Source organism: Pelmatolapia mariae, linkage group LG15 (assembly GCF_036321145.2).
Source record: "Pelmatolapia mariae isolate MD_Pm_ZW linkage group LG15, Pm_UMD_F_2, whole genome shotgun sequence".
Lineage (NCBI taxonomy): Eukaryota > Metazoa > Chordata > Actinopteri > Cichliformes > Cichlidae > Pelmatolapia > Pelmatolapia mariae.
This window is the reverse complement of record NC_086240.1, coordinates 18,846,208-18,975,121: the sequence shown is the minus strand read 5'-3', so window position 1 is coordinate 18,975,121 and position 128,914 is coordinate 18,846,208. Positions and strand designations below refer to the sequence as shown.

General features: G+C 38.8%; 8 protein-coding genes, 1 long non-coding RNA gene and 1 other non-coding gene across 14 annotated transcripts in view; 5 read left to right on the top strand and 5 right to left on the bottom strand.

The window, feature by feature from the left end:
* Positions 1 to 2,121: 2,121 nt before the first annotated feature.
* On the bottom strand, positions 2,122 to 2,461 carry LOC134643258 (uncharacterized). Its single transcript, XR_010096362.1, has 3 exons — positions 2,425 to 2,461; positions 2,286 to 2,345; positions 2,122 to 2,179 (listed from the first exon to the last, which is right to left on the bottom strand). It is a non-coding gene; the product is annotated as an uncharacterized LOC134643258 (long non-coding RNA).
* Positions 2,462 to 4,625: 2,164 nt separating this feature from the next.
* Positions 4,626 to 6,953, top strand: knstrn (kinetochore localized astrin (SPAG5) binding protein). The gene is made up of 8 exons (XM_063496386.1): positions 4,626 to 4,686; positions 4,761 to 4,896; positions 5,169 to 5,198; positions 5,289 to 5,388; positions 6,015 to 6,129; positions 6,220 to 6,281; positions 6,577 to 6,651; positions 6,733 to 6,953. The coding sequence occupies exons 1-8, from the start codon at positions 4,665 to 4,667 to the stop codon at positions 6,859 to 6,861; spliced, it is 669 nt and encodes a 222-aa protein (XP_063352456.1). The 5' UTR covers positions 4,626 to 4,664; the 3' UTR covers positions 6,862 to 6,953.
* Positions 6,954 to 20,681: 13,728 nt separating this feature from the next.
* trnav-uac (transfer RNA valine (anticodon UAC)) lies at positions 20,682 to 20,754 on the top strand. Its single transcript has one exon. It is a non-coding gene; the product is annotated as a tRNA-Val (tRNA).
* Positions 20,755 to 22,455: 1,701 nt separating this feature from the next.
* mtif3 (mitochondrial translational initiation factor 3) lies at positions 22,456 to 25,167 on the top strand. The gene is made up of 4 exons (XM_063495567.1): positions 22,456 to 22,536; positions 23,159 to 23,627; positions 24,105 to 24,256; positions 24,869 to 25,167. The coding sequence occupies exons 2-4, from the start codon at positions 23,168 to 23,170 to the stop codon at positions 25,115 to 25,117; spliced, it is 861 nt and encodes a 286-aa protein (XP_063351637.1). The 5' UTR covers positions 22,456 to 22,536; positions 23,159 to 23,167; the 3' UTR covers positions 25,118 to 25,167.
* Positions 25,168 to 26,772: 1,605 nt separating this feature from the next.
* heca (hdc homolog, cell cycle regulator) lies at positions 26,773 to 40,517 on the bottom strand. 2 transcript variants are annotated; one of them, XM_063496201.1, is made up of 5 exons: positions 40,112 to 40,517; positions 35,533 to 36,604; positions 32,446 to 32,612; positions 29,848 to 30,002; positions 26,773 to 27,287 (listed from the first exon to the last, which is right to left on the bottom strand). In XM_063496201.1, the coding sequence occupies exons 1-5, from the start codon at positions 40,248 to 40,250 to the stop codon at positions 27,123 to 27,125; spliced, it is 1,698 nt and encodes a 565-aa protein (XP_063352271.1). In that variant the 5' UTR covers positions 40,251 to 40,517; the 3' UTR covers positions 26,773 to 27,122. The 2 variants fall into 2 exon arrangements, with proteins under 2 accessions (XP_063352271.1, XP_063352272.1); XM_063496202.1 differs by lacking the exon at positions 26,773 to 27,287 and having other exon boundaries at positions 29,896 to 30,002; positions 32,394 to 32,612.
* Positions 40,518 to 42,306: 1,789 nt separating this feature from the next.
* Positions 42,307 to 47,113, bottom strand: abracl (ABRA C-terminal like). Of its 2 annotated transcripts, XR_010096349.1 has the most exons (4): positions 47,021 to 47,113; positions 45,273 to 45,338; positions 44,186 to 44,789; positions 42,307 to 42,637 (listed from the first exon to the last, which is right to left on the bottom strand). XR_010096349.1 is itself a non-coding variant. In XM_063495372.1 (3 exons), exons 2-3 carry the CDS (start codon positions 45,331 to 45,333, stop codon positions 44,605 to 44,607), a joined length of 246 nt encoding a protein of 81 aa, XP_063351442.1. In that variant the 5' UTR covers positions 45,334 to 45,338; positions 47,021 to 47,113; the 3' UTR covers positions 42,307 to 44,604. The 2 variants fall into 2 exon arrangements, 1 of the variants encoding a protein (XP_063351442.1); XM_063495372.1 differs by having other exon boundaries at positions 42,307 to 44,789.
* A 3,406-nt stretch (positions 47,114 to 50,519) lies between these two features.
* reps1 (RALBP1 associated Eps domain containing 1) lies at positions 50,520 to 71,475 on the top strand. Of its 2 annotated transcripts, none has more exons than XM_063495768.1 (19): positions 50,520 to 51,234; positions 52,543 to 52,666; positions 56,979 to 57,208; positions 58,058 to 58,220; positions 58,995 to 59,125; positions 61,151 to 61,313; positions 61,400 to 61,463; positions 62,231 to 62,385; positions 62,914 to 63,035; positions 63,428 to 63,508; positions 64,656 to 64,743; positions 65,259 to 65,360; positions 67,281 to 67,341; positions 67,541 to 67,739; positions 67,827 to 68,021; positions 68,430 to 68,519; positions 68,669 to 68,826; positions 68,913 to 69,018; positions 69,114 to 71,475. In XM_063495768.1, exons 1-19 carry the CDS (start codon positions 51,082 to 51,084, stop codon positions 69,180 to 69,182), a joined length of 2,454 nt encoding a protein of 817 aa, XP_063351838.1. In that variant the 5' UTR covers positions 50,520 to 51,081; the 3' UTR covers positions 69,183 to 71,475. The 2 variants fall into 2 exon arrangements, with proteins under 2 accessions (XP_063351838.1, XP_063351837.1); XM_063495767.1 differs by having other exon boundaries at positions 52,543 to 52,684.
* A 1,456-nt stretch (positions 71,476 to 72,931) lies between these two features.
* Positions 72,932 to 83,512, bottom strand: clu (clusterin). 2 transcript variants are annotated; one of them, XM_063495561.1, is made up of 11 exons: positions 83,389 to 83,460; positions 83,005 to 83,135; positions 79,603 to 79,775; positions 78,552 to 78,700; positions 78,023 to 78,193; positions 77,716 to 77,886; positions 77,364 to 77,577; positions 76,481 to 76,621; positions 74,323 to 74,543; positions 73,818 to 74,005; positions 72,932 to 73,569 (listed from the first exon to the last, which is right to left on the bottom strand). In XM_063495561.1, exons 3-11 carry the CDS (start codon positions 79,718 to 79,720, stop codon positions 73,557 to 73,559), a joined length of 1,386 nt encoding a protein of 461 aa, XP_063351631.1. In that variant the 5' UTR covers positions 79,721 to 79,775; positions 83,005 to 83,135; positions 83,389 to 83,460; the 3' UTR covers positions 72,932 to 73,556. The 2 variants fall into 2 exon arrangements, with proteins under 2 accessions (XP_063351631.1, XP_063351630.1); XM_063495560.1 differs by lacking the exon at positions 83,005 to 83,135 and having other exon boundaries at positions 83,389 to 83,512.
* Positions 83,513 to 90,539: 7,027 nt separating this feature from the next.
* On the top strand, positions 90,540 to 112,630 carry scara3 (scavenger receptor class A, member 3). Its single transcript, XM_063495326.1, has 12 exons — positions 90,540 to 91,010; positions 102,774 to 102,809; positions 103,621 to 103,665; positions 104,755 to 104,874; positions 107,193 to 107,273; positions 107,718 to 107,836; positions 107,926 to 108,170; positions 108,633 to 108,852; positions 109,132 to 109,220; positions 109,455 to 109,647; positions 110,014 to 110,191; positions 110,295 to 112,630. The coding sequence occupies exons 1-12, from the start codon at positions 91,004 to 91,006 to the stop codon at positions 110,786 to 110,788; spliced, it is 1,827 nt and encodes a 608-aa protein (XP_063351396.1). The 5' UTR covers positions 90,540 to 91,003; the 3' UTR covers positions 110,789 to 112,630.
* A 16,268-nt stretch (positions 112,631 to 128,898) lies between these two features.
* The window catches only part of ak7a (adenylate kinase 7a), a 6,597-nt gene continuing 6,581 nt past the window's right edge, over positions 128,899 to 128,914 (bottom strand). The window contains exon 17 of the mRNA XM_063494658.1: positions 128,899 to 128,914. This exon is cut by the window's right edge and continues 35 nt beyond it. The gene's annotated coding sequence lies outside the window, so the exon portion shown is untranslated.

The following is a 128,914-nucleotide window of genomic DNA, read 5'->3' as shown; positions in this document are numbered from 1 at the left end:
AGGACAGATGATAACGCCTTTAAAAGGCTCTCTAACATTTTGAGTGGTATTTAGTGGCAAGTTCTCTTTATCAATATCTGCTGATTTTTCCTCTGGAACCAAGGGACCACAGGCGATGTTTACTGTGTGACACCCAGTCATGTCCATAAACTCGTCATCTGCAGCAAACACTACTGTCTTCTCTCTGCATTCGTTTTTTGCATCAGAGCTCACCTGAAGAACAGAACACACACAATTACTACATGCCAACCAAAACTTTACTTTGAAATAATAATTATTAGCATTTAAAGACAACATTTTAAATCTATACTGTTATGAGCAACTAAAGACAAAACCTCCGATGTATGACATGCTTATATGTTCTATTTCATCTAAAAGCAAAGTTTAAAAAAATAAATGCCAAACTTACCTTATGTCTTTGATGAGAAGCAGGTACGAGAGGATTTATCAAGGACACTTTATCTGATAATTAAAAGTGAAATGAAATTAAGGCCATTTGAAATTCTATTCAATTAGCATTAAAACTGATGAAGCATAAAATTCATACAATGCATACAGGGATAATTTCCTTGCTCTAGTATTAGACTTTCATAAAGTTGTGAGCCTAGATGGCAAGATATTTATGAAAAATGGTCTACACTAAAGGAACCGTGGCAGAATACAAATTTGTCGTCTCTGTTTGGCATCCCATATTTTCTTCTTATCACTTATAAGCTGATGTATAAATGCTGGAGAGTTGTCCTTTAATTTGAGTGACAGACATAAATGTGATACCTTTTGGGTTGGTTAATCCTGATGCTTTACTGCTCTGCTCCCGTTTCATCTGTGAGTGGGTGTACATGTCTTGAGTAGGAAAAAGACACTGGAAAGGATTGTCGTCATCATCACAGACTCCCAGGATGCGACCTGTCTGGGCTTCAGTCATATCCATGCTCACATCATCTTCTGGACAGACTGCACTCCTATAGGATGATTCTCCAGTTTTCCTGGTGTTATGTGGTGTCTTCTCCATCAGAGCAGAAACGGACACTGGAACTTGATTTTCTTTGTCCAAATTAGGCCTTTGTGTTTTAATCTGGACCAGGGAGCCTTTTGTTTCTTCAGAGGATGGTTCAGCAGGAAGAGTCCTTGTGATGTTTACAGCATTAGTGCTCTGGCCACTTGGTTTAGACAGACTTGCAAGGAAGTTTTCAAATCCAGGATCCAAACATGACAATGATGTGCTTACGTCGACATTTCTGCCTGTGGATAGTGGTGGGACTGTGGCTTTATCATCTATCAAGCGATTTTCTCCAAGAACTGGGAAAATGTCATAGTTGTCAAGGGGTATATCTTCAGGTATGTCTGCAGCAATATTTATAGTGTGGCTTTGGGTCATGTCCATGGCTGCGTCTTCTGTGGAAAACATCACTGTTTTCTCCCCAAAGTCATCTCCAGTGGCCTAATCAAGGTAAACAACCTTTAGTCAGTTAATGGGAACAACAAATGTTAAGTTAAAATACTTCTGCTATTATTAAGCATTATAATAATGTAATAAATGCAAAGATCGACTTCAAATTTACCTTATCCTTTTGTTGGGAAACATGTAGAGGAGCATTCAAAAGAGTTTCCATACCTACATTTGGAGACCTGAATTTAGTAACAGCGATCTCCATAACTATCTAACAGATAATGTGGACGGTACATTGAAAACAATCCTCCTACCAATGATTTCACTCCCATCTTCAGTGACTCCCACTTGCACCCTTATACAAAAAATCCAAAACATTTATGTGAGAGATTTATTTGACTCTTTGTGATAAGACTTGAAATTCAGATGACAGGTTGGACCTTAATAGCTCATTTCACCTTACCTATTTTGTGTGGTTGTTGCTCCTGCTGTAGAATAACATACAATATAATTATAAAAATTACAAAAAGTTTTAAAAATTACATTCTTATACATAATACTACATTACATACTTGCTGTTATTATTTCTTGCAAAGGGCTTCGGACAGGGGAGGCATTTTTGACATCCCTATAAAGAGAGAAGCGCTGATTAGGTCAACTTGTGGTTAGGCACTTTTTGTAAAAGGAGTATTTCTTTGTGTCTCACTTAGAAAACAGAAGGACGTCATTAGCAGGGGCAAAGCTGACTCGTCTTGAATTCCTCTTTTCCACTGGTTTGACACGTTCCACCTACGAGGAAAAAGGCTAAATTATATCACCACTTTTTAATTTTTAAACCTTAAGGGTGTCTACTGCCACAGGCAGTTGGAAATCTTATATCAGACTCTCTGTTTACCACATTTTCTTGCTGATCTTGGTCAGAGAACCTGGCTGATTTCCGTGGTGCTTTTAAAATCTGAAAATGACAAGGTGCAAACAGTTTAGTTCATTTGTACAGAAATAAATAAAATCACACCTCTGATTAAGATACTGACCGAGGAAAGGCGGCGCCTTGAAAATCCACTGCCTTCACTGTAACACAAAGCATGAACAATAAAACTATTACATAAATATCACAATACATTTGTTAACATAAGGTATGAAGTAGGAATGCCCCAATATCAATGTCCTTTTTATTTAATACAGTAATTTTGCACTCACTTATTCTTTGGAGGATCCAGAGGCTCCATCGTCAACTGTACGAATATAAAATAATGCTTTATATAGAAATCATTGTTTCTGCAGTGTCTTCCTGAAACCCAAGCTGTTGCTTAAGAAGCATTTTTAATTTGTCCTAGGTATTTGGGATTAGCAGATGATGAAATGAAGCATTATCTTTGGACACAAAAACAATTGTTTCTAAAGTAGTGGCAATGGGTTTATTTGACAATAATCACAATAAATTCACCACTGTTTAACAAAGTTTAAAAGACTTTATTAAGCAGAATGAAATGCTGGGGTAAGACCTTATGAGCTGTACATGAACAAATGCCAACAAACAGTTATTGCTGCTAAAGGTGGTTCTGCAAGCTCCTGAATCTCGGTGTGTAGTTGCACAGAGTCCTGTGCAAACTTTCTTTTTCCACATGACCATAAGTTACAACCTTGATTTAAAAAAAAATGAGACTGAAGAAAACTTAAAGTTACTACGCCACACCTGTCAGGTGTGCAAAAGTAACGCCACTGTTCTCCAGCAGCCATGAAATGGGAAACCACCACCACAGAATAGACCTGTCATTCAATTTACCAAGACCTTATGAACAAATGCAGCTCGATAAATACTGTTAACGTAACTTATTTGAAATAATAAACAAAGCTAGGCAGCGTTCTGCATTTCCCCTTGTAAAAATCATATTTTAAAGACACAAACCGATAACCACTAACTCTGACGTTACTATTAGCTTCCCATTCACGTAATCAAACAAGAAAACAATTGAACACCAAAGAAGCATTACGGCGCTTACCTTGCTATTGTTGATTGTGATGTTGCGGCGTTCTAAGACAAATACGTTTTTTGTTATTACTTCTTAACTAACTTGAAACCATTTTAAAGTCGTTTATCTTCAACCACATTACATACGATACGTAACAATTTTGAAGCTAATGCGAACAAGTCTCGATGCTAACGTCTTGAGTTTTGAATTTAGCCGCCTTCACGCGTGCGCACTGAGGTCCGTCTGTAGCTTAATTTTTATTTAGATAACTGGAGTGTAGTTAACAACAGCCTGTCAATTAAAATGTTAAAACTGATAACTCAGTTTAATTTAAAAAATATTTTGAGGAACACAATTATTGAAAATTTCTTTTATTTACACAGGAAATAACGTTACAACCGGAAATGATCGCAGAGGGCGGGACGTTTTTAAAAATTGTCAACTGGTATTTGTCTGTTGAGAATTCAGCTTGCATACTTAGTGTCCTTAAAGGTAAGCATTGATATTGTGCTAATTACCTAGATTACATTCAGTAAGCGACTATTATTTATTTACTGCTTTTTTGATTTGTTGAGTATTGAAGAAACTACGACCGATATCTATTTTTCTATAGAGGTCGGTCGTTTTAACAGAGTTTTATATGTCAAGCTCCCCTAGAGGGATCTCAGTGAGGCTGCGGTGAAGAAATAAATAAACTTAAATAAAACGCATCGATTTTTGAATGCTCTGGTCAGTTTGTCAGACTTCTGATTTAAGTAGTTTAACATGACTGATAGCCAGATAGTTTAGAGTTTTATGTAGTCTTTGCTGTCTACATCAGGGATTGGGGAACTCCAGGCCTCAAGGACCGGTGTCCTGCAGGTTTTGGATGTGTCCTTGATCCAATACATCTGATTCAAATAGCTAAATTACCTCCTCAATATGACTTGAAGTTTTCCAGAGGCCTGGTAATGAATTTGATTCAGGTGTGTTGACCCAGGGTGATATCTAAAGCCTGCAGGACACTGGTCCTTGAGACCTGGAGTTCCCCACTCCTGGTCTACATTCATTGAAAGTTTATTGTCACATACCTCAGTCGCAAGATTTTAGAGTAGCCTGAATGCGAAACAAACCAAACCCAACAACAACCTCTTACAGCAGTTAATTTTATTTTACTGTTATAAAACATCTGTGAAACATAGTGAAAAAAAGAAAAGAAATTAAAACGCCCAGGACACAAATACGGTCTTACTGTCTTGTGTTGTTTTTCCCCATGCAGGTGCCTTTTATTATTGCTGACATTATACTTTTTAGGAACAGTCATGTCTTCAAAAATTCCAAGAGGTGAGGTGAATTTGAACTTTTCTAGTTATTTCAATTGATTACTTTAATTTTGTTAACAACTGTCATTCTTCCAGGTGTACACCTACCTGCAGAAACAAAGAAAAACAGTCATAAACAAGAATCCAAAGACACAGCAACTGCACCCACAACTACCACTGCTGCCCAGAGACCAGATGGTGTCCTTAAACCACATAAAGAAAATGCACCAAGGTAACAAATTATGACCCGTGTGAATGGTCACAGTTGTATGAAAACAATAAAGGTTACCAAGTGCATGCATCTCAATGTTTCCCTAGTGATGTTAGGAGTCAACTGTGGTAACAAAACTGTGCCTGATAATTTCCTGGCTTACCTATTTAGCATCATGTAGTGTAAAGACTATCAAACGTTTGCTAGTAAGCCTAAATGTGTATATTCTCTTAGTACATGCCAGACTTCAGATCTGCTGAATTCTAATTTTGTTTCACTTTTTTGTCTTTTAGGAAAAATGTTGCTCCTAAAGTTCAGAAGGCGTGAGTCTTTCATAATCATTAACATGGGTATTGTTTAAGCCTGTTGGTTTTTGTTTTTTTTCCTAACAACTTTGTTGCACATTTTCATAGAGTCTCCACTAGATATGGACAACAAGCAGAGCTCAAAGAGCAAAATCAATGTTTGATTGCTGCCAATGAGGAGCTGGCGAAAAACCTCACAGACACACAGGTATAGAAAGTAATCGCTACCACACATGACTGCCCACTGATGTTTGTGGGCTTTTGGTTTATGCACAGCTCTCTTAAGGTTCCACCATAACATTCAAATCAGGTTGAAGTTGAACTTTTGACTGCTTTGAACAATCTTTTCTTTTTTAGCCATTCTGTTGTAGATGCTGTAGATACTGCTATTCTTTGGATTGTTGTCCTGTTGTATGAACCAGTTTATGCTTCTTTTTTTTTTTCAAAATTGTGCTGTCATGGGCTTTATCATTTAAAATATGATTATTTCAGGCCTACAGAATCTGAGGTGTAGCCCTTGTTTTGATTAAGGTTTTGTTTTTGGCACTTAACTGAGCAATAAAACTGGTGCTCAGTTAAGTGCATTTATTAGCAGCACCTGGCTGATACTTACTCTCTTAATTCCTATTCTTTTCTTTATGCATCTGTCCTCTTTAACATTATCTGGTACAAGTTTATAGGAGAAAATGCAAAAGGGCCACTTCATGAATAGATCTGACACAAAAGACACCAAAAACCCGAACGGAATAAATGCCATGTTTGGTATCAGCCACAGCTGAACAGCCCTTCTGTGTTATCTCTTTACCATATTCTGAATTCATTTTCCTATTACAGCAAAGAGTAGCTAAGCTGGAGCTGCAGTACTGTGACCTTCAAAAAGAGAATGCAGAGGTTCAGAAAAACCTGAAAGACTGTCATGCTCTTCTGGTTACTGCCAAAATAGACCCAGGTAGAAAAAATACAAAAATATATTTATCAGTTTCAATTTCTTCAGTGGTTTCTGTAAGAAACTTAACAGAAATGCATCTTTCATTCTTAGTGTTAGGCGAAAGAGTTGGAGACACTGCACGGCAGAATGAAAGTCAGAGGAAAGAAGTTATGGTATGTTTATTTGGTTTCACTTTACATTATGATATGTTTACACTTGGGATTTATTCGTTACACATTTAAGCAAACTTGAAAACTTTAAATCATATTCACGCAAATAACCGCAAGCTGGAATATAAAGGAAAACCAGAAGCATGCACTTATTAGTTTGTTCCATGCAAAAATAAATGTGCAAATAAAGAACAAATATTATAAATGCACCCAATATACATGTATTGTAGACACCCACAGGATTTATATAATCATTTACAGAAACACCAGGTTAAAATATTTACTCCTTGTATTTCAGAGCATCTCCACAGACCTGCTGAATGAAATAAAGGCCTTTGGTGATATTGCATCACAGCAACGTGCTCGACTAGAGGTGAGTAAAACTCAGTGAAAGTAACAGGTCACTAAAAGTTAAATAAAAACAATAAATAAAACTTATTTTTACAACCTTTAGGAAATCCAGGAAACGATGAGAGGCCTCAAGGAGGCACGAGAACAAATGGTTCAAGAAAGGGAGAACTTTTCTTCTGAAGCAGCTGAACTGGAAAGAGCTCTCAAAGAAGCGGAAGCTCTTCTACTCTGAACGTTTTCAGTGATTTCTTAATTTAAATTGTGTCCATTTAAAGAGTAAACTTTGTGTATATATATTTGCAGATATGTATTTCGATGGCAGTGTGAGTGAAACTGAATAAAGAACTCCTATTTCCTTACGTTCCACATTCCTTTATACAGTGTACAAAATTTAATGTCACCCAGTTTGTATTTTTGTTTTTTTGAGAGGGACTGGCACTTCTATAGAGGCTTTTTTTCACATTTACCATATCAACAAACCTAACTGGGACTATGTGTGTTATTAACTATTAGAGTGTTATACAGCAGTTTACACTTAACGGTACGGGTCTTCAGTCTAAGTGTGTCTGTATCTTCAGCTCAGCCAGTTCGAGTAGGGGTTTGTAAAGCTGCTTAGACTGGTTTTATCAGTGATGTTACTGACGCTGCTTGACTTCTCATCAGAGGCTGGAGGTAACATGCGGGAGGTTTTGTAGTAGTAGATGAACAGGAAAAAACCTGGCAAGCAGAGACACATGGTCAGTAGTGTATAGAGAAAAGGCACTTTGCATGAAGAACATGAAATATTTTTGTTCTTTCAAATAAATATGCACCTTTTGTTTGCCTTGTCTAATAAGACCGGGGGGGGGGGTGCGCAGGCACCTCTAAAATTCTTATTCTCCACTCTATGCCACGCAATGCATAGAGTGGAGAATAAGCCTGAACCACAGATGCACTTGTGCAAAGATCTTTTTTTCTTTTTATACTTCTTCTTTATTTATTTATTTATTTTAATCTCCACCTACTCCTGTTCTGCTGAGTCACTAACATTCTCCAGGCAGCTATGCACAGTTAAGTTATTGTATTTTTATTAATTTTCTTTAAAAAATCTTTGCTAAAAACACAAACAGGAATACTGCAAATACCTGCAAAGTCAAGGTTCACTGCTAAGCAAGTTGATAATTTACTTAATTTGTAACTACAAGCGTCTTTAATATTAAAAACTGTGAATTTAATCAATAAAAACATCAAGCGTTATCTTGCGAGTGGTATTATGCAACACGGTTGACTTAGAATGATTGAAAGGTGCTCGCTGGTTGTCAGTACCTTGGAAAGAATTGAGGATGGTAAAAAGGTAGAGCGCGGGGACCTGGAAGACACCATAGGCAAAGAAAGCAAAGCCCCATGTAATGCCCAGCATGAAACACAGGCCCATGACGCTTATGATATTTATGCTACTTTGCTCCCCTTTTGCTTTGGCTCCTTTGACATTCCTGAGACAACAGAGCCAGGACATCATGATGATGAAGGTGGTAAAAGTGAAGAGGAAGACCAAAGCATAGTAGCCTATGTTGATGATTAAGTGGACACTGTTGTCTGTTATCCAACACCTTAGAAGGAAAAGACAAGTCAGCTTTTCTGAATTTTAATATGAAATGTAATGGAATAGTAATGGTACGTAACAGTATAGCAGGCTCACATCATCACATTATCTGCAGCGTTTCCAGTGTTTTGGTAGTTGATGACTTGTTCACCATATTTCCCAATGCAGAGCAGGACAATCCCAATAACTGAAGGCAGTACTGGAAAAATATATGGGGAAAAAATCAGGTGTAACAGCAAGAAGGAAAGAGTGAAGCTTTCAAGAAGTTTATAGATGATCAATTTTTAATTATAACATAAACTTACTCCAGCTGGTAATGGCGATTTTCAGTATGTAGCGATGGATTGCGATTTTCCCTCCTGTATACAGGCTCAGACACAGGTGGAAGGCCTGCGCAGCAAACCAGGTGAAAGTGGCCAGCATAAAATAGTGCATTAGGGCCGCCATGATCTTACAGCTCACACTGTTGTTCAGATTCGCCACATAGTTATTGACCAGGAAAGTGAGGTTAAGGAGGAACAAGGCACACACCAGGTTGATGAGGATCTTTGTGGCATTAGTGGCCTTGATCCGCCTGTATGGGGAGATGATTAACAGAGAGGAAACAAAGCGTGTATTATGGTTAGTTTTGATTGCTAACAAATATCTATTTAAGATATCACTGGGTTGCTGAAACATATATTTTCAACAAATAATGATGCCCCGTGGCTCTAAATAATTAGCAATCAAGGTATCTGTTGATTTTGGCAATTATTTCATTTTTAATTAATATAAATTGGAAAAAACTGACAAATTCAATATTCTCACATGTGGAGATTTGCTGAATTTAACAGTTTTTAAAAGACTAAGCAGGCTTTTAAGCGTCTTTATCTCATGACACAATGCTGAAAAATCTTTTAGACTAGATGGTTAATCATCTTCATTATTTTGTAATGTAGAGAACAAAACAAACAACATTCCTCAGGTAAGCTTTGTAAAAAATAGCCACTGATGAATATGACTGTGATCACATTCATTCAAAGAAATGTGAAGGGCAGGTTGCTTCTGAGAGAAACTTGGTTTTGAATATCGGCAACCACAAAAGGTCAAATTTCCATATTGCAAATACAGTAAAATAACATGGTTATAGACGGTAACAGTCGGAGAGATGTTACATACAAATAACTGTTATATAGGGAAATTATGATAAAAGTGATGTAGCCTGAAACAAAAAGTATAGACAATAATTTCAAGTTACAGTTGAACTTCTCTTTTTAAGCCATTTTAATACAAAGTCCCCAGTTTTCAGAAGCTCAAAAATTAGATTGAAAATTGACTGACAATCAGTTTCACTGCCCAATAAGACCCTTTCCCTTGTTATTTCATGACAAGCACACATAATACCTGAAGTTGATTCAAACCCTTGAACTTTATAGCTTTTAAATGTTATAATTTTATATAGGAGGGCCAAAGAGATGTTAGCATAAGAGAGACGTACCATTTTTAAGCTGAAAAAACACAATAGACCTATGAGGGAGATGTTAGGAGTTTGCAAATCTAAAATCTGGTGCTTTCTTAAATAGATGGAATACTCTGCCCAGCTCAGCAACATCAAAAGACCGCAGAGGAACACTTCACAAAATCTAACCTAAAATCTAAGTAAAGACCCCTCTTGAGAAGGTGCGTGGATCACTGTAAAGATCTACAATCCAGAATGGAAATGGAGACAAGAATCTACACAACACAACAAGATGCTAACCACTGGTTACATTCAAGAACAAGAAGGCCAGGTCAGCTTTTCCAGAAAGATCTCCAAGAACCTGGTGTGGTGGGATGTGGTTAGCTGCAGGAGCAGGGTTCAGGGGACAGTGCCAGGGGAGATTGGCCAACACAGCTGATTTTAATCAGCTGCTCAACCTCTTGCAGTAGCTGTTGGGGCCTGGGGAGAAGCAGCATGGACTGAGAATGGACTGCGGAGCAGAGCTGGGCTGAGCAGGAGAGAGATCCAGAGCAGAACTGAGCGATCAGCTCTGGACAGTGTGTAAATAAACGTCACCTAAAAGTGCAACTGAGAACTCTGTGTATGCATGTGTGTTGCGCCATGGTCAGCTAAACAGTGTTATATCTGGAATTTACTGGGAGAAAAAAAATCTTCAGCCACATGAAACCAATATTAACTTGTATCAGAATGACGCAAAATGTCACATATTAGTCATGGTGGAGGGGATGCTATGGAACTGTATTACTAGTGTTTACTGATGATTTGACTGTCGATAGAGATAGCAGCATGCTCATATTCAAATACAGTGTAACTGAATGCTCAGTAAACATGACCATGTGGGGTCACAGTTTTTAGCTGTGAATAAACCGTGAGGATGTCTGAGCTTGGCAAACCCGCACTTCTCCTACATGGGCTCCAATCGGGTGTACCCACACAGGGCTAACGGCAGAAAACGCAGGTGGTACCCGTGTAGGCTAGCCGATGTGTGTCATACATCTACAGAGATGCAGGTAACATGCACCTGCTTTTCTTTAAACAATGCTCATTCATAGAGGGTTGTGCGCTGAGGACTTAGAAATACCCCAGGAAACATGGCAGGTGAGGAAAGTATTATATTTGCGTAAGATGTACACTGATACATACTGCTGATATTTCCACTACGAAACATCAGCATCAAGGCCCCTGTTGATGAATCTCATTTCCCTGTGGTAAACATTATGACATCTCATCACAGTGTTCCACTGTCCTGGAAAGCAGCCTTATTTACATGAAACTTCATCACATCAGCTGCCAGAAAAGCACGTCTTTCTAAACAAGATTTAAAAAAAAAATTCTGTACAGTGTTTGAGGCTATTGCATCCTCGAGAATTTTGCTTTATTTTATTCATAAAGATCCCAACCATGTTTTTGTCAGGAATATATCACCTAGTTGTAGTGAGAGCTGTGAGTTAATCTGGTAAAGACTTAGTTGCTTAGCCTATTTTTAAACAGCAAGACTTTGCTCTTATACCCCTTTGCGCAATAAACATTACATATTTAGGTCCAAATTATTTAAAACCTAAACAGTATTTCTATTCAAGATTAAGAATTGTGACCTCTGATGATGAATTTTACAGTTTCTCTTTACTGAGTCTCTCTCTTTACAGAGATTTTTATAGTGATTTTGCAGCTTATTCCTGGGATAAGTATTAGAGACCTATATAGCGCAGTACTTATTATATCAGCAAACTTTCAACAGATTTTCTCTGTAAAACTTATTCTGTTCTTCTGTTGTCATCTGTCTTTTTAATGCACACTTTTTCTTTTCTGACTATTATATAGTTAAAATGCTTCAATATTGGAAAAAAAAGCCCAACTTACTACCTTGAAAGGAAGTGCATGAAGAGGACTATGGCGAGGAAGAACATGGAGAGTCCACAGCCAACTTGGGTGATGATTGTGAGGTTTTTAAAATCAGAAGCTGAAATGGTTTCATTAAGAGGAGTCTGCAAAAAGCACAGCAAAGCACATCTCATATGAAAACAGTGCTTGATGTTTACAGTGAACAGTTTAGTTGAAGTAGAATGGAAAGTAAAGCCCCAGTAACAGTAACTAATTAGATAAATGGGCAAAAAGTTAAGTCCACAAACTGTGGAAAATTTCTGAATAATATTCCTCAACATAAAATTGTGACCAATTTGATTATTGCCTAAAGAATCAAATTCAAAGTGAGCTCGTATTTTAAAACAGTTTAAAGATTTCATATATTTTCTGTGATACATTGTTAATAAAATGTGGGTTTACTAATGATTTATAAATCACGCCATTCTGGTTTTATTTACGGTTTACACAGCATTCCCTTTTTGGAAGTGGGGTTGTACATCATTACAGAAGAAGAAAAACATACCATCAAGATAGCAAAGAATGTCAAATGTGAACACTGACACGTAATGCCATGTTCAGTTATATTTGTCACACAGCCATCACTCGTCCAGTTTGGTTGACTTCCTAAGAGAAATAAAACAAGGAACACAATGACGGCCTAACCATACATAAGTTCAGTTTGCTCAAGTGTCAGAATTTAGCTGCTTGTATCGTTTGTACTCCTGATGAGAAATGGTTTCAGACTGGTTTAAAATAAAACTTCAACTTCTGTTTCCTGATAAATAATTCCACACATTGAAAGCACCATAAAACTCACAGCAAAAAACCTTTAGCATGCATCTGCGAGGAAACACACTTTTAAAACCATAAAAGTAATGTGATCAGTTTATGTCCATTTTCAGATTTTTTCTTGATACAGCTGAATCTTTAAATTGGCCATCAGATACGCGGCCTTTGCAGTGGAAACCATGACCCTGTTGTTGATTTTTATTTTTTGGTGATTATTATTTTTTGCTGTTGTTGATTTTCATGCTATGATGTGGCACTCACCAGAAACGGGGTTTCTGTTTTCATTATCTCTCGCAGTGTTTTCCATGTTAAAACATTTGCATGAGCTTTTTTTTTTTTTTTTTTTTAAAGTTCACCACAGCATGTATTATTGTGAATGCAGGCTAAACCGGTCTGATACTGATTCCAGTAAAACCAAAGAAATGTTGAGTTTATTTAGTCATGACAAGTCATGGCAATGTGGTTAGTTTTGTGTTTTTATAACCATCTAACACCAAATCCAGTCTCAGAGCCTTTTGGAAAAAAGAAGACACAACCTCCAGTCTATTAAGTTGTGTTTCTGTACTTAAAGTGTTCTTCTTCTTCTTCTATTTTTTATACAAGTTTCCCAACCTTATTTTGATGTCCCTGAACATGTTTTTTATTAGTCCGGTCTCATCTGGTACTGATTTGTGTTCATTGTCATTCAATTAATATTTTCCACTTTTAAAGACTGAAGGTTGGAGTTGTTTCATATTTTTCCATATGATTAATTAATGATACATTGTTAATTATCATTAAATGCTAACTTGATTAGCTTTAGGACATAAAAACTACTTGGTTAGGGATAGAAAAAAAATCATGCCCTTTTATTCTTGTTTATGCAAATATCTAGTCCCATGGCAGCTATCTAGTGCATTTAAGCATAGAGAGATGACCTGAAACCGAGCATGAGAATGTGGAAGAAAGGTCGTTTAAGTGACTTTGACTGTGGCATTGTTGTTGGTGTCACGTAGGGCGGTCAGACTATATATGCAGAAGATCGGCTCTGACAATAAATTCACTTTACTCAAATGGACTCCATAGTCACCAAATCCCAGTCCTATAGGGCACCTTTGGGATGTGGTGAGGTGTGAGATTCACATCATGGATGATGTGTCGAGCGACTCGTTGAATCTATGCCATGAAGAAATAAGACTGCTCAAAGCCAGTATTATCAAGACAAAGCATAACTAATGACATGGCTGGTGAGTGTATGCTTCCTACTGAAATACAAGAGTTACAAAATTGTGTTGACTGTCCTGAAATTATGTGTCTGCCAATACAAACAAATACAGTGTTTTTCTGTACATATTTTGGACTTTTACAGAGAGTGGACTCAAAATTCACTGGCGTCATCGTTGAGCTGATCACTTAAGACTGTAACACTTCTCTCTTAAATAATGTAGAGAAGAAACTTTTTGCTCAGCTTTTCTCAGCAAAACATAAATAATATGTAACACACAAAACTGTAAATGCCTTATATCAACGTGCAAATGAAGCAGAGAAGCTACCTTGACCATTCCATGAATGACAAGACGGTATCCCTCTCTGCAAACAAATCAACAGAAAGTTAATGAATTTATGCTCTTAAAATGGAAAACAAAATAGAGAAAAAGACCCAAACTTTTCACTTACATATGTCATATTCGTAAAAACAATGTTTATTTTGTCTGTGAGGTTGGCAATAGCAGCTCCCATCTCAATGGCTAAAACTTCATTCCCTAAAACAGTACTGTTCTTCTCATCCTGAAAAATCAACTTATGGTCAATCCATTACTGAACATGAAATTTTACATTTGAATTAGCCTGTAGCCCTTACCTTAGCCATATTAATAAATCGGAAAAGAGCTGCAAATGGGACACTGACGTTTTGAGCAACAGCTTTATCAAAAGCTTCTTTTGGCAGCGTAACAGCTCTTGAAAATGTTTTCAAGGTTTCTGTGTTGTCTATAATCTGCAGGAAAGAACACAGAAAGAGTCAGGCTCAGTGTATATTTACCTGAATCTTACTCAAAATACCACAAAAATCTGCAATGTGATGCCCAAGTAAGCGGTAACTTGAACATACTGTAATAACTACACAATAATCTTAACTGTTGTTTTTAGTTGCTGTAACAGTTTCAATTGTACAAAAAAATCTTTAATAAAAAGGAAGTCCTAGAATTACATGCAATTATGGGCAAAGGCCCCTTCCAGTTTTTAGGTGTCATGATTTCTAGGTAAATCTTAAATCGAAGCAATGACATTTTGGGAACCCGCTACTGCTGGGATTTTAGTGGAGGAAATGCTAGGACAGAACAATAGAACATGTAAAAGTCAAAATAAATTTAATTCCACCTACATTTATGCTGTCATTTGGAGACTGATAAGCAAATAATACTTCTGCTACTTCGTCTTTATGTGTTTCTTTCACCAAAACTCCTTTGACTCCTTCTCCTACAGTTATTTCAGCTGAAGATCCATTTATGCTGGCAGCCAAGTTGCTTATGCCATTCATTAGTTTACTGTAGACAGATGTGAGAACATTTCTATATTATACTGTAAATGTAAGATTCTGTACGTAAAATCAGTTTTTAAAAAAACATGTTTTACAGTGGGGGTTTTTAAATGTCAAAAACCAAACTAAACTTTTCAGCATTTTCATTCTGGGGAAAATAATATAGGAGTTTTTCAAAGCTGCTAGCATGTCTTACACGTAAGTTGTTTTTTGGCAGCAATGTGGGATGCACAGTTTAATTGTATTAGTGAGATATGGAGATCACTTTCAGCTCTTCATTTCAATAGTAAGGGTTACTGATCCTGAGCCCAGTAGTAGTGCCTAAATCTAAGTAGCAAGTGAAAGCAAAACTAGACAGTGAGTGGAAAATGAGAAAAACTGAGTGGAAAACTCAGATATAGATCTTCTACATATAGATCTTCTTAAATAACTCAATAGAAAATAAATGATGAATGCATGCAGTATATCATTTGGTAAGTGAGTGTGTCTTACGCGGCATTTGCAGCAATAATTTCTCCTCCTTTTTCAGTTAGTGTTGTATTAAGTACTTTTGTCTCCTCAGGCTTTTTCACTGGATTGTTACAGTTTACACAGTTGGTGGTTGTTGAGTTTATGTTGATTATGTAATCATTCTGGAGACCTGGATCTGAAAGGTGGAGAATTTAGGTTTAAACTTAAGAACTCAACATTTAACAAAATATAAAGAAAAGTGTTATTTTACTCTCAGCATTTAACTTATATGAATTTTATTTAATCAGATTATGACGTAATGCAACGACTTATGTTAGGCAAGATTTGTCCGATTCATTGTGCACTCATCAGGAAAAATGGCTATTATGAAAGTGTGATACTTGCCTGCACTTATCTAAACTTACCCATGGTACTGCATTCTTTTTCATTATAAGCAGATTTTTTACACACTTCCTTTGTATCGATACATCTGATATGACAAGAATCTTCAGTATTATTTTGTCAGATGTTACCACCACAATCAGAAAGAGAAAGAAAGGCAGGAGAAAAAATTAACATTGCATGCGAATCCTTATTTTCAAGGTTTCAACTTTTACATTTTTCCTATTAGCTCTGGATTTTATCTTTTCATTGATATGAATTCACCTTTGTCTGTGGTATTGAAGACACAGTTTGAACCTGGATCTGGATGACAAAAATGTTTGGTTAATTAGATATTTTTTTATTTTATCATTTATCATATTTTATCATTTTTGTATTTTTTTTATTTTAAGTTGCTAACAATGCTGAAAAAACAAGAAGTTCAAAAATATAAAATACTGAAGAGTTATTTTACCTGTAAAGTTAAATTGTATGGATTTGCAGAATGTCCCATACAGAACATACATATGCCCGCCTTGATCTAAATGCCATTTTGAAATGTGAAGTTTCAAAATGCTGCTATTGCTTTTAATTTTCGGCCAAGTGTCCTGAATGTTGCTGGTATAATTTTCTGGTATTAAAAAACAACATACAGATATATTTTTATTTGCTAAAATGCTAATTAGAAAGTCAAATATTGGCAACTAAAACAATATGAAACTAAGCTGGACTCACCCAATTCAATTCCATTTGTCTTTACAAATACTATGCAATTCACTTTTGCTGCAAAGACAAAGAACAGTGTGTTTTTTAATAGATTTAAATGTTTTACATACCTTTACAACTATACATCAATATCTACAAAAAAAAAAACACTTTCAAATTTTTAATGGATTGACATTAAATCTAACCAGGTCTAACTAAAGTGCATTTACAGGGATGAGGCATCTCACACAGGACAAAACATCCATGTAATGTGTTGCACATCATGTTCAACCAAACTTGGAGTTTGTCCCAACATGTTTAAGTAACCTGTACAAGTTACTAGATTATAACACATCAAAAGGCCTCCTCCTCTGCACAAAGTCTTGTTGAAGCAGGTCTCATATTAAAACATCAAACTCAAATGTTCGTTATATGTTGCATTTCCAAGCAAAGTACCCAGAAACTTCAATCCCAGTCCAACAAACGCAACAGATCAAATCTTTGGCTTTTATTTAATTTCCTCTTTGTTGGACGGTGACTGCAAAAAGCGGATGTTAAAGTCAGACTCAGTTTTTAGAAAGTTTCAGCAGAACTATGTTTTTCTTTAATTTTGGATATATCAGGAAGCAATATGTTTCAAAAAAACATAAACCAAAACAGAGAATCTCATTTCATCACAACTTGTGAAAAATGAGAAGCAGTTGTAACTGAAATGTGTATTTGACTTACTCTGATTCCAGTAGTTTTTTGCACTGATATTGCCATAGAAACTATCGACAACAACAAAACTTCCTGCTTGCTGCTTGAAACAGTTTCTGATATCCATGAAATTATTTTTATTGGAATTTCCATTTATTGAACTTGCGCTTGAACAATCTTGTCCAGAATTGGATGACCCTCCACCTGAAATTAAAATTGACAAATATTTTTATCGATTTAGTTAACACTGACATCATAGCTACCACAGCTGAACTAATGATATTCAAAATTTTGGTCTTCTTGTTTCAAAAGTATAATTCATTTAAAGAACAATGAATTGTGATACACTAGCACTTGCTGAACGTTTAGCTAAGATAATAAGTGTCCTATAAAGAATCAGCAGAATTCATGTACTCACCTGAAATCTGCAAAATGCTCACTAACAAAACCAAAGCAGTCCAACTGAGCCGAGTCATGTTTGGATGGGATGCAATGTGAGTCAGGATGTGTGACTCATTCAGTCCTGCAGTTAACATATACCAAGTATTGTTCAAAAGTCATTTTTAAAAAGGAACTTTCAGCCAAAGATGCCCCAAGCATTTAATGTTTTACCTTTCTCTGGCTGAAGTCAAATCATTAGTCAGCAGAGCACCCGGAGAGGAACTGAACCTCTGGCGATGTGCACTTGTTGTCAAACTTTGGGTAGATACCCACTGCACAAATTTTGTCTTGCAAATTCGCAGTTTCTGAATATGTCATCAGACTTGAGTGTGCTATGCAAAGCAGGCATAGGAACTGTGATGTGCTTGGATGAGCATCCAGGGTTAATTTTGTGAGCGGCACACTGGCTGTTATCATGTTGTGCATGCAGCATCATTTTTCTATTGAAGACGTGTTAAAAGCGTAACCTTTCAGGAAGATTTGTTTCCTAAAACTATCACAACTGATCATTTCTCATCATTTCAAGCAGATGAAATATGTTCATATTATTTAACAGCTCAGATGCAATCTGTGTTGCCAAGTTTAATGGAAACATAAATAATGTTATTCACAAAAACCTACAACGAACTAAATTAATCTTGGTGTAAAGACCCGACTATGGCATTAAAAAACAAAGCAGAGGTTATCAGTTTCAGTGTCAATCTATATTTTTGGAAACAAGTCTGCGTCACAAACAACCTCCCACGTTTTCAAAGGTGTGACATTAAAATCAGTATCACAGTGGGTGGAAAATGAAAGATTTGACCTGTTTTGCTCAGAGTTTTGTCATATTTAGCCCCAATTCTAAGTATTTGGACAATATTTGGCCTCTGTACACCACCGCAGAGAAGTTTAAATCAAACATTCAAGATGTGATCAAAGTGCAGATTTTTGCTTATAATTATAAAGGTCTGACAAAAGTATTTCATTAACTGTTAATAAATTACAGCCATTTTTATATAGTTCCTCTTATTTTCAGAGGCTCAAAAGTAATAAGCAGTTTTATGGCCAGGCGAGCTCAGTTTCCTTGTTATTTCATGACAAATGAAGCAGTTAAAATATCTGGAGCTGATTTTCGATTGTTAAACTTTTTTAAAAGACCATCATTAGGCTGAAAATCCACAACAAACCTCTCAGAGAGAAAGTCAACATTTCAGGATTATAATTACTATAACTATAACGATAAACTTTAATCTATAAACTACAACTATAACTAACTATAATCTGCAGACACCTTCATGAACGTACATACTGAGATTTTACAGCGAGGTACAAATCACTGATTAGAAAGCATCTGCCTAGTTTTGAAAAGAAAAACAAACAAACAAAAAACATAGCAAACCAAGATTAACTTGCCCTAGGATGATAAGAAAAGAAAAGTATACAGCAGGAAAGTAATAGTCTATGATCCAAAATATACCACATGTATATGTGTACATGTATGTATTACATCATCTTCATTTGTGGTGCATGAAAATATGGACCTAATGTTAAGGTATGGGCATAATGATGATGTGACTGCTGACAGAAACAGCTGGATGAATTGTGACAGCTATCTCATAATGACCAAGGGAAAATGTGCTTAGATTTGTAGCATTTTATTGGCCATGCCATTTAAAAATCAGAAGGTCAAATCGATTCTTTAACAAAGTGTTGAGATCGTTTGCTGTGGCGCCTCAAATTGGGGTTGGCTGCAACTTGTCTTGAAATGTAAGTTTTCTCCTGTGACATAATTAATCAACTACCCATCAGTTATAAAGTCACAGTGTATATAAGATTTCACTCTGTAGACTTCCATGATGAAAGTGTGATGGAGGTATAGATCGGGGGAGGGTAGAAAACCATTTCAACAGCATCAGTGGAAGATGCTGTTAATGGAGCAATAACGACCCTCAGTGATGTGACTAAGAGCCCAACACTCATGTTATACAGCTTTAGAAGTTAGAAGATGACTCTTGTAAGGCACACATCTGCCAAACAGTATTTAAAGCATCCTGAGAATGAAAGAATTTCTTGGAAAAACATTGTCGGAATTTTGTTGGCTTTCCAAAAAAAGGCAGACATTTCATATTTGCATATAAAATAAACAAATAACCCGAAGGTATTCCATTGAATTTAATTTTGAACCTCTCTTTCTCAACATTTGAAGTTACTGCAGTTATTGTAGTCAGTGTGACTGGGAATTTGACTGTTTGGCATTCCCACATGGATGCCGGTGATTTCCATTTCTGCTTACTTCTAAAAAAAGGGCCCATAGGGGCTGCTTGCTGATAAGCTCTTGCTGCTGAAGTATTTATAGTACTATCTTATATACACAAAATCATTTACATTTTGTATTTTGTTTTTTCTTGGTAATAATATTTGCATGCTGTTGTGGTTAAGTGGAGTTGTTGAGCTGGAATTAATTTGCATTTTCTTTGCTTACAAGTTGCCTGTGCTGTCTAAAATAAACGTGTTAATTTTTAGATTCATGAGTTTATGTTTCAGTTCCCACGCTCAGTAAAAACCTCAGGGTCTCGGTATTAGACTGGATGATGAAACCTCACATTATCTGTGCACTGTCTCCAGTCAGGTTAGTGTAGCCTGGTATTAACGGTCCACAGAGCGACTTTTTCCAGTCAAGAAATAGTGTGGCATGCAACTCTTCGTATACCAACAGTGACACATAAACAAATAATAGGCAAAGTATGTACCTGTTGAGCGCATAAGCTCTTGGAAGCACACCGAACACTTCCTGTCCAGCACAAAACAGCACACATGTAGTCAACGTTTAGCCAAATCCCCCTCTATGTCACACACAGAGGAGCGTTTATCAGCAGCTACAAAGCAACGCTTTTTCTTGCATGAATAGATAAACACCAAAATGACTGAAAAGAGCAAATATAAGCAAGAAGACTCTTGCAAACACTCACATGGACAGATATGAAATTGTTATTACACTAAATAGAAGACATATTATTCCATGCATGCACAGTAGAATGTGGATGAGCGACCAAGGGAAGATGTATTCTTGCACATTAATGTAAGTCAGAGGCTTGGGACCGATCTCAGTGTGAAACACACTCATTGGTTAACAGCAAAAATCAGTAGCAAACAATTACCCCTGGATCCATAGTGTAGCGGTTATCACGTCTGCTTTACACGCAGAAGGTCCTGGGTTCGAGCCCCAGTGGAACCACTTACTTTATAGCAGCTGGATAGTGTAGTGGTAAGATACACACCTGTTTGATTCCCACCATGCTAAAAACCAGCCCTGGAGAGGCGCAGCCTGCCTGCAGTTCACTGTATGTTGTACTGTGTATGTGACAAATAAAATTTGTATTTGTAACCGCCTCTCTATCAATAATGAGGACCAATAATAAAATGCACACCATGTTTTAATCAGTAAAATTTGACACTAGTATTTGAGCCTATAAGCTTATCAGCAAAGGTGTTTACTCTAGAACAAAGCAAATGAGCCAAAGGCCATTTTCTCTTTAGTCTTTTGTAACCACAGGACTCTTCCCCTGTTGGCAATTTTTTTTTTTTAAAAAAAAGCAGTTTTAAGTAAATTTGGATTGATTTTACCTGAAAGCAAGGGTACATTTTTTTATGTGGTCCATGTTTGAGTTCTAAAACTGGCAAGCTTTATTAGCAAACTGCATCCATAGACTGTATGAGTGCATCACACAGGCATACATCTGTTACTGCCAAGTCACATATAAATTCACTAAAACTATAATCAAACTCCTTAGACTGGTTCCACACTTTAGTCAGCCTCTAGTAGATGGTGGCAAAAATTCTAACACTGAATCAAACTGAGCATCAGAATGGGAAACAAAGGTGATTTAAGTGACTTTAAACATGGCATGGCTGTTGGTCCCAGACAGGCTGGTCAGATTATTCCAGAAACTTCTAACTTCTAAAACAGCTCAGTTCAGTTCATTTTTATTTCAAACATATACGTTCACCAACATTTCATAATACAATTCCATACAGTTGTTTGAAAAGTAGTAGGCAGAAGTATATACTTATTTAGCCCTACCCCCTTAGGGTTACATCTTAATCATTTCCTCATAATCTAAATTTGAACAACAAAAACTTATACAATGCCTTCAACTTAGCACATAACATCACAAAAATATTTTCTCATATTCAATTAAAACTATATTTAGATTTACTAATTTGCAGAAGAAAATAACATCACTTTGATTTGATAGGAAGGCAGCAGTAACTGAAATAACCACTGGTTGCAGCAGAAGAGCATCTTTGAACATACAACACATCACACCAAAAACAGACAGGCTACAGCAGCTGGTCGTGTAGTGTGTGGGGAACATTTTCTTGGCGCACTAAAGGGCCCTTAGTACCAATCAAGCATTCTTTAAACACCACAGCCGACCTTGGGTATTGTTGCTAACCATGGCCATCTCTTTGTGACCACACTGTAACCATCTTCTAATGACTGCTTCCAGCATATTGCAAGGTTTCAGTATTCTCACAATGGTTTCTTGAACATGACGGAGGGTTCACTGTACTCAGATGGCCTCCATAACCACCAGATTTCATTCCAACAGAGCACATTTAGGATGCAGTGGAACGGGAGAGTCACATCATGGAAAATGATCAGCTGCCAAAAAAGTATTTGCCAAAAGGTGATTGTAGGAATTTACACTGTTGTTACTGTTGTGACTTTTTCCCCTATAATCTGTCAAAAAGGGAGAAGGTGCAACAGCCTCATAAATCCAGTTCACTACAGTGCATTTACCAACATAAGCAAAGCTATTAGACATTACAAAAACAAAAGAAATAGAAACATCGGCGTTAGCAAGGACTTGTCCAGTGAGTGTAGTGTCCTAGGTTTTCCTCACGAGGGCAGTATAGGAGTTATTTGAGACAAAGTAAACGAAGAAGTGCATGGCGGAAGGAGTTACAGTAGTCACCCTGATGCGGAGAGCAATAATAAACGACACTGACACGAGTGAGTAGCAAAAACGCACTACAGGAGATAAAACGGGGAGGTTTAGTTTCTGTCTGGATTCTTGCGCTTCTCTAATTAATGCATGCAGTGATGTTTGTAACCCGCTGGCTCCAAAGACAAACTGCTCTGTCTAGGACACTTAATGACAACCAACCCGAAGTGCATTCCTTTCTCTGTGAACTGTAACACACCAGACACTTATGTGCTAATTTCACACTCATTAAAAGACATTCACTCTTATATACTTCACAAATAATCAAGATTTTCTAACTGCCATCGCATTCCAGTTTGCCAGACTATCCGTCGTCCCAGTGTAAAATGCCCAAAGTCAAGCAATGAAACAATGATGTATCCCGAATGACAGATGGGACCCCGAAAGTGTTTTCACTCGTAACTTGTGTGGTTTGTTCAGTAACAAGTAAAAGTAAAACAAGCAAAGCAAATTTAATTTGACTATTTTCGAATGGAGGCTGGCTCGATTATGAAAACTGGATAATTAAACCGTTTTTTTCGCTTGAAAGACAATTATTGATGTTTAAATTGTGTTTGATGTTGAGCTTTGTGATATTAGTTCTTAAATTGTGAATGCACTGTCGAATAATCACATTCTTTTTTTCTTAAGGTTTAGGATATGTCTGCAGGCTGTGTAAGATGGGTGCTAAGCCATGCAGTGAGAACGGTGTGTGGTGGGAGTCCCGTGTATACGCCACCAGCCTTAAGATTTACAATATGCAGCAAAAGATGTAATATCATCGCTGCCTCCTGGAGACGGTCTGCTTTCTCCACTGAAGTACACAACACAGAACAAACTCCAGCCGCGCCAAAGAAGAAAAAGCAAGATCCCCGAGCTAATGCCTCGATCAGCAGCATCGGCCGTAAGATCCCTGAGCGTCAGATACAGGTGATAAGTGCAGCTGGTGAGAACCTGGGCGTCATGCACCGTGCAGATGTCATCAGAATGATGGATGAGGAGGGTCTCAAGTTAGTGCTACTCAGTGAGCACAAAGACCCACCAGTCTACCAGCTGATGAGCGGCAAACAGATACACGAGGAGCAACTAAAAATGCGGGAGAAGAAGAAAGCGAAAGCAGGTAGATGGTTACTCATTCCTCTCTATCCTACTGCCTTCAACCCGGACATTATGTTGAAGGATGTCTCAGTTCCTAAAATGTATCTGAAGGATAGAGGACAGGGGAGGTAAGGCAGAGGAGCTATAATTGAGGATGCTCAGGTTTATCCTTTGCAGAAGTGTTTTCACCTTGAACATATTAACGAGGCATGGCACACAGCCAGTTCTCTCTCCTTGCATTCCTTCTTCATCCTCGCTGGGGAAATAAGGCTCCAGGAGAGGATGTGAGGAAAGGAACTGGGGATGTACAAACTGAGAAATGAGAAAAGAGGCATTACCTAGGTCAGTTTAAGGACGGTTCCAACAAATAAAGAGTTACATTACACCAAAGTCATGCCCTTTGCTTGAAATTGTCATAGATTTTAGAAAAGCATAACTTTTGGGGTGACAGGTTGACAAGCAGCTGTAAGCCCAAAAATAGTTGTTTTTTCTCCTCCAGTTCCTGTGCAGGTGAAGGAGCTCAGCTTTTCAGTTGGCATAGCGTCTCATGACCTCACCACAAAGCTGAAGCAGGTGGAGAGCTGGCTGGAAAAGAAACACCATGTAAAGATCACTCTGCGGGCAGTACGTCGTGAATCTGCAGTTAACCTGGTGAGGAAGAACGCCTATAAACCTGAGCGAATTCCTTGATTATTCTTTTATTCAGTAAGGGTCTGAGTTGTGACTAATATAACATAACATAACAAATGTATATACATATATGGTTGCAGTGGTTAATCCACCACTATGTCAATTTTCAAATTCATTATTTCACAAAAAAGCAAAGAAATGGGCAAAGCACGCTATTATTTGATTAAGATGCCAAATTACAATTATTAAATTGTATTCCTGAACAAAAAAATTAGTTTTAGAGATTAATTGTTTTGCTTGATTAATTTCTGGCTTCTCAGAGAAGTCCCCTGTGTCGTTTCAAATACAGTAAAGAGCTTATTTAGCAATAAGCTAATGTATTTTTTTTTAAATTCCTGTTATTGGTTCAGAAATATTTAGATGTAAGTCTTGCTTAATTACTTCAAAAAAACTTTGCACAGCAATTTAAGGCTGTTTATAACAAAAACATTAAAGTAAAATATGAGCAAGTAAAATCCTCAGTAAAAACTCAGTATAGCTCATATTCCAGTAAAAATTACTTTCGCATTTAGGGGTTTTTTTCTCCCTTAAAAGCTTTTTATGCAGAAACATCTTTGTGTTTTCTTTCCACAGGATGCCACTCTGGAGCAAATCGTGGAACAAATGGAAGTAATGGTGGGATTTGTCTCCAGGCCAAAAGTGATACGTGATGGCAAAGCAGCCGTGTGCATCCTCCGACCGCCTTCAGCAAAGGAACTGTCACAAAAAGGAAAGAACAAGGCTGCAGAAACACAGCCTGCCAACTCCACTTCAGAGGCCGCTCAGAGTGAAACGTCTTCTGTTGGCAGCACGGACACAACACAAGGGTCCACACAGCACTGATGTGACAGAAATAAAACTTTTTCACAAAAGCAAGTTGGAGTCTGTGCCTACATGCCACAACTTGTTTCGTCAATCAGACTTTGTAGTTTAAAAGTATATAACCCAGGGCATGGAGGTCCCACGGGATACAAGACCAGGGGGTCATGTTACCTTTGGCCAAGTAGACACAAACACAAACGCAAAATTGCTTAACAGAGCCACAAAATAACTGTACAGAAAACTGCAAACAACAAAATAACAGTGAAGAAACATAATGAGATACAAACACACAAAATGTCCAGATACACAAAATATTTCACGTAGGCAGCCACCAAAAGGCAAAATGACTAGAAGTACATGTAAAATAAACACAAAAGTGACATAAAATGACATTAAAAAAGACATCAAAAAGAGACACAAAGCGATTCGAAACAGATAAAAATAGCTTTAAACACAAGGTAACAACAAGGTAAACACAAGACTTAATACAGCAAGAAACACTTGCAATAAAAGCAAAAATAAGCAATATGAACGGAGGGAGAAACAAACCTAGACAGACAAAAGCAGTGAGAATGCAGAAATGCAACAGTAAAAAAACAATTATACATCCATGATAAATGGATGTATTATGAATAAATGGATCAAGGGCATTTTTGAGAGGCTGAAAACTGCAGGTTTTGACTTAAAGTTATGTGTACACAGCAGCATTCCAGATCCAGGATGAATCTGCATCTGGCTTCATTTATAAGATCTCCTTGAGCAAATCAACATGTCTTCAATGTTTTCTTATTGTGAAGCTATGACGGGAACTTGAAATTACTTTTTCTAAATGTCTGAGTTTAAAAGTCATTTTAAATTTGCAAAAACTCACTAAAACCATCAACACAACGTGAAGAAATGACTTCATGTCCAAAATCTATATTGAAGTGAGATCAGCTGAAATCAAACTGAGGTCCAGTTGTACTTTCATGTAATACCTGTTTGTACCACACGGTAGTGCAGTAAGTCAACGTTGCTTTTATTTAACCAAGAAATGGTTATTTTATGTTTGAGCGATGGCAGCATGCAGACAGTGTTTGTTGTCAGATGAGAGTAGTGTTAAAAATATGTGTTATAACTGGTCTGTGTTAACATGACACAGGCCCAGTGTCATGTTACTGAAAAGTGTCCACTGAAACCACTGCCTGCAATTTTCACCTAACATTTGTAGTTATCGCTGGAATAATTATATATATATATATAAAACAAAGACCTCCATCATGGCTGCTCCTTGTCAGACATTCTACAAGTCTTCAGTAAAGTCATGAAGAACATAATCCTTTTAAAAGGGAGAAAAAAATATGTGGAAGTTGTTGACACGGTGTACATCAGGTTGGTCTCTCAGGATGTAGTGTACAAGTTTTCTAAGATGTTCACAGCTCAGATAGGAACATACTACATGGTAATACCAGACTTATAAACTGATGAATCTGTCATAGATAGAGTAAGAGGTGTAAATTTTATTTACTTTTTTTCCCTTTTCCACATTTAAACAACTTATACCTGCCTAATGATGAGCATGATGAGGGAGCTAAGTTTTCACATCTCCTTAAAGGAAGTGACGTTTTTAATCAAGATAGAACATATTCTTATCAAAATCTGCTTTAACAAAGAGGAGCACACCAAACCAGCACCAGTGTCTATCTCTCTCAGCTTTATTCAAGATTGTTTTTGGTAAAAAATAAAAGTAAATTTGGCATACAGATACATTCACTCGTCACGGATAAATGTGTTTGCTTGACTTAAATGTCAGTGCAGCACTTTTATCAACACTTATCTCTAACCGCAGAGATACTGTCATGGAACTTTTCTCTAACTAGAATCATACATTTCCTATACATTTAAAAAAAACTGAAATCATGAAATCAAAAGAGAGAGAACTTAAAAGCCTCCTTAAGGCCCCAAAAAATAAAATCTTTCCTAGATTGTGTTAGAAAAAAACAAACAAACAAAAAGCAGCTCAACTAGCATGCAAGAGCAACATTTGTCAATAAGCCTCAAGAACTTTGTAGGAGGAGAAAGGTTTAACAAAGTGATAGTCCAGGTTGCCGCAGTGGGGGCACTGCTGGACGTTGCTGTACTCGGAGAAATACTGCATCCCTACTCGAACGTCCACCACCGGTTTCCCGCAGTGCTTACAGTTGAGACGGGCCTGAGGACATACAGGACACAGGTCAGCAAACAAGAGGCTCAACTGAGGCTGGAAAAAGGCAAGATATCAGCATGGAGGTTCACTCGTGACTCCCTGGGATCTAAGTGTAACAAAATCATGTTAATTCAAGGGTCCAAGCAGCTTTAAATGGGTCTTTACATGCAAAAAGTGACGGTGAAACTGGATAACAGACTGGATGCACTTTTACTACTATAATACGATCACTATTTTTAGACTAGTGTAGGTTATCTAGCTATTAGGCTCTTCTTCCATGGAACCAGCTTCCAGTGGATTCAGGAGACAAACACCTTTTTGATAAAGCTTATAGTTAGGACAGGCTCAAACTGGCTGCTAGGGGACTTTCCATGATGCAATGAGCAATTCTTTCCCCATTGGTTTACATGGCACTATTTCATGACATTAACGTCAGTCTACTCTCTCCTGTAGTTTGTGTTTTGTATTTTGTCATTCACGGTCTCTACGCTCCTTTTTTTTCACCTTTTTATTTCCCCTCATGCTCCAATAGTTTGCAGCGGATGGCTGTAGCTCCCTGATCTTGGTTCTGCAGCAGGGTTCTTTCTGTTAAAAAGGGAGTTTTTCGTTCCCTATGTTGCCAACTTTTGGGGTTTAAAATTGCCTTAACATTTCTAGAGCCTTGGGATAGCTGTTGCTATGAATTGGTAACAAATTAAGTAACAAATTAAGCACTACAATTAGCAAACAAATGCTGTGCTTTTTTGCTATTTGGTAGCTACTTTGTAGATGCAGGTAATGCAATAAAAATATTATACACCACATTCCAAATTATGCAAACATCTAGTTTGTTGTTTTCAGTTAAACTTGTGGATGGTATTGTGTCTCGGGGCTCTTTGGATCACTGATATGAATCTCACACAGCTGTCATAATTAGTTTGCCAGGCAAGCTCAATTAAAGGAAAACTAGCTAAAAAGGATGTTCCAAATTATTAAGCATGCCACAGGTTCCATGCAATATGGGGAAAAAAAGGATTTCTCTGCTGCAGAAAAGTGTCAAATAGTAGAATGCCTTGGACAAGGTATGAATACATTCAATACGACACAAAAACTTAAGCAAGATTATTGTACTGTGAAGAACTTTGTGGCTGATTCAGAGCACAGACAGGTTAATGATTAAGGTTTCTGCCAGACAAATTCATCAGATTAAGAGAGCAGCTGCTAAAATGCTATCTCCCACAAGCAGAAATACATCAAGATTCATTTTCAAGCAGTCTTCTTAACTAATGAGTGTCGTGCAACCCTGGGTTAGGTTCGGAATCATGGGGAGAGAGCTGGTAGCCCCCTTTAGGGTGTCCGAAGGTGTGAAAATGATCTCTGCAAATTACTGGTATGTAGAGTTTCTGACTGACCACTTTCTTCCTATCTTCATGCATGACAATGCACCATCTCATCCTGCAAAGAATACCTCTGTGGCACTGGCCGCTCTGGGCATAAAAGGAGAGAAATTCATGCTGTGGCCCCCATCCTCCCCTGACCTCAACCCTATTGAGAACCTCTGGACCATCCTCAAGCAAAAGATCTATGAGGGTGGGAGGCAGTTCACATCAAAACAGCAGCTGTGGGAGGCTATTCTGACATCTTGCAAAGAAATTCAAGCAGGAACTCTCCAAAAACTCACAAGTTCAATGGATGCAGGACTTGTGAAGGTTATATCAAAGAAGGACTTTTGTTTTTGATTGAAATAGCTTTTGGTTTTTAGTAAATGTGACCTCCTAATGCTGCAAATTCAACAAATGACCATTTTCAGTTCTTTACAACCAATAAAATGTTTTGAAGCTCTGTTGTGCATAATAGTTTAGAACAGTGTATTTTAAGTTTTTTTTTTTTTTTTTTTTTGCAAAAACATAGTTATCATTGGGAGGTATGTTCAATAAAATTTGAATTTGCAAAGCCAAAAACAATCCATTTCCACTAAAAAGCAGGTAAGCGGAGCTTCTATTGAGATTATTTAACCCCAGAAAGGAAGATTTAATAATCCAATTTCAAGTCAGACAAACAAAACTTTATATTAACAACGTGGAGTCAGTAGTTCAGAAAATGAGTTATACGTTGTGTGACTTTTTAAATTGGTATTGAATCATTTAACTTTAGTGATTACTGATACAGGTACTACTTTTGTCAGATTGGTGCTAACAGTTATTTTGGCGTCCATGAGCAAATGTTGGCATCTGCAGATAACATGGTCACAGCTTTGTGGGAGCTGCAGCTGTTTAATCTCTAGATTTGGTTTAGAGCTTTTTTAATTAACTTTTTGGCTCAAAGTGGCAGAGGAGAAAGCTGTAAACACAACACTGAATTGTTATCACCTCATAAATGGATAACCCTGGCAAACACCTGCTTACACACCCAGCAGAGATAGAGCATCATGTCACTGTACCTATTTGTTGTCAGAAATTACTAATACGGGGAAAGTCTTTGGTTTTTGCTCTTATCTCTTTTGTCTGTCAAATTACTGTTCTTCTTCTTCTTCTTTTTTTCTATTTATGTCAGTAGCATGCTCTTCTATGCCCCTCGGTGTTTCTACCTGGCAACACGGTGAAGCAGCCAGTATGTCGTAGGTATACATGGTGCCCAGCTGGTGCCAGCTCCCATCCCAGCGTGACTTGCACTTGATGCAGACAATCTTGTGGACGCCCTCTAGACAGTCCACACAGATGGCATAGAGGTGCATCAGCCGGCCTGTTGAAAGAACCAAAAGGAACAATTAATAATACATTAAAAAAATAAAATAAAATAAAACAAAAACCCTCCTCAAAAGTCCACTGTCACATCCCTGCAGTATATACAGACCTTTACGTTGCTTCATGAATGCTTAATATTATTCTTTTTCTTGTGAGTGTGTTGCTCTGGTGTTTTTCCACTCCACTGCATTATACAGAGTCATTTTATTACCGCCGCCAAGGAGGCTTTTTTTTTTTTGCAGCATTTGTGTGGCATTCTTTCTGTCTGTAAACATGATAGCTCAAAAAGTTTTCAATTAATTCTAAAAAACTCATTTGGACTGGTGTAGAGTGGGGTCATGCTAACAATCCGTTAAAATTTAACTTCCATCCGCCAAGGTCTTCAGGGTTAACTTAATGATTTATTGGTGAAAAATTGTCAAAAAATCAGAAGTGTATTGTCAACATATAAAAAGTACCATAAAAAGAATTCAAATATAATGTTACATTTGACCTCTGACCTCTTCTTCAAGGTCAGTGGATTGTTCTGAAGGCCAAAGGAATAATAATGCTGCACAGAGCTATTTAAAACAATTTTTTACTTTTATTGTTTGTACTGACGATATAAAGACATACACTGTAGGGGATGATATATGGGGATTCTAATTATTGTGTTATTTTGGACTTCATAAAATGTCTTGTATCTATACAAGACTATACTTGTAATGGCAAACATTTAGAAAATGATACTGGCATAGATTTTAAATATCACATTATAGTTTTCATCCAAATGTCGTGTCACATTTGACCTCTGACCTGACTTTTACGTTTGACATCTGCCTTCCTCTTAAGATGACCCCAAAAAGTGTTACATCTTAAAGTCAATAAGTTAGAAATATACTGTAGAAATATAATATTATATAATGAGCTCAAGTTATTCACTTAACATTTACAAATCAATATCCATTACCTACTCCTACATAATGTTTGTGTACTCAAAGTAAACACCTGTCACTCTGCCCTTATGTCATTTTTACTGCACTATTCCCTTAAAAGTAAATACAGCCCAGAGAGTGAGCTGTCTTAGCGGAGGCTTGAACTCTCTGAGTGCTTCTTCTTCATGTTTTTGCCACAGAGTTCAAGCCTGAGTTATGATTATGCTTTCTGGGGGGTTCTTACTTCTTCTGTTTTTAGCTCAAATATAGAAAAGTATCATGGCTAGTATAATTTAACTGAACTCATTTTTTTTTCACATCTGTTGGACACAAATTAAGCTACTCCTTCACCAACATTTAAATTCTGCCTGACAAAAAGCAGCAAAAATGGAATAAATAAGCCTTTCATACTGATGCATATCAAGGACATACATATCAAAGCTTGGAGGCCAGCACATCAAAGAAGCTTCACGCTGATTCACATTCATGTAGGGCTGTGCAGAAGCCAGCAGAAAACCTTTCATGTCTATTCACACAGTGAATATTGGGCTTACTGATGGATCAATTTCTCTTTATATAAGGAAAACACAGTTTGAAAACACTTTAAAGGAGCAGGAATGTATAATTGAGCATCATGATGCACTAATAATTTATTTATAACCACTGAGAATATACATTTTTCATGATTAGCGCCAGTCCTGTTGTTGTACTCTGTGGTAGTCTTAACAAGGCGGTGACCCTGAGATCTCAGTGTGCTGCCACTTAGAAAAACATGCAAATACATAAAAACAAATGAAGAACTTATTCTCATCAGTTTGAAAACTTAGTACAACCAAATACAGAGAACACAACAAGATGATTCACAGATCAGTTTAATTTCCTTTAAAGGTTTAAATATCTTTTTTACTTTAAATATTCTGATTGCATGATGTGTTATGACTTTATTACATTTGTTTGCTCACTTTTGAGTTTGACTGCCCAAGTCAGAAGCTTAATCACAATAAGGTCTGTGTAAACTTAAAGGTTTCATTCAATTTGCACCACTAAATAAAAATCTGATAGAAAATGGGTGAGGTTAAAAGCCTCTGTTATATATTTTTCCCTATTCTCCCTCCCCCATGTACAGTACACAGGCTGTACATCCTCACCAAATCTGATGTCATTCCCCCCTTCCTCAACTCTCCTGTCGCTATACATTAAAGGCAAAATAAGCTGATGAAACAAATCTTGCGAGGTCCTCTACTTCCGCTATTTCTATCTTCTGTCTATCTTCTAGCCAGGCATTGTAAATACACTTGATTAATTGATGGTTAGCAACCGTGACGACCACTGAAAAAGCAGAAGTTCTGACAGATTGCTGTTCGCAAGCATTCAAGTGTGTTTTGAATGCTTCAAAATCAGACTGCTCAATGCTGAGAGAAATTTCAGAAAATTCAAATAATACATCTCAGACTCTTACATGCATGAATATTTACCTCCACAAATTAAGCACAGGCCCCATTCCATGCAGTTAAAACCATGTCTGACCTTGAAGGTGGCACGGCACATCGTACTCAATCTCATCATGGCGTGAAGGGCTGAGGAACAGCGTCCCATCCACCAAAGGAAACTGCTCAAATACAGGCAGCGCCCGGTGGCACAGTGCACAGTTGACCACGTTTCTCTGGCTCGCACTGAGAGCTGACAGGATGAACCTACAGGGTGGCGACACAGTAAGAAGAACCATCATCAAATCACTTGCACTGAACGTTCAGGCAGAGACAGCCATGCTCTTCTATGTAGGATATCAGCAGAAATGATTGTGGCACTGCATCTCGTGACCTAAATCAACAATCATTTCTTTGTTTTAATCAGTGCATGCAGTCAAAATTCTGCTAAAAACAGTGATAAGCCACTCTGTTTAGAGGAGGTAGAGAATTATAATAGAGGAAGTATATATGAGGAAAGAAAACCATATCATAGATCTATTTTAAGAAGCTTTTTTTTCTGAATATGAACAATGAACTGTGCAAAAGTCTCTGGCCACCGCTCATTTCTTTATATTTTGTTAGGAAGATTGGAAATATACAAAGTGATTTAGTGAAAGACGTGCAAACATAAATATGTATTTCAACAGAGTTTGTACAATTCTATCAAGCTGTCGCCAATCAGACACTTTCAGGATGATGGATCCAGATGGTAGATCAAAATCTGATACAACTATTCAGCATTTATATTTCCATCGATTTTAACAAGATCCTCACCACCACTTGGTTTTTCCAGATGGCTGTAGACACAGTGTTTCACCTTTGTCCTGATGTCTTCAGTGCATACAAATTCAAATTTGTATTCATCACTCTTGTGAAGTACCTCAGCCTTCTCTGTGTTTTCCTTCCCTAAGAATGGCTTCTTGACAGTCACCATTCCTTTGAGATCATTTCAGATATCCACGTTTTTAGGCCTGTCACTTCTTTTTTTGACCTCCACTTGTCCATTTTCCTCAATATTTTTAGGCACACACTTCACACCATGCTGTGATATGCCAAGTTTTCAGCTAATAGCTGTTTGTTGTTCAAAAGTAATACTTTATGCCTATCAAGCTGCACTATCTTAGAATTTTTTTTATAGATTCAAATAAATTGGAACAAATCATGCATTTTTATGACAGTCTGCTAGTAACAAAGATATCATTTAAAAATTTTGTGTTTCCTAAATCGTCTATTGTGTGTAGACACAACTGGGTCACTGGGCTAGATGCCTATTTTAAATTTGAACAAGTCATAGTTCAGTATTAAGCTTAATGAACAAACAAACAAACAAAAGCCTTTCTCTGAAAATGATTAGGTACAAGGACTGGACTGAAAGTCAGTGAAAAAACAGCCAGTGTCCACAGAAAAACTTTAAAAGAGAAGAAGAGGTAACGACTGCTCATGACCACTTTACAAGAAAGTCTGGCTCCTTGGAAGCAAAACATAAAGAAATGAGAGGCGGTTTAAGACTTTTGCACAGTACTGCATGTAAATGTATACATGAATGAGTGCTGTGCAAATGCTGTAATTATATTGCAACTTTAACCGCTGTGTGGTTATATGATGTTATAACTGCAAAATGCTGCAGTTACAATATATTAAAACCACATGTGCCACAAGCAGCTGTGAATGTGACGACCTGCTCTGTGTGCAGCCTGCTCGTTCTTTACCTGTACTAAGCACATGAATATAGGACCTGGCCTGTCTGACAGTGAATCACGTGCATTGCATGGGCACATCTGGTAGGTTTAAAAGTTCTGAGTTTTATTTAGCATTTTGATTAAAAAATATGTTTAAAGTTTCAAGTAGAGCTGGGCGATAGAACGATAACGATATGTATTGTGAAATTAATTTTTCTCGATAGAAAAATTAAACTATTGGATAGACCTCATCTCTCTCTCTCTCTCTCTCTTCCTCTCTTAAAAAAAAAGAACAGCCAATCCAAATTAAGTAGCGCAGAGCCGAACCAATCACAGCCGCAGCGTCACATCACGTGACTTGTTACGTACAGCACAAGTGCCAAGCCGCACATGTGTATTTGTTTGGGAAGCAGCCAGCCGGGTAATGGAGGAAATGAGTGTGCTGACTAGCGAAAAATCAACCGAGAGCTTGGGTGACCAGGTTACCGAAGACAACACAGATGACGGTTCCAATGCCGGAGAGACTGAGAGTGTGGAGGTATTTTGGCTATTTGAAGTCTGACAAAAAACAGAGTAGCGTGTTTTTTCCCAAGAGTTAGCTGCCTGGCAAAGCGCTACCTGTGCATCCCCGCAACCAGTACAGGGGGTAATATTGTGACTTGCCACAGGGCCGCTTTAAAGCCTGAAGCAGTGGATAGACTTGTCTTCCTGTCCTGCAACGTGTAGGCTTTTGTCAGACTAAAGTTTTTATATATATATATAGTTGCACCTTGGATGTGCACCTAGTATTTAAAGAATGTTCTGTTAGCATCTTTATTTTAAAACAGTTTGAAAAGCTAAGCTATACAACAAGGAGAGATGAGAATTTCCTTTTAGTTCTCAGTTTATTTGATATTGACAAAAGTTAGTCAATTTTGTCTGTTGTTCTGTAAAACAAACTAAGATTTATTTTTAGAATTAATATTTTGTTTCTAAGTGGAATTGACAATTTAGTAGTCTGTTTTGTTTGTTCTATTTTGAAACTTAAACGCTTTAGCGGCTGCCTTTTGTGTAGTTTGCAATATTTGCCTTTATTTATCTGAAAAAGTCTCATGTTCCTTAAGTACATCTACCCTGTTGAACTTATTATGGGAAATAAATATTTAAATCAAAACAAGCTGCTAATTATTTCACATTTTACTTGTGAGCAACGGCACATTTAAATCTTACAAATATAGTTATTTGGCTTATATCGTGATATATATCGTTATCGCCTGAAATGAAAAAAACATATCATGATATGAAAAAATCTTATATCGCCCAGCTCTAGTTTCAAGATTTGCATGCAAAATAAACATTTCAGATTTATCACTTTCACCGTGTGTTCACTGTGTCACAAGTTTAATGTTTAAGAAATGTTGCAAGAAATAGTTTCGTTATTGTGCCATTTTTTAAGCCTTAGAAACTTCATTTCCCAAAAGCCCTACCTGCGCAGCTCCTCTCCCTGGCCTGCCTGGGCATCATCTTCCATGCGGACGTGGTAGGTGTTGAGCTTGTGGCGCGGGATGTGGGTGAGGAGTTCCGAGAGGTCCAGCCTCCTCAGGAACTGCACCGGGTGAGGGTGGCTACCATCACCCACACTGCCAGAGGTGAGCCGGTGATGAAGCGGGAGGGTAAAGGATAGTTGTAGTGGCAGGACAGACCCTGCATCTAAGTGAGGAGCACCAGCTGCACCGCCAGAGGCTCCCAGGGAGCAGCCTCCGCTCCGACCAAGAGATCCCCCAACCAGCAGGTGTTTCCTCTGTGCGTCCATGTGGACGGCTGATTTGAAGAACTCTCCCAGCTGACGGGAACCCCGCATACCTGTTCCCCCACCTCCCGATCCGAGAACAGCAGTGGGGGAGAAGGTGAAGCCAGTAGGAGGAGACTGTCCCGGGGAGTCACATGGAGATTTCTGAGGAGGCCCCAAAGGTAAAGGCCCTCCTATTGCATATCCTCCTCCTCCCCCTCCTCCTGCTGCTCCACCTCTCTCTGTGGAGTTCTGTCGATCAACTGATTGTCTACGAGGCATCTCCTGACTAGAGGCCCTATTAGCTAGTTTGGCTCCTCCTACAGCTCCTCCAAGTGGTTTGCTTTTCTTGGGCTCCTCAAAAAACCCATCCCCGGACCCTGAAGCCCCTCCGCTGGCTCCAGTCCTGCCTGAGCTCCTTTCCGACGACTTCTTCTTACGCTCATCCTGCATGCGTTTCACCTGGTACCAGTCGGTGTCCTTCTTCAGGTGACCCTGGCCACAGCGGCAGGAGCAGAACCTGAAGGCCAGGTCGTAGCCTTTCTTGGTCCACATGTTTTGTCTGCATTGCTTCTCATTCCAGGACCGCGCACGGCCGATGCAGTTGAACTGGACAAGGATGGAGCTCTCCCACTCGTAGAAACACTGTAGATGCATCCAGTTGCCATAAGGGCAGAGCTCGCTGTTGCAAACAACCCTCTGGCAGTCGTCCTTCTCCAGATCAATGGCACGGCTCAGGCTGCAGCCGAGAGGGGTTGCACACTGGACCTCTGAATGAACAGAGAGAAGAGAGGAGGGAAAAGAATTTATTTATAACACAAATTCATAAAAAGTTTAAAAGCTGTGTACAATGTAGATGAAACCAGACCGCAATGATTTGCAATTCTCATAAACCCATATCGTATTCACAACAAAGCATACAAAACATATCAAAGGTTTAAACTGAGACAACAAAAGGTGGGGAAAGTAAACGATACCAAAGAGAAACCCCTGGAGGAACACAACAGGACAGTAACAAGACTGGGTATAAAAAGAGCATCTTTGAGAGTTTCTCAGAAGTAAAAGATGGACAGATGTTCACCACTCTGCAAATAAGTGTGTCTACTGTGTCTGGAACAATTTCAGAATGTTCCTCAACATAAAACTGTGACAAGTGTGAACATCTCATAATGTACAGTACTGAGTATTTTCAAAAGATACAGAATTTGTAGAAATCTCTGTGTGCAAGAGACAAGGCTGGAAATCAATATTTGATGACTGTAATCTTTGCTAAAAACAACCATGTTTCTGCATTGGCTCAGGAACTACCCCAGAAATCATTATTCAGGGATACAGTTCATCATGCCATCCACAAATGCAGGTTTAACCTCTATTTTTGCAAAGAAAGAAGCCAAATGTGAACATCTTTTTTTGCTCATTTTGAGGGTCACCACACCGGATCATCTTCCTCCAGCTCCCCTTTTCTCAAGCATCTTCTTCTATCACACCAACCTTCTGCATGTCCTCCTTCGCTACATCAATTAATCCTCCTATTTTTCTCATACCTGGCAGCTCCACATTCAACATCCTTTGTCCAGTATGCTCACTATCCCTCTTCTGCAAACCATCTCAGGCTCGCCTCTCAAGTCAATCTTCAAATGTTATTTTGAAGATTGATATATGTTATATGACGACATTGATCTACGCCTATCAGATATTTGACAACAAATGTAACTGAGCCAATCAAAATCAGGGTGATTTTGCTCTTTTCTGTCTACATTTTATTTCTTTCACTCTTCTAATAAACCTCAAGTACTGCAAACAATAAATCGGTTAATCTAAAATACATAAAATAAAAATAAAATATGAAGATTGGAAATAGCTAAAGTTAAAGATAAATGAATAAAAGTATTAATAAACATTCTGATTTGCTATTTACTTAACTAATATATGTGTAGGCATTATTTATATTATAGAATGTGACATAGTATTTTTGCTCTTTTAATTTCCTCCTTATTTGACTCTCCAGCTTATTCGGTTTCCCATTTAATTTTTCAAATAATTCAATTGTTTTAGTTTGGCACCTTTTGTCCTCCAGAGAAATTCTAATTATGAGTTAACCATTAAACTACAGCATTGGTTAATCCAGTGGTAACTTTTACTATTCATTTAATGTACAAGAGCCTAAGAGGAAGTCTTCAAATTGAGTAAACAAAACAACAGCAAACCCTAGAAGCTAATTTTACCTTCATAAACTGCACGTATGATGCTTTCAGCTTCTCCAAAGCTTTTTCAGTGTCTTGAATTTTTAGAAACTGAAGAGAGTTGTGGGGTTTTCTTTCACACAAACTGAATACACCACTTTGGGATTTTTATTATTATTATTTATTTTATTTTAATCAACCATTATGTGCAGCTGAAATACTAAAGGCAACAATTTATTCATGTCTTCAGCACAAATGCATTTTGGGTGACATTTTCCCTCCGATTCTCCATCCTAAGCTTCATCGCAAACAGACACAACATGGGGTGAAAATGTTAAACGGGTGCTTTCGGTGTCCTTGCTGCCTCATCTGCATCTATTTATGAAATTCAAGTAGGCCATCCTGTGAGCAGCTCTATTCACAGGATGCCAATTCTCAAATCTGGATGTGAATCAAACAAAATGTGGCCACACGGTCTCTATGAGAGGAGTAGCTCATGATAATACACTGTGGGTGTGCGTGGGGGGGGGGAGTAGTTTCCTCCTTCCTTTTCCGGTACAATTGCAGGGCTTTCTTCTTCTTCTTCAGTTTCTAACTCACCACACAGCAGAAAATAATCCACTTTTAACACCGTGTATCACTCTGGTGTCTACAAGTGTGTTCAGGCTTCAGCATCTGCAGAACAAGAGCTTTGCAGAGATTTTGTAACTTCCATTTAAAGGCGTCTTTCATACCATAAACCTAGTCCTAGACTATAAACTTATTTCAGTGAAGGTCTTCAATGAATTTTCTTTTTTAGTGCAGGAACAGGCTTAATCCACATCTGGGGAAACCTGCTGCAAAAGATGGATGATAGCAAAAAGGTAATTTTTTGTTAAAAGGCCCAAACCCCTCTTGGAACCGCCTACCTTCTGGTTTTGCAAACATGCACTTTACACTCTGAACTAAAAAAATAAATAAGTGTAATTACTAACTACCTATACAGTATATACGTTAGGTTTATCTGATGAGTTACACGGTAAAAATCCCGAATTGTGCTTTGCTTTCCCTTTTAAAACAGTCAAAGCAGGGCTTTACTTAGTCTTATAACACCGTAAGAACAATCTGTTGTCACTGGATGTTTAATGCTGCACTAGCAATACCTGACAGTTAAGATGAGGTTTGCTGTGAAGTGGTTTCCAGTCTCAAGCTTTGTTTAATCTGTACAGTTTGTATGAATGCACGCACCTCCAGCAGCTCCATATCCGTGTGGGCTGCATTTGAACTTGAGTGCGCACACAAGCGGTGAGCTGTCAGTATTACCCTGGAGGAGGAAGGCCACAACCGAAAAACTGTTGTGGACAAGGTGCCCGTCAGGAAAAGACAGCTGAGGCCTGCGAGAGAGCCCGCGATCATTGACGTGCACGTGCAGACAAAGAAATAAAAGAAGGGTCGCGCTGTGTCGTTAACACCTCTTATGGACGCTTTTGACGGCACTGCGCGTCACATTCACGGGCGATAATCCCTTTTATTCCTAGAGGAGTTCCGAGGAGCCGAACTCCATTCATAAATTTCACGATTTCGTTTCTCTCCCATCATCCACCTCTGAAGCCAATAACAAACTACGACCACAATCGACTTAAGAAACACCAACAGCCGCTGTCAAGTTCGCCTTAAATCCGACACATTAAGTAACACCTACTACTTCAGCAATATTTCAACTGCTTTGCCTGCTCCTCGGCAATCGTCCTGTGCCCACACAAACCCCGATGACCTTTAAAAAATAATAAAAAATCAGTTTCCCAACCACGATTTAAGCGCAGTTGAGCAATAGCTACTCCAACAGCTACAATTATGCAAGGCCTGAAATCGTGCTCGACAAATGTGGCCCAATGTTTGCCACTATTCACGGAACCGTAATGCCGCACATTTTAAACGAAGTTTGGGCTTGAGCTGTAAGGAACAAGTGGATGGGGGGGATCGAGACATTTGCACCGTTGCAGTGGACGTATGTCACAGTCGTGCAGACAGACAGACAGACAGACAGGGTTTCCCCCCTGGCAGGAAGGCAGCATCACCAAACTTCACTACATCTGCGTCCGTTTCCTCTCTTACCACTTGAGCGCTCGCTCCTGGGTGCAGCCGCCGCGGCCGCGCCTCCTGTTGCGGCCGCACAGGCTCCATTTTCCTGCTCATCTCCGCTACTGTTCGTGCGTTTGCTTTTCTTTCCCTTGCTGCTCTTCTGGTTGGGCATTTTACAGGATTCGGGTGTCAAGTGTTATTTTCGACCTCTATCAACGGCTCCTGTCAGCGCTGTCTGACATTTCTGTGGACTCCATTTCTGCAGTGGACCCTTGCAGTGCTTTGTTTTTAATGCGGGCTTTTCTCTTTGTGGTGATGCTTTTGGGCCTCTTCTTGCACGGCGGGTTGAATTTAGTGCAGCAGGTCTAAGAAATAAGCTGGTATAACCTTTAGGAGCGAAGGCGTGTCCGTCTCTTGTTTTGATTCCTGCTCTGCTGTTCTCTTCCACCCCCTGACGTCACGGGACCCCGCCCCCTAGTGTTGACTGTCAGCGATTTAGGCTGCGTTTGCGTCCCGTGGGAAAGCTCGGAATTTGCTGCTTCTAAAGGCATGTTTCGGTTTTTAGTCAGGTATATCAGATTTATGCCCCATATAGCCTTCTTACATAGAAAGTTCACAGAAAGGCCTTAGAAAAACAAAGCCTTAAAAGTTACTTCAACTTTACACCATATGGTATTATTATATAATATCTTTCTCTATACTTATTTTACTGTACTGTATTTATTTTAATTAAAGATTTTTTTAATTTCATTAAGCTATAGTTTTATGTCACATTATATACTATTGCCTTATGTACTCTACCATTCAACTTTCTCAAGCCATTTGTTATATACTTGTTATTGTTAATTTAATTTTTTCCCTAATTATCCTATCATATCTTATTTAGCCATTATTTATTTTTAAAAACTAAATAAAGAATCTTTTTTTTAATATCTTTCTTAAAGGCAAAAGCCTGAATCTGACCATTTCATGGTTATGGTGAATTTCACCAAAATAAGTAAAATAAATAAATAGTTTAAATGTACCATACAGCCCACCTTTCCAGTGTGAAACCACATGCACAGAAAAGAACCCTAAAAACTACAAATTAGCTGCAGTTTCTCAGAATTTGAATGAATTGGTGGGCCAGATTTACATTTGCAAAGAACTATGCTTTAGTTTGACACATGTGGCCGAGTAGTTTAAAAATTAATCAGATTCTTGACTGACTGTGATAGCATTAGTAAATTAACTGTGTTATTTCTAAGCTAGGAGAATACAGTAATTTGTTACTTGTCAGTACCTTTGTTATACCTTATTATAAAAGTACTTTTATTTGTCTACAGTGCTGTTATGACAGTGTTCCAGCGTCATCACCCATCCTCAAAATTTCCCCACTTAATGCTTCATTTAAAAAAAAAAAAATTATGCCAACTCAAGATTACAGTTTATGGGAAAGTTTATTCTCCAAGTTGCTATTGAAGTGTTCAGAACAATAGTAACTATCAGTGCTATGAATAGCATTGTAAATGTGTACTTATCTCCATAGATAAGCATAAATGGTGATCATTAAAACACACACACACACACGTTACACAGCCTCTGGTTAACTATTTAAATGAAGCGGCAGCCTCAGTTGGCACTAAAGTGAACGGTAGAAGAAGATGGGAAGTAATCAGCACCACATACATGTGGGGAAGTATCACTGCCTCATTCAGGATACCAATTATTTCATAAGTCTGGATGATTTCTCATAAAGACTGATGTGCAGCTTCACAGCAAAACAGTATTCAAGGGTGCAGTAAATGTGTAACTCGCTGAATCTGTATACCAATATAAGTAATTAAATCAGATAATTTACAACCGGGATGAACGAAAAGATTGATTGAAATGAAGTGAGAATATGTTATTAGCAGGAACCAGACTCCATTCATAAAGCAGACAATTTAAAGACCTTGCTTGTAGGGTACTGCTCGAAGCTGGTAAAACCTGACTAAAGATGATTTATGAAACAGCAGCCATCATGCTATAATTCAGCTTACAGTCAACACCCCAAGCAACAAATGTTTTCATAATGATGTTAATAAGTCTGCCATTACCACAATATTCTCACACCACACCATAGTGGGCCATAAACCATTACACAATCTTTTATTACAGCGCTTAGATGAGTATCTTCCTCACTTTAACATCTAGAGTCATAAAACACACAAGGAGACAAACAACAAAGAAGCTTCAAGGCTTCGCATGTAAAGATTTTATTCCTTGGAATGTATTCCACAGTAACAGAAACCTCTTCTAGGAATGTGTTATTGCCAATACAAAACACAGTAATCACGCACTTGAACACATCACACAGGCGTCCCACTTGTTCACAGAAATGGCTCGAGGTATTGGCTCGGCAGTGATCATTATTTTCTCCCTCCTGCCAAACGTTCGCTTGTAATTTGCATTTGCGCTTCGAAAGTCACCCGAAACTCACACCTGAGCATCAGCAGGATGGCAAGCAGCACGTTTCTGTGATCAGGTTACAGTTTAGTTTCATTCATAATCAAGTTGGATCCATTTGTGCCATTGATACTGAGAAAGAGAGAAATGCACATTTCAAGTCAAGCTTAAACAAATACACCTGAATGCAAAATATTTAGCAAGGCTGACACAACAGCAGTGAACGTGACATGGGTCTTACAAAACTAGCAGACCAGGTGTTGTTCCACAAGGCTGATAACCAGCTTCTTATCATGAGAAGCAAAAAAATGTGAATGATAACATGACGGAGGCCTAATTTTAAAACAGAAAAAAAAGGATATGATTTTATTAAAGAGATGTCAGCTACAAGATGTTACACATTCAAACAGCTTCAAGATTTTCCAAATGTATGGAGGCCCAAAGCGCTCAAAACTATATTAATTTAAGTTAAATGACTTAACTAAGATAAATTGTGGAAATCAGCCTTTACTGTTCCAAACTTTGCTTATGAATAAAAAAATTTTTTGACTCACCCTGCTTTCTTTATTACATGAAATTTAATAAGCAATAATAAGCAGTTTAATTTTTTTAATATTGTCAATTTTAGTTTACAAAGGAATTTATCTGTAAAGATTTGCAAATGTAATTTTTCATGGCTGTGTCTTGTCTGTCCATCGACACCGACGGGAAAGAGTGATGCAGTTGTAAAACAAGAATATTGTGAATAATATTTTCCCAAATTTTCAGTCAGAATAAACTCTCTTATTAGTAGAAAGAAGCGGGCTAGCTTACAACCAGACGTGTCTTGCCTTTGCTTCAACTCAAAATGAAAAGGAATTACCATTTGATTAATACTTCATGCTGATTTCAAACATCTGTTTTTTGTTTTAAATCAACCATATCAATAGTTATTCAGGAAATTACTTAACTCACAATGTTGTTTTTGTATTAATTTGAACTGCTTTGGGCCTCCATAGTGGGCCAAGAATGGCTGTTGATGATATTTCAGAAAAACTGATAACAAAAATGGCTAAAACAGAATAAATCACCTACAAGTGCTGAATTTTGATATAAGAGTTGTCATGCCTGGTCTGCTAAGTTTTGTTTGACCTACAGTACAAAACAGTGCTAAAATTAAAGAAACTAACAAAACTGCAAATGCACCTTTTGTATCTCTAATTTAAGCCACAGCACGATAGTTAAACAGATTTTGGTTGCTTTGTTTTGGTCCTGAGTCACCTTTAGCATTTGGCACCAATCACCCTGTAATTATACACTAATAAAAACTGCACAAAAAATACATTCGCCATTGCTCATCAGCTATTTCTATGAAAAGGCAATTTTTGGAGCTTGTTTAGCAGAGAAATTTCACTAATGACTACGTATAAAAAGATGGAATAAAAAGCGACTTTAGCACATCGCAGTACAAAAAAAAAAAGTGTTTTTTTTTTTTGTTTTTTTTAAATGCACTTGAGCTGTCATTTAGTTAGTTTCTATCACGGAGATGTTCTTGAATTTCCAAAAGCCCTGGTCAAATAAGAGGTAGTAGACATGTCTTGTGTAAACAATTACTGGAACGGCCGTTTGGTGGCACAGTTGGAGAGCACACACTACCCTTTGTCTCAGAGCTGTACAAGATTTTAAAGCAGTTACACTTACCAAGTAATGAGGTCGTAACTCCCACTACCAAAGGGAGGATTAGCCTAGTGCAGCTTGGTATCAGTCACAAACAATTAGAGAGAGCAAATGAAAAGTGTACAGTAGTTTGCTAAAGCTGCTAAATCTAGTGAGCATGCTGTCCTGTGGGTCATCTAGGGTCATGATAATAAACTGTAGAGAGGCAAATGAATGCATTAGCACAAAGTATTATATTCCTGATCTGTGGTCAAAATCACTACTTAATTTGTCACATAGAAAGCAAAAAAAAAAAAAAAATCCTATGTAGACATGCCAGCTGAGTCTGCCGGTGTACTGTTAGGTCAAATCCGATTGGTTATTGCAGTTCAGTTCAAATACTGAGCCTTGTGAAGGAAAGACCCGCAGCTGCTAGAAGGCTGTCCTATCCCAACACCGGCTTCTCATTCTTGGAGCAGGATGACGTCAACGTTGTCGTGGACGCCCTGCAGAAGCAGCTCCCCCTGGAAATCGATCACCTTCTTCTTCTTGGCGGCCTTCAGGGTGCCCACCAGCGCTTCGAAGATGTTGGCACAACGGTCGTCATTAAACAAGACCCCGAACTTTACGCTAAATTTACCATCAGTGTCTGAAATAAGAGATTTAAACGATTGTTACAGCTTCGGGCAGACAATTAAAATGACTGTAGCAATTTTCAATCTCAATTCAATTTCAAAATAAAATGAAACAACCTAATTCTTGATTCCAATTAAAGTACCAAATCATTTCAATCAATCCCACAATTACAGACATTCATGCCTATTATGTGTATGTAAACTCCTACCATAACTGTACTTGTAAAATAACTAGTGGACACACCTGCCGTGTTTATCGAGGCCACTCTCCACAAACATGGCAGTGCCACCCCGTTTCCAAAAAACCTTGACACACCCCTGCTGCAAATGGCATAACTCTGAGTTTATTTGTTTCCTGCTTTAGAAGTGGTCAGAACCACAAATCAACACTGGATGACTGCATGATTGTTGTTTATTAAAGCTCATGGGATAATATATCAAAGTACTTCAAGGCAAACCATGTCATTCAGCATTATACAATGACAGTTTTGACTTACTTTTACTGCCGAGTCGCTGGATCTCCTGAACCAGCAAATCAATTTCATGGGAGACATTCATTGTTGCTGCAGGCGAAACAAAATGCAAATAATTGCATTAGCTTTAAATCTGACGTCACGGTTTTGAGTGCACTAGACATGAAACTAAACAATTAAACCTATATCGCACAATTCTGACCCAACTTGTCTATTTAAATCTGTTTTTTCCCACCAAGACCTAAAGTATACACCTCATTAGAAAATGATGCACAATTTTACATCTAGCATGCTCGACTACTGCAGTGCTTTAGATTATTACGGTTGATTTATAAATCTGCTGCCAGAGCGTTTGGCCAGACTACATAAAACTTGGCTGCCTGTCAGCTCCTATATCGATTTTAAAATCTATTTACTTGTTTTTAAAAGCCCTTGATGGTCTTCTTGCTCCAGTATTCATGTCTCACATCCTCAGTGCGTAGGGCACAGTATGGATGCTACATCCTGTGAGTAGTTCCAAAGCCCACAACAACACAGCTGAGGAGGCAGATTTTTTAACTTTTACACCCTGAGTCACGAAGCAGTCTGCTGTAGAGAAAGAGAGAGCAGCTGAAGTGTTGAAATCTTTAAACATCTTCAGCCCAGCTTTTGATTGAATATGGTAAACAGACAATTTATTTCTATTTACACTTTCCTCATTTGATCTAATCTGTAGATTTATTACATTTGATCTAGCTTACATTATTAAATCACTGAGTAGAGCTTATAGATTATTGTGCATTAAAGCACATTAAAGTCATTAAAGTGCATTGTGATGCACTTTATTTTGTCTAATGTCTTCTATTGTACTTACAGGCCATTTTTAAATGTAATTTTAGATCTGATTTTTTTTTTTTTTTTTTTTTTTTTACGTTAAAGGTCTTACCATTACACATTACTTACTTTTTGTCTAATAAACATCCGTGTAGCACTGTAAACCGACATACCTGATGTCATCTGAACAAAATCTGACTGATTTATTGAGTGATCATCCACCAGTAGAGGAATTTTCTGACTTTGGACAAACAAGGCTAGATTCAACAGCAAGTGCAGTAATTAAAGTTAGTTAAAGAGCTGTATTTCGTCAATAAATATGCGCCAAATTTTCCAATTTTTTTTTTTTTAATTTTAGACAAAAGTCTTAACATTTGTTCTAATCATGAAATTGGGATTATCAGAAAGGCGTTTTTTTCAATTTTGTTCCTTTTGTGAAGGGTGTTTTTGGAGCTTGGGGACTTTCATTAAAAGAAAACAAGCTCAAAGTCCAGTAAACCCATAAATAAATGCAATTTAATTATATATATCAGACACATATAAAGGCACTCGGTATGAGTACAACATATAAAAGAAGGACTGACTGCAGCACTGCAACAAGCTCCAACACGAGCAGGGCGGACTCATCAATGCGGAAGTAAGGGATTAGCGCTCACGGCTAGCCAAACCTGCTAATAAATACTTCTTGCAGTTGATTTATTTCAGAGATGTGCAGTCATTCTCAAGTGCTGAATAATATTAGCAGCTCGGCGATGCTTTACGCGACTTCAGGTGCAAAAGAAAAGACTCCTCTGAGTGGCAGATGTGAGCTCGCCGGTATGATTAGCTTCTAACATCCGACAAATCCTCCGCTGAGAGGGGAGCGAGGAGTTGTTCAGACCGATGAACGGTTGGAATAAATGATGGAAAACGATGTAACACAAGCGAACATAACACCGACACAAGGATATGAATTTTACCTGATTACTTGGGCTTGTTTTTGCTTGTAATGAGGTGAGGGACGACTTTCTGATGAATCGGCACCGGTGGAAAATGATGCTGCGTTCAGAGTGCGCTCGGAGAACTCCACCCTTTAGAAATGGAACAACAAAGTGATGCAAAACGAACGGAGTGAAGGTGTTTAATATTCAAAAAAATAAGAATATTAAACAGAAGCATGAGATCACCAAGTTATCTTAGTAAGAATATGCATGTAAAGATAATGCAGTGTTAGTGTTTATTTATATAGCACATGTGCGAAGCTCTACAATGTCTCCAGGAACAAAAACTGTGCAAACACATAAGATAGAAGTTGTCACACACACACACACACACACACACACACACACACACTCTCTCTCTCTCTCTCTCTCTCTCTCTCTCTCTCTCTCACACACACACACACACACACACACACACACACACACACACATTAAGTGTAAGCCTGTAGGAATAAAAAGTTCAAGTCTGTTTTTTAAGTACACACAGCTGTAATTGACCTGTGGGTGCAATTTAAAGATCTGTACCCGATGTCCTAAGATGTCTTTACCTTAGGATCAAAGTATTCTAAAACAAAACAAAACACAACACAACAACAAAAAAAACCCCTTCACAATAGAGCCCAACCAATATTTTGTTTTGGGAGACAACACTAGTATTTAGGTCGTAAACAAATCCAGTAATGATTTATATTCTAAATTAGGTAATTATTAACTGTAGTTCAAAAGCTAGTTACCTTGAGGACACTCCTTGTATGCTGTAAAGTCACGAAATGTATGCTATTTACCACAAACTGCAGTTTACAATGTGTATAATGTTCCCCCCCAAAAATCAGAAGCACAGAAGCTCTTGTCCAACAAGCCACAAATTTCAGACATTTCCGCGATTAACTAATAATTACCTACTCGTAGTAGTATGCTGTGAAAATACGCAACTGTTTTCATTTACTGGCTTAATTTGAGTAGATGTGACAAATTTCCTACAACATATGAAGGCAACACGAGCGCTCATCTGACTTCATCGTGATACGCTGCCGATAGTTTGATGGGCTGTGGCCCATATAAGGTATTGAAGAGGCAGGAGATCGCGTGTTGTCCTACGTTTCGGCCTTTCCAAACTATTTCTTGCATCTCCAAGAAACACACAGGTGCTCAGCGAGCATAAATCCCATTGCAACACAGAAAGAGCCTATCAACTTGTTAGAATAGTGTGCTGACTCCAAATGCTGTTACTTTTTCTGTTCTGCACATTGAACTCTATTCTTCTCCACCCCATCCCTATACCTCTTATGCATGCACTGCAAATAACAAAGCAGTGACTCCATCATCATAGTGTTTAGAACAATGCAAAATATTACATATGCGAAGGATTACTGACCGAGCAAAGGCATAAAAACTCAGAGGGCCCCCAAAAGCCGCAGTTATTCAACAAGTTTATTAAAAATATGTAGCAAAATTCGGTTTAATTAACATTATCTTTATTTTATTTTATGTTTAAAGAACACTAGTGGGAAGCAGATCTCAAAAAGGGTTTAAGTAGCTGACTGTTGCAAATGTGTCACTAAGACGCCAAGACGGTTCCAACAGGAACCAGAGTGAAATAAATAGAAAATAATTTATTGTTTTGTTACAGTTCCAAGAAACGACTTTATGTGTGAAAACATTTCAAATGGCCACACAACTAATCATTCGAGTTAAATGTCAGAATATCAGACACAAAAAAACAACAATGGGCGACTTATTTGTGGAAAACAACAACAACATATACATCTGTATAGCCACTGCAGTATAGTCGCGTCTCTATCAATTATAAACCATGATATGAGTGCAGCTTTTATTTTGAAACTTACTCATCCGGGTCCCCGCAGGCCAAGCAAGCTCGCGCTGACTCGGACGTCGCGAAGTGTCAAGCTAGCTCATGAGAAACCTGAACTGAGACCGGAAGTGTATACAGTGTGCCTTCACTATAAAAGAAAACTTCTATTCCATTTTTTAAAAATGCTTTGAGTGTTTGACACCAGTGACAGAACTTGACAATTAATTATCTCATTTATGATTCACTAGTTAAATTGAAACATTTAATGGAAAATCTGAACAGATGTCATTAGATCAGATTTTTTTTCTTGTCTTTCTTTCTTTAAAATGCTCTCACATGATAAGACTTAGGGAAAGACTGCTAAATTTAATTGTTACCGATTGTAAAAGTTAAATTGGGCGTTTTTCTTTATAAATACAAAGATGCCACAAACATGAGGCTTCGGGCTTAATGTGGAGCACAGATTTACACAGAAATATGCCACAACTTCCGTCGTCCATTTGTGGTTTTATCCTAAACAAAAATAGTCCCATTGTGGAATGTAACAAAGACAAAATTGCATGTTGTGTTTTAATCATAAATATTTTTACATTTGTTATCCGATTCTAAATACCTAGGGTCAAATATCTCCAAGTTTTTTGCAATTGTTACACTTACATGTTTCAGATTAATAAACTAATGTTAATGTCGCACAAAGATAACCTGAGTAAAAATAAAATGCAGCTTTAACATAAATATTTCAGTTTTTTTCATTCAAAAAGTAATTGCCCCTTAACTTAATAACTGGTTGTGCCACCCTTGGCAGCAAGAACTGCTATCAAAAGTTCGTCATAACTGGCAATGAGGCTTTCACGCCTCTGTGGAGGAATTTTGATCAACTGTTTTGTGCGTAATTGTTATAATTCAGCCACACTGGAGGGTTTTTGAGGATTAATGGCCTTTTTAAGGTCATGCCAAAGAATCACAATCTCAAGTTTAAGTCTGGGCTTTGACTAGGGCACACCAAAACCTTCATTTTTTAAAGCCATTCAGAAGCAGACTTGCTCAATTGTTTTGGATCATTATTCTGCTGCATAACCCAAGAACTGAACAAACTGATGGTTGGACAATCTCCTTCAGGATTTTTTGGTAAAGAGCAGAATTCCATCACTTACAGTTTGCAGTGTATATTTACTCCTGTTATATTTATCTAACAAAATTTGTGTGATGATCTGAAACATTTAAGTTCAGTGTGACAAGGAAGGAGGCAAATACCTTTTTTCATCAACCAGTTGTAACAGGTTTACAAAGAAATAGAAAATAAAAGGGGACTTCAAAAGAAGTTCAATTACAGTGAAAACTGTAAAATAAAAATACAATTCTTATATTCTTTCAAAGGCCTAAAAATGTTGGTACTTTAATGGCAAAATAATAATTTAACTTAAATCACTATGCAAATATGAAAATAGTTGAACTGCAGGCGAAGTGAGTACAAAAGTAGTCAAGTGTATAGTTATATGTAGTTTACTCTTCCAGCACAAAATGTTATTTTATAAAGAATAAAATAAAAATAATATATGTATACAATCTATAAACTAGATGCTTCTGAGTGAACGCTATTTTTTTTTTAATCTGAAGACTCGGACCGGAAGTCTCCTCTTAACTCCGCGTGACTTGACACTGGTGGCAGGAATGGCGGCTATGATCACTAGAGGAAGGAACCAAGAGACCCTGAAACTTTACTTGTGACGGCCCCGCAGAGGAATGTGTTTCTAGTGAAGGGCAGAAACACCCTCCTGTAACGGATTACAGCGAGAAGAAGTGCTGTAACGTGAGATCACGGCGGTAGATGTCCGGGTCGGGGAGGTGGACGCACTTTGCTAGTTAGCCTAACGTTAGTGCCACTGACTTTGATTCAAGGTAGCTGTTAGCCCGCTGCACTACTAGCCAGCTGTTGGCTACTTGGCTTGGCTGGCCCAACAAGTTATTAACTGTGTGAAAGCAGCCTTTATTTGAATCTTCGAGTCGGGATCGGCGCTCCTGCTTGGTACACAGTATTAGGGACGTTCACAGAGATTGGGATAAGGCGCGTTGGGAACATCATTACAACAGCTAACCTCAACGTTAGCTCGGCTTAGCTAAGTTGGGATCCTGAAGTCTCGCCCATTTTTTGGATCCTGCCCCAGCCATTGGCTAAGGGCTAATCAACAGCCAACTTGTGTTCTTTTCAGGCTCAATTGGTACTACGATGGAAAGTCTAACGCTGAGTGATGTCGAGCAGAAATATTACTCGGATTTGTTCGTTTACTGTGACACGGACAACACCAAAAAAGTGGCTTCCAACGGGAGAGTTCTTGACCTTTTCCGGGCGGCCCAGCTACCCAGCGAAGTTGTCCTGCAGGTAAGCTAGCGTAATCGTGTTATCATTCAGACTGTGAAGCTGGGCGTGAAACGAAGGGCCATTGGGGGATTTTCGGCAAACTTGGCTGGCAGGCTGACTGTTGGAGCTGACCTGTCAGCCAGTGTCGTTGTGGTTATTTAGCCCGGGTGCTTAGCAGAGCTGCGCAGCAAGAGAGACACACCTTCTTCTGGCTAATGTTAGCCTTAGCTAAAGAGAGTAGGTAGACAACTCACACAATTTATTTCTTTATTGAGTTGTTTTGTCTCTAACTGACATATTATACATGCAGTAAAAGCTGGCATGCACTCTTCAGTTACCTTTCTGTGGGTATGTGTTGAACTGTGTATCTAACGCACTAAATAATGTTCATTGCTCTTGCTGCCCACTCTTTCCTGTCTTCTCCCTCCATCAACATCTGCCTTTTTTGTTCATTACTGGCTGACATGGTGGAAATGCCTGTGCCTGCACGTCTGTGATCCACAGAAGTGGAGACTTTGTTTATTAACCCTCAAATACGGATTGGCTTCTTGGTCAGATTGCAGTGATCCCCCTGTAGAGTGTCCCTGCTCTGACAACTGTGAGTCATGAGTAGCCAGTTAAACTGCAGCAGCCCATTCTTGTGACTCCAGATCTCTCAGCGGGGCCAATATTTGCAGTTTGTGAGTCAGCATCCTTTTCAAGGTCAACAGGGGGGGTAGCTGTGTGGTGGGAGAATTAAGGAGTGTGGTAATCCTACCACTTCCAGAATCTACACTGAGCTCTGTGTTGGCCCGTGAGACACATACTGCTACAGTGTCATGTTGTAACAGGCTGAGAAAAGTCACTGCTGCTTTGTATCCAGTCATACTTGCATAAAGTCCCTCGTCAGCAAGAAAACGATCGGCGGTCAGCTGTGGCAGGTTTTTTTTGGAGTGGCTCGCAGCACTTAAGGGCACCCTCTTAAACAGTTATCCTCATGTTATAAAATCTCACCAGTAGTACTAATCCACAGGTTTCAGTTGTTTCTTTTAACCACTTTATCTTTTGTGTGTAGAAGGCCGTTTCATTGTTTTGTAAAGCACTACAAAACATGATAGCCAGACTTTTTACGCATAGAACACACTGGACATCTGCTTGTGAACATGGCAGATGAGACCATTCTTAAGGGAACAGTTCATCAGATAATTTAAACAGACACTAAACGATAGCTGTTGTTTATTCTCCTTTTTATTACTTGGATGCTATGTTTGCTTAGAGAAAAAAGCTGCTCTTTCAGATGAATACAATGTTGTTAACTGTTCTCCCTTGTCCTTGTGTGCGTGGGTTTAGATCACAGAGCTATGTGGAGCCACTCGGCTGGGTCACTTCGGTCGGAGCCAGTTCTACATCGCTCTGAAGCTCATCGCTATCGCCCAGTCAGGGCTGCCTCTGAGGGTGGAGAGCCTCAACTCGGGTGAGTCCATAAATCGAAGTGAGTCATTTTCATTGTTGTGCATTGATTTCCAAACAATACCATTACACAATTGTGGTCTAGGTCCTCTCTGAAGTACTTTCAGACTTTGGTTATATAGAGATATACTGTTGTTCTCAGGCTGGTTAAAATGTTTCAGGTTAGAAATGAGTTTCATGAATTTCAGAGACAGCTGTTCTCTTAGTCAGGTGTTTAGCAGTAACCTGTATGTTCATCACCAATCAATTACATTTAATGGCAGAGCTATCATTTATCTATTAGAGTCTTAAAGGTTTTTTTTGGATAAGAAAAAAGGTATTTATCTCAGAACTGCATGCATGTGGTATTTTTTTTTAGGTGTGCAGTGTATTTTAAGATTTTCATACAAGCATGTTCTCATGGTTTTTTTTAGTTTTTTTTTTAAAGCTGTTTCTTTGTATGTTAGCAGGATTATTTAATACTTTTTTTGTTTTTTTTTTTACCACATTTGAGTCTTGGGCCATTGTATAAGCGAGTAACTTTTGGGATAGATCCAGATATGGATAATAGAGCTTTTTGAAGGACTCTTTACATTCAGAGACACAAATCTGATTCTTCTTCTTATGCCTGATCCCTGCAGGGCTCTCACCCTATTCTTAATGTCCTTTTTTGTCACACCAAAATTCTGCATGTCCTCTTTCCCTACATCCATGAAACAACTCCTCTTTGTCTTTTCCTCTTGCTTAGCAGCTCCATAGTCAGTGTTGGGGAGTAACGGAATACATGTACCGCCGTTGCGTATTTAAAATACAAAATATGAGTAACTGTATTCCGTTACAGTTACCGTTTAAAAAGGTGGTATTCAGAATACAGTTATTTTGTTGAAATAAAGGGATTACACGGCGGTCTTTTCCTGTTTCATATGTTAGGCTCTGCTCTCTATATTTTTGGTAATTCCACGCCGGTGGAAACCCAAACAAAACACGCATTAAGAGGCTCAAATGCCTGTGTCTCAATCTTGTGTCTCATAATGACGTGAAGAAATATTTTTTAAAATGATTTAATATGAAGGCAATAGCAGAGTGTTACAGGCATAGCCCTAAAGAATGTAGCCTCATGGGCAGTGTAGTCCGTGCTGCAGGGAGAATGGACTGCCATACCCGTTATGTGTCTGTGAGCGCGAGGAGGGAGAAAAAGGAGAGTGGAAAAGTACGAGCTGTCACTGAGCAGAAACGGGAGATGGAAGCATGTAAATATAATAATAACCACTGCAGCCAAAAAGAGTGCCTGACGAGCCCAGTTGTAAGTAAGCTATTAAGACTCGACTGTACACTGTGTTCCTGTTTTTCTCCGAAACAATAAGTTCCGTTGGAGCAGCCTTTCAACACCTCTCTCTGTCTCTCGCAAGCAAAGTTGACCCAGACAACAAAGTAAAGCTAGTTTTCAGCTACGAGCCCGACACGGAACCCGACGTATGAGCCAGAGGTCCCTTTACTGCAGTTCGGAGCCGCGGACCTGTTTTATATACGCGCGGAATAGTTTTCTACACGAGATCGCTGCAAAAAGTGCAGCCTTACCTAATGTCAACCTACTGTTACTCATTTTACATTAAGATTTAAAAATCTAGTTGCTATTGGTATGGCGAGTAGCCTTCAGTAATAGTAATAAATCACACATCAATCGGACATTCATTAGTTGTAAAAAAGCATGATAATATATTAAGTAATCCAAAGTATTCAGAATACGTTACTCTCATTGAGTAACGTAACGGAATACGTTACAAAATACATTTTGGGGCATGTATTCTGTAATCTGTAGTGGAATACATTTCAAAAGTAACCTTCCCAACACTGTCCATAGTTAACATCCTTTGTCGGCTGTATCCACTATCCCTCTTCTGCACATGTCCAAACCATCTCAGCCTTACCGCTCTAATTTTGTCCAGACTGCTCAACCCGAGCCGCCCTCTGATGTACTCATTTCTAATCCTGTCACTCATGAGTTAAAAAGTCTGCCACCTTCACCTCCGTCATAACCGGTCTCACTACCATCCTGTAAACTTTCCAGTTTAACTCTTGGGCCTATCCTTCTGTCACAAATCACCCCTGACACTCGTCTCCACCCGCTCTGCCCTGACTGCACTCTGTTCTTCACCTCTCTTGTGCACTGTCTGTTGCTTTGGATGTTTGACCCCAGGCATTTAAACTCATTCACTCTGACTGCCTTTGCTCCTTGCAGTCTTCACTATTACGACTGCCTCCCTCTGAAAATGACAATTAAATGAAAATGGATCAAATTAGAGAATGTTTTTATGTAAAGAAAACAAACAATTGCTGTCTGATCCAGAAGAATCCAAAAGGGACTTGTTAGCCTTTGGAGATTCGATTTCATACGCTGGATGTTTGATACATAGGGTGTCTCATAACCCTGTGTTTCTAAAACTGGGAAAATAAACACTGGTACATTAAAAGTAAGCTGTAAAAAGAGAACATCTTAAATGAAAAATGGCTCATCTTGATAAGTTGATGGGGCAGATGGCATCACATTGCTGATTGGAAGAGTATTGGCCATTCTGTGCTATTGTCTTAGTATTTGTGTCACCGGATGATTGTAATAGTATGAGCTGTTTCGATGACTTCCCTATTTATCTTAAGTAAACAATGAAGCCGCGGTGGATTTGACCGCAAAATTACGCTTTTCTATTTGTCCCTGTTGAGTTCTCTCGAGGAAAAAGAGAAGGAAAAGCGCGGAGCACGATGTCACACTCATCCTCTATGCAACATGATCAGTTCGGCCTAAATATATTGCAAAATCGATTTCATAATTTGACAACAATATGAGGAAGCAAACAAGTCACTTCCTTCTAACAAAAGATTTAGGGATGTTTGAGCTTGGTAAACCTCGCTCTCAACTCTCTCTTTGTAAAGTTGGTGTTTTCTCAGAAGTAGACAGTTAATTACAGGATTTGGAAAAAATGTTTAGTTTACTCAGTGCTTTCAGAAAGCTTGAAGTCACCACAGTTGTTCCAAAATATTAAATAGAAAGTTATTTCTGGAGCGGAGGCTTTTGGGGTAATAATACAGGCGTTCAGAAGCAAAGGGGGTGGTTTGGTTTCTGCGTGCTTACTAAAAGACAGACCGCTGCACATAATAATCCTGTGGTGAAACAATTCTTTTAACCAGACTTAACTTAGAGATATAAGAGGATATTGTTAGTAGGTTTAAAGGAAATTCCAACCTTTTGTTAAAACTGATTATTATTTTTCTTAAAAGTAGATTCTCATGTTCACTATGCTTGAAGCAGCAAATGACTGGTACTTTTGGTGGAGGAAGAAAAAAAAATGTATGGCAAAAAAAAAATCCAGATCACTTTCTTCCCATTAGCTAATCAATTTGTTGCTGAGTCACTGAAAGCATAGTGGGGTCATATACAACAGGATTAGCTTATTTGGGTGTCTTGGTCTTGGGTTTGTTTGCTTACCCACTCTCTGAGAAAGCCATAAACACCAGTAGAAAGGGTTAGGGTTAATAATATTAGTACCAGTATCAGTTCAGTATCTGCCAATGAGACCACCTAAAAACTACAAACCCTGCTTCATTCAACCATCTTTTTGTGGCACACGTTGAATTTTTGAGTCAGTTTGGTTTCTTTAAATAACTGTGGAGTAAAGCTCATCTTTACCTCCTTGAGACTGGATTGGTTTGCCTGAGTGTTTAGTAGCAGGATTGCTAAAAATGTTCCAGACAGATTTGCATTAGTTTTTTAGCAGAGGTTGACCCAACATAGAAGGGATTAACGTTTGGATTCGGTCTGGATCCAGGATTTTTTCAAAGGTTTCTTTAGCATTGTAAGATAGAGCAAACAGAAAAAAATACATTCTCCAAGGGAAAAAAAGAAAAACAAAAATGGGCAAGCTACAGTGTGGTAGAAATTTTCAGTCTTAGAGCAGGCATGCTGGCATGAACTGTATTCCTGTGTTTGTTTATCACAGATCTTTGTTTTAAGTCCTGAGCATTAAGAGTTAAGAGACAGCAAACATACACTCGGTGTGGCAGTGTATTTCATTTTCTATTTGAGGAAACAGCTCTCTCTGAAAGGTATACTGTTGTTCCCATTTTACAGCAGTTACTCTCTTTCCAAACCCTATAAATGTCAGCTGATTGCAGCAGGCACAAGCATTCTGGGAAATCTAGGGAGTCAGTTTTCCTCTCTCGAAAGCCAGAAGCAACTTCTGGACTCTAGTGCACTGAAGTTTGATCTGGTCACTGAGTTGATTTCATTTTGCCAGCTGCTGCTGAACAGATAATGAAACTGAATTTAATTTCTGTCTCGACAGTCAAGGATCTACCGTTGCCAAGGTTTGTGGTGGGGAAGAACGAGGCAGAAGCGAGACATGCTGCACTGTACCAAGATCCCGACAGTCAGGGATTGTACCCTGCCCCCGGTACTGCAGTAATACCCAGGCCACCTGGCAGGGGTCACCAGAACAAGAAAGGACATCCCTCATCCACTTCACTTCCTGTCCATGAGGTCATCCAGCCCCTGGCAACTACTATAGAATCACAGGTTGGTAGTAACAAATGCAAGAATCGATGTTGCAGGGACGATTGTATACAAACTTAATATTTCTTTGAACAACTGAACCCAGTGGTTACTTGGAGATAAGCTGCTGTGTTTCCTGTGTTTTTCCTGTGTATACTTGACAGAGACATTAAAAGGGACACTCAAAGCATCTTGAATTGAAATCTATAGCAGAGCAACAAAGAGGTGGTGGAAATTATAAATTCCAAGGAAAAAGCTTTTCAAAGCCTCCATTTGGGGGAAAAGTCATGAAATTTTTAAGTGATCTTTACCAGATTCGAGTGGTGAATCTCTTCGTTGCTTTTATGTGTCCACAAGTCATTGAAATTAAAGTCAATGTTGCTTCAAAGTAACTGCAAATAAGTGCCCAGAGTGGGAAGACTTGCCTCTGGAAGGACTTTGATGTTTGATTACATTCCTTTCTGAAGTTTTCTGCTGCGGACTTAAGTGTGTTGACACGTGTGTCAGTTATGTAGATTTCTTTTGCAAGTCTTACATGTGTTGCATAATCATTCACTAGTTCCTTCAGCATCCCTTATCTGTGCTGATGCAGATAAGAACTGATTGATGTAGTAGTTATTGGTCTTGGTTTGGATGTGGCGTGTTGAAGATTGATGTCTTGTTGTGTATTAGATGTGATCTAAAGGTTAACGCCCAAAACACTGAACTGTTTTAAAGCAGTAATACTACCACCTTCAAATAATTTTTATTCTGTGGATGATCATGCTTATTAAAGTTTGCTGATTCCTTATATGTGTACTAAATGTCTTTTTAACTGCTTGTTTATTTCATCGGTTTGTTTTGTTTCTTTTCTTTTTTTTAATATGTCACCAGCCTGAACCAACGTCCCCAGTGGTCTCCCCTCACCAGTCTCCCCCAACCTCACCTCATTCCTGGAGGAAGCACAAGCGGCAACACAGTGGAGGAAACGCAGAGAGGCAACCTGTGGTGGCAGCAACTGGAGCCGTGTGGACGCAGTTCAGAGAACCACAAACAGGTGACCCACTTCTTAGTGATAGTTTCTCAAAAGGAGAACTATTCTGCCCATTTCCAACAACATATTTCTAATCTTAGACTTTGCTAGAGTAGCTTTGCATTTGCATTTAATTCCATTCACAGTTCAAAGTAATCCTTATTATTTATACGGATGCAAATCATCCCTTGACCTATCTCCCTTTGAGCCAACTATCTTCTGATTGGGTGCCCATCGTAAACAGAAGGTCTGAATGCCAGGCACGTGGGGCTTCTGGACTCATCTTGGAAAATGTTCAAATCTTTTCAGATATTTTATAGACTAAATAATGATGAGCAGATTTGTTGATAATGAAAATAAGGACAAAGAGAAAGAAAAGTGGCAACAGTTTGAGTTACAATGGCTTTTTCTTTCTTTTTTTTCTTTATTGAGGGCAAAAACGGTAATGCGTGTGACAGGGGTTTCACTTGCAAGCACTCACGAGCAGCAGATGATAACAATAACATCTGTAACAGAAGTGACAGATGCGTGGTAAAAGTTGCTTTTAGCTTTGACTTCAGTGATAAATTGTCGTTTGTACCACTTCCTGTTGTTTGCAGCGCCTACATGCTGTTAATGATATTTGCTGACACAGACACTTGCTGCAGTTTGTCATTAGGGGACCAAAGTAATTGTGCCTGCTTTTTTTTTTTTTCCAGCATAAAAAGTAGTTGAGATATTACAAAGAATGGTATGAGAACAAAACTTCTTAATTAGCATTACATGCAAAAACATACTTTCCTGTCCTTCTCCTTTTAGGTCCAGTGGCTGGCGATGGCATGTGGCCGTCCCACTCGCCGCCTCTTCCAGGTCAGGAGAGTTGGGTCAGTTTTACAGCAGACACACCGCCTTCCAGCACGCTCCCAGCAATGCACCCATCATCAGTCCAGGTACAGCGGTGTTGGCTCAACTCGCTTCTTATTCCAACAAGCTTCATTATACAAGCAAGCTAGAAAGATGCACATCAGAGTTCCATCTTAACTAGTTGGGTGTTGGATAAACTACACTGATTCAGTACTTCAGCAGCAATAATGTGAAGTAATGGGTTGCCGTATGATTTTTGTCAGTCTCTCACATCATTGTGGAGGAAATTTGGCCCACTGTTGTTAATGTTGCTTCAGTTTGAAGTTCATTTATGGGCGGTTCTCCTAAGGCCCCGCCATAACATTTCAGTCAGGATGAGGTCTCGACTTTGCCTGGGCCAGTGCAACACCTTGATCCTTTTCTTTTTCAGCCATTCTATTGTAGATTTGCTGCTGAGCTTGGGATCTTTGTCCTGTTGCGTGACCCAGTTTAGGCTGAGCTTTATCTGTCATTGTTCCAGAAGTCTTGCGGTTTGTTCAGATTTCACACGACAGCATATAGTCCTGTGAAAAAGTTCTTTTTCACAATACAGTGAACGCCCACTATTTTAAATAAGGGCTCCGATTACGGAAATGAGTTTTCCATTCATTTTCACCAGTGAAATCCTTGAACTAAACCAAACAGCTATAAGGTGAATCGTGGCCATATATATAAAAAAAACAAACAAACATATGATTTGGGTAAAAAACAAAAAAAAACCTAAAAACATAACTACTCAACACTCTTGTGTTGTGTGCATATTTGGTAGTGTGTAGCCCACAGTTAGTAACAACAATCACCACTTTTGGAGTTTTTGACATTTTGCACTTACTAAGCGAGCTGACATTCAGGGTTTTAGACATTTCCACGGTAACAGTGACCAATCAGAGTTGTTGTCATTTCAATTTAGGATTCTGGGTAGTGTAGTTGGCTAGTTTCTGCAACGTTGTAAATGAAACAAGACTGATATCATCCAGACTTGTGTCTTCTGCAGGAGCGCATATCTTTGTTTCACAATGTCATAGCTCTTATTAAATCTACTGTGGATGATTACAGTATTATGACTAATAATGCAAATCACCTTGTAAAATATGAATGGGATTTTTACTTCCGGAACCTCCGTCTATGTACAAAAACCTTGTTATCACTGTGTGATTCATCTTGTTATACACATATAGAGTCAATATATTCTATGATAATGCTGTTTTGTACATGCAGTTTTTTCTTTTATATATCTGTGCAAGCAGACCCGTGAATTCCTTTGCCTATTATATTAATCAGTTGGATGCGAATCATTGAATGCTTTTTTGGGGGGTTAAAACTAAGGTCAGTTATTGCCAATATAAAATCATTAAAATGCTCAGAAATATTTTGGATCTAATAGATCTTTACCACCATTAGCCAATCACTATGCAGAAATGGGAGCTGGGACGAGACGACAGCAAAATGAGGCTATAAATTAAAGGACGCATGTACACCCTCACGATACAGACCTAGAGAAGGCGATACAGTTCAATAGAGCATAAATATAGATCAGCAAGTTACAAGATGACCACACAGAGTATTTTAGCTGGAAAATGTGATGAGCCTCAGAAAAGCTGCCATCAGAAACTGCAAACATAAAGCACGAGATATCACAGTAACCACAATCGGGCCTTGAATGTCAGCCAGCATCTTGTATCAGTACTTTATCTGCAAACGCTGCTGCTTGACTGAAACTTGAGCAGCTTCTGTGACATTGCTCAGGCAAAGGCCTCTGTACCCACTGTCTAATTATAGGTACACATCATGCCCGCTTTTAGTTTCTTCTTGTCGTTCTGAGCTAACAAGCAAAAAGTCAGTTCTACTTTAGGCCCAAAGTTCTGTAACCATTGTTGTTTCAGTTTTGAATATTATTCTTTAAAGGTTTGATTTCTTAGAGTGCCAAGTTTGTATGTATGAGTAGGGGCCAGCGAGACACGTACTGTACATACTAACAGTGAAAAAGCTGGATTTGCATAGGTTAAAGTGTTATTCTTAATACTTAATTATGCTCGTCTTTCTTAAATGTTTCTGTAAATGGGTTCTCGTAGGAAAGCACAACAATACGAACAGTAGCCTCAGCTGCAACGACCAATGAGATCCAGCGACAGTCCAGCACGTACGATGATCCGTGGAAGATCACAGACGAGCAGAGGCAGTATTACATTAACCAGTTTAAAACAATTCAGCCTGACCTCACTGGCTTCATACCTGGTAGGAACAAAAATACACATACACACACACGCGCTATCAGGATAAAACACGGGTTATTAATAAACTGTGGTTTCTGCGTGTTTCAGGTTCAGCAGCAAAAGAGTTCTTCACTAAATCAAAGCTACCGATTTTAGAATTGTCACATATTTGGTGAGTCACTGCTCTTCTGCTATTTATGGCCTCTGTGTGTGTTTGTGTATCTAAGGGAAATTAAGGGCACCATATACACGCGTTCACCACTTGAATGGAGTTGATGGCCACATTTAACAGTTTGACATGCTGATATGCTGTAGGTTAGAGCAGGATGGGCATTGATCTTTGCACCAGTGCTCCTTTGTTCTATTGAAAGATCCCTAATTTCATATTTATAAAACTTAATATGAAGCCGTAGTAAAAGCTTTATTTACTTTTTAGACAAGTGCAGTGTGTGGCAGTTAATCCTAAAAACACCAAGAAGCTTTTCTTTGCTCTTTATCAGAATGTATCATCACTGATCAGACAGCATGTGCAACCTGGATATGATTAACTGTTAAACTTCAAGACTAATTTTTACTAAGAAATGCCAAACATCAACAAAAACAAAAGGTTTGACTATATGTAGTTGCTGCAAAGAAAATGTGTTTCACCAGTTCTTTGTTAACTCCAAACCAACCTGGCTTTATTTTGCTGATGAGTAAGATGTTTGTGGCTAATCGAGCTCGTCAAAAACAAGTTGTCAGTTCCTGTTTATGGGATTATTTCCAAAGAAGCGTGCAGTGTCAGTTGACACAACTTGTTTTGACAGGATTCATAATGACTAGTATCACTAGCTCTAAGCAGTAAACGTGGCATGTAAATGGGCAAGTCGGATCAGATTCAATGTCTGCTGTAATGCCGTATATGATGTGATATTCTTACTGTCTAATGTGTGTTTAAAGGGAGCTGTCAGACTTTGATAAAGATGGAGCGCTGACCCTGGATGAATTCTGCGCTGCCTTTCACCTAGTTGTGGCCAGGAAGAATGGCTACGACCTCCCCGAGAAGCTTCCTGAGAGCCTGATGCCAAAGCTGATTGACCTCGATGACTCAGCAGGTGCTCAGGCTTGCCTCTCTCTTCCTCTCTCTGCTGCACCCTCTATTAATTTTCTTATCTCACACCTCATTAGACCTGTAGGGTAACAGCGCTATTGTGCAAAACCCGCATGTTGGAAGTAGTTAACTGATTTTTGGGCTGAGCTGCACTTTTCATGACACAGTTTCGTGTTCTCCTGCCCTCTTTTAACTTGACATTGACTCAGTTGCTGATAGCCATAACAAACATGTTTATCAAGTGTTATAATTCAGTGTTGACCTTGTTTTTACATATCAGGAAAACAGCAGAGAAATAGTCTTTCTTATGTGCTTATGCAATACTCAGAAGCAGAAACGATTGCACTTTGAAGTTTCACGATTTTTGCCATTGATAGTTAAATGTAGTTGGCATTTTGAGTGCATGAAAAAAATGTTTTATCTCAAGCTGTTCTCTGAAGTTCATCTTTTTGAAGAATCCCAACCAAAAGTAATGTCGTGTGGATTTTTTAGTTTATTTATGTGTATTTAATTCGTGTCTATTTTTTTTCAGAAGTCCCAGAGCAGACTGCTGATGTTGGATACTCTGCGTCACCAGTAGAGGTGACCCCCAACAAGTCTCCCTCTATGCCTTCGCTCAATCAAGCCTGGCCAGAGATGAACCAGAGCAACGAGGTTCCAACGTGCACGCACCACATATGTGTCGTTTTTACACATCCTCTAAACTCGAGGCTGTTTGCTTTTGCTCTGTTTGCGTTTGATTCATCTTAATTGCTCAGGGTTAATTAAGTGAGGTTGCTCTCTCTTTATCCATCCATTATAATTCGAGTGCCACTTCATCCTCTTCATCATCAAACATATTTTCTGATAATTCAGCACCTCCTCTCTCACTTCTTGAGACTGTGTATGAAAGTCGGCAATGTCCGTTTTGTTTCCACGCCTGCTGATGATGCCACGTCAGTGTGGCATCACGGCAGAGGCTGAGACTGATGATGTAAATGTGTGATGTCACTGCACTGGCTGACTGACTGACATGTTTTTTCTCACTGTCTGTCTGTCTCCTGCAGCAGTGGGAGACGTTTAGCGAGCGCTCCTCCAGCTCACAAACTCTGACCCAATTTGACTCTAACATTGCACCAGCTGACCCTGTAAGTCAATCACTTAGCATGCATGGTTTCACCATTAATGGACAGACATTAACCCTCTCCGGATCTCTCTTCTTTTTCTCTCTATCTCTCTCAGGTTCTCTCTGTCTCACTGTCTGCATGATGTTCTTTCAAAGTGCAATTAAGTGCATCAGCAATGGAAGTGTGTGTTGTGATTTGGCTTGCTCAGTTTCTATTGGACATCATTTTTTTTTTTTCACATCCACCAATCACATTTTAAGATTGTAAGAGATGCATTTTTCCTCACATGATTAAGAACTAAAGGTTGTGCACAATTCTGTTGTGCATTTACTTTTGAACAGTCAAAGTTCTTCACGTTTATTTATTTTTAATTTTTAAACCGTAAACCAATAATTGTCCCAAAAATAGCTCTGATTTCAAATACGGTTTTATATTGCAGGAGTGTGCATCTGTTTTTAGACTGCTTTTATGTACTCCCATTCTGAGCTGAAACTCAAGATAAAAAAAAAACTCTTATCAAGCTTAACCTATAAATCTCCCAAAAATTAGATTTATCAAAGTTTTCCATGTTAGTCTTAATTGACCGTTGAATTTTCTGCAGTCAGTTTGTATATGAATGTAAGGCTAATACAGTTGTTTTTTAGCCATTTGAATAATTCTGAATTTAAGTAAATGTAACCCCACTGATGTAGGAGTGAAAAAGCCCCAAATTTCTCTCTGCTGTGGAAAAATCCTGCATCGACAGCAGACCCAAACAGCTCCACAAATTCTTTTTTTAATTTGTTTTTTTGTGCCATCCATGCACCAAATCTTAATGGGTGCATAGGATCTTTGCTGTCCAACTGTGAAGAACACACTCGGAGCAGAAAATAATTTTTGAAACAATAACAGTTTTTTGTTTGTTTTTAGTTGTTGTTTGGGATAATTGTATGGGCACGTCTTTTATTTTTATTTCATTTTTTTATTTTTTTGAAAGCTTATTTAGAAAATGTGTTTCCAGGTCTTTCACATCTTCTCATTTAAACATGTTTGATGAGATGCTCAGTGAGCATGTCAGGTTTTCATGTTGAACCTTCCTCCTCACAGGACCAGCAGCAAAAAAAAATAAAAAATTATACCCATCTTCTTCCTGTCTGTTTGACCCTCTCTGTGTCTATCTTTTCCACAGGACACGGCCATCGTTCACCCAGTTCCCATCCGGATGACGCCCAGTAAGATTCACATGCAGGAGATGGAGCTGAAGAGGACTGGCAGTGGTGAGAAACTCTCTGACCTTAAACTGACTGTCCTGACTTACAGTTGAATAAATAATAATGATATTGATGCACATGTGCAGCAACAGGCAGACCTCTAAATCTGTTTTTGTGGGCAGCACTGTGAAGGAACTTTAATATGACTGAAACAGAATTATGACCTAATTGCATTAGAAAGCATGCTAGTATGTTCTTTATATACTGAAGAAAAAAAAATATTGTAACAGGTGGGAAAACATCCAGCTGTGGTAATACAGTCAGATTACTTTGTGCTTTGCAGAGTGCGCACTATTGGGAAAGTAATAAAAATCCAAAAGGTCACCATTTGAAATCATTCAAAGAGAGCCTCACAGGAGCTTTTATTACTCGTATACATGTTTTGTTTTTTTTTCTGCAACTGAGCACGTTTTGTCCAAACTCACAGCCGGATTGCTAACATTTAATTTTCCCTGTTGATTGACTGCATTTGCTTCAACACTTTCCCCTGTTTGTGATCTCCCCCTTCCTCCAACATTTAGACCACAATCATCCTACCAGTCCTCTGCTGACTAAACCTCCAGAACTGTCTGAAGAAGCCAAATTACCTGCCTCCATGAAGTTTGTAGCTGCCAACACTGTAGGTGAGTAAAAGATGAGCTGCCATGGCAGGGAGCTTTAATACGGTGTTCCGAAAACATCATCCGACACATGATTCGGTTATTTATTTTGTTTAGCCATTTTAATCCACTTTCTATTTTAAGGTCAGACTAGAGCAGGGCGATATGACCAAAAATATTTGGTAAATGGCCTGCATTTGTATAGCGCTTTACTCAGTCCCTAAGGACCCCAAAGCGCTTTACACTACATTCAGTCATTCACCCATTCACACACACATTCACACACTGGCAATGGCAAGCTACAATGTAGCCACAGCTGCCCTGGGGCGCACTGACAGAGGCGAGGCTGCCGAACACTGGCGCCACCGGGCCCTCCGACCACTACCAGTAGGCAAACATGGGGTTAGTATCTTGCCCAAGGATATTTGCCATGCAGCCAGGAGGCAGCCTGGGATCGAACCACCGACCTTCTGGTTAGTGGCTGACCTGCTCTACCACCTGAGCTACAGCCACATTATCAGATATACATTTGAAAATTTGCGATAACGATATAACTGACGATATAATTGACACCAGACAAAATACTTTACAACTCCACAACTTTATTAGTGCAAAGAAAAAAAAACATCAGTGTATTTTCACTTAAACAAGCAGCTGTTTTTTATGTGGATTAAAGTTATATAAAAATTTAACAGTGTAAATGCAAATTCCTTGCTGATAGTTTAACCAAAAGGCATTTCCAGTGGAAACTGGCCGACATATCCTCAGCATAACCATGTATAATATCCACAAAACTTAAAAAGAGGTTATACACACACAATACGGTAATATTACGTTGAAGCACAGTACGTATCACTCCGCGAGGCTCCTGCCTACGATAGCCGTAATGCTCCAACAATCCATCAAGCGGTGCGGGTTCGTAGCTTAGCAAAGTCGTACTAAAACATCTGACAGATTTTTGAGCGCCATGTACCACATAAAATCGTTTCGAGGTCAGTAAACACAACCAGAATTCAAACATAAGGCACACGGGATTATAAGGGGCACTGTCGATTTTCAGAAAAATCAAAGGATTGATTTTAAGTGTGCCGTATTTTCCAAAAAACACGCTAATAACGACGGCCCGCTAGCATGCTCTACCAAAAATAGTGCTTTGTTGTGTATCTGACGGACGAAAGCTAAACCAGTTCCACACCACTGAAGTTGCAGCATTTTTACAAACCAATTCTGGTTCAGCTGTTTCATTCAACGATCTGCTTTCGCCCTTCTCATTCTCCGTCGCTATAATGCTTTTTGCGCCATGTGCGTATGAAAACAAAGGCACTGCACATGCGCGTTTTACCCATATTCTATCGCGATATTTCATTTTCTTATCGTTGCCCAGCATTATACTGGTATTACCGTGAACGGTATGATATGGCCCAGCCATAGGTCAGATCATTAAGAACAAAATTACAGATAGAAATCTGGCAAGCAGTCGATTTAATGACAAAAGAAAACCCTTGATACTTTAAAGTAAAATACAAAAATCAAGACCAAAAAAAAGTAAATAAATAAAAATAGAAGTAGTTTTCCCTTTTGTATATGTTGGAAGGTGTCTGTGGCTCAGGTGGTAGAGACAGTTGTCTGCCAGTCCCTGCTCCTCCATACCACATGTCAAAGTACTGAACCCCAAGTTGCCCCAAATGCATCCATTGGCGTGTAACTGGGTGAATACAATAGAAAATACTTAAATTTGGTAGAAAGGCACTATATTAGTACCAGTTCATATTTGTCTTTCCTTTACAAAACATGGTGTCTTCATAACCTCAGTTCAGCTGCTGATAGTCCAGACTGAGATTCCAAATTTTTGTGGAAGAATTTAAAAAAATACCATTTTGTTAATTTTCTCATGATTTGTATGCTTGTGGGTTTTTTGTTGTTGTTTTTTTTCTTTTCATGAAGGTGATGGTTACAGCAGTTCAGACTCTTTCACCTCAGACCAGGAGCCAATCACAAGGCAGAGGTTCGTTCTTTTTCTGTCTGTCCTTTCGACAATTACTGAAAGTGATGCTTTTGGGTTTTTCTACTTCCTCACATTGTTACTCAGTTGGTCATCTTGCAGCTCTGTTCAATGATCAACTCTAGACCTGAACTGTGATGAATCGTGTTGTAAATAAAGCACTGTATCCTGTGTGTAAATCTTTAAACATTAATGTGCTCAGGTCTCAGTCGGGTACGTCCCCAGAGGCTTTGAAGGTGGTAGCCCCGCCTCCCCCTCCACCCCGTCCCCACCCCTCCCACTCTCGCTCCTCATCTCTGGACATGAATCGCACCTTTGCTGCCACGTCTGCCACAGGACAACCCCAACCCTCTACGATAGCTTACCCTCCTGCTGTGCCTCCACGACCGCTTCCCACACAAGTAAGAAAAGTATTTTATCTATTATTGGCATCATTTGTGATTTTGATACTACGAAAGCTGTCACGACACCCTTTCATCCCTCCCCAGACATCAGTACCACTCACCGGGCATCGCGTAGAGGCGGAGAGTATACCAGGAGGCGGGGCGGTGCTCACCACCACCTCCCCGCAGCAGATTCCCCAGCAGCCCAACTTTGCAGATTTCAGCCAGTTTCAGGCCTTTGCAGCCTCTGAGCAGCCCTCAAGCCTACCAGAGGTGGACAAACACATCGAGCCAGGACAGGTAGGTCGATCCTGGAGGGGCAGGGTTTGGAAATAGAATGATGCTCCTCTAGACAACATCAGTTCTTCTCAGAGATAGCATTTATAGTCTGGCTTTGTGTATAATATGTTGATATTAATGTATTGATTTTTTTGATTTTTGAATGTATTTCTTTTGCTCTTTCCCTAAATCCCCAAGTGGTTGTTTATTTTAGTTTTCCTTCCATTTGTTATACAATGTTCTAAACCCACACATTGATTGACAGATTTCATCCATACTAGTATTAAATATTAGACTTCTTATGAAATATTATTGTTGCAAACCATCTGCAATCTGCATCTTTTAACTTCTTAACTGTGGCTGTTGTGTTACATTTGAGTAAAGGTGCAGACTTTCACTTTCACATGCATTGTTTGTTTATGTCCGCAGGGGGACAAGCCTTCGGAGGGTGCCGGCCCCTTGAGAACAGTTAAGAGTGACGGCCAAGCCGATGAGAGACCCTCAGCTACGGTCAACTCTGTACGTCTTTGAACTTTAAACTCAATAAGACCAGTGGTTTTTAAACTTTTTGTGTTTGTGTGGAACATCAAGAGGCAATCTGAAATTCACAGGCACACTTGTTTATTAGACTGTGTGAAAGTGAGGTAAACTCTTTGTTGTCCCGTCAGGGAGCCAAAGGCTCCTCCGGCCCCCTGGCTCCTCCCCCCAAACCTGTACGTCGAAGGTTGAAGTCTGAAGACGAGCTGAGGCCGGAGGACGAGCAGCACGGTCCACAGAAATCTAACGTCATAGCCGCCGTCCTGGCCACTCAGCCTTCCATTCCCAGGTGGAGAAACTTGCTTTGGTTGAGGACACTTTACAGGGCGTTGTGTTTATCAGCACTTTAGAAAAAGCATATTTCTCTGTTTGCAGGTCAGTTGGAAAGGATAAAAAGGCGATTCAGGCTTCAATCAGAAGGAACAAGGAGACAAACACTGTTTTGGCACGACTTAACAGTGAGCTCCAGCAGCAGCTGAAGGTATGAAAGACATTAGTAGTGTTTTCTAGTTTTAGCAAACAGACTTTGTTCTCCTTTTAACTCCTGCTTTGCTCACACCTGTTTTCTTTTCCCAGGATCTGCTTGAAGAGAGGATATCTCTAGAAGTCCAGCTGGAGCAGCTCAGACCCTTTTCCCATCTTTAACCTACGTATGGAGAGCAACTCTACTGTAGTTCATCTGAATCAAGGCTGTGGCCCTCGATGTGACTCCTCCCTCCCTCCTCTCCTTTTCCTTCCATCAATCCCGGCTTTTCCCGGAGGCTTCAACCTGCCTCAGGGCATTCCGTTAAAACCTGTCACGCTCAATCACACACTGCTCAATCGTAAACCGGACGGACCTGAGGGCACAGTCTTACCAGTGGGAGGGGATCTTAGAAACTGGCACTTTTCACTTTTTGCTAAAGAGAGGCGAAGGTGAGGAGGATGACGGCAAACTGAGAGGCAGAGCGCTCCAGCTCCAAGTTCACTCTGAAGATAAAACTGCTGGTGTCTTGATTAAATCACTCTCTGAATGACTGAAGGAGAAATGCGGAGTGTATTTGTCATGTTTGTGTGACTGTTTGTGCATTTGTGTTCCTGGTGGCTGGCACCAGTATGCTTGACTCGGCTGCACCAAACTCCTGCAGAAAATTTAAAAAGGGGGCGAAACAGGTTTTTTTTTTCTTCTTTTGTGTAAGTGAACTGGGACGACCTATAAAGGTTTTAGACCTTCTAATATCGTCTGATGTCACAAACTCGATAGGTTGGGTCTTGTTTATTACACCGAAATTGACATGGAAGAGTAAAGACGGGCAAATTGTGCTTTAAGTGAGCATTATATGCTAAAACTTATAAGTTTCTGGTTTATAAAAGAGGGTTACATTTTTCCTCTTTTCACTTTTTCATCCGTGCTACTACTGTAGTGCTCTGAAGGCATTTCTTGTTTTTGAATCCTCATAAATGGTCTGTTCTGCTGAACATGTGGCACCCATGGCTGTCCACTATTGTGAAATAATCCAAAGAACATAGATTTTATGGGCTTGCAATGGGACACGTGAAGACCGAAGGAAGTCTGCAGCACAAATCATCCGTCGGTACATCGGTCAATAAGCAAGTAAGGATAAATTTGTCTTTTTCTAAATGGAGTTTGGTGTAGTCGCCCCTCTATTTGTGAAACATACTGGGCTATCTCCAGACAGGACCTTTTGTGTGTTTGTGTGGGGCTTAATGACTAAACCAACACGGTGAAGGCTTTTTTTTTTTTTCTTTTTTTTTTGGTGACTCATCCTGTGACATGAACTCAGTCCACCCTTCCTCTCTTACTGCCCCCTTCAAGTCTACATGTAAACATTTGCGTGGTTGATGGCATGATGCAGTGAGTGAAAGTGCCGTGTCTTCTGTTTTTTTTTTTTTTTTTTTCTACGTGTTACAGTGTTTTGTTTTTTGGGATCGTCGTGACTGAATGGTTTCACTTTATGCCAAATGACTGAACTTTCACTCTTCTCTTTCACTTCCGCTCGGGCTGTGTTTGAAGAAAAATGCACCACCTTTTCTTTCCCTGGAGTTTTCTTCATTTAGTTTCAAACCTAGCTCTGGCTTGACATTTCAGCTTTCTTTCTAACGTTGCGGGTTTTGTTTCTTTTTTTTCGTTTTCTCTCGCAAACTATAACTTCACCTTTATGAGTCAAAAACAGACATTCATATGAAGGGTTTGAAGATATTCCAGCTGTTTGATTGCAGGAAGCGGCGTTTATGAAGAATACATTTGTTGCTGATTGGGGAGAAGTTTGCCTGTGATTTCTCTTCAGCAAACATGTGCACAGATCCAAACTGATGCAGCAGGTAGAGCTGATTTTTGATGATTTGAAAAAAACAACAAAAAAACAGCTGTTTTCCAATCGGGCAGTCAGCACTATGCAAGAATGGGCGATACATCCTCACAGACCAACTATACCTAAGTGTTTGTCCGATGATAGTAGCAACCATGTGAACAGTATACTCTGGTTTTTGTATCGTAGCTCTTCCAGAACATCATCTACTGTACGTTTGTGATGTATTTTTGCCTTTTTGTTGTTTTTGGGTTTTTTTTGGGTGGTCCTGATGAGCAGTCCACTTCCCCGGGCTCCTGGCTCCAGAGGGAAGTAAACTCCAGATCAGTGTTGTATCAGGGCAGTTTCACCTGAAATCTGTGGGTGTAGATGAAGCTTAACAGGAGACCAGTCAACAGAATGGGAGACCTGAATGTCCCAACTGCACTTTGAACTGAATCCCCACCTCCCCCCCCCCCCCCTCTTGTTCCCTCACAATTTCTTTTATTTGTTGTCTCTCTTTGCTTACTTTTAATCTGCATGTTGTCTTTCACGTGTATTTAAAAAGAAGATGCTTTAAGATGAAAAAAATAATGAACCACTTGTTTTATTTCTCATGTTTTCTTTGTTTTTTTTTTTTTTTTTTTTTTTTTTGGGTTTTTTTTTTTTTTTTTTTTTTTTTTGTGCCAGTGTCATAAAATGCCGTTTTTGGTCAGTGAATGTTTCTTTTATTAATGATTTATCCTTGTGTTTTTTTTTGTTTTTTTGGGGGGGTGAAGCATCAGTCTTCTTCTAAAGCCTTACTCCCCCCTGACCGGCGTTCAGGTTTCCACAGCGGCTGACTGACCTCTCTTCCTTGTTGTATCAAGGCTCGCCTTCTTTTTTTTTTTTTCTGCTGTTGAGGACGATGATGTAATTGGTGTGTGTGTGTGTGTGTGTGTGTGTGTGTGTGTGTGTGTGCATGTTGTTTCCAGACCTGGAACTAGTACCATTTAAAACCCTGTTAAACACCTTCAAGTAGGATTGATTTTATTTTTGCTAGCACAACAGCTCCCTCGTCATCCTTGAACCCAAAAGGCAATCCAGGCAGGCAGAAGCAATCAGTCGGTAATGAAGTCTTTGATGGGATTTTGAATGCTATTCGCTCCCAGATCTGTGTTGTATATTGTATATGATACACACTTTTGGACTCATATGTAAATTTGCATTAATTGCTGACTAACAGCGAAAGAATATTCTATTTAATTCCTTCTCTCTTGGCTGTGGGAACCCTAGATGTTTTACTGCATGGATGTACTGTATCTCTGCAGATTCAACTAGCAGCTGTGTGATTTTTACACAAAAATAAAAAACGGCACAATATTTTAAAAACTGCTCTCTTTACTCACTAATTTATCTGGAAGTTGTTAAAAGGTCCTTTAATTGGGGAATAAGTATCATTTATCTTCTAACCTGTACCTCCAGCAGGAAAATGTACCCCGTCACCAAACGAGTCGTCTCAAACTCTTTATGACCATGCTGGTGGACTTCAGTGGACTTCCCCAGTTAGCAAGCAGGGATGTACATCTGACAATTCTGTTGAAAGTATGTGATGAAATCATGTCTATGTGGAGTAAAATCAAAACGCTAATTTACTTGAAATTTATCACCCCATGGTTTAATGGTGTTGGGAAGAAAGTGGGTTCCATAGTGTAGCAGTTTCATATATTTGCCTAACAAGAAATTTCGATTTTGGTCCGCGTCACTTGGTTTAAACTTCCAACGATAAAGTATGATCACAGCAAGACTATAAGATGGATGCTTATCTAACAGGGTTATGGAGAGTGCAGCCCATCCCAGCTGTCACAGGGGGAGGGGAGGGGTACACCAAACCTATCGCAGAAACCATTCATACTCTTACATCCACAGGAACACAATGCTAAGCACTGCAGCATCATGCCACCCCAGTTACTCCAAAAAATATAAAAGCAGACTTTTTGTTAATTATCTGGTTTAGTTCAACTTTTACCTGTGAGGTAGTTTGTTGTAGTCTGTTCACTGGAACTGTTGATCAATTTCTTAGAAGTAAAACACAAACTCAGAATAAGAGTAGACAGGGAAGTGGAATAGGTTAGAGCAGGTTTTATTCAGTTTCTACATATTGCTTCATTTCTAGGCTGTTTTACTGAGCGGCACAAGGCAATCCTGAACTTCCCAGCTTTGGTCGGCAATTTTAATTAAAGCCAATAAATCGCTTTCACCAACTCGATACAGGAAGTATCTGAGCTCTGCAAAAGGAACGATCAACCCATTAAAGTTACTTCAGTGCTCCAATATCCTTCAAATCTTTGCAACCATTCAAAACTTGGTACAATCTTTAATGGAAAAACAATCGTTTTAATCACGTGTGACTGCGGCTGAATGCAAAAAGAATACATTTCAAATTCCACAAAAATAAAACTGCACAAAAAACGTTGCCTAGTGGCCCCCCGTTAAAGATGCCCATGTTGCCTGTAATACAAGGGCGTTTGTTGGAAGTACTATACACACGAGCGGGACTGTTATCTACTAAATATCTTCTCTTACAGCAGGACTAATGTAACAATATAAACCTCTGAGGTTAAACTGTGTCGTTTGCAAAAGCAGGACTTGAAGAGGAACATTAGGTTGGCGTCAGGGTTTCAGGTTTGTTTTGATGAATCCAGAACATTCTCTGGTCAGAAGACGACGCAGGTTCAGGAGTAAATCCAGCTTATTTGAGGACACTGTGGAAGAAGAAACGAGAGATGGAGATCAGAATCTGTGACTGATCTGTGAACTCTCATTCACAGGCTGTTAACTGTCACGGAGGGCATTAAATCAATGTCACAACAAGTCAAAGTAGCAGTGCTGGATTAGGAAAAAGGAAATTAATAAAATCAATCTTTTTGAATCCTAGTCCTCTTCCTAACATTTTTAAAATATTCCTTTAATTGATGATTTTCAGCCTGCTGGAGTCCTCTCTGACACTCACACACTGGTTTCCTTGTAGCGATCCAGAGCTTCCTGAGCTACCACCTCAGAGAACTTGGGGTCGGTCCAGGGGATTTCGCCCGGCACGGTGAAGTTCATGGGTGGTGAGTCGAAGAGCTTCACGCTCACTTTGGTTTCTCCAGGCTCCTCCTCCCCATCAACCTTCTTCTCAGAGTCCTTGCACATCACCTGTAGCATAAGGAGGTAGGGCTTTTAGCTTTTCAGGGGGGTTCTGTAAGTTGCAGCTGAAACAAATGATTAAAATGACTGATGATAAAGAGAAAAATCATTTCTGGATCTTTCAGAAGTTGGATAATTTTGCAGGATTTGGTGTTTTTCTTCGTCTTGTAATAGCTGTGAGCAGATACTGGTACTTAGACACCTAACATGAGTTTTTCAGGTGATAAAAATAGAAGTGTTGAAAAGCATAACTATATGTAGATAACAAATTACAACCTTAATATTGCATATTTTAAATTAAGGTCAAATGAAGCAACAGTACTTACCGCCTGAACAATGAAGATGCCGTCGCTGGTGTCGTTTGCCAGAGAAGACACCCAGCCGAACTGCCTGTTGAACAAATCCAAGATGGAGGAGGTGTTGAACATCTGCTCTTCGAACCTCTTCAGGAGGGAGTTGTACTGCTGGGTGAAACGCTCGGCCAAGGCCAGAGCCTCCTCCAGCTCCTCCTTCAGGGGGCCCTCCAGAGGTTTCTTCCCAGAGCAATCTGTGAGGGAAAAACATCATCGTGGAGCTTGAGTAAAGTTGGAAAATCACTTAACTGCTACATCAGGCTTAAATTAATTAGATAAATGCTGACCCCACCCCCCCTTTTATTTAAAAATTCAACCACTAATGCAGTCTCCTAGTTTGGCACATCTGTTTCTACCTTCTACTTTCCAAAAAGTCCATTAAAAGTAAAGTAAACAATGAAATAAAATACTACTCTGTGCTTGCTGTAATTGAGGAAGAAAGGCAAACGTATCCTCACAAATACTACACACAAGATGGGGAGTGATTCATCTCTAAGGCATTAACTCAAAGCGTTGTCACACATACATGTTTCAATTTCAGAATAGTCTGCAGTTATGCTATAGGCAAGCAGACCCGCTGATATTTAGCAGCTGTGACTATTATATATATGCAAGACTGCACATAATGTGTAGGTATGAATGCACTTGTATGTGCATATGGGCCAGTGGTAGGTCATTGGTAAGTTGGATGAATATTGCTATCATTTATTAGACAGGAAAGAGGGGTAGGATCAAATAAGTTTATGTCTTCCTGCTTCTTTTTGAGCATAAATTTGAGTTACTTATATTCAGACAATAATGCATCGGATTTTTTATTTTTATTTTTTTTGCTGAATGCCCATATATGTCAATTGTACTTTATTCTTTTAAATGTTTGAAATAAACGTAGCTAATTTTGTCCAAACAATTGAGCTACATGATGTTTCTTCCCCTCACTATTGCAACAGTTACTACTATATTTCAACATAAGGCAAAAAGTTCAGCCTGCTGGTTGTGGTAAAACTCCTTAACAGGTCACGGTTATTCAACCTCTGCGATCCTACATCTGTACATTCAAGTTTTGTGGGTCTCAATCTGAGATACGCCACACAGACAAACACCTAAAGGAGCTGCTTGGTCATGGAAACTCATGCTACGAAGCTCCGGGTGCACAGTTTATGTGCTGATATTAATGTCAGAGGAGGATTGGAGCTCTGCCTTATGCGCCTCAACACTCAGCAACCCTGTTCTATAACTTTGTGGCTGAGTTGCTTTGGTTCCTAAACTCTTCCACTTTGCATTATTGCCACTAACAGTTGATCATGGAAAATCTGGGGGCAAAGACATTTCCCGAACTGATTTGTTGCAGTAGTGGCACCCTATAATAGCACCACACTCAAATTCAGTGAGGTCTTTAGAATGAGCCGTTCATTCACAGACTGCATGACTAACTGTTTTACTTTATACAATGTGGCAATGGGACTGAAAAACACCTGAATTACAAGAATAAGAGACACTGCGGACCACTACTTCTGTCCAGACTGGAGTATTTTTAGTTAGGACCACCACACATAGAGCCTTGATATTATGCCACTGATTTAAAAATGAAAAACAGGGAAACAAAGAGTTCCAGCTGCTTTTCATTGTTTAAAAATGAAACTATAATTTAAAGCTAGTTCAAATCAACTAGCTGACGGATCCCTCTGAGTGCAAAAACAAAACAAAGCTCTTTGTATTTTCCAAAAGTCTATAAATAGATGCTTTTGTGTCAGAGCCCAGTTCTGTCTTATCGTTTAATGGAAGAGTAACAATAGAATTATCAACACAAAGGAAGAGATCACATGACTAAATTACACTCTCTTTGACATTATAAATATTAATTGTGCTGCTCTAATCAAGACATCCCTGGATCATTATTCAGGTCTCAGTGCCTGGCTTCCTGCCAGTCGAATTTGGATGAAAGGCAGTTTGAAGAGGCCCTCATAGCTGTTAAATGGCTTCTTGTATTATTTTTTTTTAAATAATGAAGGATGACGTTTTAATTTATTTTGGTAATATTTCCCATTGGCTCCACCTTAACTATTTTTACTCCTGTATCCATGTTAACAGTGTGAATAAAAGGTATTAGTCAATGAACGAGACACCATCTTACCAATGTGCTGGATTTCTTTGCACTTCTTACACTCGTCGCGGAACTTGAAGCAGCCGGCTGAGTTGCGACGGATCTCTCTGCAGGTCATCCTGCCGTTACCGTAAGGTTTGGTGATGATCACGTCCTCATTTACGTTACCATCTGTGTGAATGACACAAACGCACCTTATGAATGTTTCATGTGAAAATAAAACCCAACAGTGATGTGCCTCTGCACATGAATTTAATTTTTCTTGTCTGAATGTCACTATTGGTCATGTGACTCCACAGAAATCAGAGAAGATTTGCTTTTTATTTAAGCTAAACCAATTATTACCTAGTAAGTTATTTACCAGCCAATACAGCAATGCAGTTTACAGCTGCAAAGGTATATATTACATAGTTATAGCCACAAAACCTTAATTATGCATTTTCAATTATATCATCATTTTGACAAGAAACCGCCTAACAACATACCAAAATCACAGACCAATCGGTACTCTAATGGCATTAATACAATTTTATGTTTATGGTCTCAAGTTATTACTTGCTAAACCAAGTTATTACTTGAGACTATAGTCTGATCACGAACCTGTTCACTGAGAGCAAAGATCAAGTAAATGGTGGATAGTCAATAGTCACTAAAGGCTTCATATACCCTGACTGCCTTTTGCAACCAGACGAGTTGCTCCCCCCCTGCTGGTCATTACAAAGAATGCAACTTCAGGGTCCACAAGCGATGTCCACATTTTATAGACAGTTTGTAGTTAGACTTAAAAGCTCTCAGCACACATTACTTTCATTAAAACGAGGGGTTTTTGAGTTTACTGCATGTGGGATTCTGCAGCCGATAGCTCTCTAGATACTTTCTGAATAAAAACATTGAGCCCGACAGAAAAACCGACCCTCATTGGGAACTGTGTCACTGTCCATGTCCATCATGGAGCCCATGGAACTGAAGAAGTTCCGGCTCATTCCCATCATAGGGGAGAACAAGTTCTGGAAGCCGTGGAAATGATCGTGGAACAGAGAGCGAATGCTTCTGCCGTGGCGAGCGTACGGTGACAGGAAGTTAGGCAAATAGATCACAGGAGGGCTGTAGTGCACATGATTGGCCACCTGAAAACAACAAATACAGAGACCGAGCTGATGCTGGTACTGATGTAGTGAGTGAATGTGTTTGCTGTATACTTGTTCAAACAGGAAGTGGTGCTTAAAGATTTATTCTGCATATAAACAAGCAAAGGTAAACCGTACCTTCATGCTATCTGTGAATATGTTGTCCACGCCGTCGGCCATCTCTGTGTATTTTTCCTCCAGGTTCTTGAACTCTCTGTTCTGCCGTTGTCCTTCTTGCTCCAGGATGTCGATCTTCTCTCCATTGATCCAGATGGAGAAAGGAGATGTTCTATTCAGAACCTCCTCCAGCTGCAGACCGAATTTGATTCATTTCAAATCAAACTTAAAATGTCTTTCATGGCTTAATATTTCAGGGGAGAGAAGAAGAATGATGAAGGGGAAAGGATGAAATATGCATAGTGTTGTATCTCCTTTAGTGTCTGACCTGACGTCCCACCAGTCCAGATCCACTGCTGCAGGTTCGGGAGTAGTATTTCACACAGGTGTTCTTCAGACAAGGCTTGCACTCCTCCCACAGAGCCTTCATGGTCTCGTTACAAACCTCCTCCTCCTTCTCCAGCTCGGTCTCCATCTCCTGAGCTGTACGCATCGCTTCCTATACATTAAAACATCCAACTTTATTCTGGCCCCATCTTTGGTAATAATTATCTCGTCCTTTAGAGTTCAGTTTAGAGTTACACGTGCAGAAATTTTCTGCAGTAAATTCTCTCAGGAACTATGTAAGTTCTTATCTGCAGCAGGGACAGATTTATTTAAGGGAAAAAAAGTGAACACTTCCTTGCTGTTAAACATTTAAAAACAAAGTTTAAACCACTGGAACATTAAAATATTACTTTTCTGTGTGTTGTGGCCCAAAAAACCCAAATCACTAGACATCTTTACTTCACTTATTTCCCTACAGCATCGCAAACAAAGGTACTGTTAAAACATATAGTATTTAATATTAGTGCTACCTCTTTCTTTTGCTTGGTTTTCTCCAGATCATCCAAAAACCTCTTATGCTCCTCTGAAGATTTCTGCATCACACTCTTCATTTCCTTCACTCCATTGATGGCATTTTCAATTTGTCTGTCCAGATACTTTTCTCCCTGAATGGAAATCTCTGTAAACCACAAACAACACGCAGAAAATGTTAACTTCCATAAAATGGCCTTGAACGTTACTGATATTACATGATGCCTGTTCTGTTGGTTCTGCTCACTGTCAACCTCTGCTCAGGCGATTATTTTATTCTACATATCCTAAGGGGTCCAGTATGTAGAATCACAACACAAATGTAACACAGACCTGGGCATTTATGCATTATCTTCTCAGAATAAATTTAGAATTAATCAGTAAATTAACCTCAGCACCCTATCTGTCATCCACAGACTCCAGAGTCTGTAGAGTCCCAGCTGCAGTGTATTTTATCACCCTGGAGGAACCAAAAGACATTTGAAGGGCAGACTAACAGACCACAAATGTGCTCATGCAGATAGAATATCAACTACCCTGTGTCTAGACACTACACGGACCTCCATAACAGTAATGCATGCATATTACAAGCCCTTGGCATTGCACAAATCACAGAAATTTGACAGACAAGGAAATCTGTCATGAATACTAAATATCCAGGCCTAATTGAGGGGCCTAGATTTTGTTGGTTATTGTTAACACCTTTGTTTGTTTATCTATTTCCTTTAACTATTTTTTTTCTTTTATGCTGCTCTTTGACTCAACTTTAACAAATATGCTTGAAAAAATGACATCATCTTCAATACCTTAAGTTTTATAGCACTAATGGAAGATTCCTATTAGTGGAATACCATGAAAAGAAATCTGTTGCCCTAATGAAATCTATTTAACTTCTTAGAGGTTTGTATACTGGAAAATGGCCGATTAAAAACGATTTATCTAGATAACCTAACATTACTGCCGTAACTAACAAGTTGTTAACATCATCAGATCAATCCTTTTGTGTGAACTGGCCCTTTAAACCCTTTTTTCCACACCCTGCAAACTTACGGTTAAGATCTTCTTTTGTCGGAGGAAGGATACAGCTGGCTGAGGCCACCAGAAGAGCCACCAAGGCCAAAGACTCTTTCGAGCCTTTCCTCTTCATCATCATCATCATCATTAGCATCCTCTCTGACTCTTAGAGGGCCAGCAGGTAATGATGTGAATATGATGCCAAAGACCTGGAATGTAAATCAAACACACGTTCAGTCCAAACTGACTCTGGACTGTGAAAAATGTCATTGCACAGACTCCTTATCTCCACCAGAGGGCGATGGAAGCTGGAGAAAAAGCAGGTGGGGAGCTACGCAGTAAAAAATCATCACGTTTGCTCAGCGGTTTTGTGCCCTTACACGGCAAAAGCTAAAAATAACCAATCAATAACACTAAATAATTCAAACTGATGAACATCTTATTCGTCCCCAGTTTCAATCATTAAAGGATGTTATGAGTTCAGATCAGTGTTCTCCTGCGACACTGACCAAAGTGCCTTTCAAAGGCATTGTATAATAGAACAGCAGGCTCTTTCTCTGTTACCCATTTCTTCTCTGACGTGTGCTTGGTCAGCTGCCCGTTCACCCAACAATGACATATTCAGCAGAGGATGTCTGTGGTGTATGACCCCCCCGCTAACATGAGACAGACAAAGACAGAGAAATGCATCAGTCAGTTGGACCAGGCTTCTTTCCTCTCTGTGCAGCTTTTCCCTAAGCAGCATAAATAATCTCTCCCATGTGGGAGTCTAATCTCTGCTGATTATTTCTGCAGTCAGCAATAATCCTTATTTTCTCTAAAAACACATGGCCACATGCAGCAGTCTAGCTGAACTTTGCTGATTCACTGAGTTTTTCTGGAGCCTTCTGGAGATTAGTCTTTATCAGGATTAGCTCAGTGTTTAACCATCCATAATAACCAAAATTACACACTTGTGTCAACCATTAGATAATGCGCATGCTTACTTGACACAAAACATAACAGAAAGCAAAAAAATCTACTTAGAAGACTTTTTTTTAAAGGATTTTTTTGTTTTGTTTGCAGAACTTGGCGCACACAGTGGAAAGGCTGCCCACTTCTATGGTGATTAAACCGGACGTAGCTTTTGCTGTGGATCAAATTTGGCAGAATTACGACTAAGAATTTTTCAAGACTCTTATGAAGCGCTTCACCCTGATTTAGAGTTTTGATTGAGCGAAAGGGTAGCCATGCAGATGTTTTCAGGCTTAAAGAGCTAACTGATCGCATAAAAAGCAGACATTGCTTAATATGAAATTATACTGAAAACATTTAAGGAAGGATTCGTTGGTTTCCAAAAATCTGGAAAATCACTGATGTAGAGGATAGCCAATGTCTTCCACAAGATTTGTAAATGGGCAAATCTGTCATGTTGAGACAAGATAAACATCTTTTTCTTTCTTCTAAACTGCTGGAAATGAGATTCACACAAGGATGCATTTACACCTCTAGTTCTGTTCTTAATGAAATTGTCTGCATGCAGACACACTGCAAGCTCCAGGTACTTCAGGTGAAGTAAAGCGTTTGCACACCCAGTATAAAAGCACAGGTCTTAGGAGTGTCTTGCTCATCTTCTACAGTGTGTTTTTGTTTGCAGTCGCTCGCCCACAATCTCCTCCTGTTTCTATGGAAACAAGCAGAGTACAGTATGCATACAAATCTGCTGCAACACCCCAAAACAGTCAAGAACTTTTACATTGTTTGGTAGTTGATCTGTTTATATTTCCTGTTCCCTTTATTTATTCAACCCTGTCCTACTGAATGTATTTAATCATCCCATTGAAAGAGGCCCATTCATACCCATGACTCTGCATGGGTTCAGTCAAATAAGAATATTTAAGATGCCCTGCAGAGCAGCTTACACACCCTTCCCCAGAATCAGTATGAAAGCTTTGCTATCTTTGGAAACTTTTTGGGTCTGCTTGCACTATATGATTAAATGCCCATAGCGAATTAATAATTACTAATCAGAAAAGGTTTATGCCATCTTAAAATAGTTTAAATTTAGATTTTTTGTGTCCATTGTCTGTGTTCTTGTTACAGTACACAGTATAGTCTTAAATCAGCGCTGATGTAACCTTCCTGGATATTTTTTTCAGTCCTTCAAAAACTGCAAAATGTCATCAGCTGTTCTAAATCCAGCAGGGCTGGACTGCACGTCCACCTGGGAGCAGAAAAAATGTCCCACCTTCTCCTGCTTATATGAACTTTCTGCGTTTTTAAACATACAGCAAACACAGTGAGGTCATTATCCAGGAACTAGAAGGTTTGTAAACACCATTTCCAATCCAGCCTTTTGTAATGAGAAAAAAAAATAATGAGTAAGCCCCGACGTTCAGTGAGGGGAAAGAATGACCAATGCTGAAATGAAAAGCACAGACAAAGCCACAGAAAATTAAACAGAAAAAACAGTGAGAGAGAGAGAGATGGAGAGAAAGTTAGGCAAATAAAAAGTATTAACAATGCACAGGCCCAGTTGTGTTATTTGCTGAACAACAGCTGCAAGGATCCTGGTTACACAACTGAAATACCAACACTCCTCCTCTCCAGATGTTCTTCTAGGAAGTTCAGCATTACCAGTATGATATCAACATCTGCACAGTCTCCCACACATCACCTTTATTTTCTGGAACCATTTATTTACTGTTGTAAATATTTTATTTGACACTTAGATTACTATTAAAAGACATTTAGTACTGAGAAATGAAATCTTGGCTGCTGAAGAATAATTTTGTTCATTTTTAAAGCAAACCTTTGCCACTTTAAGCATCGGGAACACAACAAATTTGTTTGTCTGATGTTGTAGTTTATGTTTATAAAATCAGAAAAATACAAAATATCTGCTAATTTTTTTTTTTGCATTTTGTTATTGTAACATTTATCTCATACATATTACACTTTATACTCTAAAATAGCTTACATTACCATAACTTTGTATTTATGACGTTGTTGCCCTACAGTATACTGCTGCACAACTATTCGCACATTTCACTTATAAAGTTTAATATTTTGCAATGATTTAATGAAATTTCTTTCATTTTATTCTACTATTTCTTTATTAAACTAGTGTTACAGTGACAGTGAAATTTCTTTTGCTTCTGTCCCCCCATTAATGACTTTCCTGGTGCTTAAATAGGAAGGAAAAAAAATGGACTAATCTGTCAAAAATGGGACACTGGCCTCATTATTTAAAGTGTTTGGGGACTTCTTCACCCATAGGACTTAACTGTCCTATAGGCATGAAGGAATCAGGGCTATTTCTATTTCTAAACCAGAATATGTAATAATAATAATAAAGATCCACCAATGCTTTTATAGTGTAACATCTTAAAACCTGCAAACATGCATGTGATTACAGATTTATAATTTAGTTTCACGTTTTTATTATTATTTACGCACCAAGCACTGCGTAAAATGCTGAAGCGTGTTATTGAAGTAAACCACAGCAGGACGTCATCCACCCTAATCCAGTTGTTTTGATCCAGAGATGGAGGTCACACCCATGAGTAAGCAATTTAAACAGCAATCACCTTCAGTCAGCACGACCGCATGAAAGGGAATAACACGACATGCTTTAATTAATTAGTTAGAAGTGATTTTTACAGTCTGACGTTTTATCTGCAAAACCTGCAAAATGCAAACGAGGTCTGTTCTGTTTTGTTTAAATATGTTAAAGCTTATATAAAAATGTAACCACCACAGTCTGCACACAAAAACACTTATTTTTTTTTCTTTTTCTGTGAGCATCGCCGACCTGCAAAAAGCAAATCTCCTCTGACTCACCTCTGTTTGTTTCCTGAGACTCCAGCTCGTCCGAAGCTGCCCCAGGCTCGCTGCTGCTCTTATTTATACCAGCGGATAACGGGGACGGTGCAGACATGTGATTCACTGACCAAGCATGCTGCTGCCGCCGCATCCAGCTCTCAAAAGTACCGCAATGTGAACACCAACTTCCTGTAATACGCTTCAAAATAAACCTTTAGAAAACAAAACGAAAATATTTTCATGCAAATTGCTCAGTTTCAGTTTAGGAATTGCAATTCAGTAATTCTACTTACCTCTTGTAAATTTTTAACAACAAATATGGATAGACTTGAAAAAAGTGTTTTCTTTTTAAAACGGAATCATCTGAATAAGTCTGAACAGTGCCTGTCAGAAACCTCCAAAACTTGATGATTAAGATCATGTAATAACACTACAAAAAATAAAAGCACAACATTTCAATAGTTGGCACTGACATCTGCTTTGCTGATTAGAAAAAAAGGCAAAAAAGAACAAAATAATAAATCAATTATTGAACTCAACAATAACAAAAAAGAACAATTGAAACAAACTGATATTTTAAAATGACGCATTTAGTAAAAAGATAATATTTTTGGGCTGTAACATAAAATTAATAACAAAACTTTTCACATATATATAGACCTTCATATAATATGTATTTGTATTAAAACTAATACAACAGTAATAACAATATTAGACTCCTACACCTTTAACGTGGTACATCCCAGAATGAACGAGGGCCCTACAATAAAAATAAAAATCAGGCCAATTAATTATGTTGAGTTTTTTTTGTGTAGAATACCTTTTTTGTAAGCTGTAACACACATGCTCCTATCAAGATAGTCTTCAATTAATATTTTATAACTGATTATATGTTATTGTGTTCACTAAGGCGCTATTTAAATTAAATTCAGATTCATTCATAAATTTGATGTACTTTTCTTCCCCACATGCTTCTTCCACAAATTACGGAAAGCAGACTTTTATTTTGACATAAAAAAAATATTTCCTGCCATGGTTGCGTTCAATTGTTTCTGACTTGACATCAGCGAGAAGACTTTTCCAGAAGTTTTTTGTCATTTATTGGCACCTCTCAGAGGTGGTGAGCAGACACAGAAACATTTGACTCATCCTGACAGTGACTTAACATTTAAAACGTTTCTTTATCGGCATTTTACCAAACCACACTGGAAAAAAAACTGTTTCATAACAACCAACAATATACTGCCTGTAATAAACTACTGAGGATGTAAGCTTCCTAATGGATATACTATTATATAAGTATAAATATAAAAGTACACAATGTAATATTTGGGTTAAATTAGTTTGCTGTATCATTGTATATACAGTGTTTGTGTTTAGTCATAATCACACGATTCTTCTGCAGTACTTTCTCTGCAACAGATGCAGTTCAAAAGAATTTACACTGTTTAAAGAAACAGGATTCTTGATGTCACTAATAAGAATGAATGAGGAATGAATGAATTCAGAAAAAAATGACATTTGTGCTGTTCCCTTTGCTTGAGATCTTCTGTAAATATATAATGTGGTTGATCTTGCTAAATGAATTTGGGCTGAGTTGAAAAGACTTGAAAAGCTTTGTTTATTTCTATAAGACAGAAAATACTAGTGTTGAAGTTAAGAGTGTGGGAAATACTGAAAAAAATGTTACCGGGGGTTATCGTTCTATTTTTTAAAGCTTCACTTAACACAAAGACCCGACAAGGCTGGAGTAGGCTCCTGTTTTGCTGATGACGGTGAGTTTTCAGATAAATTCAAGGACTAAGTGTTATCTTAAAAATACATCATTCTGAAAAACAAAAGCTCCCAAAACTGAAAAACAGAGCTGCATGTATTTGCTGATGTACAGCTGATGTTTTGCACTTGCATGTTTGTCCCAGGAGAGCAATGTAATACAAACTCTAGTTAAAAAAACTCAGAGGTCACCGAGATTGTTTTGACAATAGTCATTCTGCACCTGCTTTCCTTAAGTGTGAGAGGGGTTATGGAAATTTGAAACATATGACCCAGGAGTGTAGGAAAGTTAAAACAGAAGAATCCGTTCATGAATCCACGTTAAATACAAATGCAATTACAGTCCAAGTGTCTTTAAACACAATTAATCCTCCTAACAAACAACTTACAAGGGCTTGTATCATCTCAGGGCACGGATGTTCCAGTAAATCTCATGGACACGCACAAAGACACACAAACACAGCGGGTAAAACACGAATTCTTTTGTTGTGCGTCAGCTGCAGTCATGTCTCTGCAGAGCTGTGATCGGCAGTGTTAGTTAGATGTTAGTCTTTAAACAGCTCTGCAGCTTAAATTGTGTGGTTTAGATCAGTCTAACGCAAGTACAGACTAACCTGTTGTCAGCCCACAGAGTTAGACACTCCTTAGTAAAGTTGTTCATAGAGGCATCCGTGTCCTCTTAGAGTCACAGTAGTTGAGTAGTTTGATCAAACTGGTGTTAAGCTCTTTGGTTAGGCAGGAGTTGTAGTTGGAAAAATACAACTGTATGTAACTAAAATTCATAGATTAGATTAAACAAAATAGCAATAAACACACATTATACTCTGTGTGTATTGCTTGTTTGTGACAAAGTGTAAAAGTAAAGTTGCTACACTAGGTGGCACAAACTCCATTCTTATAAGGTCTCCTCCTCCCAGGACTTAAAGTTTGAAGACTTACAGTGAGGGTACTTGACTGGATTGTTTAATGCTTTCCAAACATCATTAGCACACTCGTGGTTACATTTCCAACTTTAAATATTTTACATCTTGACCTTGAAATAATAGAAAAATTCAGATGACAACAAGAATTTGGCATTTATTTATTTTTAACCTGTTTATATTAAATATAAACATGTTAAATAGTCTTATATTTAAGCTATTTAATCTGTGAAGTTACAAGCCAGAGCTGGTTATTACGCAAATAGGCACACAATTCTGATGAGATGAGAATATATTGACAGGAAGAGCAGTTTTGATAAACAGTCTTTAAAAACATGCACTATTTTATCTAAGCTCAAGTTCAACACAATATCTAATCAGCCAATCACATAGCAGCGGCTCAGCATTTCAGCATGCACACACGCTGGAGATGACCTACTGAAGTTCAAACTGAGCATTAGAATTGGGTAAAAAGCTAATTTAAGAGTTTTGAAAGTGGCATGGTTCTTGGTGCCAATTGCGCTGGTCTGAGTATTTTAACTCCGTCCAACTTGGTACTTGCAAGGTGTAGCTAATGAAGTGTTCTGAACTCTGTTGCAGGTGATGTATTCAGGATAGCACCTTCTTCTAGCTACCTTTTAGGGGTCAACATTGGGGCTCATTGGCCTCCACCTTACTCTCTCAGCGCCATCTTCAAAATTCTTTGCCCAGTATTTCTTCCATCTCTCCTCTACACATGGATAAACCACCTTAGCCTTGTCTCTCTAAATTTGTCTCCACACTATCCTACTGTTGCTCCTGGTCATTCCCCCCAAAATTTTAGCATCTTCCTCCAGCTCTGCCTCCTGTCTTTTTGTTAGTACCACCATCTCCAAACACTACGTCATCCCTTTACCAGTTCCTCCACTTACTGTCCTTCCTACCCATATTGTGCCCCTAGTGGCTGGTAAGACAAATATAGCAACAAAATTAAACACTGCTGTGCTTAAATTCCTTAAAAAAGTCCCTTGAAAGAACCAAAGCAAAGATTCGGCTCCTCTGAGTGGTGGGCTGACATTAGACAAGGCATGCAGGACATCTGCTGTATGTAACACAACAGTATGAACGCAATGACATCACCCTTCAGAATTCCTGACAATGAGAGGTAACAGAGAGTGAAAGCAAGAGAAATACTATACCAGTGAAATATCATACTCAGGCATTGTGGGAAATGTGTTTTAAATTTACAATTTGTAATAGAAAACCAAGTCGGAAAGCTCGGATGAATTTGTCATCTGCAACTCACATTAAGCCTTTTGGGTTACACATGACCTGCGTGATCCTGGCTAATACTTGAACTTTCATCATTTCATCAACTGGGTGGTGAACACATCCAGTGAAGCATTTAGCTTCCAGAGAAACATATATGTTACTCATTTTATGGTTTGTGTTGTGTTGCTTGAGCAACCATCTTTGTTTTGGTCAAAAAGTGCCCTGTGATTATTATTGCCACATGAGCTGATGAACATCAAAACAGAGGAAAAAGAAGATTAGCCATACATTTGCTAAGATGTCAAAAAACACGACTTCAAATGAATGGAATTGGCTTTAGCCACATACGCATATTTTCAAAAGAGAAGATATTACATTTCAAATTAAGCCTCACACACCGTGGTTTACAGTTTCTCTTTCCTTTCACAAAGGAGTAGACACCAACCAAACCCTGCCCCTACTCACAGTTTTTGGCACTAAGTGGCCAAAAACCGATTTTATAGATCAAAATCAGACTTAAATGCCGTTCCTAATTGACTTGTACACTACAGATGATGTGAGATAAACCATCCGCACTCACTGCTGCTTCCTTTGTCTGAGCTGTGTGATTTAGTTCCAAACGCTACAAGGCAGCAAATGTTTTTTCACAAATTCAACATTTTAACTTCACGCAGACCAGCAGTGCTCACGTAAAGCTAACAGTTTTATGGCCTGGAAGTATGTTCAACTTGTTTTCCTCAGTTTTGATGATTTACCAGCAACCGATCTAGTGTTGCTAAACCAATTATCTGTTGCGTGACCCATAGCAAATGTACTTTACACCCAGTGTGAATATGCGTTAGTTCATACAGGTGTTGACAAAGTGTGGTGTACTGTTGTGTGTGTTTTGGTGTGTGTGTGTGCCAGCTGCCAGGCTGCGGCTGTGTTCACTTGGATAACTACTGAACTGAAACCATCCAGCTCTGGAGCCAACCCTCAGTTGGTGCCATGACTTTGAGAATTTCAGTATATACACATGCAAGCAAAGAGCTTACTCCACTGATGTCTAACACAAAACATCATTATCAACAGGCTTAATTGGTCCCACTGGCGTGCTGAATGACCGTGGCTAACAGACCATGGGAGAACTTCAAACATTTGGATGATTCTGGTATCAATTTAGGGAAGAATGTGTTTCTGTGTGGATGGATGTGTGAGTGCGCTGGAATGTGCGTCAACGAAGCTGATTAAAAAACCCAAAACTGCACAGTGTGATCAAAGGCCGGTGGGTTCATACAATAAATAACCTCATGGAATTCAAGCTTTTTAGAAACTGTAGCATCTTTTACCTTTATACTGAAGAAAAAGAGCATTTCCTGGGGCTTCATTTTAGACGATGACAATTTGGCAGCACTGAAGTATCCAGATAAGAGTATTTACTATAGTAATGACTGCAAAGAATGTCCTTTGGGTTGTTACAGATTTCTGTACTGGAAAGTCCAGTCGTCCATTTTCTTAACTGCTTATCCCGGTGGAGCTTATCCCAGTTGCCACAATTTATATGAAAACATCTTCGTATTATTTTTCTCACCTATTCAACATTCCTTTTCATGTCAGCCATATCTAGGAGCTATGAGTGCGAATGGCTTTCTGTCTCTCTCTATTAGCCTTGTGATGTACTGGTGACCTTTCCAGAGTGCAGCCTGTCTCTTAGCCCCAGGCTTCATTAGGCTCCAGGTGTCCAGTGGGTGTAAATGTTTACATCTTTAGACTGTGGAGGTCATCAGAGTACAGTGAACTCATTATCATGTTCAAGAAACTAGTTTGAGATGGTTTGAGCTTTGTGATCAGAAAATGACTACACTGTGGTCATAAAGGGGAGTCCATATCTCCCACACCATTGCACAACCAGCAAATGCCTAAACCCAGGCTTGATGGATCCATGCTTTCATGTAATTTTTTAGCAAATTCTCACCCTGCAATCTGAACATCACAGTGGAAATCAAGACTCATCAGACCAGGCAATGTTTTTACTATCTTCTATAGTCCAGTTGGAGAGCTTGTGCTAACTGTTGTCTCAGTTTCCTGTTGAGTTACTGTTGCTTTCCTTTTAACTTGAAGCAGTTTGGCTATTCCCCTCTGATCTCTGGCACCAACAAGATATTTTTACCCAGAGAAATGCTGGATGTTTTTTCTCTCACATGGTTCTCAGCAAACCCTAGAGATGGTTGTGAGAGAAAATGTCAGTAAGCAGCAGTCTCTGAAATACATCTGACACCACTAACCATGCCATGTTCAGAGCCACTTAAATCACCTTTCTTCCCCATTCTATTTTTATCTTGACCATGCCTCCAAGCCTAAATGCATTCATGGTACCACTTGACTGGCCTGTTAGACATCTGCATTAACAAGCAGTTGCACAGTTGTGTCAAATGAAGTGGTTCGTGAGTGTATACTTTATCAGTAATAATAATTAAAGTGCATGATAAACAGTTAATAGACCCTCTGTTCTGAACTGCAGCTCAGACTAATTATGTGATGAGACTTTTTCATTTCCTGCCTTTCAAAACTAATACAGTTATCTATTTATTTAACAGTAAACAGCTATATTAAACTGCACAGTGAGTGCAGGAGAGGGAAGACAGAGCGAAAATTGTAAGTCTGACAGACGGCCACTGGAGCTGCCTCGTCAGCTGATTGGCCGGATGTGTGTGTGTGTGCGCGCGTGTGTGTGTGTGTGTGTGTGTGTGTGTGCGCGTGTGCGTGTGTGTGTGTGTGTGTTGGTGCGAGAATTACACCTGCTGTTAGTCTAACTCACTGGTAGTCAAGGTTAAGGGGAGCAAACTGAGAGGACTGCAAACTGGTGCCAGGTCTGGATTATGGCTTTGACATGTGTGTTGTAGTGTGTGCACTGGTGTGTTTTCAAAGAAACTGTTTTCCTGTCTCACAGGCCAAGGCCACAGATATTCAAGGTGCTCACTCCACTGTGTTCAGACATTTGTTAGCAATTAGCCTCGGCCACAAAACTGACATTCAACAAAACACACGGACCCTCCCTGCCTCTCTCTCCCCCTCCCTTTGCCTTTGCATTCTGTCCTTTTCCCTGTCCCTCCCTCGTTTTTTACTTTCTTTGTTTCCCTCCCATATCTCTCTCTCTCTCTCTCTGCCTCCCTGCCTCCTTGCTTATATCTCTCTTACCAATCTTATGCTTTCTCTTCATCCTGCCATGCTCCAGTTGTCCCTCCCTCTCTAAAGTTACACATGGTTTCTGTCTAAGGAGGTTTAGCTTTCTCAGGCTCTGGATGGGAGAGGGATGATGCCAGAGAGCTGCAGACAAATGTGCAAAAGTTAGATGAGCTTTGATCACCTACCTTCAGCATTGACAAATTTTTCAGAATATTTCCAATAATCCAGAGATTGCATAGTTATTTTTTTCTAAATTTGAACAAAGATTGTTTTATTCTTCACTACATTGGATGTGAATGAACGTCTTTTGTGCATGATTTGCTTCTTTTTTTTCAAATTTGGAGGTGCTTATTTTTTATCACTTTCTCTGGAAATTTGGTCACCACTGGAACGATGCGCATGAATGACCCATTGGCACACTGCTGACTACTTCTGCTTTTCCTTTGCACTTGATTTTGAGAAGAAGAAAAAAATAGACTGCAACAAGTTGGCAATACTGCAGACGATATCTGGAGCCAGAAATCATGAAAGGTAAAGAGACTTCACCTACAACATTACATCTTAGCATCTAGAAATGCAACTTTGTCCTATTTCACCAACTTTTGAATATGCAAAAGATCCATCTTATGAAAACATAGGTGAATTTCCCAGTGTGGAAAACACTTAGAAATGTAGTGAGAAACATTATGTCTCATGGTGAGATGCAGACAGGCACCTGCGCAGGGCACTAGCAATCACATATGCTTCTCATCATCTCTGAAACCTGGCAGTGCAGATCCTGAGAAAGTGCACGTGTATTGTTGTTGGATGTGACACTTTGATCAGTCATCTTTAAATCTCTATGTGTACATGCGTGCACCACAGCCTGGTCTCATAAAACTTTAGATAATCTCTAACCATGCCAATCTACTGCAGATTGACTTAATATTCTGCTTAAGATAGGGCGGGTGAAAATATACGAGTTGAATTTGAGTATTTTTACAACAGTCTATGCAAGGAAAACTGCCAAGGGCTGTGAAGAAAGCAGAAGTACTTAGATAGTTTCCAGAGATACAGTATGCACAGCAGTCACATGGGGGAGTGGATACCGAGGGAATGACTGAGCAGGAGTGAGAGGGAGAAGCCAAACAGGACTAACAGCTTGAAAATACGTGGAGATGTCCTCACATATTCTTTATCATAACTGATAATTTGTTTGTTTTACTTTGAATGATTTCTTTTAACTTTCAAGGTTTATGTTTACCATATAAGAAGAGTATATTTAGTGGAAATATCAATCTCTACCTCTAACTGGTACATCGAGCTTAAATGGGGGAGAAGCTGCACATGAACCACAGGGGGACACAGCAAATTAACTCCAAGAACAGTACTCTTCTCAGCCACACAGTGCAGGAGGTCTGTTAGTGGTTTCAGTCCAGCCCAGCCAGAACAAAACATGCTGCCTCATACATTCCTCCCAGAATGGAGAGGAGGGGGAGAGTCCAAAAACAAGGAGGTGGAGGGAAAGGAAAAGCAGGCAGACAGGTGTATGGCTGGCAAAGCAAAAGGAAAGAGTGAGCAAAGTGGAGGCCTGAGAACATTTTCATGTTCTCAGTGCAATTTTTGCTGTGGAAGCTTTATATAAATTTACAGTCAAAGCATCGTGAATTTGAAGTGAAAGAAGAACAAGGAGACTGAGTATCTGGAAGCTGTGTTGGCTTCTTGTCACTGTATTCAGAGTGCGTTTCCTCATTTGTTTTTACTAGCTTGGATTCATAATCTAAATGTTTCTCCTGGGCATTTTCATGTTTTCACACTAGAGCTAGCAGCACAAAAATGTTGAACGTGAAGTTGAATGTGCAACTTGATCTTTAATTAAGACCTTAGCAACATTATAAGTTCCAGCTATAACAGCGGCTGTTTGTTTATTTTTCTCCCCTTTTCTCACCACTTTTATGTGTAAACAGAGCTTAATTCTTTCACTGCATCACAGTTTGGATACTTGCATTACTGGACTTCGATGGACCATGTGGACTACATACTAACTTGTTTATGAAAAACCTTTGACAGGGTCATACTGTCTCACATTGAACATGACATGTTGTGATACTTGCCGGAAATGGGAGCTGCAGCCTAATTTTGTAATCACTTGCAACTTGTTGAGCCCCTGACTGCACAAAATACTAGATTCTTCTAGTTGTAGTTGACAGTTTAACTCACACAAACACAAACAATGCCACAACTAAGGTAACGGCAGTGCCCGAATAGAATTTGATACTGAATTTGTCAGACCGACAGCAAAGCCTGCTGCTACTGACTGAAATGTTGCTCTCTTTCCATGCCACACCCAAAACAAAACCAAAAACTCTTGTTTACCATTTTAGTGTAATAATAATAGCATTAATTACCTTTATTTCTACATCTCTCAGTATCTCTCAAAATCAGAGTTACATGCTGCTTCCTAGAATTGACAAAAAATAGCATTAAAACATTCCAAAATCCGCAAAATGAGCTAAAATAAGAACACAAGAGAACAAATTTAAGATGACATGATTTAAAAAACAACAACCCAAAAACAAATACAAAAGCCAGTCTATAGCTACATATAGATTTTTTTAGGTTGTTTAATATTAGCTGAAAAAGTTTGTTCCACAGCATTGGGCTTAAAACTGTGAAAACATAGTCCCCCTTTGTTTTAAGCCTGGGCGGTCAAACCTGTAACAGTAACTACAGTAACAGTAGCTCAGTGTAGCTCAGGTGGTAGCGCCACCTACTAACTGGAAGGTCAGTGGTTTGATCCCACTCTGCGCGAGTGGGTGTGAATTGGTGAATGAGGCAAGTTGTGTAAAGTGCTTTAAGTGGAAAAGTGCTGTATAAGAACAGGTCCATTTACCATCTTTTGGGTATGTGGCAGTACATGGTGTTAGACATTTTGAGATGGATAAAATGGAGCCATACGATTAACAGATTTAAAAGTAATCAGCAAAATCTTAAATTGCATTCTGTAGGGAATGGGAGGCCAGTGTCATATACACTATAAATGAGAAACTCACTGCATCATTTAGGCATGTATACAGTGAGTTTCAATGGCAATGGTAGTTGAAGATAAAAACATTAAATTCTGTGTGTGTTTACAGCAGCTTAATTGACAATGTCAGTAAAAACAGCAAACTATAATAAAGCAAAAACACGACTAGTAAGTGTAGACCTTTATGAACAAGAATGTTTTGAGTCTGTTTTTAAATGTTTGCACAGATGCACAGACATATCTGATCTCAACTCAGTGATCACAGTGGTCGAATCTGGAGGAGATGAGGGTGTGAATAAGCTGTCATATTACATAGACGAACTAGTCTGGCCTCAGCCATGTTTCTAATCTCTGCAAACAAGACTGGACGAGACTTTAAACACACTAGTTGAAACTAAGACGATGATGAAAAAACACCCAGGTGTCAAGCAGATTAATTTGAATGGATTCTTAGTTATCCCAGGTAGGGAGAGATGCAGCTAATGTAGCTAATTTAACTAATAGTTATTCTGTTAGCTTTGCAGGTAAGTTTTTGGACTCTGAGGTATACTGGATTAATTTTTATGAGTTTTAGATGAAATCTTTACAGAGATATTATTATTTAACAGCATTTTGATCCATTACTGTTTTGTTTCTTATGCTGCTGTTGTTTTTAGTCGAGCCAAACAAAGGCATTCGAGTTTTTGTAGTACCAGTTTTTGTGGTGCAGCCTATTTTGATTTGGTACAGTTGAGCAAACACTGGTTTAGTGTTAGACTGGTTTAGTGTTAGACTCCAGAACATTAGACTCCAGAACAAAAAGAATAAAAAAATGAAAAATGATGTCCAAGCTGTCAACTGTACACTTTGGCTAGAAAACTTTTGGAGTGAAAAGATGAAGAAATTATTATAAAATCTGAGGGTGAGTAAATACAGAAAGGCTTTGAAAATACACAGTTGTTGAAGATTGTACATTTCCTTTGGCCTTGCAGTCTTACTGTATAAAACTAGCCAGGCCTTTCTTGCTTCTTTTTTTTACTTTCTCAGCCTGGTTTTCCAAATCAGTTTAATCTAGAAAAAACATGATCCATTTACTGGATGTTAACTTCAAAGATCTTGTGTTTTACTGCCTAACCACAATAAAAGAGTGCTCTATTGAAATGGCTTTTCTATACATTCTGGTTCACAGTTCGCAGCAACATATACCGACCATTTACATTCTTTTGCAGAAACCACGCATTCCAGTCACAGGGCACCTAAATGGCTGAGATGTCAACAAAGCTTTAGAAAGGGACTCATTTGACTTTATGAGTTGTGGTCAAGACCTCCACTCTGATCTGGAGGAGGCCCCATCTCCTAACTCTGGTTCCACTTAAGGCTTGGATTTGCAGGAGGAGGAGATTTTACTGGTCAAAACAGCAGAATGAACCAATGAAGGATGGGAACATGAAAAACTATTATGATGTGGAGTGGGCATCTCTATTTGAACAGAAAATTGGATCATGCAGTGAGTGATGTGGGGAGGTCACAGGGCATACAGAGCCTGTTATTTACCGAGGATAACATTTTGCACAATGCCTGTAGCGAAAGTAAAGTCCAAAGGGAGAAAAAGGGTGGGTATGGGGTTTGGAAAGTCCAGAGCCCCCTGAGATAAAACCTCAGCAAAGGAACCACAAACATGAAGTGGTGCTGATGGTTAGCTGAATCAAATACAGGCGTGGTGCTGCTTTCACGGACACCAAAAGTCAGAGAGTAAAAGATCAGAACAACATCCTGAGATCTGACTGTTAGACTTCAGGAAGTTTATATTATCCACAACCTTTCTTCTGCACACTTTTCCCTTAGAAGCATATCAGGGACACAGGAAAGGCTGTTCAAAACTGCTAGTGTTGATATTTTCATAGTTTTTATGGTTGTTCATTGTACACCATCTACACATGAGGGCTTTGACAGCAACAGGCTTTACCTGTGGATGCTTGTCTGCATGACTCAGTAGTTTTTGTCTGTGGCTTTCATGGTTTGGGAAAGATTAGGGCTAATCTTAAAGCTACAGCATAAAGCAATGCCCCCAAACCAGTCCACCGAGAGGTGGCTTTCAGAGTTTGGTGTGGAAGTTTAGCTGATCTCTGCTCCATCCAACACCTGTGGGATAAATGGGAATGTAGACTGCAAGACCACTTTGTGTGAACAGGACCAAGAAAAACTTTGCAAGAAGAATGGAGGCTGTTGTAGCAGCAGATGGTTTTTGGCATTTCTGGCTGTGTTTTATAATCTTTATTCCTATTGGTGTTCACACTGAGGACATGAACTATTCATTGTGCACAGAAATACCAAATGTCTCAAATATCTCTCAAAGAATGTCCAAAATATAAATATGTTTTGATTGTTTTGTACTTTTATTCTTATTTTTATTCTTGTTGGACACGGAGTATATAATGTATCTATTTCCATTTCTAGTCCTTGGTTTATGATTGTTTTCTGATTATGATGCATCTTTATGTTGCATATTCTGTCCATCACATGTTTCCTCTAAAAAAGCAAAGAGTTCAGTTTAAACTGCATTGATGTTTGTTTACCTAAACTGTGTAAATCCGTTGTATATAATAAGGTTCACACATTTTTAAACACTTTTTTTTTTAGCTGTTTAACAAAACATACTAAAGTCATATAATGAGTATGGGCTTTGCTTTAATTTGAAAGATTGTAAACAAATATTGTATTAACCACCATGCCTTCACAGCCATTTTTATACACAAGTGGCTCAAAATACTTATTTTAAATACTTTGTCAATGATCCTTTGTGAATGAGGTCTTTGAAGTTTGGAATCAGGGGACCACCAAAGAATGGGATTTCTACTATGATGTTTTTCCAGGCCTCTAGTGCTTCTCTCCTAACTCTAACTCCTCATTTTCCATTTCTTTGTTTGTCTTTCTACCTTCAGCTTTCTCTTTTAAGTGAAATCCATTCTTGATCGATTTGAGATCAGTTGATTAACTCCAGCGTCGCTGAATATTTCACCTCCTATCTTTCAAAAATCCCTGGCTTGCTTTTGCTGTATTTGTTGGGTCATTACCAATCTGTGCTGTGAAGCACCATCCAGCCAACTTTGCTGCAGCCAGCTGAATCTTCCTGGTCCTGATCTTAGTTTAATCTGTCTAACAAGCGCTGTTACAGAACTGCTCTAACTGTCTAATCCTCTAACTGATAACTGAGGAATGTTCTGAACTATTTTCTATAGTGAAGTATCGTATTATACACTTTTTTATAAATAGAAAATTGACATGGCTTCCTCCTGGATAAAGCTCGACCACCTTGCTTGACCATGGAAAGCATCCTATGATCATCCACGACCTTCGTCCTCTGTGGACCTCAAACTTTTTTTTATGCAAATAGCCACATTCATTAAATAACTGTGACCTGAATATGTTTTATACACAAATTGTGCTTTCACATGTCCAAAAATATATACACCTAACTGCATGTACATTAACAATGCTGAAAACTCTGACTACTCTATATCCATGTAAGGTCTGTAACTCTGTTACATAGGTCACAAGCACAGTTACCATATAATCAGGGCCAGCTGCTTTCATACACCACTTACACCTGGTATATGCATGTGATCAGGATAACTTACCTGCTAGGGGGAAAATGCCCAGTTATGTGAAGTATAAATGCACTAGGATCTGAAAGCAATGAGATTTTTATGGGTGTAAAAGTAATCTGCATGTGATCACATCCTCAGGGAGAAAGGTCTAGTCAGAGATCTAACCCCTGACTGCTGCTGAGTATGCCTGGGATGTACTGGAACGAGCAGGAGGATGGGGTACCTATGTACAGGTGTCCATTACCACAGCTGTTTAGCAGCATGGATTACCTACATAATACCCTTCAGAAGGTTTTATTGTTTTGGTTGATTTATTAGATAGAAATCCGTTTTTATTTTCTTCACTTTTATCTTATTACACCTCGCAGCAGTTATCCTCTCCCTTAATGATGACATTTGAACCAGCTGAATCAATGTTGCAAGGGTGCTTTTGAATAATCTGACCCTATCAGTGACAGGAAAGCAAAGGGTTTTGTTTTTTTTAATGTGAACTGTTTATGCAGATGCTCTGTGTTTGTTTAATTTGCAGGGAAATGCTTTCAGACCATAGGTGGTAGGTTTGTGAAGCACAGCAAATTAATAAGACTGCCTTTCCACTGAACCAAAACATGCTTTTAATATAGCAGGGCTGTGTTGTGCTGCTGTCAGATCAGCTCAGTTCTGGTCTGTGTGTGTGTTGGACACGACAGCTTCCCCACTAACGAGACAGACATAAGAGGGGTTTTTTTTCCACTGAGAGAAGCGAAAACACGACTAAAAAAAAGCGCAAGTCAAAGGAAGCAAAGGAGAGTCATACATGTAGAGTAGTTCGATATTTCTTGTTGAATACAGTTTTAGAATTTGAATTTCAACTTCCAGTAACAGACAGTGTGCTGGCATTCAAACATATTTATACCACAAAAGTCCAAAAAAATTCCAAGAAATTCAGTTTTTCCACCAAGTATGTGCTTTAGTCAGGGTGGGAAGGTCTCTGAACAGGATTTATACCTCTTTTAGACAGACATGAGGGCTCTTCACTAAAACCCCCATTTAAATTTATTACTACTTTTAATTTCACTGTTACAACATGAAGCCAGATGCAAGATTTTTGAGCAATCCGTAATTTCTTTATGGTTTGTGAGGAAAATGGGAGCTATAATTGCACAAACTCTGTTTTTACCTTATGTTGTAAAGTTCTGAACATAAACTTCTGAAAATTTCTTGCTGTTTGCAGGGTTAAATTTAATGTTTTGGCCAACTTAGGTCAGCAGAAGAGACTTCAGAGTCCCAGTTTAACTAGTAGTAGTTATAGTGGAAATTACAAATTCAACAAATGAGTCATGGCTGAAAGATATGGAGGGGACAAGCTGTTAGGCAACAGTGCTAACCACCATGTTACCAGTGTTGGGAAGGTTACTTTTAAAATGTATTCCACTACAGATTACAGAATACATGCCCCAAAATGTATTTTGTAACGTATTCCGTTACATTACTCAATGAGAGTAACGTATTCTGAATACTTTGGATTACCTATTATATTATCATGCTTTTTACAACTACATGAATGTACTATTGCTGTGTGATTTATTACTTTTACTGAAGGTTACTCACCATACCAATACCAACTAGGTTTTTAAATCTTAATATAAATTGAGTAACAGTGAGGTGGACATTAGGTAAGGCTGCACTTTTTGCTGTGATCTTGTATAGAAAACTATTCGCACGAATATAAAACAGATCCGCGGCTCCGAACCGTAGTAAAGGGACCTCTGGCTAATACGTCGGGTTCGTGTCGGGCTCGTAGCCGAAAACTAGCTTTACTTTGTTGTCTGGGTCAGCTTTGCTAGCGAGAGACAGAGAGAGGTGTACAGTCGAGTCTTAATAGCTTACTTACAACTGGGCTCGTCAAGCACTCTTTTTGGCTGCAGTGGTTATTATTATATTTACATGCTTCCAGCTCCCGTTTCTGCTCAGTGACAGCTCGCACATTTCCTTTTTCTCCCTCCCTCGCTCACAGACACATAACGGGTATGGCAGTCCATTCTCCCTGCAGCACGGACTACACTGCCCATGAAGCTACATTCTTTAGGGCTATGCCTGTAACACTCTGCCTATTGCCTTCATATTAAATAATTTTTGTGAATAATTTTTTAAAATATTTCTTCACGTCATTATGCAGCCGCAAGTAGGGGTGACATGGGCCGCGAGATTGAGACACAGGCATTAGAGCTTCTTAATGCTTGTTTTGTTTGGGGTGTGGAAACCAAAAATAGAGAGAGCATAGCCGAACATATGAAACAGAAAAATACTGCCGTGTAATCCCTTAATTTCAGCAAAGTAACTGTATTCTGAATACCACCTTTTTAAATGGTAACTGTAACGGAATACAGTTACTCATATTTTGTATTTTAAATACGTAACGGCGGTACATGTATTCCGTTACTCCCCAACACTGCATGTTACTATGTAATGATTTATTTAATGATGTTTTTATTTAACCCATTCTGGCACTTGTGGCCCTCCATACAGCACAGAAATCATGAAATAATTAATTAATTAAAATGGGAAATAATTAATTGAAATAGTGACATCAATAAATGCATCAGTAATTAATTAAAATTGCCGATAAATAATTAAATGATTTGAATTAAACAAATTGAACTTAATTTAACTGATGACATGTTCAATCAATTATTTATTTATAAACACAGTTAATTCACTTTGGCACTTGCGGCCCTCCATACATGTTTGGTTTTAACTTATAATGAGCGTTAGAGAAAAAAAATACCAGTAAGTGCCAAGTGTTGCAGGTATTTAGTTAAACAAGCACAGGCTGCAGATCACATCGAACACTTCAGTAACAGCTACACATTTGTGAAAGCTAATGACAAAGATTTTCTGCTGATCAGAGTAGCTGGCCACCAGGTGCAGATTATTATAAAAAGTCTTTCTTGCCACTGTAAGCATGGCCTCAGTCCATAATAACCTGAAGTTCTTTCTCTCACTCTTTCCCCTTTCTACTCCCTCCCCTTTCCTCTGCCTCCACCCATCCTTATGTCAGCCTCAGTGTTTTGTGACTTGTCCACCCAGACCTGACCTCAGCCATTTCAGCACTGACTCACATAAACATTTACCTCATTGCTGCTTTTGCAAGTGTATACTTTCTTCTATCAAAACTTCACTAACATTGTTCTCCAAATAGATCCCATGGTTTAATTTCATTTGACCTAACCTAACATATATTTTCCCTAATTTCATCCAAGCCTAGAATCCCTGTTTGTTTTCTCATTTGTGCCATGTGGAACCAGAACCCAGTCATCTGAGGGCGACTGTGTGTGTCTGCATTACACACACATTTCTTCTTCTTTTTTTTTTCAACAAAAGTTGCACTAAAACCATCTCTCTAGTTAAAAAAATTAATGTCTTACAGTCCACCATTAGTTTAATTCTCCTGCCGTTTTTCTTTTGTCCTATTTTTTCTCACTAGCGGAGGCCAGACCTCGCCTGATGTTGAGATGATGTTGTGGCCAACTGCAGAGATTGATCCACAGCAGAAATTCCCCAACATGTTTTTGCAACACAGAAACATTTAAGGCAGTTTTCACTTATATAACAATGCACAAAAGAGACCAAAGTTATGTTGCACAGTGGAAATCTCAGACCAAACAACTCTTACACCTGCTCATTAGCATGTGGCAAACCTTTCACTAAATGCTGCAACCTCTGACTTTTTTCCCACAGCTGTATTGCACAAAGGAGTAGTTCCTTAAAAACTGTTTTTTTATAGCTCTAAACATTCATTACATAGTCTAAATATATGTCCATATCCTCGTCAAAATGTCACAAAGGAAATACAAGAAATGCTAAGTTGCTGCTGAATAATTTTGTCTGTGACCTGTGTAAGGAAACATTCAGGGACTAATAAGTCACTAACAAAACAGTCAAAGTAATCATTTACTGTCACATTCCAAAAACAATCCATAGAGATGTTTTTCACTCTATGGATTCCACACGAAGACAGGATGGGGGTGCGACAAACACAGCTAACATTCAACCAGGAGACTCTCGCTGCAGATGGCCGCCCCTCCCTGAGCCTGGTTCTGCCGGAGGTTTCTTCCTGTTAAAAGGGAGTTTTTCCTTCCCACTGTCGCTAAAGTGCTTGCTCATAGGGGATCATATGATTCTTGGGTGTTTCCTTTGTATGTATTATTGTAGGGTCTACCTTGCAATATAAAGGACCTTGAGATGACTGTTGTTGTGATTTGGTGCTGTATAAATAAAATTGAACTGAATTGAATTGAGGCTGGAATTGGTCTCATGTTTGGGACCACTTTTAGGTTTCACTTACACATTCATTTTACATTACTCTTCTGATATTTTGTAAGCATAAAAGTTGGTTTAAAATATCTTTTATGACGTTACACACAATTGGAAAATCTTATTTTCTAAGCTTTTCGGGCTCTGATTTGCCTATGTATGTACAGTTAGCTTCCAAGATTGTTCAGGCCTAGAAACAGCTTTTGTGAACTACCTATATATTCCTTTTCTATAGACGCCAAGACACAGATGGTTTATAGGAAATGATATTTTAGAGATACAAACCATCTTGAATGGACTAATGACCTTGTTAAAGAATGTACAATATAAATATTAGATCTGAGTAATAGCAACCTAGAAAAGAAAATCAGCTGAGCAGCCAGTGAAGAAGCCAGAAGATCAAGTCCGCCTGCATACATGGATGTATATAATTAGCCATGTCAGTTGGTATGCAGTTAGCTCATGCTCAAGCCACTTATCCCTCAATTTGCTTGCAAAAGGGTAAGAGCAACAATCCATTTTAGACTCTACAGCAAAATGTTTGATAAACACACGGTATCTGTCCAAGAAACATTACTGGAAAGTCAAATACTTTTAGATGCAAATGAAAAAATATTAAACATAATATGTCAGCAGTCCCACAATCCAGTGTGGCACACTGGATGAAGTCTCCAAAGTATCCAAGCTCGTCAGCAACTTGTCAACTCTTATGTTATTTATTTTATTTTATTTTATTTTATTTTATTTTATTTTATTTTATTTTATTTTATTTTATTTTAATAGTGTATGGTTTTGATTTCCAGCTCCTTTTCTTCAGAAACAGTTTCCCCTGTGGTCAGCATGAGTGATTGCTAAACTTCCAGCTCCACACCCACAGTGTCCCAGGTGCAGTTGTATGCTGCACATTTAATAATGTGCGATAAAGCCCCAGCACTCACTTACAGCTATGAAAACATGAAGTCAAATGCATCTGGGGATTTTTAAGTAATCTAGCTTCATTTGGTTTGTTAGGCACCCTGCGGTCATATCAAGTCATGCTTACTCCAGCCTTTTCCATGACTGTGTGTGATGACAAATGTTTCAGACTCACAACAAACACAACACTCCCACCAGAGTCAGTGCACAGAATCAACAAATTTTCTCATGCTTTGCACCACCATGAGACTGGTTTGTCCTGAGTGAGCAACAATTCAGAGAAAACATCTAAAAAGAACAAAAACATTTTCTGGGACAGCAGCTTCATGCTGTGCGCGCTCGGTACAATGCACACTTCAAGGGAAACAGGGAGGCAGCTGGTTTGTGTGATTTATGAGAGGAGTAATAAAACTTGTTTGTGGCTCCAGAGGAGCTGAATTTCACTCAGCTTCATTTTTTAAATGTCTGCTTTTTGTCTCTCTTTGACAGACAACTATGGTGGATATGAGAACCAGCTTTTCAAAGGTAATGATCAAGCTCTTTTGTTGTCCTTGGTGAAGAGCCATGGATGTGAACCAGTTCATTATGCACGATTGTCAATTTGCCCTCACTTGTATTCACATTCTGTAGACACAAATGTAACACTGAACAGACGCAGGTTTAATTTTCTCCTGAGAAATCAAGTTAACTGGTCTCAGAGAAAAGCAAATAAGCCATGTGCTGTATTCATGTTACTTCTTTCTGACTTGTAAAAGCAGTGACATTGACATCCAGATCATAACTACAAGTAGGATTTTTTAAAAGCTCCTGGTAAGAAGCCTCGGAGAAACCTCAGTTTTATTGGACAGCACGTATACAAGCTGTCAGGACCCAGTCAGTTAATTTAAGGGTCCCTTGGTATACTGTTTTACCTGCTGGGTTTCTCCACAAATCATGCTGGATATCTTTGGAATAAAAATGGTCTTTCTGCCTATACTGGAGGTTATGTGGCTCCGTTGATATAAACCACATTCACACTGAGTTTAAATAGTGGCCTCAAGTAAACTTCTCGGCCGATGTAATTACATCCATAGCCTGTGAGATTTATCATAAGAAACCATATGATTACAGCTCTTTTTAATAACAAGTGTCTGGAAGCTAGCCTGTTTAATGGATCAATGTTGACAATTCAGATATGAAAACTTATCCATCACCTTTCAACCCTTATGTGCTTCTTTTAAGGCCTTTCTATTACATGGGATGAAGATTTAAAGAATTGAAAATGACATAATGATGAATAAAACTTGTTTTTGTTTTGAAAACAACTTCTTTTGTTTGCATTTTCTTTGTTCTTCAGAGGAGGACTTCACTGGAGAGGAGGAGGAAATGCCTTCATTTAGAGGTAAGGGCCACATGAACAAATCTAACAATGAAATACAGCATCATCATAGGATGGGCTTTTTTTTTCTTCCCCCAGCAGTGACATATTGTGTACAAATTGTAGGTTTGGTGAGTTTGTTATGTTAAAAAGCTCCAGTCCAGTAATACAGTTTTAAAATATGCCTAACGTCAGTCCAATCAACCCTTTATTTGTAGTTGAAATCATACCAGTTAAGTTACAATTAACTGAAGCATTTTAGCAAACAAAAAAAAAATGTTATTCTTAGAGAATAAAATACCAGATGTGAACAATTTTCAAGTTTTATATCAGTTTTAGCTTTGGGACACCCTGACGAGAATTATTCACTATATGCTGACTAAATAGATCAGTTGCATCAGTCGAGTCAATAAATGGCAGAATATTGACAAAAACCCCTCTAAAGTAGCACATTCAGAGATGAGCTGAACATCGTTAGACAATAGAGGCTGAAGAGCACATTTGTTTCTCAGGAGTTGATTGAAAATGAAAAAAAGAACAAAAAAATAATGGAGTTACATTTTCTATGCATATATGAATACAAACACAACTGGAATAGTTGTGTGTCTCTCATATTAACACTAAGATGATACTGAATAAGTCAGTTTGGTGTTATTCCTGTTGCCCCCAAGCGGGAGAAAATAAATAAAATTAAAAGATTTAAATGTTAAAATCACGTGCTGATGAGCCAAAACATCATGACAGTCCCTGCAGCCGAATCTGATCTGTCCCACTAAGAACTTTGGAGATGATATCTTGGACCAGGGTATTAGCTGTAGATATTTTGAATACTATACATATCAGTTCAACATGTACCTCCAGTATCTGCCAACTAAAGGCTCCGACAAGCCTTACATTTTTGGAGATGCTTCAGTCTCTGCCTTAAGAACGTGGTTTCTATGTTTTAGCTAGTATTGTTTATGTTTTGTTTAACTAAAGAATCTGGATACTTCTTTTATGAGCGGTTAATTTTACAGTAGATACAACTAAACGATCAGATCAGAAAATCAATTTTGTTTTTCGTTTGCTAATTTACTCACTTTGTTGACTTTGTTCGTATGATTTGATCTCCAGGTCGTAGTCGAGGTGGCTGCGTGCGGTGCCAGCAGAGCCATTCTCTTCAACTGGCTGTCAAAATCCTCTACGGATTTGTTGCCTTCCTAATCATAACTGTTGCGGTGCTGGCTTCACTTGGTGAGCTCGACTTGACTTTTGATTTGCTCTAAATGAAAACACAGAGGTCTTCCTCATGCAGAGATTGGTTGGACGCATTCAGCTCTCTGCATTAAAATGAGTGAAAAGCACATCAGATTTCTCTACATACATTTTAGTTGCCTGAATAGTGCACTCCCCAAACTCCCATAGATCAAGTGAATGTGTTCCTGGATTCTGTTGCCCATGTTTTACCTGACAGTTACTCAGCAGCAGCAGGTGCTTTTTACATCAGCATCACTTTTTATTGGGCTTGAAAGCCGTAAATCTTTATGGTTTACAATTGTTCAGGGACATCAGAGGACAAAGTCAGGCAAGAAGTGATTCAAAATCCCTCAACACACAGAAGGCTGCATTCAGATACACATCCTAATAAAGCCAAGTTTTGAATTAGGTGTGCCACAAAATGCGTGTGGGCATTTTGTGTAATTTTTCATTTGCACGTGTGCCGGAAACCTGGACGGAGTGTGCATGTTCATCATCTGCCATCAGCAAGTGGTTTCAGCGAACATTTGGTTGTTAGGAAAAACCACTTTTTAAGTAGGGGATTTTTGAGCCCTTTATGCTTAATTTTCTTCCTTTTAGACCATTTCTGCACCTAATATTGTTTTTTTATTTTGTGTAAAGAAAAGCACACAAATCAGACACCATTCATTTTCAATGTAGGATTTAAACCACAGTTAGTTAATAGTTTTAGCAGAATATCAGTTGGAAATATGCCTATGATTTTTCTTCAGTTTTCTCCCTTTATATTTACAAAAATACTATTTTACTTAAGCAAACTGTTCCCCCATAAACTGTTTCAAACTCTAAAAAGAGGAAACCTCAAGTATTTCTCTTTTTTTTCTAATTCATACAGAGCTACACTGAAAATCAAATGCATATTTTACCATTTGTTTTTTCCACTGTAAAGGACAATTAGCTGACTAATTTGACAGCTGATACTGTTGCAACAGGTTCTCAAATCGCAAAAAGAATTAAAAACAAGCTTTTTCATTTCTAATGTTTATGTCACAGGACATACTAAAAAAATATCACCTTTCCTTTAAAATGTGATCATCAGCAAGTTTAACCACCTCTTTAAGGGCAGTTTTGGAAGTTTGCTGTATATCTTAACACATTGTTGCAATTTTCCCAGGACTGAATGTCCAAGCAAATTCACCCAAAGTTTAGACTGTGCAATAGCCAGAAAGATTGCAAAAGACCCAAGAGCTACATCTCAGACTCTACATCCCTCATTTGGTATGTTACATGTTAAAGGTAATGACAACGCAATTAGAAAAAGACTGAACACGTATGGCTTGTTTGCAAGGGTTGCCAGGAGTCTTGCTAGGAGAAATCCAATTCTTTTTAAAAAGAGCACGACAGCATGGCTTAGGTTTGCAAAATACATTTGAATAACACACACTGACACTGTGTCAACGTCCAGTACAGCTGTGCAGCACCAAAGTACTAAAACTTTAATACCATTAGAAGAAGTCATGCACTTGGCCGCAAATCCCATCCGTGAATATGCACAAGAAGAGAAACAGTAACCTTTGATATTCAATTCCCTGCTGAACATCTGTTTTTTAGCAACAGTTTTTTTTCTGCACAAAATATGGACTCAAGTAACACAGTTTTACCCCTTTATGGAAAAAATAGTTTGGGGAATGAAATGTGTTTTGTCACACTGAAAGCATTATTTTGAAACATATGCCACCAGATGCATACCCCTGCATACCCATAAAAAAAAGATTTACTCATTCACATTCATACATTTAAAATATATTCTGTTGCTTCAACGAATAGAAGAAGCCACAGGCCATGTTCAACTGCGCTGTTACATCAGCTAGTATGTGCACATGTGGAAGCATTTATATATGCAAACAAACTACAGAACGGCCTCTAATAATCCCCTGGGTCAAAGCTTAGGATGTTAAAAAGCTAACTGTTGCTAAACTGCTGTTAGTCACTTGGGAAATATGTTGAGGGATTACAACCTGACCAGCTGGATAAACCATCATTCATAATTAGTGTTTTGGCCAATGAAAACTTTAGGTGTTTTGTTGTCAGGGCTTAAATTACAACTTCCTGTTTTTACTCCTTTAAATATCTCTTATTTCCTGTTAACACCAAGTTACTGCTGTTAATTATTTCCTCCTTACATGATTAAATCTAATGATTTCATTCCCCATTTACCCCAGAGCACTCGGATCACTCACTATTATTGTTCCTTCACTTATATATAAGTTATAAATATATATATATATACTGTTTAAAATACTTTGAATTATTTATGTGTAATTCTGTGTACTCAGTGTTCAGGAAGGTGGACAGCCTCTCTGAAGAAGAATCAGCTTACTACAAAAAGATCACAAAGGTCCAGCAAGGAATAGAGGGTAAAGTAACTTTTTTTTAATACTCACTTTGAGCTTATAAGAACTATGAGAAAATATCAAGGATTTTTTTCCCCCCAGCTTGTTCTTGCACATTTATTGAATTGAACTGTTTTACTTACATTCCTACCAACTTCTGGGATTTTATATATTCCTAAAAAAGCTTTAATTGCATTTCAATTTAAACATGACAGGAGTTGACTGTCTGTGAATATTATCACATGGATCAGCGCATTTTTAACGTATTTAAATTCAGGACATTTTACCTTACAAGCTTCAACTGATTGTTTAGCTGTTTGATACATTAGTTTCCTTCTTCTGTTCACTCAGTTACACATTAAGAATTTGGTTGTGTGGTCAGCTGTCAAATACAGTAATTTAGAGCAGCTATCAACCCTGCTTCTTTTCCTGTGACATTCACGTCCTTATTTTAACCTCCCGTCCCAGATGTGAGGGCCACATCTAACTGTTCAGGCTGCCTGGATGCAACTCTGTACAGTGAGGAGATCAGCAAGCTGAAAAAAGAGTTTGAAGACATTCAGAGAATGATACTGGCACAGGAGCAGGTATGGTGGCCCTCAAAAAAGCTCAAATAATAAAAGGGGACCAGTAGTTTAAAGCTCAAAGAAAATTTACCACCATTGTTCTTCTCCAGGTCTTGGACCAAGCCTCCCAGAACCAGGCCACACTAAAGGATACAAGTAACCGGCTGACACGTGACATCCAAAACCACCTTATGTCAATCAAAGTTCTCAATCAGTCACTGGAAAGGTACCTGGATCGGGTGGAGGGCTGGAAGGACGTGGTTGAAGAAACTCAGGAGAAGATAAAAACACTGCTGGAGGATTCGTTTGACATCAAAGCTACAGCGCATCAAGTTAATACAACAGTGGCACACAGGTGAATGAAAAGCTGAGAAAGGACAGATGTGACTAGATCATACACTTAATGGAGCATGCTCAGTGTTCAGATTTATGAATGGAGGAATGCATTTTGCAACACCAGTAACCTTAAACTTTACAGCATCCACAGTCTGCCGGATTATTTCAGTTTTTCCTTAACTCTACGTGTATTCACCTTTAAGGGTGATGCTCATTTATAACTCAGTGTTTTTATTCTTGCACTCTACTAGAGTAGCTTTGCGCGATTCAAGGGTCATAATAATCCTGATTTAGGTTATATTGGGCCTTGGTGCAGTTCTCAATACATCCAAAGTTCTTGTTGGTTGCCCCTGATAAACAAATTATTAGAACATCATGTACTTGTGTGCATATGTGTCTGAAATAACTGTATCAGGGATATTTGCCCTTATTATCAACACTGCTGCTAACTCCCATCTTCTGTGATCCCTCTACCTATTAGTACACAGTGGATAGATGCCCTGCAGAGAAAGGCGGATGAGGACATGTATGTCCTCCATAAATTAACCAGTGACTGGCAGAACTACAGCCGGGTTCTGAGTGCTATCAAGTCCAACACCAGCAGCACAATGCAAACCATCCGCTTCCTACAGAACAACATCGTAGCAGATCACCAAAGGATCGCCATATCCACTGAGCTCTACTATGATCTCACTCACCAGGTTAGTGCATTTGTAAGCTTGATTGTTCTTAGATATTCATAAACAGACTGTGTTAAATAAAAAATCATTTATAATAGAAGAGATATGGTTGTTTACATGGCCATAAATCAGTTAGGAGGAGCAGTTATCTGGATTTAAATTGATTCTAAGTTCCCTTGTCCTTTGGAGAATCAAACGGTCAATTTGCAGCTGGACAGTCTAATCCCTTGTAAATCAGTAAATCAAGCAATTTGGGGACGTGTGAGGATAGGATCCAGATTGTTTGGGTGTTTTCTACAGGTGATGAACTTACAGATGCAGCTAGACAACGTGTCAACATTCACGGATGAACATGAGGAGAACATGCATGACCTTACCTACCATTCAAGGTAACATTCAAAACACTCAATATCCTTACACTGACTTTCTCATGTTAAGGCTTAATATACTATCAACTTCCTGATTTTTACATTAGTCTGATTTATGTGAAAGTTAAATACTGAAACAAGTCTGTGGGTGGAGTGATGTTTACACATCATGAAGTCTATTATATGTGTATATATTTATTTATATACACAAAGAGACATATCATTCCAGTCAGCACAAACTTCTGTCCTCTTTAGGTACTATGAGAACCGGACGGGTGAGCGGTTCTCTGCCTTGGATGGTCGCCTGAACTCTATTGAGATGGAGATTGTCTCAATCTCCTCCAGCGTCAATGCTACTGTGAGCCACGTCCAAAGCATGTATAAGTACATCAACACAGAGAGCTCGTCATGCCAGACTCGCCTGGGCAGACACACCGATGAACTGCAGGTTGCAAAAAACACAACAACTATATTGTCGTTTTTGGAATTATTTCTAGAGACCAAGCTTTTTTACCGAAATGCTGAAACATATGGCAGTTTCTGTCTGGGTCGTACTAGTTGTCCAATACTAACAGCTTTCAGATTTAGAGTCAGCAAGTGAAAATTCTTAAAGTACACACAAAAGACTCCCAGCAGCAAAATGCTTGTTGACCAGTGTAATTTGCATGATCACTTGGGCTAGTTAGTTAGCTTTAAGGTTAGTTAAGCTGATTTTTGATTTGCCACATAAACTTCTAATATTTAGCCCTTCCATTGTTAAATTCCAACTGCTTCTCATTATCTATGTGCCCCCCTCCTCTCTTTTTTTATGCAGAACTTGAACAACACAGTCTTGCTACTGCTGCACTTAGCTGACACTCTAAGGCAGCAGAACTTGTTGCTGAATGTCCGACTGGACATGGACGTCAGGAATTTGTCTATGGTGATGGAGGAGATGAAACTAGTAGATGTTCACCATACACAGCTAATACAGAACTTCACTATACTTAAAGGTGGATGTTGCTGTGTATAAACAACAAGAATAGCAAAGAATGCTTTGCATTGCTTTGTTTTGTTTTTTCCTTTTACATTTACAACACCATCTGTTGTCAACAGGCGCTCCTGGACCCCCAGGACCCAAAGGGAACCGTGGTGAAAGTGGCCCAAAAGGACCCATTGGGCTCACTGGCAGCAAAGGTGACCGAGGCCCTATGGGAAATCGTGGACCTGCTGGACCTAAAGGTTCTCCTGGTCCCAAAGGAGTACCTGGTGAAAGAGGCCCTAGTGGCAGTAGAGGGGCACAAGGTAGCAAAGGAGATAAGGGGTCCATGGGTCCACCAGGCCCAAAAGGTGAGAGGGGCCAGAAAGGTGATATGGGTCCCCCTGGTAAAGATGGTCTCCCAGGACCTCCAGGGTCTCCAGGGATCGAGGGCCAAGCCGGAATACCTGGCATTAGCGGGCCAATAGGACCCAAAGGAAAACAGGGACCAGTAGGGCCGCATGGACCACCAGGAGCCTCTGGACCTCCAGGCTTGCCGTGCAGTCATGACCGAATCAACAACCCCACACAAGGGACTGTGGCGCCTGCTGCTGGTTCCAAGAGACAATAGAGAGAAAAATGGAGTCAGATGTAATTTGTCTCGTACGAAGAAGTTGAATGGGTCATGGTCCAATGCCCAATTATCAATTTCTATGAAACTGAGGAGGACAATGAAGAACTTAATGAACAAGTGCATCAAATCAAATTTAACATGGGGGAGTTAAAAAGGGTTTTCCTGATCCTGTGCTGAACTAAAAAGGAAGGCCTAAAACTACGACAGAACTGCTATTACAAACTGATCTGTTGGTGAGAAGTCAAAATGACCAAGCCTAAAAGCTGACAGTGTTTGGAAAGACTTTTTGGAAGTGGAATTATACAACAACAACAAATTAATTTACGGAACAAAATAAAAAACTAAATCACAAAATCAGTAGGAATATAAAAAAAGAAAAAAAAACATCCATTACTAAATATGAAGTCTTGCCTGTTTAATGTAGCAGAAGCAAAGAATGTGTTTGAGGTTGTTGTCAAGCCGCTAAAACCTCTTGGGGCATAATAAATGGAAGGGTTGTTAACCACAGATTTGGACTTAAGTAGTGGCGTTTTCCATCCAGACTAGCCAAAGGTTTACATTGTCCTTCACGACTCTATGGAAAAATATCCGCTCGTTCTGAGATTATGTACACATTGCTGACATAACCTTGCCAATGGGGGGCACTGTTATTAAAGTGTCACAATTAAAACCAAAATCAGTTTTCATTGGAGGTTCAGAGCGGGTACTCTGAGAACTCTTTTTCCTTTAGTGGGTTCAAAGGTGATGAATTGTTTTGTTGTGGGTTTATTTTTCATGTGAATGTCTCTTACGTGCAGTGATTAGGTTTTTTTTGTGGTAAAGTTGTTAGTTGAAAATAGTAAAAATGAAAGCTAAAAACAACTGCTGCTGACATTAGAGATCATAATTGTTATAATTCTTAGTGTAAGATAGGAAGCTTGATATCACTCCTACATCTTACAGCATAGAGCTTAAAGTGGTGATAAATCTAGTTTAGCATAAAGACTGGGGACATGGAGGAAAGCTAGCTCAAGTCTTTCCAAGATACAATATGGAAAAAAACAGATTCAGATGTGCTTTTTGATCTTTGGAGATTAAATTAATGCTGTTTTCCACTAGTATTCACTCAGCTTGACTCAACTCTATTCACTATTTTAGTGTCAGTCATTTTGAACACCACCTCAATGTACATGGGGTCGTGATAGCGATGCGGCCGAAAGTCCAGTGACTTGATTTGTATGTGCCACAAGCCCAACACACCAATGGAGGACGCTTAAGTGATGGTATACCTGCTTCTCTGTCTACGGCTTTTTGTCCTTTCTGTGATGGAGTCACTCTCATGACTTATCAAATCACACCATTGGCCAATCAGTCTGTTGATGTCACATTTTCAGATCGACTCAGCTCACTTGGAACGTTGGCCGAGCAGGTACTAAAAGCACCTAGTACCAGGTACTACCACCTAATGGAAAACCCCGAAAAACCGAGTCAAGTAGAGTTGAGCCGAACTGAGTTGTTACTAGTGCAAAAGAAGCAAAAGTGTATCACCTCGTATATGTTGACACTGAGAGAGCTTTATTTTTCTCACATCTAGAAAGAAAGCAAATAAGCTCATTTCACATTATGCGCTACTAATATTTTAAGACGTATGATGCCTGACAGGTCACAGAATTAAAGAAATTTATATAAATTTATCAAGTATTAAAAATAAAAACACCAAAATTAGGGATAATTTTTCTTTACACTTTGATAATAGATATTATGGTTTTTTAATGGTGTTTGGGTCTTAAGAAACACAAATAATCACTGATATGTCAAAGCGAAAGTTTAACAAAAAGAATATCATAAAATGTCTGTAAATCTGGATGATGTAATGAAATGCGACTGGCTTGCATTGAACTTCAATAAATACTTATTGTAGAGTTTCTACCGTGTCAGTATCCTGTTAAACTTCCAAAGATTATATAATGTAAAGAAGGGAGACTGGTTTCATCCTTGCATCAAAACACATGTCACAACCCTTCCCCATTAGATTTTTAAGCCTGATTCAATTGTCTGTATATAGCCTGGTATTTTAACATGGGTATCTATTATCTAAAACACAGATAATTTATACATTTAAAGTCTATAGTGCAATTAGTGCAGTGCAAAGCTGTGCACAAATGAGTCAACAACAAAAAATACTTTTGGAATGTTAAATATCACCTATTTTATACAACCACAAAGCACTGTAAATCAGACTGTTAGATGTGACTATGATCAACAATCTGCACTGATATCTGAGAAAGGCTTGTGCAGCTGTGGACGAAACCAGATGAAAACCTCCCTGCAGAAGACTGTGGCTGCCCTGATCTCCTGCTGAATTATATTTTCACAGCCTTGCCCTCTTTTTCCCTGTGCTGGAACATCACATCCCTTGTGGGACGTTAAAGAAACCTGACCTCCAACAAAAACGTCCTTCAGAAAGCCACCAAAAATCCGTTATTCCTTCAGTCTCTTGAGAAGTTATAAGCATAAAGCGTTTCCTTCCTATAAAGCTGAAGCAAAAGTGTGAATTTCTGCCATTTTTAAATAATTTAGAAATTCTTCACCATAATTCAAACCATTTCTTGTCTTTCTATTTTGTAGTTGGGAAGCCCTAAAGCAGACATGTCTAAACTCTTCCCATATGTAGAGCCATAAATCATTAGCAGTGATGCTAAACTGATGGATTTGAAATTTGCAGGGCAGAGTATTAAAGATATCATCACAACCAGCTATTAACAGAGATGCATTGTGCAACTATGCTACATTTTTATTTGTTTTAAATACTTTACATACACATCCGTCATTGTGCTTTTTCATTTAAATAATCATCATTTAATTATAGCCTACCTTGTTCACAATGTTCCGATCTTACTACTGCCCACCCTTGATGTCAGTTGCAGGATCATCAAGTGTTTGGACACACTCTGTATCCAATGGCAGGAATTATTTGCTAATTTCAGTTTGCACTGTGCACCACACGCTAACTTGGAAGGTATATTTGAGAACCTTAAACATAAAACTTGCAGAGGTCACTGGAGGGTCGATTTTAATTACAGTTTCTTTACATATTATGAAGGCTCAGCATCTCTAACCCCAGACTCCTGTCAGAATAACACATAGCCAAAAGAGCAACAAATATTCATCATGTTTACCAGTGAAAATGCTCTACTGTTGTCTTTTTGGTGCCCAAGTAAAGCTAACTGATTTTTTTTCCTACTTATAGTTTATCTAGGAGAAGTAGAAAAGTTTTGATTCACTTGAAAGTTGTATATATTTTTTTCAGATTACAACACTCAGTGACGCTGTAACATAAATAAGGAGCTGTCTGCTATGAGAAAATGTTGACCAGTATAAATCAACCCACCAGATTTGCTTTCTGGAACTTCAGAGTGAATTAAACTTCACTTTACAGAGTAAAAGCTCCAACTTCAAAATTTTCCTGAAAATCATTAATGGGGGGGATGTAACACCTCTTCCCTCCTTCCACACAACAACTGGCTGGTGATAAAGAAGGTTCAGTAGTCGTAATGGGCTGTATGTGGGCAGCAGTTTATTACCAAAAACCCACAGGACCAATGTGTTCTGCTGATTGTGATGTGATGTCATGCCTGCACATGGCTGAACTGTGTGATGTAGAAAAAAAAGCCCTGAACATCTGTATTTCACATTATAGGGTTAGGGTTAGTTGTCTTTTCAGCCCTCTTTGCCCTCCCATTTCTCAGGTGATATATTGCAGCCATAAGTAATTCTTTAATGGCCATGTTTAATTTAAACGTGCTTACCTTTTTATTAAGATTGGCACCTCAAGCAGTGAAACTATTTACCTCTGTAAGTATAAAAGCTTTATAAATTAGATAACCTACTTTTCCATCTTCACTTGTCTCTTTAAGATAAAATTCTCTATTAAGAAGTCTGTTTGAGGGGTGGGGCGGGTCTTTTAGCTTTCTGTCTGTATGACAACTCGGGTTATGTAATTTTAAGCATATTGACATTAAACCTGCCAGAAGTGGGAGGTAGCATACAGAGACATTACCTAACCTTCGTCAAAACACACATACATGCACGCACATATACCACAAAATTTGAGACGTTAGCTAACTGTTGATTTGACAGGCCCCCAAAGAATTCATTACATAGACAGCTGTAAAAACACTCTGCTTTTCCCTGTGGCTCAGGTAACTCATACTATGTTTGTGTGTGTGAGAGAGAGGACAGATATCACACCTGCTGCAATGTGTGAGTAACAAGTCACTGTTAAATAAACACATACTGGCTTACACTTGGAAAACACACACACACACACGTCACCAGTGATGTGGTAAAGACATTTTGAGGCGAGTTAGAGGCCCAGTTAGAGTAGTTTCACCTCAGCTCCTTCACATCCACCCAGTGTACAGTTCTCTTTATTGCCTCACATGTCCACCAACACACTTGACTGCCAGAAACCTGACGCAGTGCCTACTAGCCCAAAAACATGCATTGCTTTGACTGATGTGATTTGTTGTTTCGTTGCCCAAATACAAACAATTGCTAAGAAATTGAAGTTACATCTATACTTCCTCCATCCCTGTAGAATATACAATATATATTTTAATTATTTGTCAGAAGGTTCAATAAACATAATCCCAGGACAGGAACAAACTCCACCCAACAACTCAGCAGGCATGCCCAGGTGTCCACCCCCTAAGAAAGAAAAGGAAAAAACAATATGATGGCTGGGTGCGGGAACTTGACGAGGGAAACTGTGACAGGTCAAGGTATTGTCTGCAGGTGGAGAGAAGTAGGAGGGGAAGCCGAGAGACAGAGGTCTGGGTGAGTCCAAAATTCCAAGCAGTAGAGTATGGAGGCAGGCAGGTGAGAGTGGTGAGTAACAGAGAGGTTTTACCAGCAGCAGCAGCATGAATGAGACTAGCGTCCAGGCAAGCAAGGCCATGGCATGGTTGCAATGATGGCTTCCGTGAACCGACTAGAAGACAGGAAAGCAAGGTAAGTACAAATTCTGTGATTAGCAGGGTTTGGCGAGCGGTCACACACTAACATGCATTAGCTGACATTCTGGTGGAGACTGGTTGAGAATATTGTTGGCCTGATTGCCATTAGGTGGGATTCCCAGGAGGAGCCATGAGGGCTCCACCCAGAGGAGGAGAGCAGAGACTGTGGAAATTTACTGTGACTCACCCACAACCATGACACCAAGATTGTTACTATACAGCTAAATGTATATCTGTATTGCTGTGCCTGGAAGAGGCAACACTTGAATGAAAGAACCATGAAGAACACTGTGACTATTATGAAGGGCCACCTCTGCTCTAAAGATAACCTTATAAAGTTTAATCCTGCATTTTCTACAACTAAATGTTTCACTCCAATATTTGCAACTTATCAAATACATAAACACACACCCATATTTGAACATGTAATTCCTAGAAGATTGTTTACAGAGAAATCTTTTTGATGGTGATGTTTCTTTATTTATGGCTATCTGTTAACTTTGTTTAAGGTCTCTTTAGTTTGTTCTTTATTGTAAATGTATGTTTATTAGATGGAAGGAAAGTAATGATATACTGGATAGATTATCGTGGTATAGTTATGTAAATAATTATAAATAATTATGTAGTAATGATAAAGAAATGAACAAAGAACTCACTTGAAAACACAGACTTCAATTTTCATGTCACACACCTGTTTACCTTGAACATTCGCCCAGCTCTTAATCCACTTTCTAAGACTTTTTTACTCCACCGGAGGAAAAATGACTCGACTAAAAATTCAGCTTCCTGCAGACACCCTCAAGTCAAGTTGTTTCAATAAGTAACCTTACATTTAATCCAGAAATTAAATTAAAGTATTATAAGTTTGTTTGCTCTGCATAGCCACAAAGGAACATGATTTTTTCCCCATTTTTTTTATTATAACCATGTGTTTTATGAAGTTTTAAGAGAAGCTGCAGCCAAATAAGGAGGATTAGTCTGCAGCGACCAGCTGGAGAACATTTGGAGAACATTTTTGTCTACATTTTAGTTTTTTGACACGCTGATGTTCCAGTGAACTTGCTGTCGTATGAGTTGATTTTTGTTTTTTAAAGGTCTGTTTATGCCAGTTGCAATATAAACTTTCTTCTCATTGAAGTACTGGTAAGAAATATTGATGAATTGTTCCTCAGAAGTGTAAATCAGGGCATTACACAATTTTATGTGGTTTCATATAAATAAAAGAATCTTATGAACAACTCCAGAAATATGTTTAAGAGTGGGCCAAGTTTTTTTTTGCCATTAAGTTGAAAATTGGTCATGCCGTTGCACATTTTTTGTCTCTAGCTTTGATTCAATTCTGGTTTCTGTATATAGCACCAAATCACAACAACAGCTGTCTCACGGTGCTTTAGACTGCAAAGTAAAGGCCCTACACTATTCAGGAGAAAATCTTAACAAGACAGCAGCAACATGATGGTGGCTTGTTGTGGATTGGTGGGTTTTCTCGCTTTGCCTTTTCTCATTGGGTAAAACAGGCCTTATTCTGTCCTAGTCCCATATGGCTGACAGCTGTGAGGATGAGTCCTAAAAGTTTCACAACAATAAAAAAAAAAAAACAGCCATTTGTTTATAAAGTCAAAAAGAAAGAGATTCCTTCTGACTTTGTTATTGCATATCACTTTATATCACTATATCATAACACCAGTATAGTTTTACTTTTACCACACAAAACAAGATAATGTCCAATCTGCACATGTAGTGTTTTTGGATCAATGACAAGGTCATCTCTTTGCTCAGAATTCAACTAAACATCCAGTCTTTCACATCTGCTCCACATTTTAGGATAGGAAGTGTTATTGGGCTTTATGGGGAGCGATATCTTGGTATCATCTGTGCAAAAGGGAAAAGCAAAACCCCTATGATGACACTACAGGGATGCTAAAATAGGCTTCCTACCTTAAACAAGGTCTGTTTCTTTAAAAACTGAGCCCAGCACATGACCTTGTACAGACACACAGCCAGACCCTTGGTTAACCCTCGTTCAGTGTTTTGGGAGGAGATGGAATATAAAATTAAAACCCTCGCCTCATTTCCCTCTCTGTGTTTATAATAACAGAAACCCAGCTGCTTTGAATGGACACTGGTGTTTTCAGACTCTAGACTCTGCTGTCTCTGCTGTCTTTCCGTCTCACACTCATTTCAAGTGACGCTCGGCCTGCGTGATTTAGCACAGCTATCCTGACAGAAGGAAATGGGCTGGCCGTTACACATTTAAATAACCTCTATGCTGCTATACATCTTCCTTCACTACAAAAAAGCAAACCAAACAAAAACAAGCACACATGTGGGGAATAAAGAAGAGAGGAAAACTGGATCTATGCAGGCTTCATAATTCACTCAGAATAATGTGATGTGTTGAGTCTTTCAGAAATATGCATCCCATATCATCAGCTGCTTTTGTTCATGTAGGGACGTAGTCATGTCATAGACAAACCTCAGTGATCCCAAAGACTTCACTACTGACATACAATAAAGTCGACAGTTTTTGATTTTCTTCCTCTGTTTTAAAATTTAGAGTTAGGAGCTCTTTGAGTTGTCACTAAAAGTGCTACATACATGATGACCACCTACCTAATATTGTGTTGGTTCCCCTTTTTGCTGCACAAACGGCCCTGAACTGTTGAAGCGTGAACTCCGGCAGACCTCTGTAGGTGTGCCGAGGTATCTGGAGTCAAGATGTTAGCAATCCTTTAGGTCCTGTATGTTGCAAGTGGGGCCTGGAGTGAGTTTGCAAAGCACAAAAATATTAAGAATGGTTGGGTCCACAAAATAAATCTCAGAGTGAAACATTAAAATTGCTTCTATAGTTTAAACTTGAAATATAATCAAATGTAGCAATTAAAGCTGTGTAGCTACCAATGTGTGGTCCTTTGCTTGCGAAAACCGCTGCTTATGTTTGTGTGTAGTCACGTGTACAATCTATAGCAGAACCATATGGCAATGTTGATAATAAATAGTTGTAAACGGCACTTTGAGTTAAGAGTTTGGGCGACGCAGTGAAATGTGACAAACAAAACTGGTCCCCCATGTCATCATAGGTAATCATTTCCATAGGGAGCACATGAAGCGCAACCTATAAATGTGACAGAGCCTCAAATGTCGAAGGAACGGTTGTAAGACTGGGTTTGAGGGAGCCTGGGTTCCCCATGGAATCACAGTTAAATATAGGTGTGTGTGTGTGTGTGTGTGTGGGGGGGGGGGGGGGGGGGGGGGGGGTATAAAGTTATTGGCTGAAAAACACAACATTTAGTGGAGTCATTCCACTAAATTTTTAACTGCTCAAAGTATTTATAGCCAGGTGACTGTTTTACTCTTCATGATGCTGGATTCCCATTGAAAATCCACTTCATGGAAATCTGATTCTCCAGATCATTTTTTCTGTATTGGATCACACCTCACATGTCCCTTTTTTATTAAAACATCCTCATTTTGGTCATCCAGATTGCCATCCCTGGCATTATGAGCTGCCTATTCCGAGGTGGATGGGAGTTCAGCTGGATATTTACTGTACTTGAAATTTAAACTGATGGTCCAAGATGATTAAAGAAGTAGTGGCTGCTACTAAGAAGATGAGTGATTCCCATTTTTGCACCCTGTGTTGAAGGTGCCAAGTGTTAAGTAGCTGATATGAATACACAGGAAATATTTTTGGGATGGAAACAAGCATGCAGAAACATTTGCTTATCCATTAAGTAAGGAGTCTGCTGAAAAGATCTCTACCAAAACAAACAAACACAAAACAAATTAAAATTAAAAAAGAAGCTAAACAAATTTTATGATTTTTTTTTTGTGTTTTTGTGTTATGTGTTGAGCACTCAAGAAATAAGAAACATCCAGTTTGCAAAAGGAAACAAATTAACGATTAAAGTTCATGATTTCCCACATGGTTTAACTTGTTTAGCATATTTATTTATATCAAAGCATTTTGTTTGACAATGAATGTAATAAACGGGGTGATAACGCAACATATCACGCACTTTTACGGTAAATATCCACATAATCATAAACATCTAGTGCAGAGGAACACACAAATAAAAGAGCTGCCAGATGAAGCAGCAGGACTCCACATGCTCAAAAGACGGGGGTGAGTAAAACCTTCTGAATCACACGATATGAATTAGCTGCACGTTCAAAGTCTTATCTGATCATAAGTGTGAGGACAACAGTCATCTAAATTTAGAGAGCAACTGCAGTGAAGTGATCTATTTAAAGCAAGATTATTTTTGAAATGCTAAATTATAACAATTATGCAGTTGGTGACTTCTTGTTTAAAAAGTTTTGAAAGAGTCCAGATGGTGGAGAGATTTTCCAGAAGTGGCTGATCTTTGGCAGACTTTCAGGACTTGTGTCAAAAACAAAAAACAAAAACGGGTCATAGAGATCTACTTTCTTTGTTATAGGACTATTAAGGTGGGTTTCACAGCCCCTTCTTGTCTGGATTAGATGGTGCTAAAAGCCAGCAGATTAAACACCTTTAACGTTATGATTTCATGATCAAGAGAAACTTCATAAAGGTATAAGAAACCTTTCTTCCGTGTGTAGCTTTAATTCAAGCGTTGTTTAGCAAAACAAATGCAGTAACTGTTTATGGTAGGCTAAAGTTTAAGGTGTTAAGGTGCAGTTTTATATATAGTCCCAAGATGTGTTAACCTGTTGGAAGCAAACATCAGAAGATGCAATTTCCGGAACTATATTCAGGTAGTCTGGTGTTGGCGCAATGTTAGTGCTATGGGGTGTGCCATGGATCCATGCGTTCATAATTACACTAAATGCTGACTTTAACATCCAAGGGTTTCAGAATGAATCAAGACTCATCAGAGCAGGCAATGTTTTATTCCAATCTTCTATCGGCCTGTGTGAATTGTAGTCTCAGTTTCCTGTTCTCAGCTAACAGGAGTGGCACACAGTGTGGTCTTCTGCTGCTTTAGCCCATTTGCTTCAAGGTTCAATAACGTGGATTTAGAGATGCTCTTCTGTATCTTCTATATGGTGGTTGTAACAAGTGGCTATTTGAGTTGCTGTTGCCTTGCTATCAGCTCGAAGCAGTCTGGCTATTCTCTTCTGATCTCACATCAACATCATATTCATCCAGAAAACTGTTGCTGAAAATATCCAGTATTTTCTGTTTTTTGTGTTGTTCTCTGTAAACTCAGGAGATGGTTTTGTGGGAAGATCTCAGTAGATCAACAGTTTTTCTGGCACCATGCCACATTTAAAGTTACTTAAATCACCTTTCTTCTTTATTTTGATGCTCAGTTTGAAATTCAGCGGGTTGTCTCAGTGTTGCTATGTGACTATCTGATTAGATGTTTGACATAATGACCAGGTGAACGGAATAAAAGTATGCCATAAAGTGGCTGGTGAGTGCAGCTTCACAAGTTTTTTAGCAAAATTTAAGACTTTAACATCCTCTTTGTGGCATTGCTGATGTAATATCTGTAATATCTGAAGACCTCTTTTTACTGCTTATATAAAACCTGCATGAGTTCATGAAGGAAGATCTGTAATCAATCATCTGCTTGCTTGCTTGTTTGGCTGTTAGTCTATTCTTTACATCATGTCCACTTTCCCACGCTGTCAAATAGGTGTTGACAACATCAACTTTGCGCCCGACATCTTCAAACAGTCAGCCTCCACTCTGCGTACTTTAAATTTCCCTGCTCATCTGTCATTCTATCTTGCAGACTGCTTTATGCAACCTTCATCCTCCCATTCCAGAAATCTTATGAAGAAGTTAATTTGCATGTTTAATGCTTGAGATCATTGTTTGTATGTTAACATTTGTTTGCAGTTCTACTACATATGTTCTGTAAGGATTCTGTCCCAGACTAGTTTAAGGACTCAAAGTATTTGTCTCATTCTGTTCCACAATATTGTGTCCCCCTCTCAGACACTTACATCGGATTACAGTAATAGTTAGTGTTGCTGGGTTACAGACCTCTAATCTAACCTGATGTGGCAAAAACATAATTTGGAAAACTAGCGAAACCACATCTTCAGCAGGAACACACAGGCATCATTTTGGTTAAAACAAATGACGTCTGACCTCTTAGACCCTGCCCCTATGGTTGGCTGGTTTGCATGCACAGTAAAGCATGTCTGTATGTACACACATGGACACAGACACACACGCACTGCCACGGACTGGGCTACAATGTCAGTTTCATTGTCCAAGAAAAGCAAGCACTGCTTTTAAACACAAAGTGTGTGTGTGTGTGGCTGATACATGGCAGTGGAATGATTTATTCCTTAAAGTGTGAAGACAAGATATGCAAGATTACATGTGACATCTATGGCATGTTTTTCTGTGTTATCACAATGACAAATACAGAAATGGTTCACTACACTTCCCCATCCAGTTAGGGCCATGGGTATAAAGGTGTGTGTGTGGTCCCCGTCTAACATGTTCAACCACCAGCAGATGTTAGGGTGACCACTACGGGGGTGGCATGCTATTTCCACTGCATGCGTGTGTGCGTGACCTGTACAAGGGGTGGTAGAGGTTGTTGTGACTGGAAGCCCAGCAGATAAAACAACACAGCTGAGACCACCACAGCCCTCACACTGACTCTTCTCTAACCCTCACCCCAACCCTAAACTGAGTCTCAACAACAAGATTAATACAAGCACACACACACACTGGGACACACAAGCTGTGTGCAGACTACTCGGCACCATGGGTAATTTTACGGTTTTACACGGATGAATATATTCAGTCTTTTCTGCCTCTCTTTTGCTGTAGGTGAAAAATGGATTGCAGAATGGAGAAAATGACAACATATTTCCTATACACTGGAATTTAAACACACACTCACAAACACACACACATTGACACACACACACAGTTGTTGTGTGGCTCAGCACCTAAAATGACCCGTATAAGATAAGCAGGGGAATTTAACTACATCTGAAAAGTGATAGAAGTGGAAAGGTGTTGTGTGCTATGTGTATTTATACTGCATAATGCAGTTATTATCTGAACTTCATGCTCATAGTCTTCAGATAATAAATAGGGCATGTAAACGGTACTATCGTCCAAGCAGCGAAACACAAAACAACATGACCCCCACCTGTCTCTGTAGCCCGACTAAGTATTTCATTCGTTTGCATGCTCTCCTCATGTTTGCGTGGGTTCTGGTTCTCTGGGTAATTCGGCTTCCTCCCACAGCCCAAAGACATAGGAACTAGGAAGTGAAGTTTCCAAATTACCCAGCAAGCATTTCTACATTGAGCAACAGCCAGCTGACCGTCTGTTCCCGACATTTAGTCTTGGCTAAAAAAAGAGTTATTAACTGAAAGTCATGCCAACATTAAAAATGCAGCCTCGATGTCTGCTGGATGTCCTCAGTGGAAAGTTTCTGTTCAAGAATTCAATCAAAATGAAACAAACAAAGCATTCTAGCTTCTGAGAAGAGTAACAAACTCATGAGAAGCCTTCTGGCTTTAGGTGCATTTCTTAGCTCGACAGTGTGAAGACACAGTTAGCACAATAAATATTACCACGCAGTAAATGAGACATAATACCATCAGATACACTGTGGATATATGCAATTTGAACGCAGGTGTTGTTTATATCTATCAAACAGACATCTAGGTTATGAATATCTATATTCAATTTCTTTATCACAATAATCTAATTTATATTTTTTGCTTTTGTTAGAAATGCTCTGACATGTCCATCTACAGTTCAGTGTTATACCACAGCCAGTTTTGATCTGAGAAATAGCAACACTGTTTCCAGCTGTTTTGTGTGGATTTATGGATCCAGGTTCACACTCACTCCAGATGTATTGTCTGGGACCGTAGCCTTTGGCTGTTTGTGAAATTACTTAAAAAACAACAGTGACCTTCCTCCTCAGCACCAAACAGCAGACACAAGTAGCGACTAGCTGGTGAATAATTGGACCAGTTAGTAGCAAAAGAGTCACAAAAAAAAACAAATGACATATGGAAATTTCTAAAATTCTTTTAGGAATAAAAACCAAATAAAGGCACTTTGAAAACTAGCTGAAAAATTGTGATAATAATTCTTACCTACATAATCACCCATTAAGAGACCTAGCCTCCCTGTAGCAGATTCGCAGAAGCACAAGATTAATGGAATTTATGGCAAGGTAATGGTGATGATGTATGTATGGATGGACATATGTAAGACCATATGTGTTTTAAAAAGTGAAGTCATTTTTAATTTTATTATATTTTAATAATATTCAGTTATATTATTATGGTAGCTGGGTGAATGAATGGATTCCAATGGTAAAAAAAAAAAAAGGAGCGTGAAGGACAGATAGAGGGGTACCCAAAGGAAGGTGGAGAAAAGGGGGTAGCAGGTTAAGAGGGCAGGCCTGTTATGGTCTGTTTTAGGATGGGAGGGGTGATGCGGTTCCTCTATTTGGAAATGGAGGTGGATGTTGTACTTGGAAAATAAAAGAGGAGGTTCTGATGGAGGCTGGATGTTTGGGGTGGTTGAATCATACGTGCAGTGAAAAGGCTGCACAATGGTATTATTTTCTTTGTCACCAACGGTGACTTGGACATCGCTTTGCATGAGATGTGTTACTGATAAAATCCCCCAGTACAAACTTAAAATAACACGTTACATCTACATCCAGGAAAAAAAGAAGAGAAAAACATGATGACGTAAAATCAGGAAGCACCGAGAGGAAAACTGCACTCAAAATAAAGATTAAATAAATGAAACAAGTAATTTAAAAAAGGTCAAGGGAAGAGGATTTTCTTTCCATTTTAAGTCTTCTGTATTTCATCTGCTTGAGCTGACGCCCTTCATCACAGAATGAAACCTTTCTTCCCTGTCTGCTGCTTGTTCAGGTGAAAGTTCTCACTATTCCTGGCACCCAGGATTAAAGGTTTTCCACTGGAGAGCAGCCATTATGGTGGACCAGACACTGACCTCTGGCTGTTACTACTGAGGAGTTTTACAAGTGAACACTCAACTCTTTGATTTAGCTTTTATGAACGTTTAGATGTGCAATATGGCTCTCAGTTTTACTATCAAATCAAAGGTGGAAAATTAATTAGACCATGAGTTGCCTCCATATTTTTTGTGTCTGTGGTTTTGAATTGATACTTATGGAAGGATTTGAACTGTAAACTGTTGTTCATATTTGTTCACTGTATGCATGAATACTGGGGAGAGCTTAACTAGCAGTTCATAAATAAATGACTACTACTCTTTTTTCTCAGTGACCCTGAGGACAAAATCCAAGGGGATAACACCACCAGGTGAAAAGGTCTTCACAAACCTTCTTTCTATGATCTTGAACCGTCCATGAAGTTACACAGATGAATCCTTTCCCTCAGCTTAAGTATCAAAAGTGATTTCTGAGTGGACTTTACAGAAAAAGGGGGATTCCCAACAAAGAGGAGAGCGCAATTGTATAACCCCGGTTCAACACCTTTTTCCTAACATACAACAGAGCAGGTGAGAAGTTTTAGTACAACAGCAGTTGGACAAGCTCATGTGTTGGCTTTCAGAAACAAATACTACAGTTGTTTACAACAAATTCCCAGCATTCCTTTTGACTTTTCTGGAATGCCAGATGGGTGAAATTAAACTAAATTGATATGTGGCAAATTTAAACAAGTGGTGCATGTTAACACTATGAGAATCGTTCACATTAAGTTCCTTTAAAAATAAAACTTTTACCAAAACTGCAAAAAAGTACATAGTTAAAAAAGAAAATAGCCTTTAATAGGTGGGATAATACAATCCTTTCCCAGCAGTAAAATACTGGAAATGAGGGAGGTGCTGGCTGAATTTTGGGGCCAGTAAAAGCTAAACCATGCACACATCTACACTGACATGAATTATAGGAACTATGGGAGTTTGGCAGGAGATCGCTCCATAAATATGAAATTAAATATCGGTGACAGAGCTGGACCTGCTCTCTGCAGGGGAAATCTGTTTTAATTTGCTTCTGCCAGACCAGTCGGGCTCTCACAGTGTGACTGCCAACACTTTTACTGTGGCTGATTGGGATGAACCTTTCACCTCCTGCTAATTATACCCTTCCTCACCAGTATTTTACTCCTCCTCTACACTCCATCTCTTCCACACATGCAAGGACATTGCCATCAAATTGAGAAGTTTGGTAGATCTCCTATTATTCTGATGTGATTTACATGCTAAAATTGAATTATTATTGAAGGAAAATTCCAAAATGAAAGAATGGTTTATACAGCATACACACCTTTTGGGTACAGATCAGTCTAAATGCATGTGATTTTATCATTTATTACCTAAAGTGGCAGATAGTTCCCTGAACAGGAAGGTTAACCAAATCTCAGGAAACTAAATGTGAGTCAGAGACTATGTAAATGGTAAATGGTAAATGGCCTGCATTTGTATAGCGCTTTACTTAGTCCCTAAGGACCCCAAAGCGCTTCACACTACATTCAGTCATTCACCCATTCACACACACATTCACACACTGGTGATGGCAAGCTACATTGTAGCCACAGCTGCCCTGGGGCGCACTGACAGAGGCGAGGCTGCCGGACACTGGCGCCACCGGGCCCTCTGACCACCACCACCACATGTATGTGTATATGACAATATGGAACACACTGTTAATGCTGTGAGACAGCCTTAAAGGGACATGTGATGACATATGATGTGATGCGTGTCGTTTTATGTCATGTTCCTGTAAAACTGAAAAATAACTGTTGAAAAAGGCTAAAACAACTCTTTGAAAAGCCTTCCACCACCTTTACCCCAGTAGTTTCTCAGTATTTCTTGTAATTGCATCTAATTTACTTTATGCCATCGTACAAATTGTACTGAAATCTGAACATCTTGGGACTTTAAGGTGAATTATTTGTGTATAGCTAAGGCAGCAAAAGACGGTGATGGGTTATTTGATCTGAATTTGACCCATGATGACAGCCTTCCATGCTTTCTTCATAGCCAGAGAAGAAAAGCCAGGCATCAGAAACAGCTCAATAATATAGTGTTGTCTTTTAAAAACTAGAGCCAACCAAAATGTGGAACAATATCTCAATATGTGGCACAAAGGCTGAGGGAAAGAAATGCTGTGCACCCTATGTCACCCTAGAAGGTGGTTGAAACCACACAGATTTAAAAGGACGGTTGATATTACTTGCAACGCAAAGTAATATCTATCATTTTTGGTTCAAGTCACTGCCAGTATGTACAAAGGAGGTCAGGAGGAAGGTAAAACAGTGTTTATGGCCATCTGTAAAACACGGTGGAGGCTCTTTAATGGTTTAGGGCCACATTTCAGTCAGTCATGGATCTTGTTAAAGCTGATTAAATTATGAATGCAAAAAAATATATGAAGATTTCCATGCACCAAGCAATACCATCTGAAAAGCATCTGATTGACTTCACTTTCAAAGAAATGTGGGGCGGCCAAGCACATAGAAGATACAGGTGTTTTTTTCTGTGTTACCTTATAGCCAGTGCAGGTTGAATCTTGCAACTGTAGAACTGCGTTAAGCAGTTTGTTTGTTTTTTTTCCAAATAACTGATAATACTTGTTTGATGTACAGGGCACAAGTGGTACAAAATATGGATATATAAGTATACATAAGTGTATCGGTTTGGGTAAGAGGTTTGTTAGCAAACATTAATATACTGTACTGATCCACTGCACAGACACACAATATTTAAGCATAAACCTTTGGATGTTTTTGAAAAGCCTAGCAGACACAACTTGGTTAGCTGACTGTGCGTGTGTGTGTTTTAACTCACCCACTAGAGGTATGAAGGGAGAAACTAGCCAAAGAAGAACAATTAGCAATGTTGTAAAAATTAGCATTTTAAAGTGACTCTGTTGGGCGGCCACTACAGGAACTGAAGTTTGAGTTTGCGTAGTGTATATTGTGAAAAATTAAATCATAATAAAGAGTAAAATAAGGCTCTTTGTATGTAAATTCAATATTTACACATCAAGCATTTATTTTTGAGACTGTGTGACAACGTAACATTAATTATTACAGCTGCAGTGCTAGTGGACTATTCCTGACCGTTATTGTGGTAAAGCCCAGCACACCAAAAGAGTGTTTTGTGTCATAATATATTTTCCATGGAGCATAAGTGAGCCTACAGACAGCTCCCTCCTCAGTCACAGACTACAAAGCAGACTGCAGACTTTGCCTTTAATGACCACTACAACAGGAATGCCCCACTCTTATTTTATGACATATTTTACAAGAATATCGCAACAAAAGCTTTTTCTTTGTGCAGACTAATTTATTCAGCACAGCAAGAAAGCGGAACAGCAGAACATAAACACTGTCTTGTTATTTGGAAGAATTGAGAAACACATAATTAAAAAAAACCCAAAACAGATTAACTGAAGTAACAATCTTTCCTTTCTCTGTAAAGCTTACAGAAAGACTACCTGCACCATCTAGTGTTGAAAGAACAAAATTTTAAAAAAAGATGACTGGAGTGAAGTCTCAAATTTTCCTCATTGAATTTCTCCCTTGCCGTTTAATTTTAATTTTTTTATTATTATGAATAATTAGAAAAGCAACATCTATTTTTATTATAGTGATAAATATTAACATATGCAGAAAAATACATTAGATCCCAGCCCATATGAACAAGGCGTAACAATATATCAATGAAAAATATATTTACAAAGTTCTACTTCATCACCTGCAGAGCCTTACACAGTGTTAATTCTGAAGAGTACCGTGTTATCATAAAACCAGTCCCAGCATAGTTGTTCTTCCAGTAAGTGCTTACTCAGCAATAGTCTGAGCTGAGTCACCCACCAGCTGGAGGCTCAGAGGGGACAGAGCTGTAATCATACTTTTACTACACCTATGAGCATGTAGTAAAATTGATACTTAAAGTATGTTAAAAATTAACTGTTAAAAGTTAATTTTACTGTCAGTGTTAAATATTTATTTTTGGTGATGAGCTTTGTGTACAAGTTTTTTAATTGAATGCTCAGTTCATTTTGTAGTGTGCAGATAACACATTCTTTAACAAAATTCTTTTCAAACCATTTCATCTTAATTATAATACTGTAACAGTGTAACAACAAGAAAAAGCTGATCAATAGCATCAGAGCACGGCCTTCATCGGAGC

What these genes read in the sequence shown, in the direction of transcription:
- knstrn (XM_063496386.1), top strand. Translation starts at nt 4,665, where the DNA reads ATGTCTTCAAAAATTCCAAGAG. An exon ending in AAAACCTCACAGACACACAG is followed by an intron (nt 5,389 to 6,014) that starts GTATAGAAAGTA and finishes TTCCTATTACAG; the next exon opens with CAAAGAGTAGCTAAGCTGGA. An exon ending in AGCAACGTGCTCGACTAGAG is followed by an intron (nt 6,652 to 6,732) that starts GTGAGTAAAACT and finishes TACAACCTTTAG; the next exon opens with GAAATCCAGGAAACGATGAG.
- mtif3 (XM_063495567.1), top strand. Translation starts at nt 23,168, where the DNA reads ATGTCTGCAGGCTGTGTAAGATGGGTGCTAAGCCATGCAGTGAGAACG. An exon ending in GAAGAAGAAAGCGAAAGCAG is followed by an intron (nt 23,628 to 24,104) that starts GTAGATGGTTAC and finishes TTTCTCCTCCAG; the next exon opens with TTCCTGTGCAGGTGAAGGAG. An exon ending in GTGAATCTGCAGTTAACCTG is followed by an intron (nt 24,257 to 24,868) that starts GTGAGGAAGAAC and finishes TTCTTTCCACAG; the next exon opens with GATGCCACTCTGGAGCAAAT.
- heca (XM_063496201.1), bottom strand. Translation starts at nt 40,250, where the DNA reads ATGCCCAACCAGAAGAGCAGCAAGGGAAAGAAAAGCAAACGCACGAAC. An exon ending in CAGGGAGAGGAGCTGCGCAG is followed by an intron (nt 32,613 to 35,532) that starts GTAGGGCTTTTG and finishes GCCACCCTGTAG; the next exon opens with GTTCATCCTGTCAGCTCTCA. An exon ending in TGTGCCGTGCCACCTTCAAG is followed by an intron (nt 30,003 to 32,445) that starts GTCAGACATGGT and finishes TTCTTTCAACAG; the next exon opens with GCCGGCTGATGCACCTCTAT.
- abracl (XM_063495372.1), bottom strand. Translation starts at nt 45,333, where the DNA reads ATGAATGTCTCCCATGAAATTGATTTGCTGGTTCAGGAGATCCAGCGA. An exon ending in CCAGCGACTCGGCAGTAAAA is followed by an intron (nt 44,790 to 45,272) that starts GTAAGTCAAAAC and finishes CTCTTATTTCAG; the next exon opens with ACACTGATGGTAAATTTAGC.
- reps1 (XM_063495767.1), top strand. Translation starts at nt 51,082, where the DNA reads ATGGAAAGTCTAACGCTGAGTGATGTCGAGCAGAAATATTACTCGGAT. An exon ending in CCAGCGAAGTTGTCCTGCAG is followed by an intron (nt 51,235 to 52,542) that starts GTAAGCTAGCGT and finishes GCGTGGGTTTAG; the next exon opens with ATCACAGAGCTATGTGGAGC. An exon ending in ACATTGCACCAGCTGACCCT is followed by an intron (nt 63,509 to 64,655) that starts GTAAGTCAATCA and finishes TCTTTTCCACAG; the next exon opens with GACACGGCCATCGTTCACCC.
- clu (XM_063495560.1), bottom strand. Translation starts at nt 79,720, where the DNA reads ATGCTAATGATGATGATGATGATGAAGAGGAAAGGCTCGAAAGAGTCT. An exon ending in AAACCAAGCAAAAGAAAGAG is followed by an intron (nt 78,194 to 78,551) that starts GTAGCACTAATA and finishes TTTAATGTATAG; the next exon opens with GAAGCGATGCGTACAGCTCA. An exon ending in CAAAGAAATCCAGCACATTG is followed by an intron (nt 74,544 to 76,480) that starts GTAAGATGGTGT and finishes TTTCCCTCACAG; the next exon opens with ATTGCTCTGGGAAGAAACCT.
- scara3 (XM_063495326.1), top strand. An exon ending in GACCTTACCTACCATTCAAG is followed by an intron (nt 109,221 to 109,454) that starts GTAACATTCAAA and finishes TGTCCTCTTTAG; the next exon opens with GTACTATGAGAACCGGACGG. An exon ending in GAACTTCACTATACTTAAAG is followed by an intron (nt 110,192 to 110,294) that starts GTGGATGTTGCT and finishes TGTTGTCAACAG; the next exon opens with GCGCTCCTGGACCCCCAGGA.